This window comes from Cricetulus griseus, chromosome 4, assembly GCF_003668045.3.
Source record: "Cricetulus griseus strain 17A/GY chromosome 4, alternate assembly CriGri-PICRH-1.0, whole genome shotgun sequence".
NCBI lineage: Eukaryota > Metazoa > Chordata > Mammalia > Rodentia > Cricetidae > Cricetulus > Cricetulus griseus.
The window spans coordinates 385,583-528,012 of NC_048597.1; the positions used below are offsets into that span (position 1 = coordinate 385,583).

The 142,430-nt window shown below is 46.3% G+C and overlaps 2 protein-coding genes across 3 annotated transcripts; one reads left to right on the top strand and one right to left on the bottom strand.

Annotated features, from left to right (window-relative positions):
• The first annotated feature begins 51,226 nt into the window (after window positions 1-51,226).
• Window positions 51,227-77,159, top strand: Tmprss2 (transmembrane serine protease 2). The gene is made up of 14 exons (XM_035443431.1): window positions 51,227-51,253; window positions 53,594-53,822; window positions 58,791-58,877; window positions 59,520-59,636; window positions 64,586-64,712; window positions 66,756-66,866; window positions 70,203-70,246; window positions 71,665-71,833; window positions 72,573-72,748; window positions 74,327-74,422; window positions 75,254-75,396; window positions 75,807-75,959; window positions 76,709-76,835; window positions 77,080-77,159. The coding sequence occupies exons 1-14, from the start codon at window positions 51,239-51,241 to the stop codon at window positions 77,157-77,159; spliced, it is 1,674 nt and encodes a 557-aa protein (XP_035299322.1). The 5' UTR covers window positions 51,227-51,238.
• A 5,185-nt stretch (window positions 77,160-82,344) lies between these two features.
• On the bottom strand, window positions 82,345-109,962 carry LOC100762031 (interferon-induced GTP-binding protein Mx2). Of its 2 annotated transcripts, none has more exons than XM_027415712.2 (15): window positions 109,656-109,962; window positions 109,097-109,171; window positions 107,126-107,252; window positions 102,054-102,246; window positions 100,671-100,808; window positions 99,264-99,418; window positions 98,893-99,031; window positions 97,872-98,070; window positions 92,811-92,889; window positions 91,722-91,844; window positions 91,175-91,316; window positions 88,425-88,583; window positions 87,326-87,402; window positions 84,542-84,793; window positions 82,345-82,861 (listed from the first exon to the last, which is right to left on the bottom strand). In XM_027415712.2, the coding sequence occupies exons 3-15, from the start codon at window positions 107,249-107,251 to the stop codon at window positions 82,631-82,633; spliced, it is 2,013 nt and encodes a 670-aa protein (XP_027271513.1). In that variant the 5' UTR covers window position 107,252; window positions 109,097-109,171; window positions 109,656-109,962; the 3' UTR covers window positions 82,345-82,630. The 2 variants fall into 2 exon arrangements, with proteins under 2 accessions (XP_027271513.1, XP_027271515.1); XM_027415714.2 differs by having other exon boundaries at window positions 109,885-109,901.
• Between the last annotated feature and the right edge of the window lie 32,468 nt (window positions 109,963-142,430).

The following is a 142,430-nucleotide window of genomic DNA, read 5'->3' on the forward strand; positions in this document are numbered from 1 at the left end:
GTACTAACAGGATACACTTATTGAGCAGACAGTTGCCTACTGTGTCCCAAGTTATTGGTCTAGTATGTTGGCTCCTGCAGTAGAGTTGGGGATACCCCTTGGTTGGCTTGGCAGAAGTCTGTAAGCATCATTTAGGTTTCATCTGGTTCTTGCAGAGGCCAGAGTAGAAAATGAAAAGGGGGTGTTGTAGAGACTGTACTCCCACCCTTTAGGTTGTTAGAATGGCACAGGTTTCGGCCCTCCCCCAGGTTCTACGCAGGTGTCCTAGGAAATGGGAAACACTTTCGTGTTTGTAGAGAGTGGGTTTACTGGCATGTCACTTCACAGATGAAGAATCAGAGTGGGTGCTGAGGATGCAGCACTGTAGGTAAAGTGCTTGCCTGGAATGCATGAAGCCCAGCACCAGGCATAAACCAGGCGTACCTTCAATCCCAGAACTCTGGAGGTGGAGACAGGAGGATCAGAAGTTTAAAGTTGTCCTGGACTACATAGACAGTTTGAGGCCTGCCTGGGTACATGAGACCTTGTCTTAAAAAAAATAACAACAACAACAACAACAAAAACCCTCTGAGCAACAAACAAACAAGGACAAAGCAGAGAGAGAAAGTAGAAAGGAAGTCAGGCATGGGTGATAAAGGGAGGGTCATTGTTACCTACAGTGGTAACAGTCCCTCTCCCAGGACCTAGAAGGTAGTGGGGGCTAAGGCAAGATACATGCATCTACCATCTTTTAACAACCAGCTTGTGAAATTCCTGAGAATTTCATAACTGCTTCTTGTTCCCCAGACAAGGCAGCTCCAGCTGGCTCAAACGGCATGGGGAAAACCTGGCAGCTGTGGTCACATTGCCCTGGGGAGTCCATGTCCTGAGAGTTGTTTGCGGTCACCCTCCTGAGACTTCTGCACAGAGAACTGGCTTCTACCCAGCTCCGGTACCACCTGTTTCCTTATTTCCCACGGTGGATGGCTTTACTGTGTTTACTTTGCCACAGATTTGAATTTTTAATTATTTATAGTGTGTGTGTGTATGTGTGTGTGTGTGTGTGTGTGTTGTGATGTGTGGGCATCAGAGGACAACTGTGGAGTTGGTTCTTTCTGCCCTACTTTATGTGAGTTCTGGGGATTCAAACACAGTCTGCCGGGCTTTCTCATACCCCAACCTCTAGCTTATCCTTCATTTGTCATTGTATCCTGGAGATGGCTCTGCTGTGACATTGCAAGACATCTATTCCTGGGTTCTTCCTGGGGACATAGCCCAGTGCTGGAGCACCTTTCTAGCATGCACCAAGCCACAGGGCCCACTCCTAATACCATAAAAAATCAAAATGAAAGAAAAGCCTCCTGTAGCCTGTGAAGCCAGTCTGCTGAGGCTTGGCTGCTTCAGTCCCCAGCACCACACAGTGAGAGGATTCAAGAGAGGGTGTCATTTGATAATTTCTTTGGGGGAAGTACCAGAGCTTATTTCCTCTCTGCCTGGGAGTGGACAGTGGGTGAGTGATTTCAGCAGACTTCATCCAGCGCCCCCTCCCCTTCAGTGCTGGTGAGTTTCCACAGGTAGTACAGAAGTGTGCCTAGTTTCAACTACACCATTGCTGCAGCAATTGCAGAGCCGAGTGCTCTGGGTCTGTGGTCCATGGGTTCCATGCAAGAGTGACAGGCCTGATTGTGAACTCAGTGCATTCAAGTTGACCTGGGTTCAAGGACTTTCCATAAAACAGGAAATGGGATGGTTGCTATTGACTGTCAACATGGCAGGATCTAGAACCACCTAGGACGTAAACCTCTGGGCTTGTCTGTGGGGGAGTGTCTACATTAAGTTAACTGAGGTGTGAAGACTCACTCTAAATGTGGGCAGCGCTGTGCCATGGGCTGGTCTCTCAGACTGAGTGACAAGGAGTGAGCAGACAGACTGGCAGCATTCATCTCTCTCTGCTTCCTGACTAAGGATGTGAAGTGACCAACAACCTTAAATTCTGACTTCTTCAACTTAAACTGTGAGACAGAACAAATTAAGTTTCTTCAGTTGGATATTCTGTGACAGTTACAGGACAGTAACTAAGATGGGAAGGAAAAACAAAGCAAGTCCCTTATAAGAACAGAACATAACCAACAGCCCATACTGAAGCGGCAGTCACCTGGACAGTCCCCTCATCTGTCCCTGCCCCATCCCAGCCTGGCAGGTGCTCTCAGCTAGGGTGAGGCTGGGTAGCCCCAGAACAGCAGGATTCCCAGTGACAACAGAGAAACTCACTTAGGCAAAAGCAGAGTCATCCATGACCTCCACTTGTGCTGCCCAGCTCCTTGGCTCACCCCTTACTGTAACACTCCTTAGTATACTCCAGGGAACGCCAAGGCTACCCCATAAATACAGCCAAACCCATATTTCCCATGAGCTGTGACCATTCACTGGCAGCTTACAGGAATCCTGACTAGCCTGGATGTCACAACAACACAACACACTTGACTCAAAAAATGACAAGTCACATGGTGGACCTTCCAGGGCCATGGGAGGAGCCAATTCCATTAGGAACCCTTGGTCTTTTTCTTTGCTTTGTCATAGCTTGTATTCATCTTCATTTCTTGGAATATTGCTTTGTGATCACAAACTGGCTGTTGCAGATCCAGACATTATTTCTATGCCTCAAGGGGAAAGCCAGAATGGGAGAAAGGAAACAGTGTGGGTCTCAGGAAAGAAGAAATTTCTCCCCAAATTTGTCGGAAGTAACCTGTAGTGTGGCATTTGCACCACGACTAAGTCTAATGAAACCTCCACTTGTGGCGTCTTTGCCACGATTAAGTCCAAGTATCGGGAGAAAAACTGGAGATTTAATTAAAAGCAGAGCCATTCGGCTGCTTGTGCTATGTGCATCTGTCTTTTTTGCAGGGAGGGAGCAGCCTTATATACAGACTTACAGCACAGTAGAAAAACCCCAGGTGTAAGAGCTCGTGTTTTTTATGCCAGTGGGGTAAGGCTGGGGCTGCAATCCAGGACTAGAAAACAGGATGCACCAGAGGTTATTGGCTGACAAGCAACTCACAGAAACCCTGTGGTGGCTGGGGCTCAACATCTCCCAACATCTCTCCCAACAGTGTGGCTACTCCTAGAAGAGGATGTTTTAGCCAGGCCTGTTACCTATCTCTAAGGATAGTAGTGCACACCAGGTGTTCACCAAACCCATTGGGAATTGGGAGCTTCTTGACAGGCAGAAGGAGATAGCCCTTGACTCTAAGTGAATAGGCTCTACTCTTGGTGCCTTGTAGAGGATGGATGGAGGCTGGGCAGCCTGCAGGTGGCTTTTGCCATCTTTTTGCTTATATCTTGCCAACCTGACATTTTTACCTGACAAGCATCAGCTGCAATTGGTCTGCTACTCCTAGCTAGTGCCCTCTCGATGCCCTTTCCTGCTTGGTATCTCTTCCCATGGAAGATCCTGCCTGGCCTCAGCTATCCACCTCCATCATCCTGGACACTCACTTGAGTGGCCCATACTTAGGATAGCTCACCCCAGAAGCCTTGGTCTGGGCTTTCAAACCACGGCCTGGTCTTCTTCCTTGTGGTGAAAGGGATCAAGATCCAAAGTTGTGTGGAATGCCATAGCTCAGGAGTAAAGGTTGTCTGGAAATACTGGGTAGCTGACAGATTGTTGTTTTATTGTCCCAGGTGGATAGCCCAGATGACTGTGTGGAGTCCTCTCTGGATCCCTTAGGAAGCTCAGAGACTGTTGGCATTGCTGTGGACATAGGCTCAGACTCCTTCTCATCTTGCAGAAATCTATGAGCCTCAGACTCTGTAGCACAAGACAGATATGTGATGCACAACCCATGGCCACCCACATGGGAAGGTGGGCCTCTTCCCAGAGTGGCAGCTGCTGAGGAAGCCACAGGCAGGCATCGCATGACTGTCTCCCTGTCCAGAAAGTACACACAGGATGCTGGCTGGGGTGAGCCAGCTAAGAGAAATGCCCTTACTTCCTTCTTGTTGTTTGACCTGTTGGACTGATCTTCCAGTGTGGGTTGCCATTTTAAACAGAAAGAGGAAGGGGAGGAGGAGAAGGAGAAGAGGGAAAGAGGGAATGAGAAGCAATGAGGAGACAGAGGGAGAGAAGAAGAGATCTCTCTTCTCCTTGGTTAGCAAGCACTGGCCCAGTCAGTCCTGTTAGCCCTCCTGTCTCTGTGGCTTCTCCCAAACTGCCAGTCCCTTCAGTTTCAGCATTCCCTACACACTCCAGCATGCTTGTGATTTCAAGTATCACTCATGGAGCTCATCTGAGCCTGGGTCTGTGCTGAGTCTGACTCTGTAACTTCATGGTCCCTGGTGGCCCCTTCTCTCTGATGCACTCTGGAGGTTCTCAGCTTGAGCCCATCTGCACAGGGCAGGCCAAGCCCTCCTGAGGGTAGAAAGCCTTAACCCATGATGGGCTGTTTGCCTTCTATCTAGGCTGACCTGGAAGAACCGCTAAGTGACTGCTTTTCTGCAGAAGTCTGGGCCTGGCTGTTCACAGGGAGTGGAGGAAGCTGTGTTCATTTTGCTTCCATGACACAAGTCACTGCGTCATTAGCTCCTGTCAACCTCTGTGACTCACTATGGATTTCCCAGCATTTGCATATCTGTTTCCATGTTTCTAGCTTTTCCAGGGGACAGCAGAGTGTGGCATGGTTCCTCTTGGCAGAACTGTCTAGTCAGACTGAAGAACCATGTCACTGTTAGTGGGTACATAGGGTGAGGGAATCAGTAAGATGCAGAGGTTTGTGAGCTTGGAGTTCTTTATGGAGGGAGAAACAGACTAGATAGGGAAGGCCAGCCTTGAACCCCTGATCTTCCTGCCTCTGTCTCCCAAATGCTGGGTTATGATTTGGGCACTATGGCCAGTTAAGGAGATCCATGGTTCTGACCTTTGACCACCCATAAAAGGGGGTGCCCTGCATTCACACAGAGCCTGCTTGGGAATTCAAGTGTCCCAGCCCTGTTTCTGACTCCTTCCCTGCTCTGAGCAGTTGGGTGACTTGCAGTAGGCTAGTAGAGCTGCAGCCTCCCTGGCCACTGGGAAGGAAACTAGAAGCCTGACCCCATAGGAAGTACCAGGTCCCAACCACTACAGAAGAGACAGTGTGTGCAGCGCCCTGCTCCCTTTGCTCTAGAATGGGCTACTGCTGGGAGCATGCTCAGACCTTGTTCCTTGCATGCCTCCTACCCTAGCTGCCTCTCCACCCCCCATCTCTGCTCCTGGAGAAGCTGGGATGCACAAAGCCAGGCCATCTGGCCTCTGCCTTAGCATTTTGAAAATCCTGTCTGAGACTACATGGTGGACCCACCAAAGAGGACCAGAGGACCTGTTTTATGCTCTCTAGGCCCCATTCCACACATCCTGATGCTATTTATTCTTATTTATTTAGAGTCATGACTCCGTGTGAAGAAGTGAGCTGACTTTGCAAGTTCTGAGTCTCCAAGAAGCATGAGCTGTTAGCACATGAGTGTCATAGACTTTGTTCACAGGGAAAGGCAATTGCCTGTAGCTCTCTGAACTGAATCACAAGTAAATCTTGGGCATGGTGGGAAAACTGACTACAAGTGGCCTGACTCTGTTCTGTAGGGGAGGTGGCCTTTGCCTGCTCTCTTGAACCTGCTGGGCTCTCACCTCCTCCCTATCTACAGCAAACAAGGTTGGTCTGTACATCTGGCATGTGATGTCCAAAGAGTCACCAGGAAACCCTGACTGCCAGAGGGAATTCTATACTCGTGGAGATGCTCAACCTCCCTCCTCACTCTCCTAGGCATTGCCACAGCAGACAGGAAGAAATGCTGGGTGTCTCCATGCTCACACCAAAAATCAATGCAACTCCCTTCTGTCCCCCACTCTTGCTGACTCTGAAACCCTACCTTTCCCCAAACCTCTGCCCACTCCAGCCCCTGGTCAGATTCCTTTTCCTGATAGTCACCAGGGCAGGGTGTTGTACCCACAGGGCAAGCATTCTATCATTCCTAGCTCCTAACCAGCTTTCCCTTCTTTTTATTTTCACCATCTGCCTGGTGATTTCTGAGTCCAGCCTGTTGTGAGGGGCATAAAGGTCTCAGTTTGAAGTGTAGCCTTGTCCTAAGGCCTGCCAATCAACACTAGATCCAGTGGCTTTTGTGAAGGTCCCAGTGGGTGATCCCAGCAGGGAGGTTGGATGGGAAGAATCTGCAGGGGAAGGGAGATCTGCAACAAGGCCACTAGGCTGCTTGGAACCCACCAGGTTCTGCTTTGCTGCTGCTCCTGAATCTAGCCCCTTCAGCCTACCAAAAACTACCAGTTCTCCTGATCTTCCTCCCTGGTTTGTGGACCCCAGTCTGTCACACTGTGGCTACATTGGCAGAGAGCTGATGCTGCTGTCTCATGTCATGAAGCTGCTCTCCCCCTAAAGCAGCAGTTCTCAGCCTGTGGGTCACAGCCCCTTGGAGGCTGGATGACTCTTTCACAGGGATAGCCTAAGATAATCCAAAAAACACAGATATTTACATTATGATTTGTAACAGTAGCAGAATTACAGTTATGAAGTAGCAACGAAAACAGGTTTATGGTTGGGGGTCACCACAGCATTAACAGCATTAGGAAGGTTAAGAACCACTGTTCTGAAGTGTCCGTGACCTGTGGTTGAATGCACTCTGACAGCACAGTTCTCAGAACTTTGCACATTGTGATTTTACTCTTCCCATGCCTGGGGACGTAAAGGTGGTGTGAATGGAGCCAGTGTGCATTTGTGTGGGTGGAGAGAAGAGAGATGGAGTTGGAGACTTGACTAGAGAAGCTTGGGATGGGTCTGGCTAGGAACTGAATCTCACAGGGGAAAAAAAAAAAGCCAGAAAGCTGCACCTGTGAGGCAGATCCTAAAGCCAGATGGATTGGTTAGAGCTTGTGGCTGTGGAGAGTTCCAATGTTGCAGATCACGAGACAAATTACCTTGGGCTATTTTTCAACTCCCTTAGCAGCCTTTCCTAGCCCACCTCTGTATCTGATCTAACATCCCTTTGAATGTACTAGCTTAGCAGGCCACAGTTTTCACCAACCCCAAAGCTCAGCATGTCCTCAGATAGCATCTGAAGCCTACAGCCAATGTTCCCCCTCTGCTATAATCTGCCTTCCTGAGGCTCCCACCAGTGTGTTTGAAAGTGCCTTGCTTGTCACTGTTCTGTAACTATAAAAAGGGTGTGCAACCAGTTCCATGTTGGACCATGGAGTTTAGGGGTAACCTGAATCCCCACTCTTACCTAGGCCACAGTTGCTTAGATTTGGCCCAGAATAAACTACCTTTTGTCCCATTTGAGGCAAGAGTTGTGTTTTGTATAGACATGCCTCATTCTTCTTCTCACAAATCCCTTCCAGCCCTGTCTTTACCCTCCCTCAGCTCTGGCAAACACTATCCACTCCACACTGAACAGGAAAGCCCCACAGGGCCCACATCAAAGTGGCAGTGTGAGCATGTGCTTACCACTTTCCAAAACCTGGCTTAGAGCTCAGAGACCCACCTGAGCAGACTCAGCTGCAAATCTTGGTCCAGCTCATCTGTCATGTGTCTTTATTGTTGGAACTAAATGGCCCTGCTTCCTATTATTTGCATCCATGCCTGCTATGAACCATTGTCTAGAATGGCTGGTGAGTTATGCAAACACAGGGCATAATGATCACTTTGGTCCTTGAGTTTATTAAAACCAATGGCGATGGGCTGTAAACTGAGATAGAGATGTTTGAAGAAGGATTACTCTTTGGCAGGGACTCGGGGGATCATATTAATGAGAAATGAGCACCTGTGAGCACCTCTTTATTCATTGACACTCTAAAGATTCCCACTTCTGGCTGTTTGGACCAACAGTCCTAATGAGAACAAAGTAAATCCGGATAAGATGTCTCTTAAGCCTATAGAATGGAATTGGAGCCCTAACTAGGTGGTAGAATCCTGTGGATAAATCAGAAGTAGAAATTCAGACAAACACGCTAGCTGGGTTCTGTCTTCATCCCTGGGGTGTGCTGATTGGGGGTGAGAGCCTGGGGATTACTTTTGACCACAATGAGAAGTAGGAGGCCAGGAGCAGGTTTCAGGCCTTCCAACATCAAGACCCCAGAACTTCTCAACGTGAGTGGAAAGTATGGTGGGTCATATCCTACGAATAAAGACAACCTTGAAGCAAAGCAAACATGACTACAGCCTAGTTACCAGTCATCCATTGGCCCTAAAAGTAACTACCAATGGTATAGCATGGGCCACACCTCAGAGTGTCTGGATGAAATAGAAGGATAATCTCTAGATAAAGACATCCCCCTTGGCCTCAAACAATTCACAAGGCCACCTCTTCAATTTCGAGTGTCTGCCTTTCATGAAAGATCACTGGAAATTCAAGCAGACATGAGAATATGACTTAGAAGAAGCATAAAGAACAGATGATAGAGGCACGCAGGGCTCTAAAAAAGAATTTTCAGGGCTGATAGATGGCTCGGTAAGAGCACCTACCCACCATGCCTGACAACCTGAGTTCAGTCCCTGGGACCCACATGGAAGGAGAGAACAAGTTGTCTTCTGACCTCTACATGTGGGTGCCCTTCCCAGTTCTGTGAAACTAAATAAAATGTAAAAAAAAAAAAAAAATCAGACAATCTTTAAAAGAATTAAACACATACTATGCAAAAGAGAAAAAATTAAATTTCAAAAGAGAACTGGAAACTTACAAAAATTATAGCAGCTCTGAAAAATAAAAATTCTAAAACAGAAAAAATTGAATAGCAAATTAGGAGCACCTTGAGTGTCTTTTTTTTTTTTTAACCAGACATTAGAAATAACTGAAGAGAGAATTAATAAACTGGAAAATAGGTCAGAGGAAAATACATGTTCTGAAGGGAGTAGAGGAAAAAAATCTAAGAAAGACAAGAATGGGCACCAGGTGTAAAGAAGGCAGTAGACGGACTAGAGTTTCAGGAGGAGGGGAGATAGGCTGTCCTATCCAGTGGAGGGAAACAGAAAAGCAAACTGGGACATAGGAGCCCGTGTATCTCAAACTGATCCTCCTGCCTCCACATCAAGAGTGATGGAACCCAGGTGTATGCCATGCTCCTGGCTAGACACAGGTGGTTGGTTTTAAATTGCACTTACTCTTTTGTGTGTGTTTATGTGTGGGCATATGGATGCTAAAGCCCATGTGTAGAGATCACAGAACAACTCTTGGACTACGTTCTCTCCTTCCTGAGGTTTGAACTGAAGTCATTAATCATTGCTTGGTGAGCCACCTCAAAGAAGTGTTTTTTTCTCTCACCGTAAGGTGTGGCACTCAGGTTGTCAGGCTTGGCGGTAGGTACCGTTACTTAGCCATCTCAGCAGCCCTAGGCACAGGTGTTTTTAACACGCTTTGTGACAGTTAGCTATCCTGTAGCACACAACCCATTGCTTGGGGGCTCCAGCAATCTCTGTGCATGAAGCTGACGATTTTGTAGGTGCCATCTTGGGGCCAGGCTCTTCCCTGAAGTTCTTCAGCCCTGGGCTTCCTGGTACATCTGTGTGTCAGCTATGTGTCATGCACCTTTAGTCCTAGCACTTAGAAGGCAGAGGGTTGAGGCCAGCCTGATCTACATGGTGCATTTCAGGGAAGCCAGGAATACATGGTGAGATCCTGTCTCCAAAAAGGAGGGGTGGTGGGGAAATTGTTCCTGTTTTGGAGAGATGACTCAGTAGTGTGCTGTCTAGTTTTATGTCAACTTGACACAATCTAGAGTCACCTGGAAGGAGGGAACCTCGGTTGAGAAAATGCCTCCATTAGCTCAGACTTTAGGCAAGCCTGTAGAGCATTTTCTTAGTGATTAATGAGGGAAGGCCCAGTCCACCCCTGGGCCGTTGGTCCTGGGCTCTACAAGAAATCAAACTAAGCAAGCCCTAAGAAGCAAGCTAGTAAGCAGCGATTCTCAGTGGCCTCTGCATCAGCTCCAAATATTTGAGTTCCTATCCTGACTTCCTTTGGTGATGGACTATGATGTGGAAGTGTAAGCCAAATGAAGCCTTTACTCCCCAGCTTGCTTCTTTCTCCATTGAAGTGATTTGCCATCCTTGTCAGAGACAAGTGTGAGCAGGTAAGTGGGGGCCATTTGTGGGCTACCTCCTTGGGTCCCTTGGTCCATGCAACCACCCTTTGAAGGCCTGACTTTGCTGTTATGAATTTTAATAAATTCATAGCAGTGACTTCCCCCCTAATATTGCTGTAAACAACAATTTAAAAGTTCTTTGTGCATATATAAATCAAAGCTGACTCTTTATAGTCTGTCTTGCATCCTTCAGCCTCCTATACTAGTTTGCATATGGTCATCTGCTTGCTTATCTCTGCAGGGTTCCTACTCGCTTATAAACAGAATCACAAGGCCAGGTGATTTTACTTTTTCCTTTCCCCTTTCCCGGCTCCTGACTCTGGCCATTAGGATGTACTTCAATGTCTTCTGATGCCTTTAGACACGGATTCTCTCTTTTGTCTACACCATATCATGCTCAACAACCAATCTCATCTGTTATTCCATTTCCTGGATCTAGTATTTGAGGTTTCTTAACATTGCAGAAATTTCTCAGTCATCAACTTTTCCTTGACCTCTGGGATTCTGACCTAGGTGGTTGTTTTAGAATACCTCCCTCCTTGTCACTCCTCAGTTGATTTGTGTGTTTTCCTTCTCTTTGTCTCTCTAGACTGCGTTCTAGGCAAAGTTTGTTCTTAATTTCTCAGTTTAGTAGTCACTGTTTTTTATCTTTTAAAAGAAAGATGTGTTTTTATTTTATTTGCATGAGTGTTTGGTACATGTGTGTTTGGGTGCACCATGTACACACAGTGCCCAAGAAAGCCAGAAGAGGGTGCAGGATCCCCTGGGACTGGAGTTAAAGTGGTTGTGAATTGCCATGTGGGTGCTGAGAACTGAACCCAGGCCCTTTGCAAGAACAAGTCCTCTTAACCTCTGGGTAATCGCTCCTGGCCCCTCCAAGCTTTATCTTTTCATTTTAAATGCTTCTAGACTAGGAGGTTGTAATAGAATTCTTGGCTCTGATTTCCCCAAGGTAGCATTTCCATGGCCCCTGGTCACCACCAAAATTTGAAAATGAGCCTAGGGGATAACACCATGTCACCTGCAGACTGTGTCCAAGGTTTACCTCATTCCTTAGCATGCTTTATTTGTTGCAGCTTGCAAGCTGCACTTGGTTGCAGTGCTGTTCAACTGGATTGTGTATGAAAAGACACTCTTGGATTTGGGTCTCCTGCTATAGTGAGATATTCACCCCACTGGCACCTGTAGTGCTGACCAACCCTGTTTGGGCATGGTCACAGGTGCGGATATGAAGGAGAGTGAGGTTGGGGCACAGGTGGCTCTCTCTTGCTTCCCGTTGGGAAGACAGAGCCTGTGTGGATCCTTGGAGCAGGAACTTGTGGCGGTCATCTGTTTCCTGTGTAAGTGCTGTCTCCCCAATAAAATTATATTAACCTATACTGAGCCTACTCCAGTGAATCTCCATCCTCTTGTCTATAACCTGCTCTGTCCAGGTGACATGTATTTTGTAGAAAAGCTGCAGAAGTGATAATGTCACCTTCTGGCTTTGGCTCTTCCCCTCATGCTGGGTTTTTCAGATGTCATGGGCTTAAAGCTGGTTTATAATCCCAGACTGTTTGGAACCAAATGTTTATATTCCTAATACACTGTAAGACAGTGAGTGGGACAAAGGTCAGCCTACTAGCCTAAAAGAGTGCCTGTTCCTCTGTTCCAGCATATTCCCAGAGTCAAGGTGATTCAGGATGGCAGTGGCCTGTAGAGACTATTTCTGTGAGGACAACCTCACTAGAGCCACCAATCATCCAGGGAACATGACACTGGAGGAGAGATCATATCCCCTGCCAACTCACAGTGACATCCTGGTGCCCAGAGAGTACCCACACTATGATAGCTGTGTGGGTGACTCATGACACAATAGTCTCTTAGCTGATGTAATGAGGAAATGCAGCTCAGCAACGGGGGCTTCTCCAGCTACGGGGGTACTATGGAGCAGAGTGGACCACAGCCATTTATGAAGCCCCTGGAGGTACTTTGGAGCAGAGTGGACTACAGACATTTGTGAAGTCTCTTCAGGCCCCATTTATGCCTAGTTGGGAACCCGCCCATGATATCTGCGGTGGGTGGGGAGGGCGCTAATTTTATAGTCAATCTTGCTTTCTTCTGTGAGTCCTCTTTATGACTCTTTTGTACCAGCTTGTTTCTCTAGATTTATAATCCAGGAAGGGTGGATCCAGGAAAGACTGTAAATTAGACAAAGATTCTATTCAGAGCCCTTTTCTAGCCTTCTAACACGTGTTTGTTTGGTTGTTTGGTTTTCCAAGGCAAGGTTTCTCTGCATAGCCCTGGCTGTCCTGGAACTTACTCTGTAGACCAGGCTGACTTTGGACTCACAGAGATCCATCCACCTCTGCCTCCTGAGTGCTAGGATTAAAGCCGGGCTCTTCTGGCACTTTAAACCCCTTCAGTCTTAGGAAGCCAATGGCTCCTCCCCTCTTCTCCTTTCTATGTAACCAGTAAAACTGCAGGCACTTAGGGTGACAAGTAGTTCTTCTGCATGTCCCATGCCTGGCTCATCTGGGTAGAGGCAGGTGGGCAGAGTAGGTTCCAGGTGGATATGGGCTAAAGCAGTGTAGCAGCCGAGGGTACTGTTTGCTGTACACCATGGCCTGTGGGATCTTTACCTTTAGGGGGCTTAGGAAAAACTGGGGCTTCTAGAAAAGAGGCAAGGGACTTTAGAGCAAACACCAGGTGGAGAGCAATCAAGGGTGTCCAGCCACCCGAGCAGTGGGCCATTGTAGTCATGGAGTCAGCCAGTGGGGCTGTCAAGGGTCAGGGAGAGGCAGAGAGCTCCAGGCTGTCCCCATGCTTCATTAACTAAACTCAGAGGCTCTTACCCCAGACAGGCTTGGGTCCCCGAATTCTCCCTCCCACCAGGTCTGCATTTGTTAGATCTACGCCCCATCTAAAATGGGTATTTCCTCCTTAGTCCTTCGTGGGATGGGCTAGGTCATTGTGCTGTGATGTTGACAATGTCTCTAAGGTTCAGATGCAGTTAATGGTTTCCAGAACATGCACAGTCCTTCATGGCATGGGCCACTTCATTGTGTTGTAATGCTAACGACATCTCCAAAGTTCAGGTATGATAAATGACTCCCTCCTGGGAGCAATACTGCTTTCTCTATGGTTTGAGGAGACCCACATAACAAGCAGGGACCCTTAGCTGATTTTAAACACAGCCTTGGGTGGGTGGGAACAGCTGAGGAGACAAGGTGGCTAGCACTGATGACAATGAGATGCCATGAAAAAGGTCATCTGTCTTTTATTGTTAGAATGTAGAAAGCCTTGCAAAGTAGAAAGCAATGGGTCTCAATACTGACATTTAAAAAATATTGCCAGAGATCCAGGACAACACTCTGGGGAAAGAAGAGTGCAAGAGAGCTACTCTGCAGCCAAAAGGGAGAGTACTTTCCCAGCGTGCTCCAGGCCCAGCACTTCCGGACAAAAGTGGGAAAGCAAAGGAGTGGGAAAAGAGGAGGGAGAAAGAGAGAGGGAGAAGACAGAGAGTTGAATAGATAAAACAATAGGTAAGTTGAAGTCCCCAACATGGAAGGAAGATGGTTTTGTACTGACTTGGAAATTTAGGTGGGAGGTGGGTGGGACAGGAAATCCAGGTTGTTTTTCAGCTGTCAGAGATGGGGACACATGAGAGATGGCAGGACAAGCCAGGAAGTACTCCCTGCACCAAATACCCTCCAGTTGTTTGAAAAGCTGTTAAAAAAAAAGTCAATAAAGATTTGGGGACAAGGAAACAACTGAGCCTTTGGGAGGGACCCTTTGCTCTACGTTCCAGGAACAAGTGGCTCACTGCTTGCCAGCCACCACCAGAAACCAGGAGTTTTGCTAAACGTGGTGGAACACAGAAAGCTCTGTGGGCAGGGCAGGAGTGATTGAAGTCTTTCTGTGATCTGGAATCAATGGTCTGGAGGGAAATCTGCCACCAGGGAAGGCAAGTAACAGGGCCACACTTTGGTGAAGAGCCAACCTCAGGGCTTCTCCCTGTCTAGTAAGCTTCAGACTGCCATAGCCAGGCTACTAAGATGCAAATGTTAAAGGTGTTACTGAAGGCTACAGTTCCTAAGCTCAAAGTACACATCAGGTAGGAAGTAAAAGACCTTTGTTTGTTTTTGTTTGTTTCCTGGAAGCTTTGTTAGCATGAGGGAGGCCATTGAAAGTGGAGGGACAAGACTTGGCATTGTCCCCAACCACCCACCATTCCTGACCTCATCTGAGGGGATGGAGGTACACACATGCCCTCAGTATGTCTGTGTAGATTCCCCTCCAGACTCTGCCCAGCTTTCCTGCTGCCCAGGGCATCCCTGCAGAACCTCAGGCCCATTTCTTTCCTTTTCCCACCTTGGGGGAAGGTGCCAGTTACCTATGAGATGTACCACCTCCAGGTTCTTCTCTATTGTGACCCCACTGGTCCCCCTGACCCCTGCACAAGTGTTTCCCTCCCTCTGATCCCCAAAGGCCCTCTTTCTTACTTTTTCTGTCATATTTGATAGCATCTGGTACCTGCCACTTCTCCATAACCACCCTCTGCCTTCCTCTCCTCTCCTCTCCTCTCCTCTCCTCTCCTCTCCTCTCCTCTCCTCTCCTCCATCTCCACCCCCTCCTACTCTTCTTCTTTTTCTTCCTCATCCTTGGGTCTTGTCCTCTAGAACCCACTTGGGACCATGGAAATTTCTAGACAGTAAAAAGCCGGGAAGTTTACCTTCCTCTAAGTCCACACTCTATTCCACCAACTGTTGTCTCCTCTACCCATCAGGGGCTTCAAAACCTTGGAACTAAGGATTTACCCAACCTCCCTACTTTGGAAAGAGGAACAAAAAAGGGCAATAATACTCCCTAAGTTCGCCTTCAGAGTCCTGACATGAGTTTAGTAGAGATCAAGCCTTATGACGAACTAAGCAGATCTGTTTGAGGTTAGTCCCACCCATCCTTGGCCCATCATAGTCTCAACTCTACTCTCCAATCTCTTCTCCCCTGCAGGGGTGGTGTTTATTGTCAGTACTGGGGGAGATTTCTTCCTGGCAGACAAGTTTCTCTCTTTTACCTCCCCCAGCATGACACTGGGGAAATTCTCACCTTGGGCTCCCATCTCAATACTCTGATGACAGAAAGGTGGGGTAATAGGGTCTTTGCGTGAAATATCTTTACTCCTGCTGGGGCAATTACAGGATCAGCTTGTGTGGTGATATCCATGCTAGAGTGCACTGGCATCTATGCAGAGCAGGGTGGGCTCCTTCATAAGGGCTTTTGCTGGACCTCTGCAGACTGTCACCTACCTGCTGCTGTCCTGGAGAGGATCTGGAACAATGTCTGAGGAGCAGAAGTTTATGGGGCACTTCTTTTATTCCTTTGATCAGGTATTTGCTTTGTTCCAATTTGGATTTTTAAAGTGTGTATGTGCCTGTGTGTATGTACATGTGTGCACACACGTGGAGTGCATGTGCACACACACTCACACACACACACACACACACACACACACACACACACACACACAGAGAGAGAGAGAGAGAGAGAGAGAGAGAGAGAGAGAGAGAGAAACATGTTGGAGTCTAGAACCTCCCAGAGAGGCAGGCAGTTGTGGTCCTAGCTCACATTCTGCTGAAGATCCTCCTAAGCAGGACTTGGGGTTCTTCCTTCACAGCTAGGAAGAAGCTGGACCGTATCCATGGCAGGGACACAGATACTGATTTTAGGATAATTCTCCAACTGTATAGGTCTTTCAACTCCCACAGTCAAAGAGGGACAGATGTCTGTGCTGATGCAAATCCTTTTCGAGAAGAGTGGTTCTTACCTTAGATTCAAATGTGTTAGAACTAGGCACAAGAATCTGAGCAAACAAGGGAAAAATGACTAGTGCAGGGTGGCTCAGAGCAGATCAAGGGTCCTGAACTGGGTGGTCCAGCCTAGCCCTGTCCCAGGGCACAGACCAGAGGGCAGAAAATTGCTGTTTGAAGTTTTCCCTTTGTAATGGCAGAAACAAACCAGATGCTGTTCAAAGACCACCCATCTGCCAATAGCCCAAGGCTTCCTGCCTCAGGACTGTGCGGCCTCTGTGGTGACAGCTGTCACCTGATGCCACTGAGTCTTAAGCAATGTAGAGTTCATGATTGTAGACTGCCCTGAAAGAGAAAAAATAGACTTATTTTCCCTGTTTCTCAGATGGAGGTGGATGTCAGGGTATGAAATGACCCACCTTGGAGAGGAGGGGACCTGGCGGCAGAAGCCCACACCTGCAGGACAGGATCTCACACCTGAAGGCTTCTTGCAAGGTGATCCTACCACCTGAGATGGGTTTCAGTGTGCTATTTTGAGTGTGTGTGTGTGTGTGTGTGTGTGTGTGTGTGTGTGTGTGTGTGTTGTACACGTGCCATTCTTCAGGCACACATACCCTGTTTTGTTGAGACAAGGTCCCTCAGTAGCTGGAGCTTACTAATTAGGTTGGGCTGGCTGACCAGGGAGCATCAGGGATCCTTATGTCTTCATCTCCCAGACCAGGGATTATAAACTTCAATCACTACATCCTGCTTTTTCAGGTAGGTTCTGTGATTAAAGTCAGGTCTTCCTGCTGGAAGGACAAGCATTTTACCAACTGAGCTGTTTCCCCAGCCCTATTTAGAATGGTTTTTAGATGCAGGTTCCTGGGGCTTGCCTCATACCCGCACACTCCACTGGCCCAGGGACCAGTGTCAGTGTCTGTGAGCCAATGATGCCTTTGCTGTCAGCTCTCAGGCTGCTGATAATTTGACTTTGAGGTTTAAACTCTCACTCTAAGAATGACTGTTCATCCTGGGGTTGTTTCTGTTAGGGCACAGGCACCTACTGTGTTTGTGTGCTCCTTGTAAATGCTTACAAAATCATCTAAGGTCATTGGGCTCCCAAGGAAGTTTGGAGCAATCACCTTATCTCCAGTAACCCCTTAGCACAGGGCTCATTGCTAACCATCAAACCATTTTATAACCAGCCCACACATGGGTTGTGTTTTCCCACTTCAAGGAAGTAACACCATAGGACAATGGACTGATTTGTTCAAAGTCCCTCAAGTAAAAGCTCTGTGATAAGATTGCCTAGCCATTGCTATCCTCTGGTCAGATCTGGTCATGAACAGCAGAGATACACCAAGAAGTACAAATAAGCATGCCTTTCTGAAGCCGTGTCCTCCACCTGCCCCATCTGTCTACAGGATCTTAATTTGACTGAATCAGGAATCCCCTATCTGATGGTGGGAATGAGCCAAACTCTCACCTTCAGAAGGACCCAGAGGGCTGTCCTTTCTAGAACGCCCCCCAGATTCCATCTTTCCTTCCTTTGCTTCCCTGATCCAGAGAATCCCACATTTAGTGGTTCTCAGACTTAGCCGCTGCTGAGGAGGTTTGAAAACTCCTGTAAACGGAGGAGTTTGAGGCACGAAACAACAGCAGCAACTCCTTCCCAGGGGCTGGGGAGATGGCTCACTTACTGCATAGTGTGAGGACTTGAGTTTGAATCCCCAGCACCTACAAAAAAGCTGTGGCAGCCACCTGTAACCTTGTGATGGAAAGTTGGAGACAGAAAACTCCTGGTACAAGCTGGGAAGCCAGATTATCTGAGTTGTCAGACAAACACATGAGCTCCAGGTTCAGCAAGACACCCTGCTCTAATATATAAGGTGGAGAGCAATGGAGGAAAACACCCCCACAATGTCTACACATGCAAACCACACACACACACACACACACACACACACACACACACACACACACTATATGTGCAAAACCAAATATATATATGCAAAAAACAAAACCCTTTCCAGGACTTTCCAGTGTTCAGCAAGGTCAAGTTCACAGGTCTACTGGTCCACACAGAATCAGGCCATTCCACTGTCCCTTCTCCCGCGAAATGTGCAAAGTACTTGAAAACTGAGTGAGAAAATCTCCCTTGTATGGTATAAACTGGGTGAAATTCAGGTTGTTTCAGGGCCATGTAGTCTAAACTATGGGTTCTCCACAGAGGAGAACAATCCCCAACATCCTGAGTCAGACAGACAGACTCCCTGATAAACAGCACATAAGGAGAGGGGCCATGACTAGGTAATAAAGACAGCGAACTTCCAAGATGGCTGGTGACTTCATTTTCCCTCTTAATCTGAGCCAGAAGCCTGACAGCTTAAAATAAAGGCCTTATGGCCTTTTTCTTCCACTAGTAGGCCCCCTGTTGATGGACTGGCTCCACAAGTTCAAGGTTGGACCAGGACATGTTTTACAACAGTTCTGGGCCAATCAGTCCTCTTGTCTTTCTTCAAATTGACCAAATCCGGGAGGAAGACCCCTCAAAGACTAAAACAAAAAACAAACAAAAACAACAAAACCCCAGCCCTCAAGGAGATCCAGCCCCCACCCCCTTTAGTAGAGGGTTTTTCTTTTCACATGCCTGCTGGATGTATGTTTTCCTAACCCCAGTAAAAGCCGTTCTTCACTGTTAGGTGTGTTTGAAGATTTCCCTGCTGTTACCTGTCACACTTGACTTTTCCTGCCTCTTAATTCTTTGACTGGCCAAGAAAATGAACTAGATCTTGAGCCCTAGTTGCTCTTAGTAACCACAGGTAATTAGGATTTCAGCCCTGACTGAACACTGGAATTCCTGATAGAAAACATCAGGTGCCTGGTCTAGGTGAAGCCTGGGAGCTGGAAAATTTTTCATGTTTTCTGGTGGATTTCCCATTTGAAAACTACTGCCTTTTGTAATTATTTCATCAGAGTGTGTCTGCGCTTGGTGCTCAGGAGGCTGAGGCAGGAGGATCACAAGTTCCAACCCTAGTTGGGCTATATAGTGAGCACTCCTTCTTCCCCCCTTCCAGCCCCCAGACAGAGTCTCATTATGTAGCTCTAACTGCTCTAACTGTCCTGGAACTTGTAGATCAGGCTGAACTTGATCTCCAACTCACAGAACTCTGCCTCTGCTTCCTGAGTGCTATGATGTTTTGTTTTGTTTTGTTTTTCCATTCTGTCCTCATCATTTCATTATTGGAAGTGTTTAGGGTCATTGCCCATTTCCTCTGCCTTGGAGAGGCTGACTCTCTCTACTCACACTCTTCCTGTTGAGATGTCAGCTACCCATTCATCCCTTCTGTGCAACAAGGTCTGCCTTTCTTACTGGGATCTTAATTAGATTTTTTCCTTGTCCTTGGTGCTCTGCATTCTCATGGTAAAGAATCTGTGGATTTATTTCTATTTACCTTTTTAGTCTCCTCAGTGCTACCCTCCCGCCTAAAAAGGCATGCCCCTCTTCACTTTTGGGAAGCTGATGTGATATGGCCACTTCTGCACTACTCCCTAGCTTCTCCAATTCTAGAGTTCTTGTTAAGAACCTGTTGAAGTGTCTTTATTTTCCATATTACTTAAGTTTCTTACATACTTTCTACTTCTCTTACTGTTCTATTGGCATTACTTGCTTTGTAGAATTTTCTGTTTCGTTGATTCTCTCTTTAACTGTGTCCACTTTAAGGTTGATGCAATACACGGGGTTATCTCTGTACTTAGAGTATGGGGTTTTGTTCCTGGAATCTCCTCCACCAGTCATTTTTTTTATTTAAAGATTTATTTATTTATTACATATACACTGTCCTGTCTACATGCCAGAAGAGGGCACCATATTGAATTGTAGATGGTTGAGAGCCACCATGTGGTTTCTGGGAATTGAACTTAGGACCTCTGGAAGAGCAGTCAGTGCTCTTAACCTCTGAGCCATCTCTTCAGCCCTCTACCAGTCATTCTTACAGAAAAAATTTCTTTTTGTCTGCTCAAGTTACTTCAGAGCAACCTGTCCTCTTTTTCTCCTCATCACGATCCCCCTTTGTGTGTCACTGCTCCTAGCCCTCAGTGCCCCCTGGCCCTAGAATGTGACCTTGTCTCCCATGAGGACAATCCTTGAAAACTGAAAAGAAAACTGGTTAGGTGGTCACTTCCCACCCTGCCAGCTCATGATTTAGATGAAAACACTCCAAAGGACTATTGTGGCTTAGGGATGGCTCTTGAGGGGCTACATGCAGACTGCCAAGTGTTAAGTAACCCCTTGTGCTCTTCATGTGAATCTGGGCTCAGAGGAAGTTCTTATTCATGACTCATCATTTTAGTGATTTTCTCCACGAGAAGAGAAGTTACAGGGGTCATTTTCAATCGTAAAAGGATATTTATACAGTGGCATTTACAGAATGTTTATGTAATGACTCATCACCCGTTTTCCTTCTTGCTGAAGGTTGGATAACATTTGGAGATCACCTCAGTTACAACTATTCTGGACTTAGAGCAACAAACCCAAACAGTGGTGATCTGTTCCATTCTGAAGCACAGAAGAACAGGGTGAGACCAGGATCAGAGTGAGAGGCGTGACAGCCTATCAGCCTGGGAGACAAGGATGAATCATTAGTTGAAACCTTAACAGCACCATATAGAGCACAACTTGTTCAGTGGTTCTCACTCACTGACAGGCACCCTGATCTGAGCAGAGATGCACAGTGTCCGTCCAACTCTGTGGTGTGTTAATGACTTTCTTGATGCCATGACCAAATCTTTCATAGGAAGCTTCAGGAAGAAAAGGTTTCTTGGGGGCTTATAGTTTGATGGGATCCAGTCCATCATGGTGGGAAAGACATGGTAGTGAGCAGCTTCATGAGGTCACAATGCATCTGTACCTGGGAAGCAGAGACTGGATGGAAAGAGGGACCTGGCTACAAACCTCTAGATAGGCCCCCTGGTGACCTACCTTCTCAGGTGAGGCTCTGCCTCCCAAGGGCTCCATAGTTTTCCCCACACAGTGCTACCTGTTAGAGACCAAACGTTCAAACATCTGAGCCCATGGGTGACCTTCACATTCAAACCACAGCAGTGGGTTAGACCTCATCTACACACATTTATCTGGAAGTACAAATAGACTCTAAAATGATGAGTTTCAGGTTTAGTTTTTAGAAAATTCTAGAGCAAGGCCTGGAGAGATGGATGGCTCAGCAGTTGGTTAGGTGTGCTTGCTGCTGTTGCAGAAGGCCCATGTTCAGTTATCAGCAACCATATTGGGAGTCTCAGAACTGCCTGTGACTCCAGCTCTAAGGGAGCCAATGTGCTCTTACAGACTCTGCACTCATACATATTCATACACAGGGAGAATAGAGCAAGGCCCTACCTGTCTCAAAATAAACAAGCAAGCCATAGAACAAAACCAAAACAGAGCTGACTCTTTTTGCCCCCTTCTGCTGCCAGGGTCCCTCAGAGGACTACTTCTCCAGAGTAAACCATGGGAGTGGGTTGCATCCTGAAAAATGCAGGAAAAGGAAACACTGGGGTACTCAGACGTGGGGCCCACTTAACAACAATAATTCTTTGTTCTCACTAAAATACATGTTGACAGAAACCAAGCCAAACACTGCTCAGGGGTGATCAGCTTCTTTTAGGAGGGAAGGCTCTCCACCTGGAGTTACTCAGAAGCTTAGCATACTCCTGAGACTGGAGTCCTTTCAGTGAGATTCAGACCTAAGTGGACCAGAAAGTACAGTAAGGTCCCCTTCTCACCTGGTGCACAGTTTAACTACCCTGAAGGAGATTCAGTGGGCATGGACTGACCAAGACTCTGAGCTGTTCTGATAGTACACTTAGCTCAGGCCTCCTCTGAACCACAGCAATGCTATTATCTTCCATCACTGTTGTTTCAAAAACCTAGCTGGGGAAATGAGAGGGAGGGGGAGAGGGAGACAGAGAGTAGGAAAAGGAGAGAGGGTGAGGGGAATGGAGAGGGAGAAGGAGAGGAGGAGGGGGAGGGAATGGGAGATCAAGTGTCTTGTACACTCTAGGTAAGTGCTCTTTCTTCGAGCTACAGTTTCATCCCTGACATTTAAATATTCCTGTCACTCACTCATTTCATCACTCACAGAAAGATTGTGTCTTTTGAATACTGACATTTTTAAGCACCTAACAGAGCTCCCAATTGAGCTAATCACCATTTGTAAAGCACGGAAGCCAGACCTCTGTGTACAGTCATCCATACAGCTTCCTCTCCCTCTCTGCTTCTATGTTTATCTTATGGTCTGCACTAATTTTATCTGGATACAATACGCAGATGCTTCTCCCCCAAACAAACCCAGAATCTGGTGGAAAGCAGAAGGCAGAAAACTCACTGAGCCCAGGTGGCCTCTGTACATCATTGCTAAGTCACCTGGCTTCTGCTATTTCCTGATGCCACCACAGGCCACCTGGGACCTGTAGCCTGTGAAGATGAGCTTTGAAGGAGGGTCCTAATGGGTAGGTAAAGCTCCAGACTGGAAACTCCAAGAATGCTTTCTGCTGGACGTGTATCCCTTCTGGAAGGCCAGCTGAACCAGGGCAGTCTGCACACACACTGAAAATGGTTAATTTTACTTGAAGGATGAAAAATTCTCTCTCGCCATTCTGTGTTCTGCTTTCTTTTCAGGAGCCACCAGCATTGTGATTTAAGCAGGACTGAGTAATGCCTGGTGGCTTAGTCAAGATGAAGCCAGGCCTGGTGTCACCTTTCTCAGAAAGAGCCACATTGTTTGCCCCTCTGCTACAGACAAACCAAAGGCCCCTGAGCCAAGCTAGGGTGATTTCTCCCACAGTAAGCCTTCCCATCCTTCTCATTTAGCATCCTGTTCCCACCTGCCACTCCAGAGCAGAAATGACCTGAAGCTGGGCACGAGGCAATCTAGACTCCTTTGTCACTGGTCAACCTGACCTCACTGATCCAGGGCCAGTGTACTCTACAGTGTCCCTTCTTCAGCCTGAGCATATCACCTACAGCTCAGGCAAATTCCACCACCGTGTGGCTTGGTCACTTGTATCCCAACTCTGTCCCCTTGATCTCCTGTTTTCTGTGAAAACAGCTCTGGACTGATATGTTTCCACCCCTTGTGAAGATTTTGGTGTCTTTGCTCTTCCTCTTCAATGGTGCTGAGCTTCAGTCTTTCCGTGAATTTTAGGATCAGTTTGGTGCAACTCTTGGAAAGCCCTCGGGAGCTTTACTCAGAGTGACGCTCAGTTTGTACATGAGGTTTGGAAGCATGGAATTGGTATTATGGTATCCTCAACAGTCTTCTGATTTATGGGCACAGTGTGGTTTTACTTGGTCAGTGTGAGATTTATATTTGACAGTTATCTCAGAGCTTTTCTGTTAGATTTGGGGACCCAACCATGTTGTTGCAATTGCAAAGGTTCTCCTTTGGGGTTAAGATGACTTCTGTGTAAGTCTGCTACTCGTGTGTCTAAAACCATGCTAACCTCTATTGGCACAATTAGCAGTTTTTACCTTCAGAGGCCCCCCTCCACCAGAGGACAGTCATATCAGTTTTCTAGAATCTTGCCCATTTTTCTTTCTCTCTTATATTCCTTCCTACTCTCCTTCCCCTCACTCTCTCTGCCTCTCCTATCTCCCTCTCTTTTCTTCCTTCCCTCAGTCCCTCCCCTTTCCCTCTCTTTTCCTTCCCCTCAAAAATCTCTTTTCTTATCTTTCTATTTATTAGTCAATTAGCTAGACTCATAGCACAGAAGTTACTAGAAGTATTGATAGATGACACTTCTAAGGATTGTTTATATTTTGGGGTAATTGTAAAACGATAAATAAGACCTTTGCATTTCTGAGATAAATGCAATTTAAGTAGTATGTGGTGGCACTGGCCCAGAATTACTCTTGGCCCTTGAGAAACTGGGCAGGGAGAAATGAGAGCTCAAACAGCTATATGTCCCAAACAAGCAAACCCCCTAACAGACCACCAATATTGTAAGTTGAGAAAAGCCATTACAATTGTTTTATTACTTTTGCAATACATTGTAATGCTAATTGCCCAGCCAGGAAGGGGTAGATGGTCAGTAGGCCTGACCTCTGTTGACATAAGGGAAGAGCTTAAAGGAGACAAAGCCAGGTGTTGCCTCCTCCTCCCATCCCTATCCTATTGGGACCCTGGACTTGTGCTTTGTTCTGTAGTTGCTTTGGGGCTTTCTTCCCTCTGCAAGGTGCCCATTGGAACAAAGCCCTGAGGAGGCCAGGTACCACCAAACCCCTACTCTGCCTGGCTAGGACCATTGCCAAGACTCAATTGGCAACAGCCACTCATTTGTTGGAAAGGAATCCCAGTGTCCTGGGGTGTACACACACGGCCACTGAAGAATGCAGCCTGACAGTCTAGAGACAACCAGGATGTGTCTGGGGAACATTCTCTCTCCCCAGGCACAGGGTTTATTGGCTCTGCAGGGCCTTCCCTGTCCAACTGGAAAAACCAGCACTGCTGCCAGGGTCTTGGTAACCACTGGGCAAAAAGTGCCTTCAGGTGCAAGTAGTGAATGGAGAAGCTGGGTAGCCCTATGAACAGCGTGGACACATGCGTTCCTGACTGCATGGAAGGTCCAGGACTGGAAGATCCTTAGGAAGAGGGGGAGTCTGGCACCTCACAGTCTCTCTTATATTCTCCCAGATACCTCTGGGCCAGGGAGAAATCAGGACTCACTGTCCCATCCCCACCCCCTATCCCCCACTCCCATTACCTCCTATTCAAGCCAGCTGCCCTGCTTCCTACATTCCAAGGAGAACAAGCAGGCCTTCTGGTAAACTTACTCCTGGACAGCACTTTCCCTGGGGTCTAGAAATAATGTCAAAAGGTGTGGAGTTCCAATAGTCATTTGGAGACATGGGGTCACCTTGAGAGTGCCTGTTAGGCATCAGCTTGCTGGACTGTCTCCATATAAGGGGGGGAGGCATTCTGCTTCTATATTCACACCTGGACAGCATGGTCCCTTTCTCACCTGGTGCACAGTTTAACTACCCTGAAGGAGAGTCAGTGGACATGTGCTGACCCAGATCCTGGGCTATTCTGATAGGACACTTAGCTCAGGCCTCCCCTGGACCACAGCGATGCTAATATCTACCATCACTGTTGTCTCAAGAACCTAACTGGTGAAACGAGCATGTGTCTCAGTTGGTGGAGTGTTTACCTCGACTGCCTGAAGCCTTGGGTTTCATTCCAGTATCACATAAGCCAAGTGCCATGGCACACATGTAATCCCAGCACTTGGGAAGTGAAGGCAGGAGAATCAGAGTTTTTAAGTTAGAGGCTGGCTTGGGCTACACGAAACCCTGTCTCATTGAGGAGAGGGGGTGACAGACGGCTCACCAGATGAACCCACATAGATATGGAAGAAGAAAACAGACTCCACAGAATTGTCCCCTGTTGTTGACATGTGTGCTGTGGAACATGTACCCATGTGCATACATCTCAAATACACTGAGAACAGTAAACTAAATACAAATTAGGACACTTCCTAATGTCCTTTTCCCTTTTTCTTTGGTTATCCTTTGTGTATTGTACTGAACAAGAACCAGCATGGCCTGGTGACAGTCATTTGTCCTCCAAACTCCACCCTGATAAAATGGAGCTTAGTTAGCATCCTTGAGGAAATTGCATTAGCCTGGTGTCTGAGTTACTGTTATGTTGTTGTGACAAAATGGGCTTCTCTGAGCTCTATCCACGGCTGCACACTCTCCTGCCTGCTTACTCAAGGTTTGGCTTTAGGCACATTATTTGTTGATAACTCCCAGCCCCTCTATCCATTCCTGAACTCCACTCAAGTCCAGGGATCCCCATGGCAAATTTAACATGTTCAAGATGCAGGCCTGATCTCTTTCTTCATCTGTGTTACCTTCTATCTTGTCAAAGTCAGACAAAGATGCAGAGACAAAATGGGTGTCTGTCTAAGGGTTTCTATTGCATCGTTGAAACACCATGACCAAATAGCAAGTTGGGGAGGACAGGGTTTATTTGAATTATACTTCCATATCACTGTTCATCATCGGAGGAAGTCAAGACAGAAACTCAAACAGGGTAGGAACCTTGAAGCAGAAGCTGATTCAGAGACCATAGAGGAGTACAGCTTACTGGCTTGCTCAATCTGCTGTCTTATTGAACCCAGGACCACCAGCCCAAGGATGGCACCACCCACAATGGCTGGGTCCTCCCAAATCAATCACCAATGAAGGCCCTACAGTCCTCAATCTTATTGAGGTATTTTCTCAATTGAGGCTGCCACCTGTCCAACGACTCTAGCTTGTGTCAAGGTGACATAATACTAGTCAGTACAATGTCTAATGGAAAGAGCATTCATTTGGGAATGAAGGACAGTATTGCAAGCCTCAACCTTCATTTGCAGGTGGGCAGCCACTCAGGTGTCTTCAAAACAAGGGGAAAGTTGGGAGCTTCATTGGCAAGTGTTTTTGAGGAGTTTGGGGGTTCTGACTGGTGAGCTAAGCACATGTGCAGTCTGCAGGCCACCCCACAGCTCTATGGAATAAGACAAGTGTGGAGTTTGCACACCAACTAACAAGTGTTCAGAGGGAAACAGCCTTACATATAAGGCAGGTTGCTTTATCAGATTTACCTGGGGACAGTTCCTGGAAGGGTCACTGGTGATCTGAGCATTCATTTCTATGGGACTCCTTCCCCCAACCTACCCCTTTCAGATGGAATGACAAAAATGGCTGATACAATTTCCATAGTCGACAGAAAATCCCATCCAGTTGTGCAACCAAAAATCTCCCAAGACTTCCCTTGAATTCACAGAGATCCACCTTCCTCCTCCTCTGGAGTGCTGAGACTAAAGGTGTGCACCACCACTGCCCAACTCTTTTGGGGGGGTGCTTATTTTTTTAATTTTACTTTTTCTTGACTTAAATACATGACTAGAGGGTATAAATAAAAGTGACAGCTTTCAGAAACACCCTAGTCAAGCTGGGTGTGGTGGTGCATGCCTCTACTCCTAGCACTCTGGAAAATCTAGAGTTAGAGGCCAGCCTGCGATACATATGACGATCTTCTTGCAACAAACCAAAATTGATGGTCTGAGATATAGCTCAGTGGCATAGTGCTTGCATGTAATACATGAAGCCCTAGGTTCAAACCCCAGTACCACCCAAAAACAAAAGAGAAAATATAAATTAATGAATAGTAAAAAAAATCAACTTAGCATTTGCATATTATGTGTATACATATACATATACATGTTTTGCTGAAACCAGACATTTTTAAAACAGTTGAGCTATCTTCTTAAAACCAGGGGACCTCACACTAAACCCAGGTTCCCAGATGTTCTCAACAGCTTAGCAGAAGTGGCTCCCTGGGGAGGGCAGAGACAGTTAGCTTCCTTTAGGCACAAGGTGCCAGTTCTGCCTGGAGCTAGAACAGTGTGTCCTGGGCTGTCCCAAAAGGTGCCAGGGCCCAGCCAAAGCCTAATGCTCTACATGAAGGTCCAGGTGGCCCTGCCTTCCACAGATGGACTGGGAAGCTCATAAACCACTGCCGAGCAAGGGAGCGATCTCTGCTTTCCTGGGGTACCTCCTGATTTCCTTAGCCTGGCGCGCTTAAGAAAATGATAGCAGAGACCCCACATCCCAACACCTATACCAGCTCTGCCCACCTGTGTTGTCAAGTTCAGAGAGGGAAGAACACCTCCTTTTTCCTGCTGTAATAGAGACAGAAGACACGAACAATAATCATGTGAGCCAGAGAGTTAAGTGTTGAAGAACAAAAGAAACCCATACTAGGTATAGGCCAGGGGAAGCAACAGGCACCCCTCAGGGAAAGAATTTCCCCATAGGAGTGGGGAGAGCCTTGAAAATAGCCAGGAATATTTTGGTTTGTGTTGAGTTAGATGAGAACAGAGAAATCCCATGACCTGGGGAACTCTGTCTTCTAGGAATGAACTGTGCGGGGCTGGCATGATGATTCAGTGTGTAAAGTTGCTCACAGCCTCAGTGGGTAAGAGTGTTCTCTGCCAAGCCTGATGACCCAAGTTCAATCCTCAGGACCTACATGATAGAAGGAGAGAACAAATTTCTGCAAGTTGTCTTCTGAGTTCACTGGTCTATAAAGCAAGTTCCAGGACAGCCAGAGTTGTTAAACAGAGAAGCCCTGTCTCCAAAAAGCAAAAACCAAACAACAAAACCCTATAATCCCAGCACTCAGGAGGCTGAGGCAGGAGGATTGTGAGCTCAAAGACAGTCTGAACTGCATAGTGAATCTCTATCTAGTAAGGTAAAGCACAGCAAACAAAAAAGCTGATCCAGTATTACAACCAGATTGAAGAGAACACAGCTCTAAGGTTCAAATTCTCTGGGTTAGAGACCAGCATGGGCACAGAATCTCATCCATGTTTTCCTGAGACTTTCTCATGATCTGGAACAAATCACCATTTGCACAAGATATGACATTGACTGGGAACTGTCACATTGAGTGTGCACACCTCTCATGACAACAAATGTGAACAATGCTTCTTTCTGGTTTACGGTACACAACCTATTCCACCCACCATCTCAAACCCAGCCCTATTGCACTTAGCTGTTTAAATTTTCTGTTCCTTGGGTAATACACCTTGAATGGCTTAGCCCCTGTGATGTTTGCAAGTTCCTCTCTCATCACAGGCTCATTCATTCCTCTATCCAGATATGCATCTTACTGTTGCAGTTTTGTGGCTACAGGAAGTCCCTGTCTCCAACTTGTCTAAAGAGCAAGCACCAGAGGCATACTCAGTGCTCTGACCTAAGAAGTGCCTGGAGCTCCAAGATGTGCTACTGATATGTCCCCAGCATCTTCCTCTACATCTTTTGGGAGGTGGTGTTTTCACCCCTACCCAGAGCCTCCAGGTCTCAGCTCTACTCCTCTCAGGACACTACAATGCTTGGATGCCCTGGAGGGAATGCTCTTTCTGCAAGGTGCCCCACCCCCATCCCAAGATGCACACAGACAGCTTCAATGAGGTGTCTTTGGAGCTCTCAAGCTCTCACACTAGCATCATACATGCTTGTCAACCTTCTGCAAGTCCTTTAGCGTCATGTACACCCAGCTGACTGGCTGCATTTTCTCAAGGCTCCCAGATATTCTAACACTGACTTTCATACAGATGTTTTCCCTAAGGAGTCACAAGTGACTTCTGAAGGACACATGGACAAAGGAAGGAACGGAGCAGCTTTTCCTTTGTCCTTTTCTCCTTTAGAGCACAGCTGCATTCTGTGTTTTAGATGACAGTTCGCACTCAGGACCAAAGATCTTCAGTACTGGAATGAAAGCACTGGTTTATTTTCTTTATTAGTTTTATTGAGCAACAATAACAGTGTGCAGATGTCATTGTCTGTTTACACACAGCCACTTTAACTTCAGTGGGATGGCACGTCACCACCACCCTCTCAAGGCTGTCCCAAGGAACAGCCAAGTTTACTTGGTCAAGGGGACTTTGAGTGTGGGGTGAAGGGAGGCGGTCATTGTGGGGGCTGGATTCTGGCTGTGTGGTGTCCAGTTGGGGTGACAATAGGGTAAGAGGTCAAGAGAGTCTCGGGGAATTACTGTAGTGGCCCACTAACCACAAAGGGTATGTTTCATGTGTTTTCTGTTTCTGGAACTATTTCATTGTGCTGAGGCAGGATAATGATACAAGTAGATGATTACAACACCTCCAGGTTGGAAGTGAGGGGCATAACACTTAAGGGCACCCCAAGTTGCATCAGAACATAGTGGAGGGCATTACAAGGGGGACTGAAAATGTACCAGCCTGGCCCTCTCTTAATCTTCGTATTGCCTGGAGTCCTACTTCTGAAATCTTTAGAGCTCCCAAAGGACCCTTCTCAAAGATTGTTACAAGTGAATTTGACATCTATTTTTCCAATACATATTTGGGGCATGCATCTAAATTACAACAGAGGATTGTTCTAGAGGCTTGTGTAAGAAATGCTTGAGTCAATTGACTGGACTGAAATCTCCCAGCCTGACCTTGCTAGCACTTATAAGGTAGACAGCAAGTCCTTCAAGGTGTCAGACATGACTACTTTCTAGTCTCATTTAAAATTATATTTCTACATTTCTATACTAACATTTATTTACTGTGTATGTCCTGCTTAACAATGATTTTTAATTAATTTATTTTTATTTTATATGCATTGCTATTATGCCTGCATGTTTGTAAGGGTGTCAGATTTCCTGGAACTGGAGTTAGAGACAGTTGTGAGCTGGGAATTGGGTGCCAGGAATTGAACCCAGGTCCTCTGGAAGAGGAATCAGTGTTCTTGACTGCTGAGCCACATCTCCAGTCCAAATACCATCTATTTTGAAACAGAGTTTTATTGTGTAGTCCCTGACTGTCCTGGAACTCGCTCTGTAGACCAGGCTGGCCTTGAACTAGCAGAGATTCACCTGCCTCTGTCTCCTGGGGGCTGGGATTAAAGGTTGCGCCACCACTGCCCAGCAACAACAATGATTTTTTTCTGGCTAAAATACACAAAAGTTGTTTGGAATGAAAACTAAGGCAAATCTACATATATGTACATGTATTTACTTATACACACACTCATATATAAAACCATCTCTCTCTTGCACACACACATATCCACATGAGCACATTTAAATTGTGCTCAACATGATGCATATCCAAAAGCAGAAGAAGCTAGAGGTATTCAGGTCAGGTGAACCGTGCAGCTTATTGACTGATACATTCCCTGTCTTCCCCAACATTAACTATGACAGTTTAGTTCAGTGGCAGTATGAGGGTGGAATACCTGAAGAAGTGGAGAAGTTCCTGCCACAGCAAACTGCAGCTACTCCAGAGTCAGCTAAGCCTGAAGTAGAGCTTGCCATGCTCTCCCTAATAGCCCTGCTCCTGCTGAGGTCCACTCATTAGCTCGTGCTGGTGCTGTTTTGGGGAGAAATGGATTGGAGGGTTTGTTTACTAGGATAGTCATAACCAGGAATAGGCCAGAAAACAGATGCAGGCTCCACAATGACTTCCTGACCAGGACAGTTTGGTTTTAGGGAATGGGAGGGAAATGGGGGTAGTGAAGTCACTACAGCCCCAGTATCTGGTTGTTGAGGCTTTGGGGACTCAAATGTCACTGAAAGTATAAGGGGGATATGACACAGGCACACCATGGATACCCATAGGCTGGCTGGACTGCCTAAAAGTCCCCTCAAGACAAGTTATTTTGTATATACTCTAGTTTATAATATGATCAATTTCTGTGTCAGTATGAAAAAAGCATATTTTACCTTGAAAAATACCTGTGGGGAAAAAACTTCAGACTTTAGATCTTCAAAAATTTACTGTGAATGGACTACTAGGGTATAGCTAAGAACTCTGGGGACCCAACTTATCAGAAAAAAGTTTCTGAGAATAAAATCACACCTGGCAACAGGTGAATCTTTATTCTTCTTGATGGACTCAGGGTAACAGCATTCTGCAACAATCAAAATACGGCACTTCTTAAGGAGCAGATGTTGATAAAATGCAAAAACCCTGACAGGGTGGAAAATTATTTGCTGTGCAAATGAGGGTGCAAAGAAATGATTGCCTCGAACTCTGATCCATGAGGAATTCACCATTCACAAAGCACAGGATCCTCCTGCCACCTGCTATGTTTTTGGCTTAAGCAGGAAATGGAGCAGAAAGCAGAGGGCAACACCAACCACTTCACACACATGAGAAAGGAAGACAGACCTTTCTACATCCTTCAAGGCTGTCCTGTGATGCCAAAGAAAGCTCCTAGGATGGGTTCACTATGCTTCCAAGAGACTTCCAGATGTGTGGGAGTGGTATCAGCAAGCATCTGCCTGATGACATCCTCCTCACCTTCTGCATCATGGAAGCTGTCCTTGTGTGGATCTGCTCCAGCCTGTCCACTGAGACACCAAGCTAGGTAACTGACTCTTTACTGCCCTATGGGGCCTCTTCTTCCCGGATGCTTCCTGTGCTGTGGAAGAACCTCATGAGCTCCCTTCTTCTCTTCTACCCAGCACAGGAACTCCCAGCCTCTGTCAAGTCCCCAAGTGGAAAGACAATTGCAAGTGCTTGCTGTGTGACCAAACTATACTATGGCCTGATCCTTCCTGACTATTAAGTACTGCTGTGAAAAATCCTATTTATTTAGTGTATCAGAAATTCCACTTTTGATTCTGGGTTTCACTATTCTTAGAGATTGTGTAGTCACTCTGGCCTGCCCTTGGAGATGTCCTGGTTGGAGGCTTGGCTCTGATAAACCAAACATTGGGTATAGCTCCCAGAAATGGGTGGGGATCATGGGAAGGGTGGCATTGTGTGGATGGGCTTTTTCTGGGGCAATAGTGATTTTGTTGGGAGGATGGAAGAGGAAGGAGGTGTGCTGAGAACCTACGTGGTTATAGCCACAAAGGAGTGTCTCTGTCTCTGTGCTGAGGGGCTATGGTGATACATCTCAGGACCCATTACTGTGGCTCCAGATCATGACCAGAAAACAACCAGTACACAGAGAGAGCCTGTGCACTAAGGAGAAATGGGATATCTCACTCCCCATTCCATCCCTGACACAAGGGACAGAGGGTCACAGAGAGAGAAGGCCATTAGCTCAGGAACTCAACTGAATGGAAGAAAAAAACACCAGAAGAACCTGTTAAAGACAGGTGAAAAGCCAAGGATGACCTATAGGTCTACCTTGGTCTGGCTGGGTGGGGAGGCCTTTGAGGGAGGTCCTGCTCCTCTAAGAGGGTCTGCAACAGGTTCTGCCCTCAGTACCACAACATCAGCTGGGAATGACTAGCCAGGTTCTAGCCTCCACTCCACATCCTCCCTGTGCAAGGAACTTGTCTGACCAGAGCTCCAGCCCCAGTAACCTAATCTACAGGTAGCCAGACAGGGATCTAAGGTGCTTTCATTGCCACATCAGCACCACCTAACCAGGAAAGCCTGCACCCCCACTTGAAGGTCAGTCCCAGAGCCATGCCAGGCAGCCGGAGAAGGTGTCATGCATGGAAGGAGGTGCCAGAGAACCCCCACCCTGAGCACTAGGAAAGGGAATGGCTTGAGAGCAGAGTTGGGGACAAATGTTCACTGGGACTGCTCAGGGCAGCAGGGCAGGGATGATAGCCAATGTTTAGTTGTCTCCCTTGCCCAGTAGAGCTTCATTGCGGTGACTTTATTTCCCCTCCAATCTTGAACCTGTGTGGGGAAAGTTGTTCTTAGTCATACCCACAGCCAGCCTGGAAGAGCCCTTCCCTAGTGAGAGGATTGCACCACGAGCAGCTGACATCAAAAAGGACTCTGGAAGACCGTGAGTGTGGCCTGGGCTTTCTTTTTCATTGTCACCATTACTTCCCGTGCCCTCACAAACAACTGTTTCCCCTGTGCTTGTTTCCTGTTGGACTCTGGAGCAGAAGGGATCTGGAAGACTTAGGGTCCCTAGGAACCAAACAAGAATATCAACAAGGGACCCATCTCAAGTCCTGGAGCCAGGATTCCCAGCCCCTGGCTCCTAGTTGGTGGCCCCCAGCTGTGGTCTTGGCTCCATCTAGCACACACTAGCTGTGTGATACAATCAAGTTCTGTGCCCTCTCTAAACCCCAATGTCCTTAATGGGAAATAGAGAAGTCAATACACCTATCTTACAGCGAGGTAATGTAAACTTCAATGTGCTAACTGGTGGAGTGGATGTTCAATAAAAGGTAATCATATTTTGCAGTGAACACACTGAGCCTTGGCAATGGACTTATGGCTGGCTTTAACCACAGAACAACAAATATCAATATTAAAACTCCTTTTATTTTTGGAACATAAGGCTTGTATGAATCTTTATTTTTCTGAGCAATACTGTATACATTTGGGACCTCACCCATACTCTGCATACTAGAAGTTACCTCCATATTTTTGTTAGGACATGCAAAATGTGCTACTGAAACCATTATGTCTAGGAGTAGCTTCTGCCCTTTCCCAGATCTTGGCTCTCTTGAGTGACCACGAGCACTGTGGGAATCCAGGAGCTGCTTACTATCAAAACCAAAGTGCAAAACTTTCCATCTTAGCAATGTTAGGCCAAATGTACGTTTTAAGATATATATATATATATATATATATATATACATATATATATATATATGGTTGTCTGTGTCTAGGCTTGCATGCATGAGTGCAGTGTCCATGAAGGTCAGAAGAGGGCGTCAGCGTCCCTGGAACTGGAATTACAGATGGTTGTGAGCCACCTGACCTGGGTGCTAGAAATTGGATCCTTTGCAAGAGGAGTATTCACTCAGTGCTGGTTAGTTATTTGGTCAACTTGACACAAGCTAGAATTATCTGTAAAGGGGGAACCACACTGAAACATCTCTGTAAGACTGGTCTGTAGGCAAGTCTATGGGACATTTTTTAAATTGGTGATTAAGGTGGGAAGGCCTGGCCCATCGTGCATGGGTGGTTCCATTCCTGGGCTGGTGATCCTGAGTGCTATAAGAAAATAGGCTGAGTTCCATGCTGAACCAGACAATATCAATTCCTTCTCGGTCTCTGCATCCACTCCTGTGTCCAGGTTCATGCATTGAGCTCCTGCCCTGACTTCTCAGAACCATGGACTACAAACTGTTAGCCGAAATAAAACCTTTCTTCCTGTAGTTGCTTTTGGTTATGGTGTTTTGACACAGCAGTAGAAAACCTAATGGAGACACACTCATAACCACTGAGCCATTTCTTGGATGATGTTTTACTGTTGACATGAGTGATCACATTATCCCCACCAAAGGATTTCTTTTGAGGGTACACATGTTTTAAAATAAGTTAGCTGTCTGGGTGTGGTGCCACATGCCTTAATCTCAACTTTTGGGAGACAGGGGCGACCAAATCTCTGAGTTTGAGGCCACTCTGGTCTACAGAGCAAGTTCCAGGACAGCCAGTGCTACACAGAGTAACCCTGTCTTGAAAAACAAACAACAAAAAGTTGGCTTAATAATTTTATGTGTGACTTCTCAGATTATGAAATATTCCATATGTAGAAGAGAAGACATAATGCAAAACAAAGTGCAAAGAAAAAAATCAAGTGTCCATTTAGGTTAAGAAACTGGCCATTCCAAGCATCATTGCTCCCCACACAGCTTCCTCAAGGGAACATGTTCACTTTGCATGTGAAACCTGTTTTCAGAGTATTTTATGCCTTTATTTTAGGGATGCTGCAATGTCCTATAACCACTGGTTCCTCCTTTTTGCTGCTGAATTCTCTGGGCTTCAGTCATCTTAGCATCTATAACTTAAATCAGTTTTGGAAAATTCTCAATCTCTCTCTCTCTCTCTCTCTCTCTCTCTCTCTCTCTCTCTCTCTCCTTTCTTCCTTTCTTTCTTGTGCAGTCTCACTGTGCAGTCTATCTGTCTCTGCCTCCTCAGTGCTAAGATTAAAGGTGTAGGCTACCACACGGAAGACCAAACCTTATACAAGGCTGTATTTGTCATTTTAAATTTTCAGGAAAGGCTTATACCATCCCATTGAGAGCTAAAACAAAGGCAGGCAAGTGCAGATAATTACCCTTTTCCTAGGGCATGACTTTTGGTGTCCTGGTTTTAGGTGTTAGGGTCTTAGTCAACTTTTACTTTGCTGAGTCTTGGACCCTGTCTGGTACTTCCTGACCGTCAAACTCTACCTTACCAGAGATGCTCCGTTGACTTCCCGATGCCATCTCAACTCCTCCTTTCCCCTCTCAGCATACACTCACAGGCCACTTACACAGATGCAGTTTTCCTGCAAAGTCAGTTGTAATTTTAACTGCCTGCCCCCCAGGAAGACCCATTATGCTTCACTTGGATGTGAAGTCCTGTTTCAGAACTTCCAGGGTCTTCATTTTAGGGATACTACAATTTCATATGACCGTGGGTTCCTCCTTTTGAGTCTTCTTGGGATTTGTTGTGCTTCTGTAACCTCAGGATACCACATCATATACTTTATTCAACCTGTCAGGCTTTTTTTTTTTTTTTAAGTGTGGTTGTTAGTTCAGGATGGTTAGTCTACCATGTTGCTATGAGAATGACTGTGGCTTATTTTCTTGTGCTGGGGATCAAATCCAAAGCCTTATGTATACTTAACAACCTATCACTGAACCACATATAGTTTGTTTTCATTGCATCACAGCTCCTGGCCTGGGCACACACTTCTGATTTTCCACTTATAGTTGTAGAAATAGAGGGAAAAGCATGTTTAACCTCAGGGCTGGTTTGACTTAGTGGCTCTGTGATTCCTTTAGCAACAGAGGGTCTTAGTGTATAAGACCTGCCTATCTCCTGGTTCATGTGGTGGTTGCATTTTGTGAAAAAGAATTAGCAACTAGATTTGTAGGTGTGTCAGAGCCTGGGGGATAATTTTTTTTTTAAAAAAGCAAGCAAACAAACAAAATCCTTCAGTCGCCTATAACCTCAGAGAAATGTCTAGGAGTTCAGAGGTGTGGTGTGCTGAGATATCCCTTCTAAGGCAAAGGACAAGTTGCAATAGTAGGCCCTCTATTCTAGTAAAACAGAGGCATAGTCCTAGTAGGCTTATCTGGATTCTGGAGGTAATAAATTCCTTATGTAGGTGTGTTACTCTGGCTCACTTATGGAGTCACCCACAAAGCTGTCAATTTTGAGTGTGACTAAGCCAGGAGGGTCTGCCTCAGATCCAGGCTGCTGTGTTGGCTGCTCTCCCATCACATCCTGGGCCTAGAGACAGCAGCAGCAGCCAAGCTGCTGTGTGGAGCTTCCCACAGGTCTTCTTGATTGGCCCTCAGCAACACCCTTAGGATCTGAAGCAGATCCCAGGATAACACTTGTCCTTTTGAAACATAACTGTTGACCTACTGCTGTGCCTTAGTGGAAACGGAGCATTTGACTATGTGTCACCATGTTTCCACCTGTGACCTGTCCTGCCCTTCATGAATTGGGTCTTTTCTGACCCGTGAAGCAGAAAAGCTTGGCACTCAGTAGCAATTTATCATCACATGGAAGTAGGGTCCATGTGGTCAGGGGAGAGCAGTCCTGCTGGCATAAATTATATGGAAGTGTCCCTAATGCCCAGGCCTTTGGCCCAGCTATGCCACCTATTCTATATGAGCATGCATGTGTGACCTTATAAAAGGTCCCTTACTATTCACTGACAGAGGAAGAGAGGACAAAGATAAAGCCTCCACTGACAGAACTCTGAGAAATACCCCTCTTCTCTTAGAAATGGCCAGATAAGGTGGGCCTTCAGTGGCTTCAGGGTTAGCGTTCACTCTGCATGCAAGAAGACTGGAGTTGGATCCTCAGAATTCACATGGCAGCTCTACCTGTAATTCCAGCCTTGGAAAGCAGAGACAGGGAATTCCCTAATCAAGCTGGCCATTGAGACTGACCAAATGGATGAGCCCGGGTTTAATTGAGAGAGCCTGGCTCAATGAGTAAGTTGGAAGAATGTATGAAAAAAATCATCAAGGCCAACGTCTACATGCCTGTGTGTACATGTGATATGCACTGCACATATATGTGCACCCACACATTTGCAAGCATGAATACACACATATCTGCTTGCCACACATGAGACACTTGAGAAAAAGGAGGAGGATGAATAATTGGCCAGACCTGATTGCATACCAATTCACAGACTGCACCTAATGTTTAGATCAATGAAAAGTCATATAACTGAAAGAGGAGTGACAAGGAAATTTTGGGAACAGGTCTATGACCAAAACTCTATAAAATGACAAAAACCCCCAATAACACATGAAATGTTCACCAAAGGTGACCTCAGAAGATGAAGATTTTCATAACCAAGATTAGGGTGGTCTATCCTGTGGACACCAAACAGTTGCTTACCTTAGCCTCTTGATGGGTTCTTGAACAATAGAGCTATGGTGACAGAGATTAAGTTTATGCCTGGATTCAGTGACATAGACTGATCTAGCTACAGCCACCTCTGGGCAGCCAATTTGCCAGCAGCAAATTCACTGATGATGCCCCAGGGAAGTCAACTAGTGACCTGGTGGCAGTTTAAGTAAACTGGATCATTAGCACTATAAAGGGCCAGTGCTTTGTTCTTATCAGAACAGACATTCTGGCTACAGATTACCTTCCATGTATGCAACACTTCTGCTGGAATTGCTGTCCTGGGACAGCTGGAATTGCTGCCCCTGCCCCAGAGCGTTCCACATAGTGTTGCTTCTACAAGGAACTCACTCCAGAGCCAAAGAAGTGAAGCAATGGATCTAGGCTCATTAAATTCACTTGTTGTGCCACATTTCTGCCAATCCAAGGCAGCTGGCAGGCCAGGACGGTAGACTGGCCTTTTGCAGATGTAGTTACAGATCCAGGCCGGTGGTAACGACTTGTAGGGCTGTGGCAGGACTTCAGGAGGCTGTGGGTGATCCGAACTAGTATCCAGTACACCATGCAATTTCTCTCACAGCCAGGACTCACTGGTCCAGGAACCAAGGGGGTGGAAATAGGAGTGGCAGCAGCCACTGTTACATCCAGTGATCCACTCAAAAATACCTTTGCTTCCTGATCCTTCCATTTTATGCTGTGCTAGCCCAGAGGACTTCATTCCAGAAGGCAGATGCTCCTACTAGGAGACTGAGAATTTCCAATCAGCTAAAAGTGAAGAGGCTCACCTGGCCACCTTGGGTAGATGGGTGAAGAAGAGAGTTGCCATCCTGGTGAGGATGGGTGACCCAGGCCACTATGAGGAAAGAATACTGTTGTGTCACCAAGAAGATAAGGGCTCTTATCTGGAATGCAGGCCATTCCTTAGGGTATCTCTTTATTTCATCATGCTTGTAATTATGGGAAATGGATACTTTAGCAACCCAATTTAGGAACACTGCTCACAGTTCAGACCCTTCTGAAATGAAGGCGCATGTTACCCCAGCAGGTAAAGCATCATAGCCAGCTCATATGAAGGCATAGGGAACACAGAATAGACAATGAAAGAAGGTAATTATTAATGTCAGTTAAGCTCACCTAGTCTATACGGAAAGGGCACTGCAGTTGTCATGAGTGCATTCCTTATTTTGTTTTGAATACTTCTTTTGTGTAAATCTAACTATATGTGACATCTAGCTACTATCTATCTATCTATCTATCTATCTATCTATCATCATCATCTATCTGTCATCTATCTATCTACATTTTGTTCCTTATTTATCTCCTTATATACATAAAATATACTGACTTTTGGGCTAGGGAGATGGCTCATGTGGTTAAGAGATTGTTTTCAAGCATGAGGAGCTAAATTTGGTTCCCAGAACTATGTAAAAAAAAAAAAAAAAGCCAGGCATGATGGTGTACACTTGCAATCCCTGTGCTGGGGGAGACAGAGGGATTCCTGGGGCTTGACGACCAGCCTCCGAGTCTACTTGACAAGTTCAAAGCCAGCAAGAGGCACTGTCTCAAAATAAAAAAAATAAAGGACAAGGTAGATGGTGTTTGAGGAAGAATCCTGGAGGTTTTCCTCCGGCCTCTACCTGCATATACACCTGCATATATACTTTGTGTGTATGGCACACATACAAAGACTAACTTCATATCATTGTATTCGTAAGCACTGTAATTTGGCATCATGGTATGTAAGCTGTGGGGAGGATAAGGCAGGAGCAGAGATACCATGGAAAACTCTATGCCCTCTGGGAAAAGAATCAGCACCTTTCTAGTTGTGTATAGGTTAGTATTTTTCAGGTTCTGCATAATTAAAACCTCACATGGTCTTTATTCAAGGGTTGATATGACTGAGGGAGACCAACTTGGCTGTGTTGTTTGCTGTGGGCAGACTTGTGATGGCTAACCTCACACAGTAAGTTGGCAGGGCTGCAAGATGCCCAAGTAGGGGAGAGGTTAGTATTAAAACTGAATGAAGAAGAGCAGATTTATCCTCATGGTCATCTAGTCTGTCCACGTTCTGGGTAGGAGAACCAAAGGTGGAGCAGTCTTGAGCTGGATGGGATTATTCTCCATCAGTGAAAGAGCCTGGTTTTCTCTCCCTCAGATGTTGACTGGACTCTGCACCATCTGTTCTCTGGTCCCAGGCCTCTGAGCTATGATGCAAATTTCCCCCAAACTCTAGCTTGCAGACCATGGGACTTCTCTCCTCCCAAATCATGATAATAAATAAGCCTCTTAAATATCCCCCCCGCCCCCGGTTCTGTTTCCCTGAAGACTCATGACTAGTGATATCCAAGGGAAACGGATGTTGGATGAACACCTTCCACAAAAGAGCTAAGTGTACATGCTACTTAGCTGCGTGCAGGTGGACATGAGGAGTCCTGGCCGGAATCCCTCAACACACTATCAAAATGGAAGAGAGTTGTCACCAAAGACTTGACCTCTGTTCAGGAGAATGAGCTCACTGGAGACCACTTGGATGGCGGTGACACATCTGGGAAAATCCCCTACAGACTTGATGGCACTGAGGAAGGCCATCTGCTTTATTCGTTTGTTAGTGGCAGTGTGGCCCAGACCAGTTACACAGCTCCATGTTGTTGCCTACAGCACCCGATTTTATTATTATTATTTGTTTGTGTGTTGTGTGTGTTGTAGTATGCATGTGGAGGTCGGAGGACAACTTTAGGAGTCAGTTCTCTCCTCATATCATGTGGCTTCCAGGAATCAAACTCCAGTCTTGGCAGCAAGTGTTCAGCCATTTCCCAGCCCCTCCAAGGAGTCTTTTCAGGGACTTCCACTCAGTTGAAGCCAGCAGTCTTGACTTTGCCATTGAAAAGATTTTCAGGATGAGCCAGTATGAAGTAAAGTTGGAGTTTTTATGAAGAGACTTCATTAGGGTGGGGATGTAGTGCAGGTGGTAAGAGAGACTGCTTGCTTAGTATGTGTGAAGCTCTGGGTTTAATCCCAGCATCACATTTTAAAAGGGGGGCAAGGTGGAAGTACACACCTGTAATCCCAGCACTGGGGAGATAGAGGCAAGAGGGTAGGCGCATCTCTGAGTTTGAGGCCAATGTGGTCTATGGAGAAAGGACAGAATCAAAACAACAACAAAAAAGTTCAAGGTTAGATGAGACCCTGTCTGAGGCGCAGGGGAAGAGCACACAGAAGGAAAGGCTAATAAAGCACTCATGGCTGGGTGTGGCTTCTCACAGAGAGTCAAGCTTAAGAGTTTACAACAGTCATATAGGCAATTTGAGTGACTTCTGGAGTTCCACTCATAGGGTCAGGTGAGATAAGTGAAATAGTGTGGCTTGTGAGGTTAGTGTTAAGACTGCAGCCCACAGGATAAGACTCTAGGTCACAAGGTTGCACAGAAGCCAAGATATTTTAACAACAGACCCTAAGTTTATCATCCTGCTTGTGAGAGTCCCAGAAAAAAAAAAAAAAGATGAGGTTACATCTGGGAAAGGAATAAGGCATTACTTGTGTCCAGACCTTAAGCATGATTCACTGCTGGCTTCACATCCTTATTTGAAATACCTTCCTATAAAATGTACATCAATTGTACCCTGGCAATATCCTCAGCAGATGTCATGTGTGAGGAAATTCTTGGTTGGCTGGAGAGGGTTTAACCCATCATATCCTGGAGGAATGGGCTTCTTTCCCTGCTCATGTTCACCAGGTCTAGGGCTGATCTCTTTCAGACGTGCATACTATTAGGAACATGGGTGCTAAGCACCTTTCAGGAAAGGACCACGGGAGAGTGGGAGGGGAAAAGAGTACCAGGGAAACAGGAAGGGGCTTGCAGCACCAGTGGGCATGGTTCCAATGTTCTTCTACCTGCATTTTGAGTTAAAGCAGCTTGTGTTGACTTTTGTGTGGTGTGGATGTAACCAGAGTTTTAGGGCAACAATACTTCATGAGTGCCTGTTACTAAAAGGAGGAAAATGCTCTCAAATCAGTTTTTCAGGGTGGGTCTATTCTTTAAATTGACACAACAGATCAACAGGAGAAAAATCATTTTTAATTAATGTGGCCATGGAGGGGAGTCCTGTAAAACTCCATAAAATTCTGAACCTCCAATACCCTACTTGTTGTGTACACCTTTGATCCCAGCACCTGGGAGGCAGAGGTAGGCCAGCTTGGCCTATATAGCAAGTTTCAGGACAGCCAGTGAGACCTCACCTCAAAATATAAAAATCAGTCTGAGACTGTGAGATTGTCCAGGGCCTGGCCTTATATACTCCACCAGGTGCTACAGAGAAATAGAGGTTTGCTTCATGGGTGGGTTGTGGAGGCAAACTCTGGGGGTCTGGAGGAAGCAAACGGGGATGGGCTGGGGGTGGAGGGGCGGGGAAGCCTGGAGAGAAAAACTGGGTGGATAAAAGTTGCCATAGAGCAGCTCCCTTCCTGGTACAGACACCTTTACAAAGAAAGAGGCCGTTTTTTTGTGGTTGTGTACTACGCCCTACAAAAGGCGTAGTTTTTCTGGGCTCCTCCAGTTGTCTTCTTCAGTTTCGCAAAATCACCAGGTCGCTGCTCTGCAGGTGTCAGACGGAAGGAGAGCTGCTTGGAGACTGCGCTGGTCACCTGAAGTAGTGGAAAACCTAGTGTTAGCGACTGCGGAGAGCATATCCCCCGCCCCACCCCGCCCCCGCCTCACTTCTGCCCAACCCTCGGTACAAATAACATTCCAGTCCCGCTTCCAGGGGACTTTGGTGGTTGGGGCTTTGGTGGGTGGGGACTTCAGACCCAAGGGATTTTATTCTTGGGCAGGAAAGCCTGGGCACACTAGAGAGGGTCTTTAGCCAGGGAGCTGAGTCAACTACACTTAAGAGGTGATGTTGCCAACTGAGTCCTGACACAGAAACCTCCTTGATGTCCCTAGCCTGCTGGGAACTAGAGGTCCCAAGGGGCCAGGTTAGCACTCCCTTAGGTCTTTCCACTTCATCCACACTGCAGTCCAAAGACAGTGTCGCCCCGGACCCAACCGGGCCCATGGGCCGGGGCCTCGAGAGTGCGCTGCTCCGGAGGCCTGTCGCTGCCAGGGAAATGCCTTGGGTCCCTTCAGGTCCCGCCATGTGGGGGAGGAGCGCTCCCTGGGTTTCCCTCGGGGAAACTCCTCCTCCTTCCCCCGGACCGCCGCTCCGGGCCGTCCCCTCCTCCTGGCCGAGGTGACCCGGCACCTGCGTTTAGGGGTGTTACCCTGGCTCTTTGGACGCCGCCTCCGGAGATTTAAGCGAGAGCTGGGGAAGGTCGTGGACTTGGGGCGGAGGAGGAAGCCCGGAGTTTGGGCACCCGCAGAGAGGGGCCAGGGAGCGCAGCAGGTGAGCAGCAGGCTGAGAAGCTCGTGGTCTCCGCCGCACTGGGTCCGGGCCTGGGAGGGGAAATGGGGGTGACCTTGGTCCGCCCCGCGGTGCCGGGCCGGGGTATCTAGGGTACAGTGAGTTAGGCGAAGCCAGGGAGCGACAGGTGCGACCATCTGGGGACTGAGCGGACTAGGTGCGCATTCTGGGGACTAGGAGGGGGCCTGGTGACCGAGACCCCAGGTGGACTCCATAGATTGGCAGCTTGGCTTATGGACTTGCCGGCCCCATGCTAATAGTTTGGAAAAAGAGGGCCCCTAGGTGTGGGGTCCTTTGGTGGAGCAGGCTCCTGGCTTGTATCACCTACTGTATACAGTCACAGTCCCTTCCTAGAACTCAGATGCAGAGATTCGTCCTCAGTTCTCATTGTTTCGGGAAAATCTCGGCGGTCCGGCTGGTTACCTGAACTCCTTCCGTTCCTTGCTCCCTACCGAGGTGGAGAGAAACTGGAAACTGGTTGAGATGCGGAGGACCGATACTGGCGGCGCTGCGGGGCCTTGGGGACCTTGTCAAGACGCTAACCGCCCGCCAACTGGGGTTAGGGAGTGCTTCAGCAGTTAGGTTTGGTGACCCGGGTCGATGGTGCGGGCCAGGCCGCCTTGGCCCTGAGCACTCACTTGTGCGGGCCCTGGAGGAGCTGGCACTGGAGACACCGCCGGACTGCCAGGGGTGAACTGGCCATTCAGGACAGCACATGCATCTTATCGGGTGGGACTAGGGGTGGTGGCAGAGTAACTGAACGTGCTAACTAGGCAGTGGGCGCGGTGTGTGAGGACCCGAGAGCCCAGTTGAAGAAATGAACTGTCCCACGACCTGAAAGTTTGTGTGTCCATGCCCTAGGGGGTGTAGGTGGCTTGTGTCTGGGCTTTTGCTTGCTGAGAGCCCAGGACTTTCCCTATGGCCCTCAATTTAGTCCTGAGCACCACAGGCCTCTGGCAGCTAGTTTGGGGGAGAGGAAAGCAAGCATGGCAGCTCTAGGTGGGCCTTGAAAGCTGGGTACCTTTCAACGTTGGGCTTGAAGATCTTGCATGCAAATACTTAACCTTAGTCCTGGGGTTAAGATAAGCCATCCAGTGCCGGCCTGAAGGAGCCGGGCATTGTGGAAAGTTCCAAAGGGCAGTCCACTTAACAAGGTGTTCTGAAAATCTAAGTAAGGTGGGGGTTGTTTACCTGGCTTGGGAGGAGGGAAGAGATTCTTCTGCTAGTGAGGGTAACAACAGCTTTCTTCCTGGAAGAAAGGCTGGGGGGTGGGCAGTTTCACCAGCAGCGACACAGGGGCTAAAAGACTGTTAAGCTGCTACGGTGGTGGGTGGTGAAGGAACGCCAGGTAAACAAGGTGACTTTCTACTGAAGAGGTGCTTGGGGGGACTTCTTCCAGTGACCTTCATAGATGTTAGAATGAACACTGAAAAGCCAGGTGTGGTGAGATTTATCTTTAATTTCAGAACTTGGGACTTAAAGACAGGCACATCTAGCACTCTGTGAGTCCAAGGCCATCAAGAGCTACCCAAGTGAGACCCTGTCTAAAGAGAGAAGGAAGGAAGGGGGGTAGGGAGGGAACTGGAGTGTTACCAAGGCAGGAGACCAAGTCCAAGAATTAAGGGGTAGTCTCAAGAGCTGGGGACCTCTTAATGGAACGCTGGGACTCATATCTCACTGTGGTCATGCACACCTTCCAGCATTAAAGTCTTGGATTCAAATGCAGAGCCCTAAGTTTATTTGCCAGTGGCACTGTAGTCATTGGAGGAGGAAGTTTGGCCACACCAGTACAATAGCTGCACACGATGGTGTGACACTTTATTTCTTCTAAATTGATGACATACTGAGTGCTTTATAACCTGCTTGCCTCACCTCAGCCACAGGGAGGCTGATGCAAAGGTCAGGTAGGTAGCTTGTCTGTTGCTCCTGGGGACGAAAGGGATAGAATCAGGGCAGACACAGGCTGGTTGCCTCAGTAGGTCGGTGCTGCAAGCATTGGACTCTCAGGCAAAGATGTCTTTGTTGACCTCTGCAAAGAGTTTCAATTCTTTTTCCTCCCCTTAGTCCTGCAGTCACAGTGTGGCAGCAAGTCAAGAGAAATGGAGATGAAAACTGAGGATGAAGTCTAGGGAATCTGGGTACCTCAGGTGCTCTGGGGCCAGGCTGCCATTCTCCCTAACCTCATAGCCCCATCTCTTTCTGAAGCCCCACGGTGATTAGGACCTGGGGATTACTTCATGGGCCAGAAGACTGAATCCCTGGATTATAGGATCACTGAATGACAGACACTTGTGCAACTATCCTGCAGGTGTTGAAGCCTGGATATATAAAGTATGGCATCCCAGCACCAACTTCTTCATTGTCTGGGTGGACTGCTCCCAACAATGAGCCCAGCCTGGGGCCAGGAGCTACCATGACATAGAAATCAAGAATCTAGTTGACTCCATCACTCTTTGCATTTAAGTATTGAGGAAGCTTAGGAAGGTGAGGGGGTGTTCCTTAATGAGGTCATTGCCCTGCTTCTGAGTGCTCATCAAGCGCTGAAAGTGGAAACCAGGAGTTTTTTTAAGCTGTGCAGAAAATTCTGTGTCTGGGAACTCCTGGTTAGCCCAAGCACTGGGCATTAAGGAAGACAGGAAAGGTGATTGACTAGTCAATCAGATGGGTGGTCAGTTTGGGTTCCTGAAAGACTAGAAACTGGCACTGCTGACGGGGAGGGCAAAGGAAGTCTCTGGGGGTGGGCAGGAGAGCCCCTAGGAAGCCACACAGCTCGTGGGGAGGCTTTTCCATCCACTGCTCTCACCCAATTGTTTCCCTAGCTGTCCTTAAGACTGAAGTTGCTAAGCCTTGGTTGCTCAGGTTCATCCCCACTTTCTAGAATACTCCCCAGGGCTCTCCCAAGCTGTTGGAGTTCAGGAACATCATGATCCTAAGAGCTGAGCCCTGCAAAAGCTGGCTTGAGGAGCCTTTATTGCAGCCCCAGGTGTGGTGGACCTGGTCATGAAGGAAGGTGGTTCGAGTACACCTCATGCCAGGGGCAGCTAAACCTGCCCGTGGGTTCTTGGGGAGGAACATGGTCATCAGAATCTCATCTGATCACAGTGGCCACCCTCAAGGATGACCCCCAGAATAGACCTGGTATTCTGGAAGGAAGTAGAGATGGACCTGGGGCTTGCTTCTCCCAGCAGCTGATCGGCAGGAGAAAGAAACAGGAATGCATAGGGGTATCTTGGGCAATGGGTGGCTCTTGGGAGGGGAATGCATGTGGGATACTGGAGGCCATGTATATTGTCAGTGACCTACACTGGGCACAGGTGGACTTTAAAAAGGTCAGGTGGCCAAGACATTCTTCTGTTCTCAGTGTAGGCAGTGGGGGAGGGGAGGAAGTCTGTATGCCTTTCTTGTGTACACAGGTGAGCCATCAGACATGGGGACTTGGGCTCAAGGAGCAGGGTATGATAACAAAGAACCTAGTGTGTGAAAGCCAGCAAAGGCTGTGGTTGTGGAAATTCACTCAAAGCCAGTGGGTAACCCTCAACACTGTGACTGAGGAGTGACAATTCAATATTTTCACGTGAACTGAATTGGTAGATGAAACAAGTCTGGCTTTGTGATTGCTTGTTTGCCTAAGGTACAACACAGAGAGTCAATTTCCCTTTAATTTACCACCCTTGCTTTCCAACGGGTATCCAGGCAGGTGACTCTGGAGCTCATCTGAATGATCTGACCTCCAGGACACAGGAGGTGATTTCTAGGGACCACAAATTTGGAGGTCCTTCTAAACAGAACTCTGAAAAGTGTTCAAGTTTACTGTCAACAATACATTATAATGAGTCGGTAGAGACTTTAAGGTCACCACGTCTGGTCTGGCCTTGTAGCTAATGGTTAGTCATGTCTGTTCTAGATTGCACTGGAGACCCGACCTTCCAGTCCTGGTTCTTGTGCTTTGAGGACTTCGCACTTTCCTAGTAGTTCCCATAATCAGCTGAACTTTTGTGGGAAACTTTGTTTCCCTGGGCTCAGTCAAAGCCTGCCTTCCGGCTGATTCTGATCCTTAATCCTGACCAGCCTCTGGGTTTACATGGCCTGAGTCAGGTCTCTTCTCCATACAGCAGTAACATAAATATTGGAAGACAAATTCCTGTTATATTGAGCTCAGAGCTGGAGAACATACACTTTCACTCAGTCTTTATATCATTCCATTTATTACTCAATATCCTCATTAAACAGGGGCCTGGATGTGTGTTGAGTTCCTCAGCCATGACCTTAGGCCTTTCTGCTTATCTTGGTGTTAGATGCACACACAGCTCCATGTGCTTACACTCTGTGGGGTCACCCACTGTGTCCAATTTGTGAAGCTGGTAATGTCCTGATGTGGGCTTCCCATCCCTAGCTGTTCAATTTTATCTTATTCATTTAGCTTTTGGAACTAAAACAGCAAACAAAACAAAACAAAAGAACAAAATGTGTGTTTGCACATCTGTGTGCACATGTATGTATATCTGTATGCCTGTATGTGTCTGAGTGTGTCTGCATGTGTGTGTGTTTGTGACTGTATGCACATCTCTGTGTGTGAGTGTGTGTGTGTCTGTCTCTGTGGTTTCTCTCTGTGTGTAAGTGCAGGTGTGTGTGTGTGTGTGTGTGTGTGTGTGTGTGTGTGTGTGTTTGAGCATGTGTGTCTCTGTGGTGTTTCTTACTGGTTTGCTTCTCTATTGCTGTGATTAAACAGATAACAAGTATCATGACCAAAACAACTCCAGGAGGAAAGGGTTTGTTTCAGCTTGTAGTTTACAGTCCATCATCCAGGGAATATAGGGAAGGGATGGGGGGGGGGGGTAGGTACTGAAGCCAACACCATCGAGGAACTTTGCTTTCTGACCTGCTCCACATGGTTTGCTCAGCCTGCTTTGACTATCTTCCCAGGGTGACACTGTTCATGGTGACCTGGGTCCTCCCACTTCAGTCATCAGTCAAGAAAATTGCCCAAAGACCTGCTTACAGGATAGTCTGATGGAAGCATTTTCTTAACTGAGGTTCCCTCTTCTCAGATGACCCTAACATGTCAAGTTGACAAAAAATTAAGCAGTACAAGCACACACACACACACACACACACACACACACACACACACACACTGATACATTTGTATGCTACAAAGATAGATTGGAATAATAATAATAAAAAAAACTTAATTCCCACCCAGAAAGTTTGCAATCTTGGAACAAGGAGGTATTCATAGAAAAAGAAACTCAGATGATCACATGGCAATTTCCTACTACATTTCCCAGAATCCTCCTTCTCTCCTAGTCCCGCCTATCTTGCTACCCTAATGGCCAACAGTGTTTTATTCATCAATCAATAAGAGAGACATGTTTACAGAATGACATCTCCCATTATCCAACCTTAGAGTCCATTATTTACAAAGTGGTCATAGAGAAGGCATGCTAGTGGGTGATAGTTGCACCATTTTAACAGATTTAGGTGTTTCCCACATATTTTCATGGTGACTTCTCAGCCGCATGTCCTTCCTCATATACAGAAAGCTGTTGACTTTAAGAAAAACCTAGAGTCTCTCAACATGATCTGGTTCTTCTATTTGTGTGATCTACAAGTGAAGAAAGGAATGGCCTGGTGCATATTTACTGTGACCTATTCAATGTTCAAAGCCATTATCATCTTTCTTCATTGCAGGTTGTTGGTTTGGGGTAGTGGTGGGGGGTGCTTCTTTTGTTTAGTGATCCAAGTACTGTAACTTTGCTTAGGAGATGAACAGGTGGCCTCTGCTTCTCCATTCAGAGAGACTGAACTTTGAGAGCAGGTGATCTTTTCACTAGAATACCAGTACCAATCTGCAAGTGTTGAAGAGGATGCTTTGAAAGAGAGGCTACCCAATACCCGCCACCAGCAGCCTTTAGAATTGCTTCTTTGGTGGTGTTTGGATCAAATCCAAGGTCCCCCAAGTGATTGGCAAGCATTCTACCACCATGCTATATCCTCAGGTAAAATTAGTTTTTATTTAACTAAGACTAAGGTATCACAGTGTACCAACACTAATCATGTTATTGCTGATTTACTCAAGCTCCTGAGATTAGTACAATCTCTTATGTATCTTGAAAGATAATCGAGGCATAGGACCTTCCTAGATCACAGCTAACTGTTGGATAGATAAACACCCCTCCTCCCCCAAGATGGTTTCTTAAATGGTCTTGGATCATTTCAAGTCCAGCTGAGAGGACTGTAGCACAGCAAAGCAAAGAGGACATCGATGAAAAAAATAATGCAACAACTCCCATTGAGGCAAAGTGAGGACCAGTGGATTTAGAAGCATCTCAGCAGGTGGAGGGACCAGGCAGGGGAAGAGACTGCATTTGTTCTCAATGCAGTAAGAGAGAATGGGAACGAACCTACAGCTGTGGAGCAGAGTCTGTGTTTGGGAAGTCCGTAAGAGACAAGATGGGGAAAAGGGATCTGATCTGGCTAGCCTGACCAGCCTGACTTGACAGCACAGTTCCTGCCGAAAAGAGGTCAGGCTCACTGGGTATCCTCTGAGGATGATAGAGGACCAGGAAGCTATTGAAAATGGTGATCCTCTGTAAACTGGTTTATCAAGGTTTCATTAAACTAGATTTTCATGAGGGAGTGTACCAAGACTCAGAATCTCGATGAAAGTCTGTCATTGGAGGATGGCCATGGGAAAGATGGCTTGTTTAAGTACGGGACTTGACACTGATGGCATCTCTGCTTGTTATTGACTTTTCACACATGGCTAGGTATGAAATGACCCAGGGACTTTTCATAATCACACATCATTGAGTCAGTCAAAGAAGTTAGGTCAGTTGTGTTTTCTGGTAGGGTTTTGGATAGTAAACAGATTGGGGGTGGTTTTGTATATCATGTACTATTTCTTTCTTGTGATGCGTAACTGACAAAACAACTTTCAGGAAAAAGGGTTTATTATGGATCACTGTTCAGGAAATACATCCATCATGGCTGGGATGATATGCCCAGGACCACCTCCTGTCTGCATCAGTGGGAGCATGAATCTTCTTGTTATCATCCTGGTAGCAGGAAGCAGGACCTCTAGCCAGAAGAAGAGCTAGGGAGTGGAGTACAGCTGGCCTGTCAGTCTCAAGTCCTATGCCTAGGCTGTGTCTAAAAGGCTCATGCCCTTCCAAAACAGCACCACTAGCTGGCGTCCTATTTCACATTTGGAACATAACAATGTTTTATTAAGAAATATTAAAGCACATTATTTACTAAAGCATAAGGCAGCCCTGTGAGACTTATGTGGAAGAGTCCAATGCAACCTGTCTCTGGTGTTCAGGCCACCAGTTCAATGGCAGGTGTTTGCAGGAAAATACCCTGTGTGGTTCTGATCCTGCCAGCTGCTCCTTTGCAGCTGAAGATCCTTCTCTGAAGACCCCCTTTCATGCACATTTGCAGTGAAATGCATCTTAAAATGTGTTGACCATGGTATCCACTTTGTGGAGATGGAAGCTGAGATGTCAGGCTCATTCAGTTGCTTGTCCGAGGATGCTTCCAGGAAGGGGCACAAGTAGAAGGCAACTCCATGTCTTTGCCTTGTAGACCTATCATTGACCTCTATGGGGTGGGATGGGGTTTTGGCGTTTCTTTTTGGTAGTTATTGTGGTTTTTCTCCTGTGAGTCTTCATTTGGGGGAATGTAACTGGGAGGAGCCATTATTTAAGTTCCCCGGCTGAGACTGTATAAGTGAGGAAGGGCTCAGCCTTGGGTACTCCCCTATAGGCAGGGCCCTATGCCTGTCCCCACTTCTTAAAGGCCAGGCTCTCCCGGTCACAGTAGTTCAAATTGTATCCCAGTCTCACTCATGAGTTGCTCCATATCCCAGAGGGAGGACTTTAGGTTGCATGGCATAAACACACCAGTAATGAAGAGATGTGGGAAGATGCAGCTGAAGTGTAGTCTCAAAGCCAGGGGCAGAACTACAGCTTGCTCTGGTACAATGTGACTTTCACTGGAGTCTTCCAAAACTAAACTGCATTGAAATATTACTGTGTGTGCTTCTTTCCTTTAGGGCACGGGGAGAAGCTAGATACTCACCTCCTCATGCTGTTGACACAGCCAGGATGGCTTTGAACTCAGTAAGTGGTCGATTGTTAAATCTCTGGCCTTCTCCTTGTCCATTCATCCTTCTGTTATCTTCCATGGGTGTCCATCTGTAATTTTAAGAGCTATGTGTAGGAGCGGTGGCCCTTTGGTCATTGTGCAAAGCGAATTAGTCACTGTTCTATTGCTGTGAAGAGGCACCACAACTAAGGCAACTCTCACAAGACAAAGCACTTAATTGGGGGCTGGCTTAAAGTTTTGGAGGTTTAGTCCATTATCATCTTGGTAGGGAGTTTGGTGACATGTAGGTAGTTTCTGGAGTGGTAGCTCAGAGTTCTGTATCCTGATCTACAGCCAGTATGGGCATTTGTAACATCGAAGTCCATCCTCAGTGATACACCAAAGCCATACCTCCTAATTCTAATCCTTTCAAAGAGTTCCACTCCCTAAGGATGAAACATTCAAATATATGAGCCTATGGGGTCATTCTTACTCAAACCACCACAGTTGTATTGGAAAGGGTGAGGGCAGGGATCAGAGGAGCCCAATATGGCACGGAGTGTCTGGAAAGCCACCAATGGGCAGAAGCTGGGATTGACACGCTGTGTGTGTTCCCTTCCTCCTTCAAAGGCAGAAGATTCGCATACAGGGGAGGCAGGATGGGGCACAAAGTATCAGTTTAGGGAAGAGAGTCTGTGATGATACTGTCAGTATCTTCCTGTCAGTAACTGGGGAATAGCCACACCTGTTTGTCAACCTCAAGTCTGAGCAGTTCACCTTATGTCTTCCACATTTATAAATACTTAATGGCTAATAATATTTTTCTAGATTCTATAGGAAAGCATGCTAGTTTTCCCTTTTATGAGCCTTTGGTACTTAGTGTTTTTTTGTTGTTATTGTTGTTTTTTTCTTAACTGGGTCTCTTTATAGTTTTAAGAGCTCCACCAGGACAAACTGCTTGCTGTGTCTTGGCCTTTCCTCCTGGGAGGGAAGCACACTCAAGTGGTTTGGATCTGGGCCAAACACTTACCTGATGTTCGAATCTGGAGTGCCTTATTCAGATGAGGGATGGCTTTCACTGTCCCACCATGCCGGCTTCAAGTCATAAACTTTGGGCTTTTGAGGGACAGTGCTGAGCTATTAAGCACAGATTGTTAACCTTGGAGCGTTCATGTTACCATGCTTAAAATTCTCAGCCTATAGGCCAGCAAGACAGTTCTACAAGGTAAGAGATGACCTGCATTGGATCTCTGGGACCCACAGGGTGGAAGGAGACAACTGCCTCTTACAAGTTGGCCTCTGATCCCTGTTCACACACATGTGCCACATACACAATACATAAATTAGTTTTAGTAATCCGAACATTTAGTGGCCCCTACTGAGGGTGTCTGCTTCCAGATGGTGATGCCTTGTTATTTCCTGAGGCCCCTGAGAGAGCCTGAGCAGAAAGGGAGCTGGAGAGATTTGGGGTGAGAACCATTAGACATGGATGAGGGTAACGGGGACCTGCAGTAGAGGTCTAGCCACTGAGAGAATGAGGAGAGTGGAAATAAGAATGCCAAGCTATGAAGTCCTGAGGGACTGCTAGGGGTGCGACCCAGGAGTGCAGCCCAGGGAAGGTCATGAGAAAGGACTGACACCCCAGCAGAGGACCCTGTCTTTGCTCTGACCCCCAAGCCCCCCTGAAAGGGCACCTGAACCTTCTGCACCAAGATGCACACACTGTGTGGTTGCTTGCTCTGAGCTAATAACACCCTGGTGAGAGCAGGTGGGTAAATGCCAATTACAGCAGCATGAGAGAAGGGGCCCTGGGATAGAATGGCCAGAGGAGCCTGCATCTTGGGTTCCTTCTAGCAGATTCTCAGCACAGCTGGAAAGTATGCATTTACCCCACCTGAGGTTGTACACAGGTGCTGAATGTGGTCTCTTCAGCAGGTGAGTTCTCAGGCACAAGCTGTTCTGAATCAGCCTGGCTCATAATTTCATATCTCAATGCGCAGGGGGTAACCTGGAGGAGGAACCAGAGCAATGGGATGCTAGCTCAATGACCTTTGACCCCAAGCTTGTATGTATTTTTCTTTCATTATTTTCCTGTATGTAATCCCAATACCAATCATTCTTTTTCTTTATTTCAGAGAACAAATAATGGAAACAAGTAACCAGGACACCAAAGCCAATGAAACACACATTGTTGAACATTCTAGTTAATTCAGAAACAGAGTCTAGTCCTTCTTAGGGAGTTGTTGTAATGCCATAGTGTGTGGCGAATATGCTGGCTCTCTCCCTGTCTTAGGGGAACGTAACATGATGCTAACTTTCCAAGCTTTTAGGGTGAATGGAGCTGTGACTGAGTTCTCTCTTTCCCCATCATTTAGGGGTCACCTCCAGGAATCGGACCTTACTATGAGAACCATGGGTTTCAGTCCGAGCACATCTATCATACCCCAAGGCCACCTGTGGGTCCCGATGGCTACAACTTGTATCCAGACCAGTACTACCCATCTCCAGTGCCCCAGTATGCCCCGAGGGTTACAACACAGGCCTCAACAACTGCCATCCACACACAGCCCAATTCCTCAGGGACACTGTGCACCTCAACCTCAAGTAAGACTCTTTAGCATTGTACCACGAGGGACTGCAGTTTCTGGGTCTGACTTCTCTTGTGGTCTCTTATTCCCCCTATGTTGTCACTGACTGTGCACTGGCAGCAGGATCAGTCTTTCCTCCCGGCCTGGTACTCTGTGGCTGGTCAGAGCTATGGCACTAGCCTCACCTCTCTTTGGCAGGCAGAGACCTTACTCTCCTCTTGGCTTTTGGTGCAGCACCACTGTGTGCTTGCTCAGCTCAGCTGGTCTTTCCAGACACAGTTTCTCTTTCTTGCCTCTGAGCTTAATGGGTGTGTTGTCTTGAATCAATAGTGAGCACTCAGGTTGGGAATCTTACATGCTATTGGTGTGCCCAGAATACAGAGGGTTCAAGGTTAAGGTACCTCCTGTGACTAACCAGAGACCTGTACCACTCTCTTACCTATGCCAGTACTTGCCCCCAGCAACAGGCTCTCCCTCATGAGGGAGTTTCTCTCCTGTATCCTTTCTAGGGGAGACAGGCTGCCTCTTCTATGGCACAGCTGATCTCCCTGTCACCTCTCTATTTTCAGCAGACACTCAGGGATGTATCATGTTACCTCCCTGGGCCCTCAACCCCCCTGAAGCCCCAGAAGAGTGCTGAAAATTGAGTACAGAAGCTGAATGTCTTTACCCTCTCCTTTGGCCCTTTCATTTAATGGGTTACTCTCTCTAGATTCCTTACCCCTAGGTCCCACCACCTTTTCATCCAGGCAGATTAAATTAGTGTTGTCTGTCTAGTGTAAAGGACAGCAGTGACTCTACTGATGTTTTTAGATTTATTTTATTTATGTGTGTGAGAGCATGCGTGTGTTACATGTGTTTGGGTGCCTATGGAGGCCAGAAGAAGGTGTTGGGTCATCTGGAGCTGGGGTCACAGGTATTGTGAGTGGTTGTAAGCCACTCAACATAAGTGCTGGGAACTGAACTCGGGTCCTCTGGAAGAGCAGTAGATGTTCCTAACTGACAGAGATCTCTCCAGCTCCGCACACTTTTTAATGGATGGGTTCTGTTTTGTGAAATGAGCACCTGTCTGTGTGTGTCATGTACAGTTCAAGATTGGTAAGGAAGTGAATTCCATGGGCTACCCATGACTTTATCAGCAATTAAGGTGATAGCCCTTAGGCCTCTTCGATCTTTCTGGCTCTCCTGCTGTCCCTCTCCTGCTTCTGTTCCACTACGTGACCCTCTGTGTGGCTCTTCTGTCCTTTGCTCTGCTCCACCACTATTCTCTTGCCCCCTTCCCTGTCTCCATAAACCCCCTTTTGTCTTAGCCCAGCCAGGGTCAGCTGGACTGAGGTGCAGAATGCCTGGTCTTTACTCACCATGGTGGCTGGAAGAAAGCCAGGGTGGGGAACCTGTTAGTTGTCAGAAGCCAATGGGCCTATGGAAGATTGCACCTCCAAAAAGACTGTCCTGTTGTTAGCAGTCATCTCAGAAGGCAGTTGGCTCCTGGTGCACCCTACTGAATCCTTCCACATTCCAAGAGAGTCACCAGGAAGTGACAGACAGGGAAAGGACCATGTTTGTTTTTTGCCAATTGCCTATATAGGAAGGATACACCCTAGGGTGTGATTTTTCCACTGTAAACCTTCGTTGTAAAACCTCTGGCTGTGCTTTGATGAAATCACATGGCCAGGCTTTCAGACTGGAGTCTTAGGCTTCCCACCATTAGTCTGCCAGATGGATGACCATGTCTCATGAACTGGAAAGTAGTTTAGTAATTTTATTTTATTATTATTTTTACACTCACCTTGACGCTGTTTTTAAGATCATGTTGCTGGGGCTGGTGTAATGGCTCAGCAGTCAAGAGAACTAGCTGTTCTCACACAGCACCTGAGTTCTTCTACAACTCCAGCAGGAGGGGGTTCCAATGCCATCTTCTGGCCTCTGAGGGCATGTCTGTGTGTGTGTGTGTGTGTGTGTGTGTGTGTGTGTGTTTTTGCGCGCGCGCGCGCGCGCGCGAATGCGCACAAAAGAAAAATGGGAAAGAAATAACATGTTAACATGTAAGAAATCAAAAGTCTACATTTTTTGTCAATAGTCTTGAGCTCTGAAAAGGTGTCCCCAGTTATGCTGGCAGCACTGATAAAGAAGTGAGGAACATAAGGACATTCTACTTTGAGTTTATCTGTTTGCTCTAACAACTGTCATGGACCATTCCCATTTGAGTGGCAGTGCACTCACCTGCAAGAACCTTTGAAGAATTCAAAGTCAACAGTCCTGTGTTGCAGAGATACCACAGGGCTGAGTCAACAGGCTGTGCTGGTAAGGATGGATGTAAATGAACAGTGACTCCCTGCAAATCTCTGCTATGTGGACCGCAGCTGGTGACACATGCCTCTCCAGAGGTGAAATAGGGGCTTCTTGCTGCAGACATGGTCCTGAGCAAACCAGCCAAGCCCCAACCAGAACTGAAGGACACCTGATTAAATCTCCCTTACTCAGGAGCCAAGTTACTGATTTAGTGTTTGTTTGTTTTTTGTTTGTTTGTTTGTTTGTTTTCCACTGAGCTAGGTTCCTGGACATGCTAGGCAAGTGCTAACCTCAGAGCCACATGGCCAGCTTTAAGCAGGTTATTTTATCTCAGATACAATGGCATGCAGATAAGTTGCCCAAAGAGGAAAATGTGCTTGGTAATTCATCAAGTGAGCCTTCGAGACTTTCTCCTGTGGGTTTCTTAGTGGCTCCACCCTGGCGCCTGAAGGCACAGTCACCCCTCACTGGGTTTTGATAAAATTGCTGCCTGGTAAAGTTTTCAGACCTGGGCCTCCACTGTGAGGCTGCTGGGAGTACAGGTTGCCCATTTCACTCTAGGAGCACAATCCCTGTTGATAGGGATGAGGACCAGTCCCCAGGAACTCTTTGAAAACCTTTATACCCTCAGCAGGATGCAGTAACCAGATGAAAGCAAGCCTTCAGATGAGCTTGGGTCTTTTGGCTCAGAACCCGACCTGACCCTGCTCTGCTGACTTCTGGAAGCATAGTGCATGTAGCAAGGATCCACAGACTTGAAGGCCCTCTCTGTAGCCCGGGAGTGTCTGTTGCAGTGATAATTCCCCTGTCTTGTTTCTCTGCCTTTCTTCCAAGGAAAGCTCCAGGGACCCCTGAGACTGGGACTTCACCTCAAGAGGGAGTTGCTGGGAGTGACAGGCCCCTCACTGTCAAAGGCCAGGTGTCAGATACTTCAGGGTCCCTTCCCTGACATGTGGCTCTTCTGAACCTCGATGTTACTTTTGGCTCAAACCTCTGCCCAGCAGTGTTATCCCTGTTTGCTATGGCTGAAGAAATCAGTGAACTATTGGAAAATAGGTCTCCAAATTACTTTATTCTTAGCTGAATTTGTATTCTTATTTTATGAGTGCCAGCATATACATATGTGCCCCCATAAGTATGCAGGGCCCAAAGAGGACAGAAGAGGGTACCGGATCCCTTGGAATTGGAGCTAAGGACAGTTGTGAGTCACCAAGTGTGACCTGGGAACTGAATCCAGGTCTTCTGCAAGAGCAACCAGTGTTCTTAGCGACTAAATCATCTCTCCAGTTCCTTGTTTGGCTGTTGTTTGTTTTTTAACATTTATTTATTTACTTGTGTGTGGGTGAGGTACCACATTGTGTAGAGGTCAGAGTGGCCTGTTGGATTCAGCCCTCTCCTTCTATTCTGTTGGTTCTGGGAACCAAATTTAGGCCATCAGACTTGGCAGCAAGTGCCTTTATCTTCCAAGCCATCTTGCCTTCCCACTTGTGGCAAGTGAGTACTCCCAGTTTATACGCTTTAATTTAATCCCACTTAAGTGTAATTTCTGAGAGTGTCAGTTTCAGTAAGTGACTAGGGTCTGTCAAATACCACTGGGTTCTTCCAGCAGCCATGGGAAGGATAGGTGTTCTGCCTAGAGCACCTTCTGGCAGCCCCAGGATGCTTTGGGAGGGGGCACAGTATATGACTCAAACTTTCAGTTGTCTAAAGTGAGGCAGCTCTCTTCATTGAGCTGTTTTTTTTTTTTTTTTTTTTTTTTTTTTTTTTTTTTTTTTTTTTTTTGTGAACGTTGGCCTATTTTCAGACTCTTCTTGTGGTATCCTAGTGTTTTAAGAGCTTAGTTTTGCTGGTCTTCCTTTCAAATTGTAGCCTCAGTGTTCATTTCCCCCAGCATGTCTTTCACACTACAGAAGCATCAAGACCCCAACTGGTGCCCTGATCGTTCAAACTGACATTTGTGAGTTTGTGGGCAATACTATGTCTTAGGGCGGGTAGAGCACTTGACTAGCATAAGTGAGAACCTGGGATTTATTATTAACAGCATAAGAACAAATATAAATCAAGTGCTTGTGCTTTTCCTAACGAATCTAAATGGTCCTGTGTACCGTAGCTAAACTAGGACTTTTGACTTCATAATGGTGTGAAATTGTAAACATAAAACCATCCTACTTTTTTTTTTTTTTTTTTGTCTAAAACCATCCTACTTTTAAGCTTCAGTGTGGTACTTAATGAGGTGCATGCAGAATCCAGCATTATTAAGAATCCTTAATTATGAACAGACATCCAGCTGGATGGTTTTCCCAAATGTAGGTAATGCAAGCGTTCTAAACAGGTTTAAACGCGCCCAGGTTAAGCTGTGCTGTTGGCAATGTGCAGCAAGTGTACTTTGGACTTGGACCTTTGATTTCTTCCCCCTCTCCTGTTTTTCCTCCTCCTCTTCGATGTTTTGGGGTAGGAGCACATGTATTCTAGGCTGGCCTTAAACTCCCATGCCTGTCCTCCTCACTCGCCTCTCCCCACCACACGCTGGGTCCTGGGATTATAGACAAGCATGTGCAATTATGCCCAGTTTGACTTGTGATGTTTTCAAGTTGAGTGATTCTGTGGGGATATTGAAGAGCATCAATACTTGACACACAGTGGGAGGACCGTCTTCCCGCAGCACTGACCTGAGCATTCATCTCTTCTGCAGAGACCAAGAAATCGCTGTGTTTCGCCCTTGCCCTGGTCACTGTCCTTGCAGGTGCTGCTGTGGCTGCTGTCTTGCTTTGGAAGTTCTGTAAGTGTCGGGCTGGTTGCTGCCACTGTGTGCATGGCTATGACTCTGACCCTGCCCTCCAGACTAAGGAGCCATCTAATGCCTCCTAATTAGATTTTCCCTCGTGGGCAAAGCTCTCTTTTCCCCATGCACCCATGAGTGTGTGTTTTGCTCCCCCTAACCTGTGGCTTGTGGAAATCCTAAACTAGCCCTCCCATCCAAGCACCAACCATGCTGTACCCTTCTGAGCATCTGAGATCAAATGAGATGGAGCATGTTTGAGAAGGCATTGCCATAGCCTGACCCTTGTGTATAACTGCACAACTGTGATTCCTTGGCTGGCAGTCCCCTCCCTATACCACATCTTATAACTTAAGTCCCTGTAAGTAGCCTGGGATGATGCAGACTTATGGGCACCTGTTGGGCCCATGAGGCCCACTGGATGGCAAAGAGGAGGTGTGAGGGTTCCCTTTACCCAAGCACCCTTCCCATTGGCTCTGCAGAAGACAGTACTCAGTCCTAGCTCCCTATGTGCATAGGTGGCAATGACATATCCCTTTCTTCTACTCATTGGGTTTGAGGGTGGATGGCAAACCTCCTATGGGCTCTGCAGTATCTTGAAGGCTCAGCCTGATGAGTCTCCCTCCCTTTCTCCCTATCCAGTGCCAGGGTGCTCTACATCTGAGATGGAGTGCATGTCTTCAGGCACCTGCATCAGCTCGTCTCTCTGGTGTGATGGGATAGCACACTGCCCCAACGGGGAAGATGAGAACCGGTGTGGTGAGTTGGCTCAGGAAGCACTGGGCTTGGTATGTCTGCCCTAAAGCAGCAGCTGTGGGACAGCCAGGCGGGCTTCTGCCCAGCCCACTGATCCATGTCTTAGCCCTCCTATGTTCAGGGTTATGTTTCTGGCCTGGCACTACACAGAGTGATGGGGAGGTGACAACGCCAGCAAGGACTCAGGCAGGATGTGGTTAAAACAAGCAGGCTGTGAAAACATGAAGTTGGAGTGCACTATGCTGGTTTTCAAATGAGCTGCCTTTAAGGTCATGTCCACTGTGACAGCAGTGAACAATGTATTTGTTTTATTTCTTTCAATTGTTTACTTAATAATTGACAAGCTGAGCTCGTGTCATGTTTGTCAGGTATAGTGTGATGTCTCTATACATGTACCCTGGGATGGGGTAACCATACTGCTTAACATATATCCCCTGTGCTCTTAACATTTATCACCGTATTGCACTATAGATCTCTTGAATTTATTCTTCCTGTGTATTAAAAATTGTGTATTTTGACAAGCTGTCCCCAACCACTTCCTCGAAGCTTCTGGTGACCACCACCGTGATCTCGGCTCCAGTGAGTTTGACTTTTAGATTCCGTGTGTGTGTGAGAGAGAGAGAGAGGGAGAGAGAGAGAGAGAGAGAGAGAGAGAGAGAGAGAGAGGAGAGAGAGAAGAGGAGCGAGAGAGAGAGAGAAAGAGAGAGAGAGAGAGAGAGAGAGAGAGAGAGAGAGAGAGAGCTTGTGATGCTTGCCTCTCTGAGCTGGCTTATTTCCTTAGTGCAGAGTCCTCCAGGTTCATCTGTAGTGTCCCAAGGGACAGGATTACATCCTTTTTATGTCTAGATCCTAGTCTGTTTTGTACAAGTACCACACTTCTTCATCTATGCACCAGCTGATGGATTCTTAGGTTTGTTTCTAGAAGTTGGATTGCTTGATCATGTGACAATTCCATTCTAGTGGTTTCAAAGAGCCTCTATATTGTTTTTTACTACTGGCTAGACATATTACATTCCCACTCCCAATTTCATAGGCTCCCTTCTCTCTTCACCTTCACCAGCACTTGTTATGTTCAACTTTTTTGTTTGTTTGTTTGTTTGTTTTTGTTTTTTTGAGACAGGGTTTCTCTATATTGCTTTGGAGGTTGTCCTGGCACTCACTCTGTAAACCAGGCTGGCCTCGAACTCACAGAGATCCGCCTGCCTCTGCCTCCGGAGTGCTGGGATTAAAGGCGTGCACCACTAATGCTCAGCTTTATGTTCAACTTTTTAATGATAGCCATTCTGATAATAACAAGTACAAGGCACTATCCCTTTGAAGTTTTAATTTTCACTTTTATTTTTAAAATTAAAGAAAATATTTACTTACTATGTGTGTGGTGGGGAAGGTGACACGGAGATGCATGTGGGAGGTGGGAATCGATCACAATGAGGACCCTGGAAGATCAAACTCAGGTTCTCAGGCTTGGCAACAGGCTTCTTAGCCCACTGAGAAATCTCAATGGCCCTGCATTTGTTTTTCTTGTGCTGTTAATTTTTGAAGGTGACTTCAAGGGCATTTAAGAGGCAGGGCACAAGATCCCAAGGAATAGGATTCTTCGAATTACATTCCACTTAGCCGGGCGTTGGTGGCGCACGCCTTTAATCCCAGCACTCGGGAGGCAGAGGCAGGTGGATCTCTGTGAGTTTGAGGCCAGCCTGGTCTCCAGAGCGAGTGCATAGGCTCCAAAGCTACACAGAGAAACCCTGTCTCCAGAAAGAAAACCAAAAAAAAAAAAAAAAAAAAACCAAAAACATTCCACTTAGCGTCTGAAGTGGGGCCTTTTGACGTCCTGGTACTGGGGGCCAAGTCTGTTGTCAGCCTGGCATTTGCTCTATGTGGAAATGTGGTGAGATGACACAGATCCTGTGTTTCCCTGGCTCTGCAGTTGACAGTGAGCTGCTGAACAGCCATCCTGTCCTACTTTTCTGCCTCTCTTGGAACTCATTCCCTAAGAACTGCCCATGCCCAGGGTTTGAGGTCAGCTGTGGCTTTGTCTGCCCTCCCTGACTTCCTGTTAAGCTCAGCTGTGTCTCAACCCAGAAGACCTTTCTCTTAAATGGGAAGTTCATGTTGTAGTAAAAGTCTCTCCAGGAATCGCCCAGGCTTTGCTATCTCCACTAAGTGATCTCCAGTCCTCAGGGAGTTTGGGGTAAAAATAAAAAAACAAAAAACATACACCTAGTTGTCTGAGGTGGTGATCAATCCCACCTTGTGCCCAGGATGCAATGCTTAGGTTGTGGGTGGGCAGTAGGATGCCTTCTTAGGATCTGCTTGGAAGGCAATTCTGTGTTGGAGATTTGGGTTTGTGAAGTTTGCAGAGTTTTCATATGGAAGGGGCAGATGACCTGGCATGGTGTGTGCCGTATATAGATAGGAATAGCATGCTTTCACTCCCTCCTTCATGTCTGTTTTTGAATGTAACACGTTTAAGAATGTTCATGGAACTTTCTTCTCAAGGGCGGGGGCATGTGTGAGCATGTGCTAGCCCAAGTATCAGAACCCAACAGTTCCTGCTTCATTTCACTGAGTCTCAAAACTGTCAAAAAAAAAAAAAAAAAAAACCTGATATGACTGTGGTCAATGGCCCTGTGCTAAGTGCTTGGGGATCACTGACAGCCAATCCTAAGTGTTCTCACCACAGACAAGAGAAAGAACCTAGCATGAAGGAGGGAGGTGAGCGTACTCAGTCGGTAGTGGCAATGCTCTGTAATGGACACTTACCAAATCATTGCCTTGGACACCGCAAACATATACTTTCACTTATCATTTGTAGCTCTGAAAGACAGGTAAAAATACTAACATACACACACACACACACACACACACACACACACACACACACACACTTCCTGTGAGCCTGTTCCCATCATTTTGTCTCCTTTTTGCTTCCTCATCATCGTTGGAGAGCAGACAGGAGGGAGGACAGCCATCCCACCATGTGGACAGTTCCATCACTAACTGTGGAAGCATACAGTCTCAGCTACATTTAAGTGCTTTAATTTTGAAAGCACTGTTAGGTCTGCAGAGAGAGGCCATCCTGCCTCTAGAAATCACCCAGGAATTAACACACCCTGATCACTGGACCTTGTCCCCGGGAGCCAGAGCCATGACTTCATGTTGAATTTTATCTTTCCCTGGTGGGACCTTATGGGTTTGACAAAGACACAACACTGGCTGTGTACCTATACCCAGAATCCCTGCCCTAATTTTCCTGTGCCCTGCACACTCCTCTTCTTGCATTGTCCCCTACCAGCCCCAGATCTTTGGCTATCTCCATAGCTTAGCTTTGCTAGAGAGTTCTGTTGTGGGTGTTATACAAGTTGCATGTCTTTTAGATTGGCTTCATTCTTTTTGCAATATGTGGTTGGGATTTTCACAGTTTTGTGGTTTCTCTTGGGTAATGAGTGACATCCTATTGCCCAGCTCATAGCAGAGTTTTATCTACCCATGAAACACATGGTTAGGCCATGCTGTGTGACTTCCCACTCAACCTCAAAGCCATAGAAAACAGTCAAGCCCCAGAGTGGACACTCTCTGAGGAGGTGACCCTAAGGTGTCGGGCTACTTGTCCAATGAGCTAGGACCAGGATGGAGGTGAGAAGTGAGCCAAGGCTTGATCAGATCCTATTGTCCTCTCCTCATCATGTAGCCCTGTGCTTTTAAACTCTATAGACATGGTACGATGCCGAATGTGTCTTTTGGATGCTGTCGTTGGTGTGGCACTGTTTATAAGATTCTTCTTGTAAACTCCTTTCCCCTGGGTCACCCACCAGTTGGGAGTCTGCTAAGAGTTGACCACTCTCACATTCTATCAGATGACAAGTCCTTTGAATGCTGGGCTATGCAGATCCCTTTGGAGACCAGAGATGAGTAAGGAAGAACCTAGCTGCATTTAAATGTGTTGGTTCTTTAAATCAAAGAGCTGATATCTTTTCAAGCAAAATGTAAATGAACAATTCAGCATTTGGGTAATAATTCTGGGGTGCTTATCAGGGCCTTGGGTGGTCTGCCAGTGCCTGGGATCTGGATGTGAGATCAAGCTGTACAAAATGAGAGCTTGATGGGGACTTTGTTTTTGCTCTGTATTTTATTCATTTTTTTAACCAATAAGCTATCATTTGTACCCCATGAATCATCCTTGATGAATGTATGAGCTGTGGTTTTTATATATTTGAACATGTGTAGCCCTTGTTATAGGCAGTTGAGGAGTGTCCCATCTTCTTGATAAGGCCCTTCTGCCTGCCTTGCTCAGGTCCCAAGAAATTACTAATATCCCTTCTTTTTAGATTTTCTTTTTAAATAAATAGATATATGCATGTGTGTTTCTCAGTGTGTGTATGCAACATGAACATAATGTCGCAGAAGGCCAGAATAAGAGAGCATCACATCTCCTGGAACTATAGTTACAGACTGTTCTGAGCTGCCTAACATAGGTGCTGAATTTGGGTTCTCTACAAAGGCAGTATGTGCTCTTAATGGCTAAGTCATCTCTCTAGCCCTTTCTTAGGTTTTCTCATCTAGATTTTCCATATGCTTGGCATCACCCAATCTGTGGACTTCTGTGACTCTCTTTCACTTTGTGTCAAGCCTTAAAGGCCCATTCATGTAGGGGCTCCTGTCAGAGCTTTGTTGTCATTGACAGCTGAATGAATTTCCATCATGTCTCTTGGGTGTGACATCCAATAATGGGCTGTGGGCCATTGTGAAGAATTTGTGTCTGAATATCCAGTTGGAATTCTTTCAGAATGCTTTTTAACAAGGAAACAGGGGTTCATGGTCCCTCTGGGTGTGCAGCTGTGGCCTTAGGAAAAAGCTGTGGTGTTGTGTTTGGACAGTGTGGGGCTAGGGTAGCATTTGGAAGATGAGGATTTATTGTCAAGGACTCATGGGTCATCTTTCTCCTTGAGCAGTTCGCCTCTATGGACCAAGCTTCACCCTCCAAGTTTACTCATCTCAGAGGGAAGCCTGGTATCCTGTGTGCCAGGATGATTGGAATGACAGCTACGGGAGAGCAGCATGCAAAGACATGGGCTACAAGTGAGTATGGTGACCTCAAGATAGACACTGTGCCACCATAATGACACTGACAGACCATCTCTCCAATTGTATGTGCTAGGCACTGGATGCTGCAGACACTTGTTACCTTCCAAAAGCTGATCCTGTAACCTCATCACCCCAACATTGTCAGCTTAGGTTCACTGCCACCTGCTCTGCATCATTCTTGGCTACTTGGGAATGCCCAAGTAATTCTGGGATGCCGGGAAGAGGATGCTAAGAAGGGCAATGGTCACTTTCTGACCTTGGAACTTTTCAGAGGAGCCTGAGACTTTGCTCTGTTCACTGTAGGCAGGAGCCACTGAAGGGTTTGGGCACGGAAGAGACCTGAGTAGAACCACACTTAAGAATTCCTTTCTGCCAGTCAGTGGTGGTGCATGACTTTAATGCCAGCACTTAGGAGGCAGAGGCAGGTAGATTTCTGAGTTTGAAGTCAGCCTGATCTACAGAGTGAGTTACAGGACATCCAGAGCTACACAGAGAAACCCTGTCTCAAATAACCAAAAAAAAAGAGAAAGAATTCCTTCCTGTGTGCAGCAACCAGGACTGAAAAGGAGTAACTTCCACCATCACTTTCTGGCCAAGGGCTCCAGCATTACCCAGAGTCTTCTACTATAGCAAAATACTTGAGGCTAGGTACTTTGTAAGGAATGGGGGCTTATTTTAGTTCACTATTTTGGAGGGAACCAAAGGTCATGTGTTGGCTTTTGGTGAAGGCCTTGTACTGTTTCTCCCGCTCATGGTAGAAAAGTGGGAGAGCTGATGAGCACATGTCGGGCGGGGGGGATTGAAGAAACTGGATCTGCTGTGAAAAAAAAGGGCTCTTGAGAGATTTAAGTCAACCCCTTAGAACAGCATTAATCCCTTTTGAGAATGGAGTTACTGTGATGCAAACGTTAAAGTCCCTATTGACACTCAACACTGTTACATCAGACCCCTCTCTCTCAGTGTGGACTTGGAGCACATAAACCACATCCAAACTATGGCTCTCATGAAGACCCGCAGGCCTCAGGCCTGGGAGGAGAATTACGATTTTAACGAGGATTTTTCTTCCATGGGGTAGTTGTGAGATCCTATGCACACTCGGGCGTTCTGTTTGCCAGTTCTCAAAGGCGAATTACTACTTGATGTGAGAGTCGGCCTCTCAGCTAATGAGACACTTCAAAATGCTGCTGCCTTACGGGGCTGGGGAGAAGGCTCAGTGGGAAAAGTGTTTGCCACTAAAGCATGTGGATCTCATTTTGATCCCCAGCACCCATGTAAAAGCCATGGAGGCAAAATAATCTCAGTGATGGGGAGGCAGAGACGGAAGAATCTTTAGGGCTTGCTGGCCAGCCAGCCTACCTGAATTGAAGAGATCCAGGTTCAGTAGGAGATTCAGGCTTAAAACACACTGGAGAAGGGGCTAGAAAGATGGTTAAGCAGTTAAGAGCACTGGCTCCTCTTCCAGAGAATCTGAGTTCAGTCCCCAGCACCCACATAGTGGCTCATAACCACCTGTAACTCCAGTTCCACAGGATCCAGTGCCCTCTCTGACCTCTGAGAGCACTAGGCTTATGTTTGATGCATAGACATACACACAGGCAGACACACATAAAATAATAAAATATAAGGTAGAGAGCAATTAAGGAAGATGCTCAGTGTTGACCTATGGTCTCCACTTACACAAATATCATCTTGTGTACACAGAGATACACCCAGGTCTCTGTGGCAGACTAATAAATGTACATTTTATTAGATACTGTGGATGTAATTGGGCCTCCTTAGCACCCCATTGTCCTAGCTCACTCTGGATCTGAAACACAGTTAATGGAAGACTCTAACCTCACAAGTCAGAGTTTCTGGATTGGACAATGGCTTCCACACAGCATGGCTGTATTTGAGCTTAGGTTTTGTTTTCTAGCATGTTCAAGTGAAACTTCTATTGCAGCCACCATCCAAGGATGGCTTTTTAATATGGGGGTGTGCTCCTCGAATTCATATGCCTGAAGCATTATTTTCAGTAAGATTTTCTGTCATTTCCAGGAACAATTTTTATTATACCCAAGGAATACCAGATAGCAGCGGGGCAACGAGCTTTATGAAGCTAAACACAAGCGCAGGCAACATCGACCTCTATAAGAAACTCTACCACAGGTATGGAGGGTTCCTTTGATTTGCAGAATTTGAGGAGGAGATCCCACAGATGGTACAGTCCTGAGTTGATTTCTCTAGACTGTATTCTGGGAGTGTGCTGGGGGCTGGTGAGCCTCACACTTGTGGATGTTAGAGATAGGACCTGCAGCAACCTTGACTTCATTCTTAGCAACTATCTGGGATTTACATGCCATTTTGCCATTTTGGATTCAATCTCTATTGTCTGACCTATAGTAACGAATAACATTGTGAAATGAGATTAGACTTTTGTTGTTGTTTTTTATTCTCCAGACACTGGGAGGTATGCCTACTGTGCTAGGGTATATGTTAGTTAGATTTTGTTTCTATAACAAAATGCCTAAGTCAGGCTGCTTTATAGAGAAAATGGTTTTGTTAACTCATCCTTTTAGAGATTTAAATCCCTTATAGCATGACATAGCTCTGGCAGGGTCCCAGGGCCACATCTCGTCATGGCAGGAACACTAAGCCCTGTGTGGCCTCTCTCTTTGTCCTTATGAAGTCACCAGGATTCTCCCCATTCCATGACTTAATTTCACAGAGCCCCACCCCTCAAGCATCACAGTTGCATCAAGTCTCTGTTCTCTCAGTACCATGAAAATAGACTCTGGAGTTTATTCTCTAGCATGAACTCAGAGGGACAAACTGTATGACACACACTATAGCATTGGTCAGCAGGAGTCCAAGAGATTTTCTGGCCCTTGGCTCCGACCCATGACTGGCAGTGAGATGATGCCATGGGATAATGTTCTGGGCCCTGGTGCAAGTGGTTAGTTCAATAAACATTTGTTGTGCTCAAACCACAGATCCTAGGGCAGATGGCCATCATTTCTGTATGAGTTTACAGGGCCATTGCTCTTCTCCATGTGCTTTTGATGTTGGGAACTCATGATGTCTTCTTTGTGCAGAGACCTCCTAGGGCCTCATTGCTCTTTTCCAGGTGGCTCAGGTGCCTCTAGGGCCAGCTGTCTGGAACTGCCTGTCTGGGCTGGAGAACAAATCACTCAGTGGCTTTTCTTCCTGGTAGCTACCATCCAGGATGTCCTGCCTTAGGCTAGCTGTCTCTGAGAATGTGGAAGGTCTGGCTTGGCGGGAGAGTTGTGCCAGGCCAGGTGTTCCATCTAGACAGCAGAGCCTAGCATAGGTGGCAGGTGTTTTATGTGAATTGAGTAGCTCTTTGTCTTCCACGGGAACTCAGGCCTAGGATTATGTCTAGTTGGCAAATGCAGAAGGTAGGAGAGAGGAGGTGTAGGCTGCTGGTGCAGAAAGGAGCACAGCAGGGAGGGGTGAGCTCAGGCCACCAGCCTTGGTGAGGGCCTTTACAACTCGCAAGGTAACTGGCAGGAAAGCTATTGTCTAGTCTTGAGCTTCTTAAACTGTGACACCTTTCCCCCTGAGAAAATCTTACGTGACCCCAGCTATGTAGGACTATAAGATAGATACACAAATCAAATGTTTCCTGGTAAAAAATCATAAATAAAATTGCCTTCAAACAGTACCTCTGCACACATATGGTTTTACTACTTATTAAAGATTAAAGCAAATTTGTATACCAATGAGATGGATGAGTTTGCAAATTTACTTACTTACACAGGAGTAACGGTAGAAAAATTCTGAATTCTGAATTCTGTAGTTAAACCTGTTTATTTTATACACAGAAATGCTGCATTTCAGTAATGTTCTGCAACTTATTACACACAGAAGTCTAGAATCTGCAGAGAGGCATTTGCAGAGACATTCACTGGTGCAAATGGCCTAACCGTGTGCCCAGTACCCATCTGTGTTCAGAGTCAAAGCTTCAGTGAAGTCATATGATGCAGAAATGTCCTCTTTCCAACATTCCCTTCTTGAGGCTTCCCTGGCACAAGCTTCCCTCGCACAAATAGCTCTTTATTTGGGGGTTTGGAAAGGTCCCCATTCAGTGTGTGCGTGGATGACAGTGGAGTGGGCTGGTACGCTGGGTCTTTATCTGTCCAAGTGTCCACTGGTGTTTGGGAAATCAACTGTTCCCTACAGAACCACAAATGGCCATTGGTGCCCGCAGGGCATCGGGACTGTGGCCTCTTCAGTGCACCAGGGACAGTGTCTATAGGATGGAATGCTCTGAGTGTTTCTTGCTCATACACAGCATGGAAAGTTTGATTCCCAACTGAGTGCTTTTTTTTGTTTTGTCTTGTTATTTTGTTTGGTTTCTTTGCCCCTGGCAAAGTATTGGTTTTGTTGTCATCTGTGGTTTACATATAAAGCCATCCAGGGAAATCAGAAGTTTCCAGACCATTTCCTGATGACACTAGTGAATGGTTGCTCATTTGTTGGTAACAGGGTCTTGCTGTGTAGCCCATGCTGGCTTTGGACTGGTGATCCCCCTGTCTCAGACTCTCTAGCACTGAAATTTCAGGTGTTTGCAGTGATACCCAGACTAGAGGATGATTTCAAATTATGCAAGGACAGAAGTAAAAACTGATGAAACTGTGCCCTCCTCCCACAAGCCATCATCCTAATGATATGGTTCATCCTTGTGTTGAAATGTTGGGGACAGAAGAATTTTAGAGGTCATTCAGAATTTTAAAGTACTTATGTGTGGGGCATCTTGGGGTCAGAACTCAAATGTAAGGACAGAATTGATTCATTTCATGCGTTCCTTTATTTAAATTTATGTAGTCTGTTTATGTGGGTGTATTGCCAGAGGAGTCAGTCCTCTCCATGTGGATTCCAGAGATTGAACTCAGATTGTCAGATTTGGAGGCAAGTACCCCTACCCGCTGAGCCATTTAGCTGGCCCTTGTGTATACCTTATATGCATAGACTGAAGGTTGCTAACATTCTAGCATGACAAAGTCTTGACCCTTCGAATATGGTTAGGTATAAAATTTTCCACTTGTGTTGTGGTTCCAAAGTTTTAAGATTTTGGCATATTGCAGATCAGGGATCAACTTGAATTGTTGTTGTTATTTATTTTTTTCAAGACAGGATTTCTCTGGAACTCATTCTGTACACCAGTCTAGCCCTGGAACACAGAGATCCGCCTGCCTCTGCCTCCCGAGTGCTAGGATTAAAGGTGTACGCCACCAATGCCCGGCTTTGAATTGTGACGTTATTCTGCCTGTTGGGAAAAGGCAGAGAGAGGGCTAGCATCATGCCCAAAGGTGAACAGCTGGGATTTGAGCCTAGTACTCTGACTGTGTCCATTCTTTGCCACTATCCCCATCTGGCCTAGTCATGTCAGTAGGGTCATTAGTGGTGGGCAGGAGGCAACAGTAGGACAAGTCATCAGTGTCTCATGGTGGCTGTGGTAACCGAGTCCCTTCTTCTTTCCAGTGACTCCTGTACGTCCCGCATGGTGGTTTCTTTACGCTGTATTGGTGAGTACTTCCCCATGCTTCTGAGTAGGATCCAGTCTGTGGCTTTGGAGAAATGTCCCTGGCTCTGGAGATATGGTGAGGGCAGGCCTCTAGGAGCAGCAGGGATGTGCCTGGACTCCTTTGCTTACACTCGATCTCTATTTTGGAATTTTGCCACACTGTAGTGTCTACTGAGGGCAGGTGATGGCTGGACTCTGCGGCCTCATTTTTAGATGCCTCCATGAGTGGGGAGCCCTGGTGGCTCCTTCTTCATGAAGTGGAGGGGTGAGATGTTTGTGATCTTGGAGCCTTGGCAGCAGTGACCTTGCCTGAGGCAAAGCCAAAGCAGTGTCATGCAGTCTTCCTCTGGGGCACACAGCTTCTGGGACTCCTAAGGAGAAATCCTAACAGCAAGCATGCCCTTCTACCTTCCTTTAGTAGCTTGTATGGTGGCTAACTGGGGTCCCCCTCTTTGTGTGTGTCAACTACTCATGGAGCCCACACTTGGTAAATATGGATGGCCAACCTAGGCCTGGGACTTGAAGCTCACCTTGAGCTCTGAGTCTCCATGAGATTCCCCAGTAGGTATTGCACAACCAGGAGAACTCTGATGTTAGCCGTTTGCCACACGTGCCTCACTGCTACTCAGAGTCACTCACAAAGAGGTTCAGGTGGCACTTAGAGGATGCTTCCAGAAGTCCTGCTCCACACTGTGCTGAGATGCACCAGGCCCACTCAGCTATCACCCCATAGCAGCTGCTTGCTACCTTCCAGCACATCAAGTAGTCTCCAACACCCACTTTTCATGTTACCTTGATATCTCTTCATTGAGAACTTGCCCCACACCTGTGAAGTTCTAGAGTTTCCCTTCAGGCCAGCAGGGGCTGCTGACTCTGGAGTAGATGGCCTCCTCTCTCAGTCAGCTGGTCAGCAAAGAACCTGTTTATTATTTCCCAAGGGGTGCTCAGCCTTCGTCACCCCTACTACCCTTCACTCAACTCCTCCCTCAGTCCCTCACATGACCTCATGTCCTTTCATCTCACCCTTTTCCTCACTCATTCTCGGCCTCACCTACCTCCCTTTTCTTTGCCCGGAAGTCCTGGGGTGCAAAGACAGGTCCTGTCTCCCTGAGGAGCCTGTTACCCAGGACCTTCCCAATCATGCCTATCAGAGATCTGGTGGAATTGGGTACCAATAAGAATTAGCCCATGCTCCAGTCAGGAAATGAGTGGCACCATTGGGGACCTAGGAGAGTATCCACCCCACTCCACACAGACACTTGCTTATTCAGACTCCTAATAATGGGTAAAGACAGGCAGCAACAGTCACCTTCCATCAGCCCCACCACCTGGTAAAGCCAGAGAAGGCAGCTGATTTGAGTTGTGCTGGTCCTGGTGTCTCCTGTTGACTGACACCTAACATGTGCCTGTCACCCTCAGAATGTGGGATCCGCTCAGTGAGACGCCAGAGCAGGATTGTGGGTGGATCAAATGCTTCACCAGGAGACTGGCCCTGGCAGGTCAGCCTGCACGTTCAAGGTGTCCATGTCTGTGGAGGCTCCATCATCACCCCCGAGTGGATTGTGACAGCCGCTCACTGTGTGGAAGAGTATGTCTGCATCCTGTGAGGTTTGGGGTAGTAGGGTGGAGTCATATGGCCAAGACTTCTGGGTTTGGAGTGTGGCTCTGCCACCATGTGACCCACACCAAGTTGTGTGGCAGCTCCTATGTCTTGTGTATAATGGGATGAGTGCTGCAGGGTGGGGGACATATGCACTGCAGGAGCACAGCCTCATCCACTCGTTAGACAAATGTGCCCGTGGTCTCTCCTGCCTGCTGCTGCATCCCAGCCTAGGATAGGCATGATTGTCGACAGCAATGTGACCAGATATGCTCCAGCTGCTCTCTCTCACCTCTGTCTATGTTTTGAGAGCCCCTGCTCTGTCAGTCTCATTTCTTCTGGGTGTGCATCTCAGGGCAAAGTACACTCTGACAACCTCACATTGCCCTGGTATGTTCACCAGAATTCATTTATTAAGCACCCACTGCATGTCATTAAATGCTTTGGCATATAAAGATTAGTGAGACAGTCTTGTCAGAAATGTGATTTTAAGTCTCACAGAAGGGTGCCTGCCCTATATGTGAGAAGGAACAGAACCCTCAGAAAGCTATTCAGCAGCTTACAGGTGTGGGGAGGTGGGAAGTGAGGAGTCCTCTGCCTCACAGTTTTACTGTATGGCTTGGGGTGCTCATCTTACTCCAGACCTCAGCATATGTGTTTTGAAGACTGGAGGGTGCACCTTGTATCTGTGGTGATGAGTTTCTATATGCTGTCCCCTGTTTCCCAGACCCCTCAACAGCCCGAGGTACTGGACAGCGTTCGCGGGGATTTTGAAACAGTCTCTCATGTTCTATGGAAATAGACACCAGGTAGAAAAAGTGATTTCCCATCCAAATTACGACTCTAAGACCAAGAATAATGACATCGCTCTCATGAAGCTGCAGACGCCTCTGACTTTTAATGGTATGTGAGGCTCATTCCACCAGAGGGCAGTCAGAGCCAGCTTCAAACACTGCTTACTGTCCTTGTGGGGCAACATGCTCTCCAGCTGAGACCATTGTCTGGTTGATCATTTGTAAAGACTACTGCTTTTAAAATGTTTAATTTTTTTTTTTAACTTTTATGTGATGGGTGTTTGGCCTGCATGTATGTCTGTGCATCACATGTGTCCCTGGTGCCCACAGAGGCCAGAAGAGAGTGCCACGTTCCCTGACACAGTTGTGAGCCTCCATGTGAGTGCGGGAAATGAGACAGGGGTCCTCTGGAAGAGCAACCAGTGCTCCTAACCACTGAGCCATCTCTCCGAAGACAACTGTTTTTTTCTGTTTTAAACAAACATGTCTGAAAGCCTCATACTTTAAAAATGAAATGCAGAGCCTTAGCCTTTTTTGTTTGTTTGTTTGTTTGTTTGTTTGAGACAGGGTTTCTCTGTATAGCTTTGGAGCCTATCCAGGCTGGCCTTGAACTCACAAAGATCCACCTGCCTCTGTCTCCCGAGTGCTGGGATTAAAGGCATGCGCCACCAACGCCCAGCAGAGCCTTAGCTTTTTAAGGAATGTGTTTTCTCTAATATTTTGTAAACATTTAAGAATCATGGAAATTATAATAATGTACTTTTAAAAGAACTTTAATAAGTTTCTTGATCAAAGAATAGGCTATAAACTACTTATTTATTCCTTCCTTCCTTTATTTATTTATTTATTTATTTATTTATGGTTTTTTTTGTTTTTGTTTTTGTTTTTGTTGTTGAGATGGGGTTTCTTTGTGTAGCCCTGGTTGTCATGGAACTCACTTTGTAGACCAGGCTGGCCTTGAACTCACAGAGATCTACCTGCCTCTGCCTTCCAAGTGTTGGGATTAAAGGCATGCACCACCACTTCCAGGCTCCATTTCCTTTTTTAAAAATAATACTTTTAAATTTATTCTTTGAGATTTTGATAATGTATATACAATATTTTTTTATGTATAGATTAAGCTGGTCCTTCTGTGTAGCCATCTATGACTTTGAGTTCCTGGTCCTCTTCCTTCCACCTCCTGAGTGCCTGGTTTCATGAGGGTTTTGTGCATGCTAGACAGGCACTTAGCCAACTGGGCTGCATCCCCAGGCCCTTTTTTACCTTCTTATTATACCTTTCCTAGTCTATGCAAGAGCACGGAATGTTCTAGAATCTACAGATGACAGCAGACTTCTCTTGTAAAGTGCTTGTAGTCAAGCTGGGGGACCAACTCACACACAGAATAGCAGATCCTTGAGGGATGGTGTGGCTTGGGGACAAGCTGAAGCAACCAGCTTCTGAGCAATGGCCATCACCAGTCCTTTCCTCCTCTGTCACTCGGGCCTGTGTGCTGTGTTTTAGAAGCAAGGCCAGCACTTGATTATGTCCAGAGGAACTGTCAGGAAGCAGGCCTGCCAGGATGGGAATGAGGGGTCCAGGACTCATGGCAACCCGGGTTTCTGGCGGGGGCAGGTCATGGGGCAGCCAGGGGAGACTCTCACAGAGGCCATCTAGGCCTGGATAACCCTCTGTTCTTCCTTAACAGAGCTAGTGAAGCCAGTGTGTCTGCCGAACCCAGGCATGATGCTGGACCCGGCACAAGAATGCTGGATTTCAGGGTGGGGGTCCACCTATGAGAAAGGTGAGGCTTTGGGCCACATTGGATGGGATGCTGATTTCCACATTGGAACCTTATTTGAATTCCAGTTCTGTTATTCAGTGGCTAATGACTTTGGACAATATACCTAGGCTTTGGGCCACATTGGATGGGATGCTGATTTCCACATTGGAACCTTATTTGAATTCCAGTTCTGTTATTCAGTGGCTAATGACTTTGGACAATATACCTAAGCTATGTGCCTTGCTTTCCCTGTTGGGTTAACAGAAAACATCAAATTAGACCTACATAACACATAGGGAAAGGGTATTGTGATGGACTGAGGGAATGTACTTCCTCATTCCTGTGACAAAATTTTTGACAGAAGTAACACAAGGGAAGAAGGGCTTATTGTTAACAGTTTGAAGGTGCAGTCCATTATTGAGGGGAAGGCATCAGGAACTAGATACGTTGGATGTCTCTCTCTCTCTCTCTCTCTCTCTCTCTCTCTCTCTCTCTCTCACACACACACACACACACACCACACACACTGCAGAGAGAGAGAGAGAGAGAGAGAGAGAGAGAGAGAGAGAGAGAGAGAGATGAATGCCGAGGCTTAACCTGCTTTCTCCTTTTTACCCACCATACAATGGTGCCGCCCATCTTTAGGGCATTTTTCCTCCTCAATTTACCCACTCTAGAAACTTCCTCATAGACATGCTCAGAGATTTGCCTCCCAGGTGATTCTAGACCCTGCCAATCATTGTTAACCATTACAGGGAGGGAGGGAAGAGAGGTCTGGGATTGTCTACATAGAGTATGGGCTTCTTGAAGGAGATGTCCACAAGAGCTTCTGGCTGATGCTTCTGTTGTTAGGGAAGACCTCGGAAGTGCTGAATGCTGCCATGGTACCCTTGATCGAGCGCTACAAATGTAACAATAAATACATATACAACAGCCTTATCACACCAGCCATGATCTGTGCCGGCTTCCTGCAGGGCACCGTGGATTCTTGTCAGGTAATTTTGAGTTTTTATTCAATCTTGGAGTGTGTGGTTCCTATTGAGTCCCCGAGAGACATGGGGTTGGAGATACCTCCCAGGGACACAGAGTCAGTTGGGAGCCCTCTGGGGAGGGCTGGTCACTAGCAGCATTTATGCCTCTGGCAGAAACCAGTACTAAGCACACTATGCTAGAAATGCTTTTGTCTGTCACAAGTGTTGGTAAATTGTAGTCTCCCATGTACTTGCTAACAGCTAATTGGCATGGACCAACTTCATCTTTTAGAGTATGTCTCTATGACCTGCCTCCTGCTGAGGAGAAAGACCCACACCCCCTTTCATATCCAGAGACTCTTTGTCCTCTCTGCATGGTACCAGTGTGGCTACAGTGTGCTTTTCTCTTCTCTGTAACTTGTTGTGTTCATCAGGGAGACAGTGGAGGTCCTTTGGTTACTTTGAAGAATGACATCTGGTGGCTGATTGGGGACACAAGCTGGGGCTCTGGCTGTGCCAAGGCATTCAGACCTGGAGTGTATGGGAACGTGACAGTATTTACAGACTGGATCTACCAGCAAATGAGGGTAACTTCCCCAATTCCTGGGTTATCTATCTCCTTGAACTCAAGCCATAGGTCTGGGAGGAATGCAACATGGCATGAGCAGACACTTCCATGGCTGGAAATGCTCCTGGATCACCTTCCCCACCCCTTGCCTCTGGTTTCCTAATCACTCTATACTCAGAGCCTGTGCTGCCTGCACACCGTTGGTGGCGGTGCACGGGACTGAGCACATCAACATCACTGGCCTCTCTGATAGCGCTGAGGGCAGAGCTGGACTCAGAGAACTTTCTTGGCTCCCCATTCTCGTGAAGGGTCAGCAGAGCCAGACATTTCATCCACACATAGTTGAGTAAGGGAATAGTCAGATGTCACTCTTCCTCAGAGGGATCTCTTGAGGGGTATTAGGGCAGCCTTCATGTTCTATTCGGAGGGAAAGGGGTGGCTAGAGATCTTAAGCCCCCCCAACTTGGGTCCAGGGGAGGTTGTACAGCAAGGAAGAAGCCAAGGGGTTCCTGTGAGCCGGCCCTCCTGGCTCATCCATACAATCTGTTGGAGCCGCAGCCTCTCCATCCCAGGGATCAGAATGAGGGTTTGTTTAGACATGGACTCATTGGAGAGGTTCCTAGAGAAAGAGCATATTTCTTAGTATCTGCCTGATAGAGAATCGCTAAGACTGGGGCACTGTCATGAGGCTTGACTCTGTCAACGCAAGCAATACCTGAGCTTGGGGTTTCACATCATGACAGTGAAGTCCTCTCCTGGCGGAGACAGGTGGGAACAGACAAGCCCGACTATGCTGAGGGCCATGAAGAGAAGGCTAGAGAGATGGGCAGAATGGAGGGAGCTGACCAGCAGGTGTATTTAAGCCTGAAGGCCACTCAGTGTGGCCTTGAGGAAGGCAAGTGCTGAGTGGGAGGGGTTACCACAGGTAAGAGTGGAGGACCTCATAGAGCAATGTCCTGAGCCAAGCAAGGCTTCTGGGCAGACACCCATGTGCTTCCTGCACCTGTGACCTGAGCTCTACCTGCAGAAGTCTGTGAGGGCTGTGCTCAGAGACTCTGGGTCTTTCATATCACCAGGGGAAAAAGACAGTTTTATCTATCTTAGGTGAGTAACCTCATCTCTTCTTCCTGTTTGCACAGGCGAACAGCTAATCCACGTGGCCTTTGTCCCTGGCTTCTTTTGTCTTCGATACCCTTCCACAAGAAAACCAAGGGGCTGATTTTGAACTCCTGTGCACAATGTACCTTTTGAGATGATTCAAAGGGGCCTTTCACTTTATTAAACAGTGACTTGTCTGACTGTGCTCCCTGGTCCTGTGCGGGCTTCAGTGCCCCACCCCAGGTCACTTCTGCGACTCCCATCTGAAGGGATGAAAATCCTGTTGGGTTTGGGCATGTAGGGCCAAATGCAGAGGAGGGCGGTATTGTCATGCTAGGCCTCCTTTTGTGCTCATGCTCAGGCCTCTTTTGGATGAGTAAGGACTGTGACTTCTGAGTAGCCTGATGGCTTGAGAAAAGAGTGGGGAGTCCAGGCAGGGCTGTGGGCCCTGGGACAGACACCTTAAGAAAAAGCTACCTGCAGCCTGTGACCTGGATCTGCTATGCAATTTGGGCTGGTCCTACTATAATGACTTCATTAGCATCCAGGGTGAACACGGCTGGGAGTAAAGGACTCGAGCTCCCGCCTGTTGACATGATAGCCACTTCCAAGGGTGACATAACCTTTACCAAGCTGAGAGCCCAGACAGAGCCCTCAGAGCAAGAAGCTAATGTCATCATGTTCCCCTTGGCTACCGTCCCTTGGGGAAGCTCTGCATGGTGTTATTTAGTCTCATTCTTGGCTCCCCACCACTGTTTTCTTAGCCTCTCAGAGCCTGAGACTCACCTCTTAGACTTGGCAACAGGCAAGGCCTGGTGCCTGATGGGGCCTGTATAGTTCACCTAGTCACCTGGAGGATGAGGTCCATCAGAATCAGGGACACGTGATTCCAGTCACCTCGCTTCTGGGTCATGTTTCTTCTTTTACTACCTCGCTGCTCCTGGAGCACTAGCCTGGATGTCTAGATGGATGGCTAGTGTTCACCTGAATTTGGATGTGTGATTGTGCCTCAGACATTAGACCTCTTACAGATGGTGAAGTTATTCTGTAGCATGGGGATGGGATTGGAAGTTCTTATCGTGGGACAAAGATGAAAAAGAGGAAGTCATTGTCCTATGTTCTCTTCTGGCCCTGGGTTTCCACCAGGAACATCATGCCAGAGTTACCAAGTATGAAGTATGAGTGTCTTACCTATGGTGAGACTCTGCCTCCTTCCCTCTGTCCGGTTCTCCAGAAGGCAATGGATGAGTCATAGATGGGACTCCTTTTCTGGGAAAGGACTCCCATCCAGAGAGGGTTACCCACTCCATGATGCTTCCTCTGGGAGCAGCACTCAGGGACTTCTGAACGCAATGCCAGACTAAATGTGCAAGCACCTTGAAGTGTGAGAACATGTTCCCCTCCTCAGCTTTCCCTGTCTGTGCTCTTGGTTGGTTGTTTCCTTTATGTCTGTTCTGAGTTTCCACTGTGAAATATACAAATAAAGTTTATAATCTTTTTCCATTATTCATTGACTCTGTAGTTGTGCCCCAGGGGCAGGGCCAGGCTGCAGTAGTTTGGGGGGCATGTCAGAGCTGGTGCTGGGTTGGGGGAGAGATGCTGTGGGAAAACCAGCCCAGACCTGGTTAGATCCTACGCTTGGACACTTTCAGTGATTCCTGCAAGAGCTTTACCAGCTCCTGAACACAACCTCCACCACCTCCTCAAAGTCATAATCCAGGAAACCACCATTACCACCTTTCTTCCCCAGTTCCTTCTTAATCCTCATTCACAGTCCGTTGGTCCTGGAAAGGAGCAGAGCAGGTACCCGGTAAAGTCTATTTATGTCAGCTGTCATATGGAGGCCTTCAACTCTAGAGACCCAGCCTCAGGCTCCCACATCCTCAGGCAACCAGATGCAGACTTGAGTTCAGCATCTGTATTCTGTGGCTTCTTCACAAAACACCGGATGGTTCATGGTAACAGAAATGCTGCCTCATACATTGTTCACTCCTCTTCCCTGCAGTTGGGACCATTACGGGGGAAAGTTGAATGTGGTCTACATAAGAACTAAAGCTACTCTGCTTGGAGTTCTTAGCACATGTGTGTTTCTTCCGTAACACCATTTTTTTTTTCTTTCCTCTTCCCCATTCTTGTCTTACTCTACACCAGGGTCTTATATATATCCTGGGATTGCCCCAAACTTGACATAGCTGAGGATAACTTTGACCTTCTTATCTTCTTTCCTCTACCTCCAGAGTGCTAGAAATACAGGCGTGCATCACCACACCTGGTATTATGTGGTACTGGGGACAGAGCCCAGAACTTACTGGATGTTGGGCAAGCATTCCACCAGCTGAGCTGTATCTCTAGCCCTAACTTATTTAACATATACTATAGGTTCCTCACCATTAAACCCACATCAACCTCAAGCTCAGCCTGCACAAATATTCCCAAACATGTTCAGACTTCTTGGGCTGAAGATAAAGCACTGTTATGCAACACTGTGTTCAGGGCTGTGCAGCAGCAAAATTACATGAAAATACAAACACACACACACACAAAAGCCAATTTAGGGCACTAAATAGCTGTGAGAAGGATTTGCCTCAGTGCGTGCCCGAACAGTAAGGGAAGTGGCAGCCGCTGGCCTCCGCTGGGATGTCCGTTCAGGGCTACAGATTTCTGCCTTGAGGTTGCTACTAACCTTTAGCAAGAGAAGTTCACAAATCTGACCTTGAGGACAGTGAGGAATGATGCTGGTTTAATGTGTTGCCCTAAGTAAAGAAGCTGGGATGTTTCCTGTTGTCAGCCTGGGAAATTTCATACTCTAATTTCATTTGTGAACAATGCTGACTTCACCTGAAAGATTGAGCCAAAAGCAACGAGGCGAGGGAAACGCAGATGTTGGTGTCGTTAAACCACTCTATTAGTTTCCCGAATATAAGTTAACTCAGCATTTCAGGAGAGTAAAAATCAATGTCAGCTTCTCATAGCTGGGCAAGGAACTGAACCCAGCCTTGAAAAGATCACTGGTTGGCTGAGTTTGGGGGTGATAGTCCTGAGATTCTCTCCAGATATGGATCCCTGGTTTCAAAGGTATTTTCCACTTTGGCCAAGGCTGTGTGGTTCCAGAGACACACCTGTCTGGTGTGACTGTCCAATTACAGTGCAGAAGGGTGGCTGAATGGTGTGATGTGGCCCAGGTTCACTTGGGGGTGGTGGTGCAGTGTTTGATAAGGGCTTTAATTTTTGTGCTTGGAAAGAAGCCTTAGATCTCCCCTCAGGGAGTGGCTGGGTCATCCCAAATGCATCAACCTGCAGTGGTGGTACTTGAGGCACAAGCTGGAGCACTGCCTGACCTGGATACCAGGGCCAGTTCCCCAGGAGGAGAATAAAAGTTCTGATAAGTCCGAACCCCAGCTGTGTCCTTCTCAGGCCATTGTCACTGTTATTGGGTTACATTTACATCAACTTCCCTCCTTGAGACCAGGCTTGCTGTGGGAGTCTGCTGGCTGGCTGGTGGCAAGTGCCTGTTCCACTTGAAAAGAATTTATAGAAAGAAGGCTCTCCTCATTGAGAACGTCATGTCCACGAGGCCTTTGAAACAAGGTTCGTGTGGAGTCCCATCATACAACATGGGTTGAGTTCCTGCAGTGTGCCATCCCTAGTGTTCTGAAAAACTGAGGCATTCTATTGCAGTCCATTCTTATCTGTCTAGGCCTCCCCTTACTACACTAAACACCCCCACTTTATAATGGTCACCAAGACCCCGTCTATAATATTCACCAGGAGAAGATACACTGCAAACTTTAGCATCATTGATAGGAGTATGTCAGGCAGGTGGCATACAGCAGGTGACAGTAGCCAGAGGCATGGTTGCCATCTTGGGAGCACTGGTGAGTTTTGGCCTGAGCCTGGTCTCTCCCAGTGCTAGAAATCTCACAAAGGTTCTAGAGTTCTCATTCTGGGTTCTGAACACAGGGATAGACCCCTAGACACTTGTTCTTTATGGCCCAAAAGGAATCCTTCTGGCCCTTCACACCCAGCAAGCTACTTCTCCATTAATTCCCTTCTTTGTAGCATAGATGCTTGCTTGCCCCCTCACCCAATGAAGCCTGGAAAGGTCCATCTGATACTTGGATGCCTCTGACTCTTTCTAGTCTATCAGAATCTAATGTCCCTGGAAGATGGAGCTAGGTTGGGGCTATACAGCAGAGGGATCTGGGCATGAAGAATTCCTCAGACACTGGGCTTCTCTCAGGACCAAGAGAGTAAGTCTGTGCCAACTGGAGGGACACACATTTGAGTCAGAGATGTTTAAACTGCCTGCCCACCTTATTTTCCCAGAATCCTCTGTGATGGGAGGCTCAAGTACTTCATGCTCCAGTTCATAGTCTCTGGGAGCTCCAGTGAGTGTGGGAATGGCAAGAAGTTAGTCAGCCCTGGAGAGGCCTATTGGTGTCATCTAGGCAAAGCCTTAGAATTGGAAATGGGCAGTGGCCATTGTCTTCATAATATCCCTTTTGTAAGCATATTCTAGAAACCTCCCAAAATCATTGATGAGACATGTAGGGTGGGGTCTGTTTGGAAGGGGACAGGGTGGCTATGCAGCTGGTCTAAAAGGGAGACCCCTACCCCAGGGAGCAGGCAGTTCTTGAGGCAGTATTTCTGGAAGTCTATAAAAATGACTCTGCTCCCCCATGTCCTTCATCATGTTTTCTGGAGAATGTCCCTCAGAGCCTTGCTCCTCCCACTGCCTGCCAGGTGTGTCTTCTCCTTTCTGGGCCTGACATTCCTGATGTTTAGAGCTCCTCAATGGACCTTGTGTCAGGACCTCTATTGGGCACCTGTCCCCAGCCAGTGTGACTTGCACCCAAGACCTCCTAACCTTGAAGGAAGGAAGTGCTGTGTGGATTTGGAACTGAGTTCTAGAAGAGTCTTGAGGGTGAGGCTTGTGTTCACTTATCTTCCAGTCATGGAGGGACTCTGCAGCTCTCCTGCAGGGAGGGTATTGTTTCCCAGCTGATCTGGTCCTATCCTGGGTGGTTTCTCCAGATCTGGGCATGCAGAGTTTCCCATAGCCTCTGCTCATATTGAGGCTGCTTTGCATTTCCTGTAGGCCAGTGCCCAAGAGCACAAAGAAAGCATGTGTTTAACAGTTTGTCTTTCCAAGCTTGTCTTTATTTGTTGTAGTTTCTAGGAAGTAAGCCCTTCCTGGTCCTCAATTTCCAAGGGGAGTTGGCTTTAGTGGCCCATGTATTTACCACTTGCCCTTTAACCCCTGCAGTCCTGTACAAACCCTTCACCCAATTGAAAGTGAGTCAGAGAAGTGTCAAAAGTGGTTTATTAGGAATGAAGTAGGTACCTCCCTCCTGACAGAATACATAAAAACAGGGTGCTAAGAAGTAGAGGCCAAGGTGGGAAAGGTTCTGAGAGTGAAGCCATTGTCATATCAGAAAAGTGGCACCCTCTACCCATTTATCTCCTGTGTTTTGAGAGCCTCTTACCCTTCCTCATCTCAGAGTAAGCAGAGAGCTCCCCTTTGCTTCTGATTGCTAACACCAATGAGAGGTCAGAGGCTAAAGGATGGTGGGAAAGCTACCAGGAGCCAGCTTAACCAGGAAATTTGGCTAGCCGGCGGCGAGCCTGAGCCAGCCTTGACAATCGCTCCTTCAGGAACTTCCTCTTCTCGCTGGTGTCATTGTGTTCCTTCAGGAGCCAGCTGCAGGAATCCTTGTCCTGCAGGAGCTGGAGCATGCCTTTCTGCAGCTGCTCAGCAAACATTTTCAGGATGAAATACTGGATGATCAAAGGAATGTGGCTGGAGATGCGGTTGTGAGCTTCCTGGAAGAGGAAGACACAGAAGGCTTGAGGGAGAGGCACAGGGAACCCCATACCATGTCATCTCTGAGTAGTGAGATCCTGGCAGATTCAGGCCTCAGCCCCCTCAGTTTGCTGGCAGAGCAGGTCCAAGGTGCCTGCTAGACTCTGGATTCCACCAGTTTCCCTAACCATCAGTCAAATGGACTTTCAATGGAAAAGCGTGATATGTACTGAAACATAGTCCACAGAGATACCCCAACTGCATTTCCAAATGGCTGACCCCCTTTGCTGAGAATATTGCTTGCCTATCCTTAAGATCCAGGTCTCTCAGCTGCAGGGAAGCAGGGTCCTAAATGAGCTTCCTGAAGGAAGTCAGTCTCCACCTGCTCCATCCTCTTTCCCAGCTGTTAGCCCCATTCTCCCAGTCCTGTCCTGAGACAGATTTCTCTCTCAGTTAGATGGCATGTGCTGATGGTTTCCCAAGCTTGGTGCTTCTTTGGTTCTCATTTTCCTTCTTTAGGATACAAGTATACCACAACCACAGCCTTCTGGGGATGGTTAAGCAGATGTGTCACAAGACACCATAGTAAGAAGATGCCTGACAAGTGATGAGCACCTGGTCACAACTTGGGCATAATCCTGAGTCATGACAGGACATAGGCTATGTGTTCTCTAACCACAGACAGCCTAGGTGTGGCCTGTCTGCAAATGTCAGTGGGAAGGAGTGCGGTTCATAGATGGAGGGCAATAGAAGGAATAGAGACCCCCAGATATCCAGATGTTGGTGTCGTGGGTGGGAATAGGGCCTTGGCTAACAGGGAAGGATAATGCCTGCAGATTCATACTATGGCATGTAGGGACATTGAGGACATTATACTCTGAGAAACAAGCAGGCATGATGGATTAAAAACTCTACTATTCTACTTGTTGAGGTCCCTGGAGTTGTCAGAATCCCAGAGACAGCAAGCAAACGTGATGCCTACAGGTGCATGGCCTTAAGATCCAGGAGTCATGCACTTGGCCACATGACAAAGCTGGCCTTCTAGCAGCCAGTGACAGAAGTCTGTACATGAGAAGGTCACCATGGCTTCCCCTGGGTGGTTGCTTCCAGGTCCTTGTAGCTCTGACTGTGTAGGACCTGCTACACTTGGGTTACATGAGTGTGCCCCATCACACAGATGTCAGGACCTGGCTTCCACTTTATGAGTGCATAGCATCTTAACACTGTGCTAAGGGTCCCACCCTCCATCACAGGTGCTTGGGATGCTGAAACCATATCTTATAGAAAAGAAAGCTGATGTTCTGAGTGTCTAAGCCACACAGTCAGGATCACACCGACCACAAAAGGCAGATGTCTGTGGCTGTAAGCTATCTGTTCATCTGAATGAATTATAACCACTTCTCAGAGGTTCACCAAGAACTGCAGGATAGAGTTGTCCTGAAGCCTCCTTGAAGATTCATATCCTACACAGAGACACACACAGAAATTAAGAGAACAGCCAGCAGTGGTGGCTCACACCTTTAACCCCAGCACTTGGTGGCAGAGGCAGATGGATCTTTGTGAATTTGAGGCCAGTCTGATCTACAGAGTGAGTTCCAGGATAGCCAGGGATATACAGAGAAACCCTGTCTCAAAAATCCAAAAACAAAATAAAGAAACAAATGGCCTGAAACCCAGTTCCAAGGTGTCCACACATTTACCTGGCGGTAGGCATTCAGGTGCTGAAAAATCTCAGCCATGGATGAGTTCTGTAAAGCTTCAGACTTAGAGGAAGTGAAGAAGCTTGACTTTGCGTTGTTCTTCTCCTCTTCAGCTTCCTTCTCTCTGACCTTCTGCAAGGCTCCTCTGTAAACTTGGTCCTGACAGTAGATGATCTGCTCCATCTGAAAGTGAAGTCGGATCATCTTCTCTGCTTCCATTTCTTGTTCTAATCTGAGGTCTTCAAGTTTGGACTGCAAGGAAAGAGAAATGTAGGCCAACATGACAAAAAAAAATTCTTGCCATGGAGTAAGAACACAGGACACCCAACAGGTCCATAAGCATCTGGTCACCCAGCAGAAAGAAAAGCAGTCATCACCTGGGAGTAGTCCCTGTACCCCCTTGCCCAGCTCATCTATGCAGGGTCCCCCAAACTGCGGGTGGAAACCAGAAGCTTGAGCCAGGTGTGAGTAGTCCCTATTCAAAGGTCAACCTTCAGTGTCAACTTGAGTGGGATTATTTTTAAAGATCTGTTTATTTTACATATATGTGTGTTGCATGAATTTGTGTGTACCATATTCATGCAAGTGTCTACAGAGGCCAGAAGAAAGTACTGGATCCCCTGGAACTGGGGCTATAAACTTTTGGAGCTACCTGATGTGGGTGTTAGGAATTGAACTCATGTCCTCTGCAAGAGCAGTAAGCATTTTTAACCACCAAACCATCTCTCTCCAGCTCCTTGACTAGATTTAGAATCACTCAGGTAGCTCATCTCTAAGCATGTCTGAAAAGGTATTCCCAGAGACATTTAACTGAGATGGAAGACCTAGTTAATGTGGGCAATGGTATCCTATATAGTTTGGGCTTCTGAATGCCAGCACTCATTCCTACTGCCCTGCCTTTCTGGCACAATGGACTGTAACTCCTCAAACCATGAACCCAAATAAACTCTTATTAAGTTGTTCTTACCAGATATTTGGTCACAACAAGGGGAGAAGTAAGGCATAAACCTAGGAAGGGCTAGGGACCTGTGTGGATCCTCAGCCCAGACCCAGAGGCTCTCCTTGCTATTTTAGCCACTTTAACGTCTACAATAAAGAGGTGGCTTCTACCAGAGAGTGTGCAAAGATAAGAAGATCTCAGTTTAGTTCAGTCACCTCCTATGGGTGCCATGTCCTGGGCTTTCAGGACAGCCAGGGAAGACAGCCTTTGCCTAGAGTGGATGCTGACCTGAGCATTGCAAGGGCAATCTATGTAAATTTCGGTGCTGGGTGTGTTTCCTCCCATTTACCATAACTTCCAGGGAGGCCTCACTCCTCTCACACTGCGAACTTAGGCCCATGAGACATCCTAGCTGTGGCCCAGGCTGGAGAAGGGCAGAACCAGTGACCACCTGCAGAGGACATGTCTGCCTGGGCAGTGACTGAGTTTCTTGGCCATGTCAGTCCCTATGGAGATAGAAGCATTTTCCTCTTTGCTGCTGTGTCCCTCTAAACAGACACAATTTCACACTTAGGATCCCCACCGTTAGAAACAAGCCCAGACTGCTACTATGTCCCTGAGAATCCAGCAGCCCTTCCCTTTCCTCAGCCTCACAGAGCATCAGCTGTCCTACTGAGCCAACAGGCTCCCAGACATCTGGATTTCTCATCTTGGGGAGTAAGTTTTCTAAGACACATCACACACATCAAAGGACATCAAAAGGCTGATGGTTACCAGTGACCACATTCCCCCACACTTCACCTTCAGAGAACCTGGCTGCAGGGTTGTAAAACCTTCCCCCTTCCTCAGAGACTTGTAAGAAGGGATCCCAAGTCTGTTCCATGGTCCTAATTCCTCTTTAGACCCCCACCAGAGTGTCTCTGGTCCTGGGACCTGACTTTCCTCAGAGCTACCTGTGTACTATCTATCTGTCTATCTGTCTGTCTGTCTGTCTGTCTGTCTGTCTGTCTGTCTGTCTGTCTGTCCATGACACTCACAACTCTTCTGTTAAATGTCTTACTTCCCACAATCCATTTCAGTGTCATCCCCGAGCCCCACATCTGACACCCTTCACTCAGTGTCAGGAGTGTCTTCCTCTACATGGGCCCGTGAACCTCCCTGACAGAGTGCTCACCTGTAGATTTCAGCATTCATTTCTGTCCCTCTCTCCCTTCTCCCTCCTCTCCCTTCCCCCATTTTAGCCAGACAGCACCAGTAGCCTCATCAACAAGATTCAAGCAGGAGCTTAAGCCTTTTCCAAACAGGCACAGGAAAGGAGAAATAGTCTCTATCCCAAACACTTGCTCTCTACTTGTCATATCTATATGTTTTAAGAATAATGCACACTTGGTGAAAGGTTCAGGCTTTGATGCTGATCGGCTCTACTTCTTTAAGAGACAGACCCTGCCCCCTGACAACAGTCAGGGCACACACAAGAAAATGTGCTACGTCATCACCATATCACCTGCCACACATGAGGACTCTGGGTATCCGTGGAACCTCAGTGTGCATGCACAGTCTTCCCTTTAAAAGCCCCATTTTCCTGCTTCACTCTCTCTCTCTGCTTCCTCTCTTTACGCCACTCTCTCTCTCTGCTCACTCCTTCTCTGCTCTGCTCTTCTCCCACCTACGAGCTGTCTCTGCCTCTCTATGGCCACTGGCCATGGCAGTCAGCCATTACCCCTGTTCCTCTTCTCTCTTAGTCTCCCTACTCTGCCGGGCCATATAATAAACTGGTTAACATGTCTCATCTTGCAGCTTTCTCTTTTCCTCTTTTTAAATAAAAACATAACACTTGGTTTTACCTTGGTAGTTCTGTGGAGGTTAAAAAACTCATCAAAATTTTTTTCAGAAACAATGGTAAAGGCATCTCGAACCATTTCTGATTGAAGAGAGAAAAAAACAGTTAAGTGGTTAAGATAATGTTCACTCTGTGTAGACGTGAAACGGGGGCAGGGGTGAGGGATGTGAGTGTTCTCCTGCTTCCTCCCTCCTTTCTTTCCTCCCTGCCCAAGGAAGAGGGAGGTACACCCATGTTTCTAGAGAACTCTCTTGAATACAAATACAGCTGCAGGCTGAGGGTCGTCACTTTGCATGAAGGACTCTGGTAGTGCTGCTTACAGGATAGAGCTAAGGGTCTCCTAGGTTAGGTAACTCTGCCCTCTGACAGCAAATCCCTGTGCCCACAGGACCAGAATGGACTGAATTCTTGAAACAACAGTGTCATGGCCCGGCATGTCTCAGTCCCAAACCACAGAAGCCATGAGGTTTGGCCTGAGTGGGGGAACGTGGACTTGGAAATTTCTAGCAACCCAACGTCAATAAGGACCAGATACAGGCATCTTGTCATCTTTAGAGAGCTCTCAGTTCCATGCAGCATAACTGGAGTCTCTCCTTTATTCCAGCATCTTCCTGGCTGCTTTCTAATCATTCTTCCCTGACCCTGAGACCATTTCTCTCCCATCTCCTTAGACCCTATCAGCCGATACCTCTAAACAGTCTCTACCCCTGTAGACCTACTCAAATGCTTAGTTCTGTAGAGACACAGACATTTAGGGACATTTTCCACTGAGGCTATGCCATTCAATAGCAAATCAGCTAGCATCTGCAATACAATGCAGACCGGAACTCCCGGTTGCTGGAACTGAGGTTTGGACCCCGAGAAATCTTCTAATGGAATTGTTCTTGGCTCCGGACACCACAGTGACATCTAGAGCACCTAGAACCAGCCCTAGAGGACAGCTCCAGGGTGCAGCATTGTCTTTATCCCCTGTCCCAGATATAAAATGGCTGAGAGAAACAGAAGCATTTCTAGTGACCCTGTGCAGCACTCAGCAGTGACCCTGTGCAGCTCTCAGCAGTGACCCTGTGCAGCTCTCAGCAGTGACCCTGTGCAGCACTCACCAGTAACCCTGTGCAGCATTTCTACAGCTGGCTCTTCCAGGACTTTGATTTGCCGTCTTATGATGTTCTCAAATGTTTTGTAGTTCACAAACCCTGGCAGCTCTCGGCCTCGATATTGCTTTTCAAATTTCCAGACTTCTTTATATAAAACATCATAACCTACAGTAGGAGGTAACTGTTAGCTGTTTTATAAAGTCATCTTGCAAATTTTCCTAAACAAACCCATTTTGATCTTACTGAATTTACTGAGATAAAATGAAGCAAATAAATATGTGTAAATTGAAAAATATTGGGGTTACAGGGAATAATGCAATCTCAAGGCCACTTCCCTCAGTTGAGGCAAAAGGCAAGTTCAGAGCCAGGGACCATGGCAGAATCCAACGGGTGGAAACCAGAGGAAGACATGGTCTCAAAAAGACCTTGAATGCATGGGTTTATGATCCCAGCTGGATTTGACCAAAGAATAGGAGACAGAGCACATGGCTCATAGGCCCTGTGGCCCCTAGACAGAGTCAAGAGCTGGGTGGGAAGAGGAGTGTCCCTCAGCAAGAGATGGCAGGGCAAGTAGGCACCTGGATGGCCCCAGTGTGACCTGATCTCCCTGTTCATGAGACAAAACACTTAGTCCTTCTGGACTGGAAATGGGCAGCAGACTCAGATGGCCCCAGCTTCCCTTATGATGAACTAGCCATTTTTATTCTTTTATTTGATCAGTTTTATGTGTATGGGTGTTTTGCCCATACACATACTCCAGCCCTCCAAAAAATATTTTTATTAAAAGAAAACTTTACTCATTAAACAAGACTTTAAGTATATTCAGAGTTGCAAGCTAAGCTCCACAGTTTAATCCTTGATCCTGGAATGTTTCTGTCACCCCCAAGTGCCTCCCTTTCTGCCCTCTCTCCAAATTTGCAGCCTCTGCTCTACCTTCTGTCTACACCATGTATGTATTCTGGGTGTTTCTGAAATGGAATCACATGCCACAGGCCACTGTGACTGGTGGTTCACTCAGTATCCTGTCATCAAGGCTCATCCACCCTGTACCTTGTATCTCCACTCCTTCTGTGCCTTTCTGTGAGTTAAAATGCTCCATTGAGTGATGCTAAGAACTGAATAGCCTCCCTCAAAATCATTGTTCTGTGGTCCTAACCACCCAGCATCTCAGGACGGGACTATTTGCAGATGAAGTTTTAAAAGAAATTACTAAGTAGAAAGAAATCTCTTAGGGTGGTCTCTGATCCACTGTGTCTTGTGTCCTTACAGGGAGTGACAAGGACATATAAATACCCAAAGTAAAGGACTTGTAAAGACATGGAGAGAAGATCCCAGGTTCGAGGTAAAGAGGACTTGTAGAGGAAATAGACATCTTTCCAATGCCCCTTGGGAGTGGAAGTGGGCATTCTGTGTTGGCCTCTCTGAGGGCTCACTGCTGTAACCCACAGCAACTGTACCACTTCACATTCCCCACCAGTACACCAGGGCTTCCTTTTCCTTGCCTCTTCTCCAGCACCTGCCAGTGTCTGCCTTTCTGATTCTAATTTCCCTAGGGGCTGGGACAGGAATTATCCCTGTGTTTTCATTTGCATTTCTGATGGCCACTGGTCATGCATCTGTGTTTTATTAGCCATTTGTATATCTTCTTTTTGGAAAAACATCTTTTACAGTCCTAACTAGATCCTGTTCTTGTACCTTAGAGTTGTAAAGCTTCTCCGTAGTCTAGTCACTAGGCCTTCATCCATCAGATATAATGGCAGATACTTCTGAAGTTCTGAAATGGACAGTGACTCTGCCCTGGTGTGAGGACACAGTGCAGGGTCTATATTGGTCAGCCGCAGCTGTCTGGACTTAGTAGTGGTAAGTATGGCAGAAATAGTGGGCACAGTGGGGACATGGGGGAGTCATAGCCTTTAGAATAAAAATGTCCTGCAGGGCAGTGGCGGAGCACACCTTTAATCCCAGCACTAGGGAAGCAGAGGCAGGCAGATCTCTGTGAGTTTGAAGCCAGCCTGGTCTACAAAGCTACACAGAGAAACCCTGTCTTGAAAAACAACCCCCCCAAGTAAGTGTTTCATAAGGCTCTCTACAAAGGCACAATGCTACCTAACCTGGCCTCCTGACATACCCTCCACTAGGGACTAACAAATTCTATGTGTAGCCTGAAGGGGATAGAACCCTCCACTTTGTACATCTGTCACTCACAGTCAAGGGAAGCTGTTTGTCAGAACCTCTGGTTGGTTCAAACCAATTGCATGTTTTCATCAAGCCCCTTCAAGGAAGGCAAAATCCCTTGGAATTTCCCTCAGCCATGGCAGCTTTCTCTGCACAGACATGTGATCAAAGAACTGATTTATAGTACGTTCTCCATGCTTCAGATTCTGAAGCTATGAAGATGAGGTGAGATGCTACATGTGCTTATATTATCTTCTCATTTCCATAATGAACCATATTAAGTTGCCCCAAGCTTAAGGCCCTGGACAGACAGCAGCTTCCTCCAAGATGAAAACTTTCCATTTTTGAGGGACGCTCCTGAAGGATGCTAGAAAGGGGATGAAGAAACAGGATGCTCCTAAGGGAGGTGAAAAACTACATCCTCTGGGGAAGCTCTTTAAACTCAGGAAGTCAACAACTTGGTGACTTCAGAAAGTCCCTGAAACTGACTAGATTCACCAGGCCCAAGTGTATATACACAATATATACAATGGAGTGTAAGATTGTTAAGAATGGCAACCCAGACTGAACAAGATACTCACCACTTTGGAAATTATCCTCAATCTCATTACTCCACGACGAGAACTGGCCTCGGATCTTGGTGAACAGGCGACATTCTCCCTCCCCCACATTCTCCTCCCCTTGTACTATGGCAGTAATGTCCTCGTTAAAAGTGTTGATTTTCTGTCAAGAAGAAAAATATTGGTGTAAGCAGAGATCTTTTAAGCATGGGGTCAAGGTAGTAAAGGGACATGTGTGCCCCGAAGGTAGGTGAGTCACCACCTCCTCATGGGCTCAGCAGAAGAGTATAGAGAAGGGACTTAACCCAGCAGGAAATACCTCCCTTCTCCCTTTTCCTTAAGGATCCTTGAGGAGAGCTCTTCTGTCAGTGTAGATAAAATGAAATGCCCCCCACAAACCCCACCCTGCACTCAACCATAGTCTCTGTCCTGACTCCTTTTTTAACACTAAATGGGCAGGATGCATCTCCATCAGCCTTGGAGGCATGACATCTAAAGAGCACCAGACAGGAATTCCTGTGTAGACAGTGATGCAGTCATTATGCCTGGAACTATGGAGAATGCTCACATCTATCAGGAAGAAAGTTTTCTCATTGTCGTCTTCTGGTATGTCTGTGCCATACTTCTGAAGCTCCTCGCTGGTACTCTGGTAACAGTTCTTTATTTGATTTTCTAACAGAGGCAGAGATTTCTGAAATGGAAGGAAGTGAATGTGATATAGAAATGTAGACTGGGAATGCACAGGAGGCCCCAAGCCTGCTCTGCAGAGTCACCAGGACACACAGGTAACATTCTGAAGTCCTGATGCAGTTTCCCTGGTGCAGAGCAGCACTTGAGGAGCATTCCTTCCCACACAGGTTTACCCACACCTCCATCTGCTATGCAGCCCTGTCTACTACACATGGCTACCTCCTAAGAGAGCCACCCGGGGCACCTCTTTCTGTATCAGGAACATGACTCTCTTCAGGGAAATGCCACAAGGCACCTTCTAGTAGCTTCTGAAACAGGGAAAGTTATAACAACACAAGACTCCTAAACCTTTGTGTTGATTTCAACAGGTCAAAAGCTGCCAAGGATTCTTGCTCCCAAGGAAGGTTTCTATAGCTGTGCTGTCCCCAGGCAGCTCAAGGCCCAGAGCTCAGCAAGAACAAGCCTGCCTCTGTCTGCATCAAGGCAGCTCAGAGAGCCTTAAGATCATGGTGCCCCGAGGTGCCCTGATCTCCACCTGCAGCCTGGGGGCTGCAGTAAGACCTTGAACACAGGAAGAGCCTGGGGAACGAAGATCACTGCTGATTATCTTTCCACAGGAATCCTCAAACAGGTCTGGACACTAAATCCACATATGCTGCGTATTCTCAACTCCCCAGGTGGTATGAGATGCAGACTCCACAGGTCAGAGAAAGTGAACATGGCTTCTGTCTGAAGAGCCCATCTGAACTCAGGCTCTCGAGATCAGCTCCAGAATGAGGGGCTTCACAGCCATGCCATCCAGACCCTAAAGGTGACAGTGGCAGACACCAGACAAAGCCTTCTCTATGCTGGAGTCACTGACTCACAAACACAACATGTCAATGCAAAGAGGTATTGACCAGCTTGTGTGTCCAAGACTATACCAGTCCCAGCTCAGCTTGATGTAGACACAACCATCCCAGCTTACACAGATGTGTGAGATGAGCTCCGTGGTCAGTCTCTCTGCCAGACAGGGCACTGTGGCCTTCCCATCCTCCAGAAGAACTCTGAGGGAACAGGAGAGATGATCCCATTAGACTTTGTCAGAACACAAGTCTGCTGCCTGCTGTGGGGAGGCCAGGCCCAGTTTGGGTACTATCAATGAGTGGGTGCCTTGAGACTGGTACTCGTGGAGTACCCAGAGATGGTTCTGTACAATGATACAGGGGAACAAGCTAGGATAGCTCCACAATGGGCTGCCACAATCCCCCTCAGTACATTAATGATCAGAGTAAAATCTGTTCTCCCCAGAACATGTACGCAACTACAGATACGTTATCATGGCACAATATCCCCTTCTATTGTGATACACATGAATACTCATGAACACACCTTCTATGTGTGATACACATGAGTACACACATACATCCTTCCATGTGTGATATGTGAGTAAACACACACATGTATAATACATACAAGTAAACACACTCTACCATATAGGCTATACTTATGAATACATACACATATATACATAATACACAAGAATACACACCATACATATAAATCCAGGTCTTTATACAAAGTCACTGGCATGTATTTGTGTATGTGTGATGAACAACTGACGTGGGGAGACACACTATTTTCCAAGAAAGGATTTAAGCCATGGGCTCTTAAAGTCATGAAGCTATACTGTTCCCATGCTGCTAAAATCTGTGTCCAGACAGTACACTCTTATGCCTTAGGAAACAAGTCATCAGGGAGTTAGAACTCTTCCTGCCTGTCAGTGATAACTTACTCTTAACGGGGTTCTGGTTTCCACATTGGTCAGTTTATTTAAACAAACGAACAAACTGTTGTAGAATAGAAACAATGGGAACTTTATATTGAGTCAGGATCTCTCTACATAGCTTTTGGTATTGTGGAACTCACTATGTAGACTAGGCTGGCTTCCGGCTCATAGAGATCCACCTATCTCTGCCTCTCAAGTGCTGGGATTAAAGGCATGCACACAATGGAAACTTTTAAAGCCGGAAGGGCCTGGAAAGATACATTCCAAGTTCTGAAAGATAATACCTGTTGACCCAGACTTTTATACCCAGCAAGGCTACCTATTAAAATTGATGGAGAAATAAAAATTTCCATGATAAAAACAGATTTAGGGAATTTATGACTGCAGATTCAGCTTAACAGAGGATCCTGGGAGAAACACAGGGCTCTGAAGAGAAAGATAAACATAGCCAAGAAATCACAGGTAATAAATAGGCAACACTATAACTGTCTATCAAAAGATGTCAAAGAATACCACAAAGTAAATGACAAAGCCAGGAGTGGTGGTGCAGGGATCTCTTGTGAGCTTGAGGCTAGCCTGGCCTACATAATGAATTCTAGCACAGCCAGAACTACATAGTGAGACCCTTTCTCAAAATACAAAATCAAAAACAAACAAAACAAAACAAAAATTAATGGCAGGAATTAGCATGTATCTGTCAATAATAATTCTGAATATTAAGTCTCAGTTCCCCAATAAAGATAGGCTAGCAGATTGGATCTGAAAATAGAATCTATTTTTTTTGCTGCCTCCAGAAAACACAGTTTACTATCAATGATGGACATGACCTCAGGATAAGGGTGGAAAAACAAATTAATCTAGGACACAAGCAGGTTAGATATTCTAATTTCTGATAAAGTAGACTTCAACATAGAACCTGTCAAAAGAGATAAGGAGGGATGCTTTAAACTTACCAAAGGAACAATCTACCAAGAGGATACTGCAATCTTAAACATGGAGGCACTAAACAAAGGGCCACAATTTCATTTTAAAATGGTACTAATCAATCTGTGTAAAACAAGATTGATTTTAAAATTGTATTATTCAATCTGTGTAAAACCACAGATTGACTGACACACTGATAACGGGTGACATCAATATCCAGCTTACAGCAATAGACAGGCCATCTGGACAAGATCTACGAAGAGAAACATGGCAGTTGAATGACATCAGAAATCAAATGGAGTTAGGCCTACTGATTCATGCCTTTAATCTCACACAAAGGAAGGCAGATCTCTGTGAGTTTGAGGACACCTTGCTCTCCATAGTGAATTCCAGGATAGCCAGAGATTAGTAGAGAGACCTTATCTCAAATAGACAGACAAGAAAAAAGAAATCAAGTAGACCTAACAGACATCTATAGAACATTCTACCCAAACACTAAAGAATACACATCTACACATTATTCTCAGAAGCCCATGGAGCTTTCTCCAAAATGTAACAACTACTAGAACACAAACCAAGTCTCAACAAAGGACAATTTAAATAACATCCTGCATTCTATCTGACCACACCAGAATTAAGCAATGTATCAATAGCAATAAAAATCACAGGCAATACACAGTCTTAAGGACACTAAAGAACATACTACTAAATGGTGATTGTCATTCAGAAGAAATATGAAAATTTAAAATTCCAAGAATTTGCTGGGTGGTGGCAGCACATACCTTTAATCCCAGCACTTGTGAGGCATAGACAGCTGGATCTCTGAGTTTGAGGTCAGCCTGGTCTACAGAGTTTCAGAAGATCCAAGGCTATACAGAGAAAACCTGTCTCAAAAAAACAGAGAGAGACAGACACAGACAGAGAAAGACAGAGAGACAGAGACAGAAACAAAGAAAAGGAAAAAGAAAGAAAGAAAATCTAAGAATTGAAGGAAAATGAAAATACAACATATAAAAAAATCTACAGGACACAGTGAAAGCAGTCCAAAGAAAAATGTTTACAGTACAAGTGCACCAACAATTGTGAGCTATCTGGGGCTGGAGAGATGGCTCAGTGATGGGCATGTCCTTCTGTATGCTGTGAATATATGTTTCTCTTATTGTTTGGTGAATAAATGCTGATTGGCCAGTAGCCAGGCAGGAAGTATAGGTGGAGCTACCAGACTAGGAATGCTGGGAAAAGGAAAAGAGAGAGAGAGAGAGAGAGAGAGAGATGCCATGTAGCTGCCAAAGGAGGAACATGCCAGAGCACTATGGGTAAGCCACAGCCTCGGGGCTATACATAGTTTAATAGAAATATGTTAATAAATTAAGAGAGAGATAGCCAATAAGAAGCCTGAGCCATCGGCCAAACCATTTAAAATTAATATAAGTCTCTGTGTGTTTATTTGGGACTAAAGGGCTGAGGGACCAGACAGGGCAGAAACTCTGTTTACAGCTCAGCAGTTAAGAGCACTAGCTGTGTAGGGTGGCGGTGGTGCACGCCTTTAATCCCGGCAGGGGCAGATGGATATCTGTGAATTTGAGGCCAGTCTGGTCTACAGAGCAAGTGCCAGGACAGCCTCCAAAGCTACATAGAGGAAACCCTGTCTCGAAAAACCAAATAAATAAATAAGTAAAAGAAAAAAGAAAAGGAGCACTAGCTGCTACTCCAAAGGTCCTGTGTTCAATTCCCAGCAGTTGCCTGGTGGCTCACAACCATCTGTAATGAGATTTGGTGCCCTCTTCTGGCATGTAGGAATACATGTAGGCATATACATAATAAATAAATCTCTAAAATATTTTTGAGATATCACAAATAACTTAATAATGTACTTGAAACCCTTGGAAAATCAAGAGCAAAACAACACCCCCAAACCACAGATTAAATGAGATAATAAAAAAAATAGAATTGAAAAAAAATACAAAGAATCAATAAAATGAGAACTTTGGTCTTCGAAAAAGATAAACAAGATTGACAAATCCTTGGCCAAACTAGAAAGGGGGGGGGAGGGAGAGAGAGATTTCAATAGATCCAAGTGGAGTGCAAACATGCAGACACTCAAAAAGACATACTTTAAAAACCTATATTCCATGAAACTGAAAAGCCTAAAAGACATGGATGAAATCTTAGATGCATATATCATACCATAATTAAACCAAGATGAAATAAGCAGTTTAGACAGATCCATAACCAGGAATGAGATTGAAACAGTAATAAAAACTCTCCCAACTAAAAAAAGCTCAGGACCAGATAGATTCACCACAGAATTCTACCAGACCTTCAAGAAATTCACATCGGCACTGTCAAATTCTTCCTGAAATAGAAAATGAAGGACCACTTCCAAACTCTTCTCTATGAAGTCAGTATTACCTTGATACCAAAACCAGATAAAGACAAAACAAAAAATTACAGACCAATCTCTCTGGTGAAGAAATATGCAAAAATTCTCAATAAAATATCAGCAAACCAAATTGATGTGCATACAAACAATATCATTCATCACAGCCAAGTTGGTTTCATTCCAAAGATGTAGGGATGGGTTCAACATATGTAAAACAATTCATGTTATCATCATACAATGTACTCAAAGACAAATCACACGATCTTCTCATTAGACACAAAAGAAACCTTTGACAAAATCCAGTATCTCTTCATGACAACAGCCATGGAGACACTAGGGATGGACAGCTATATACAAAAAAAAAAAAAATCTATAGCCAACATTGTACTAAATGGAAACAAATCAAACAGTTCCCAATAAGATTAGGACAGCCTTTTCAAAGAGAGTGCTCCTATGGTAGGGAGGTCTAACGGTCTTGGTGGGATTTAAGCTGTCATCAGTCATCAGCAGGTGTGTTTGGAAGCTCAGATATTATCACTATGTCTATTGTTGTCTGACCTTTGTTTTGCTGTACCATGTCAAGCAAGAGCCTGGCCTAGTTTTCTGCATGTCTGTGTCAAGATGGCTAAAGAGGCATTTAGCATGGCCGAGTGCTGCTTTATGACATGTCAAAAGCGTGGTAGGGTTTGGGGTCTCCTACTTTTCCTCTGCTCTGTTCTGCTTGTGACTCTAGTTACTGCACCACTTTATTGTGGTGCTTTGGCAAGTCTCCTCCTCTTGTTTATCACTCATTAGTCTTTAAGGACTACTTTGTGCATATTGTTTTCTTTCAGGAACTTTCTTCGATGGCTCCCAAGGTACAATTATCCTCAGGCTGTTGCACATACACCCCTCATGTCAAGTCTGCTCTTGACCAGCAATTTTCATTACATGGGACAGTTTGGCAGGGGTACCTGAAGTGTGGGTGCTCCTTGAAGAAGGCTTGCTCCTTCTCAAGAGCCTCGGTCAGGCTCAGCTGTTCCTGGATGTCATGCTGACCCCTGCACTTGACTACCATGTAGCCCTTCTTCAGGTGGTACACCAGGTTCCGCACCACATCAATGACCTTGTCTTCAGTACCTCTGTCCACCAGATCAGGCTTGGTCAAGATCCCTGTAGGTCAGACACTGAATTCAGAAGACACACTCTGCCCCAAGAGAGCAGGAAGTTTAGCTCTCTCTGGCCACCAGGATCCCATTCTTTGCTGGGTCAGACAGAACCCATGCAAGGTGGAAGCCCACCCATAGACATATGTGCAAGTAGCCTTGTGAAAACAGCAAAGTCCCTCCATCAGCAGCAGGCTCCTTCTTGGCACCTCTCCATGGCCACGACCCAGAGAGACACAGCTGTTCATCCTTACTCTCTGTGTGGACCTTACCATGGCTCCTAAGCCAGTGAATCTGAGCAAATATGACTGCTCCCCATGCTTTTCCACCTCTGAGTCCTAATCTACCAGGAAGATGAGATGAAGGAGTGATAGGGAAGTCCTTCTGTGTATGTGTTTGTCTTATTGGTTGATGAATAAAGCACTGTTGGCCAATAGGGAATCAAGATAGGTGGGATTAGGAGTCGAGGAGCATTTTGGGAAATGTAGTAAGGGGTGGCCATCTGAGGCTGGGAAGAGAGGGCACATGCCACTGCCATCCTCGATAAGTCTTTATAACTTTTATAGATTAATGATTATGGTTGATACTTAAGACAGAGCTAGCAAATAAGAAATCCTAGTCATTGGCCAGCAGCATTGTAACAAATACAAGACTCTGTGTGTTATGTGGGGGCTGGAACTCAGGCAGCTGGTGGAGTTATAATTACAAAGGGGTCCCTTGATCCCAACTCAGTGGGACCCTGGGTGTGCACTGAGCTTGGTCCATCTGGATCCAGGGGATGTGTCCCCACTGGTACCCACACACCACTGTCATCTCCCACTCTCCTCACCTATGGTCCTGTCCCCTTCAGGGTCCACCTCCTGAGCCATGCTCAGTGCCTCTGTGGTGGCGATGTCCACATTACTGGGGACCACCACCAGGTTGATGGTCTCCTGTTTCTGGATGTATGTCTTGATGAGTCTCTTGATCTGTAAGAAATGAGATAGCAACTCCTAGCTATGGAGGCAGTATTGGGAGTAAGATGGTTGTGACCATCCACTTGCTTCAGGCCCTGGATTCCATGGACTGTACCCTCTGTAGTGAATCCTGGCCATCCAGCCTCACTCCCACCTCCACAGGGTCCCCCTTAGACATAGCCATGGACATACTCCAGTGCCCCTTGCATTCCAGTGTGGGTCAGAGTGGAATCTAGAGTCTCACCTGGTATCCGATGTCTGCAGGCTGGTTGCCTACAGCCACCCTGGTGATCCCAGGCAGGTCAATCAGGGTCAGGTCTGGAACATTGGGGGAGCTGACCTCCAGGCTAATGAGCTTATCACTGATCCCCAGCCCTATCCCAGCAATGAGGTTCTGGGCTGCGAGGAGGAAAAAGGAAACTTGGTCAAGCTTGGTGGGGTGGGATAGGGAGACTAGAAGGCAGATGGAGGGGATCTTAGTCCAGGGAAGTCTGGGAAAGCATGCCTTGGCTATGTAGTGACCCCTTAGGTTCCTGTATTGAAGAGTTGGGTTGGTCCCCAACTGGTCATATTTTGAGCTTCTTGACACTTTGGGAGGTGGAACCATGCTAGAGGAAGTAGGTCACCAGCAGGCAAGTCCATATGTCTTATCTGGCCTTTTCCTATAGCACTCTGTGTCCTCTCTGTCACCTCTTGTTCCTGTCAAGATAATGTTCCTCCCAGGATCGTAGGAAAAGGTGACCATAGACAAAACCCCTCTGAATCCAGGAGGGAAACATTATCCTCCTGTAAGGCATTCTGTGAGGAATTGTGTCATAGAAACTACTAAGGAATGTAATTCTTCTTCTGTCCTAGGGTCCTGGGTGACAGCAGGTTTGAAGGGGTTTTATTTTCTGTGTTGGAACAAGGTCTTGATAGAATGACTCAGCACTTCTCCTCTGACCCCAGGCAGTATTGACAGAATGACTCAGCACTTCTTCTCTGACCCCAGGCAGTGTTGATAGAATGACTCAGCACTTCTCCTCTGACCCCAGGCAGTATTGACAGAATGACTCAGCACTTCTTCTCTGACCCCAGGCAGTGTTGATAGAATGACTCAGCACTTCTCCTCTGACCCCAGGCAGTATTGACAGAATGACTCAGCACTTCTTCTCTGACCCCAGGCAGTGTTGACAGAATGACTCAGCACTTCTCCTCTGACCCCAGGCAGTATTGACAGAATGACTCAGCACTTCTTCTCTGACCCCAGGCAGTGTTGACAGAATGACTCAGCACTTCTTCCTCTGACCCCAGGCAGTGTTGACAGAATGACTCAGCACTTCTCCTCTGACCCCAGGCAGTGTTGACAGAATGACTCAGCACTTCTTCTCTGACCCCAGACAGTGTTGACAGAATGACTCAGCACTTCTCCTCTGACCCAAGGCAGTATTGACAAAATGACTCAGCACTTCTCTGATTTTCCCCCCCACCCCCAGGCAGTGTTGACAGAATGACTCAGAATTTCTCCTCTGACCCCAGGCAGTGTTGACAGACTGACTCAACCCTTCCCCTCTGACCCCAGGCAGTGTTGACAGACTGACTCAACCCTTCCCCTCTGACCCCAGGCAGTGCTGACAGGCAGTCAGAGGATAAGGTACAACAGGACTCTGACCTTTGTTGACCTCATCTTCCACCTCTGAGGGATCACAGAGCTCCACTTCGTTGTCCTCATAGCTGACTTTGCCTCTCCACTGCTCTCCTTGCTCCAGCTTCCTCAATTTTAGCACCAGGGGGCATCTGGTAACAATACCTAGGAGATGAGGTCCATGTTAGCCAGGACAGTGCTCTGCTGAGCATAGATTAAGACACCTTCACACACTCATCTGCAGAGACTCTGGAAATGGAAACATCTGGCCTCACTCTAATGCCACCTGTCCAGCATGACCCCAGGCTTATATCCTTGGAATAGGAACCCAGGTCAGGTTTATCCATTTGGGATGAAAGCCACCAACTGTTAGGACCAACACCAGGCTGGCCCAGCCCCCTGATGACGGGTGGAGCATGCATAGGGATGTGTTACACCATCACGACGTCACTTGTCATGAATTACGGACCTGTGTGAGGACTCTGTGCATGTGTGGCACCTCAGTGCACATGTGTGGTCTTCCCTTTAAAAGTTCCAACTTCCCCCGCCTCTCTCTCTGTGTGTCTCTTCTTGGGTTGGCTGCCAATCCACCCCCCCATCTCCCCCGTTTTTCAATAAACTCCACGTGGGTCTGTTGATTCGTAGTTTCTGGTTTCATCATCACCAATTGCTGCAGCAGAAATCTAACACCAACCTGCTTCCTTCCAGGGTGGCACCCTCAGCTCTGTAGGGATCTCGGTGTAATTTTTAATGTACCAGACATTTCCCACTAGCCCCCACATAGCATAATCACTGTGTCACTCAGGCCACTTCATCATGCCTCCTGTTATGATCTCCTTCCAACTCCTGCCTCTTGGAGTTCCATCTGGGTCCCTGGACTGAGTTGGCTCTAAATTCTCTGTGAGAACCAAGTGACCACCTCAACTGTGGAGTTTAAGCAGAAACACTAACCTGGACACCAGTCTCTTCTCTAAAGGGAATGGTCATCTCAAAGAAAGGGACTAGAGACCTGACCCACTTAGTCACGACTTTGGCAAACTGCAGATTTCAAGTGACTCACAAAATGTACAATGGGACAGTGAGAGGGACTGAAAGCCACCTTGACACCCAGCACATGTGCTCAGCCCCAACACCTACTGTTGGATACAGAGCCCTAAAGGAGGTATCTTGGGCAGATGGAGGCCTTGAGAAGTTGCATGGGTGGAGCCCTAACCACTCACTGAGATTGGTGCCCTTGTGAGAAGAGGAGGAAAATGCAAGGCTGTATAGAGGAAAGGCTGCCCACAAGCCAAGGAGGAAGACCATCTTGACCTTCATTGTGCTGTGAGCCCAAACTGGGAGGGAATCTGTTTCTATATTTTGAGCCCTGGGCCCCACAGCCTAGCAAGACAATAAGCACTGAGCTCTCACCACTGCCTCTGGGGAGGGCCACTCCTGACAGTGCTTCCAGCACAGAGCTCTTCCCTGAGCTCTGGTCCCCGATGACTGCAATGGCAGGCAGGGCCAGGTCCTGCTCCACACCCAGGGCCCGCAGGGAGTCGATGAGGTCAATGCAGGGCCGTACCTTCTCCTCATACTGCCTGCAGAGGTTGTTCACAGAGTCCTAGATGAGGCAAAGCAAGAGTAAAGTCATACCTATTCTATGCATGGAAATGCTCCAGCAAAGACTGCTGAGTTCAAGAAGTTGTGAGGATCTCCAAGAGTGAGAAATGGGCAAAAATATATTTGAGGAAGTAAAAAGCATTTCTTCTTCTGTACTGATGATGAAAATGACAGGATCCATGTTGTTGAGCATGGCCCAAGAACCTAAGGTGCTGCATACTCCTGATTATCAGACCCCAGTTCACTGTCACCAGAGAAGAGGAGTGGCATGGGTTTCCAAGGAGGAAGGGAAGCCATTTCCCTTGTTCACAGTTTTTATAGGGCTGTGGCAAAACCTGGACAGAGGCTGAAGTAATCTCTGTGGAGATTGAATGTTAATTCTCTGGATGGTAACACAGGTTGAGCCAATGGCAGACCACACACTTTATGCATGTCCTCTGGCCCAACCAGGAGATGCTCATGTACTGTTTACGCTCCGCCTGCCCAGTTAGGAGTAATTGAAGCTTCTGACCCCAGCTTTGGCACTGGCAATCCCCTAGCTATTGGTCACTCTGTCAGTGTTATTGCCAGCCTCCAAACACATGCACATACTTTGCAGGTGTCTCCAGTGTTGTTGATTATTCTAAACTCTCTTGGTTCTCACAATGATCAGCTTGCAGCTTGTACCACTGCAGAGAACGCTATCACAGCCACCAAGATGTTACTGCAGTCTTGCTTAGTTACCACATATTTGGCTACTTATCTGTGGGTCTGAGATGGTCTCCCAAGTACAAGTTTCTTGTTAGAAGCCACCCTTATGTACAATTTACTCTGTTACAGTTGGCCTCATTAGAAGCCAGCTTACAAGAAGGTCAATCATGCCCTACATATGTATGTCCTCAAGGGCTTCCCATGTGCCTGCTGGTCTGTGTCACTGGACAACAGCCCTGCTCCTTCCCCTGTCTGTTTGGCATGTTTATCTCATAGCTAACACCAAGTCCTCCTACTCATCTTCCTCAGTCTTCAGACACCACCCTTTTAACGCTTAGTCTCTCTTTTAATCACAGCCTCTGTTTTTACTGTAACACTCTTGGGCAGCTTGCAGTTTGTCATCCCCTCACTACCTACTGAGGGCCAGGGACTGCCTACTTAACATCAATCATAGACCAAAGGCTGAAGAAAGTCAACAAACTTCAGGGGCAGAATATACAAAAGAAACTACAGCAATGATTCAAAACTAGTTAAAAATAGAAGGCATTAAAAGTAGTCAGAAAAATGACACTTTACATACACAAGGAACAAACACAAGATTGACAGCTGATTTCGTATCAAAAAGAATGGAAGTATGAAGACAGTGGGGGTGGTGTAACAATAAGTCTTTACTCCAAACACCTGAGTTCTGCTGCAATGTTAGGACCCCCAAAATAAAACACAGTCTTATATTAGTCACAATGCTGCTAACCAATGACTAGGATTTCTTATATGCTAACTCAGTCTTAATTATTAACCATAACTACTAATCTTTATATTTTATAAGAACTTATCTTCTCAGATGCCAGAGGCAGGCATCTTCTCTTGCCCGGATCACATGGTGGCTCCAGAGAAGAGAGGAGGAAGAAGAGGAAGAGAGAGATTTCCTGCTTGTCCCTGCTTATATTCTGAGTCTGCTTGCTATGCCACTTCCTACCTGGATCATAAGAATTCTCTTACTACATTTCCCAGAATCCTCCTCCACTCCTAGTCCCACCTATTTTGCTTCCCTATCAGCCAACAGTACTTTATTTAACAAGCAATAAGATAAACATATACACAGAAGGACCTCCCCCATCAGGGTGGCATTTGCCAAAATATCTTGATAACTGGCTACATCTCCATTTTGAAAAATGTTTATATTGCTGACAAAAACACCATGAACCTAGACTTCTATACCCAGAAAAAATATCTTTTTTGAAATGAGGGGAAGAGTGAAGCTACATCTCAAGGGAGAACTATCAGTGAACACTGGTCGGTTGGGAATTAGTGTATCTTTGGTCAGCAATGTGGCCTTTACCTTACAAGATGCAAGAAGCCAGGGCGGTTCATTCATTTATTTATTTTTAAGAAGTGTTATTTAAATTACATCTCCATTAGAAAAGAAGGTAAGAGTTTGTCTTAGTGGTAACTGTTGGATAGGTCATTGAGCACTTTGCACATATCTTTCCCCTCCCTACAGTAAAACAATTACACAAGTGCTCAATTATCACTAGATCCTAAAATTTAGATGGAAAACTAAGACTTGGAGAGTCAAGATCACCACTAACTTATCCACACTTCAGGAATTGTAAAAGGCATTCTGAGTACAGAGGGAAAGTGACAGGAGAGGAGTCCTAAATCCATATCCTGGATTAGATAACACAAGTGGTAACTTCTTATGACTTATGACTTCATCATCCTTAAATGACACCTGATACCCCACACCACAAAAATGAACTGTTTATCCTTTATAGACCTAGATGGAAAAAGACAAAAAATATGGATGTTCTTGAAAGCAACAACAAAAATCTCCAAATGTGAGGTATGTCCTGGCTTATTAGAAATGACCAAAAAGGCACAATCCAGACAAGAATTCATAAAGCCATCAAAGCTGAAGACCTGGTCTCCCAAAAAGGAAAAAAAAAAGTGTCAGCCAGGGAGCAAATGTTTACAAGATATATATCTGACAAAGGATTAATATGGGCTTCAGCCTAACACTGACCACACTGACATAGGCTCCCTAGCCAGATGTGGTCTGAACACACCCAGGGTAGCTTCTGGGAGGCTGGGTCTGAGACCTCACTATGCCTATGACACCCAGAAGGGACTCTGAGTCCTGGCAACATACTGTTATGTGCCCTTGTATCATCCATTTACAACAGTTACAAAAATAGAGCAATAAGCTAAGGCACAGGCTCCACACCGCCCCTGCAACCCCCATGAAGGAAACGACCATTTCTAGGACCAGGGCTCTCCATCCACACCTCACCTCTCTCCCACCACTCTCTCCTCCAGCAGGGCCATCTGCCCCAGGTGCTTGGCAACCATAGCCTTGCTTTGCAGTGATTTGTATTCCCTCCCCAAGCTGATCCTATGCTGTCGCCTGTGCCGAAGCTTTCCACAAAGACACATAGCCATTTCCTTTGCAGCTACACATCCAGACACCCTTCCCAGTTGTGTGCAATTCTGCTCTAATGCACATGGCCTTGGACCTATGGGAGGGCTAGAGGATGTAGGTGGGGAGTAGTGAGGGGAGAAGAACTCTACACAGCCTTGGGACAGTCATTGTCCCTGTTGGACCTTCCAGTGTGGTTGCTTTAGGGCCACCCACATTCCTGCTCTAACCCCTTCCCCATTGCTCTGCAAGGAAGCCTAATAATAAACTCATTGGTTCCCTGGTGAATGCTGGTGGAATTGCACCTTGGATTGTTCTTGGGACCTTCATATGTTGTTGTCTCTCCCAGGGACATGATTTTAGCAATAGCATCCCACACTCAGGTCTTGCTCCATGCACTCCAGCAGCAGGTCCTCTGGAGCTTTGTTTCTAACAACAATTGTACTCCTAGGAGGCCCAGGAGTCTCACCTGTTCCTCCAACAGAGCACATCTGTGCCTGTTATGCAGATGGCTCCAGCCCCAGGTCTATTATCACACCTGAGGGTGCTGGGGAGGCTGTGCTGCTACTGTGGGTCCGAAAGCTGTCCCTCTATGCCAGGAAGCTGTGCTGAGGGACCATAGATGGCCTGTCACCTGGACAAAAAAAGCCAGCTGCTTCCAAAGCATGTAGGTATGAGTGTATATGAGTTTAGATCTGAAACATGCCCCCAAAGACCTCCTGGTGAAGGTGTGGTCCCTAGCTATTCTTGGTATTCCGGTAGGATTGGAAGAGTTGGGGACTACTGGGAGGGTACAGATCATCGCCAGCATAACCTTCAAATGAACTTGTACCCCAGCCCTCACTCTACCTCCCCCGCCCCCCCCAAGTCATTAGACATTAGCTTTGCTCCATAATGCTATATCACAGGCCTAGAACAATGGCACCTAGTAAGCATGGGATGTAATATCTGAAACCGTGAGCCAAATAACCTTTCCTTGTTCTAAGTTGATTCTTTTGGGAACTTGGTCACAGAAACAAAAAACTGACTGATGCATTGGTTGTGAATCCCTTCTGCCCCTCACTCTGAGGGTTATAGCCTGGCAAGAAGGAATTACAAACAGAGCTTTAGGGAGATGGAGAGACAGTGGCCCTTCCCATTGCCTGTGACCTTTGACAATGTTGTTAACACTGATTTTAAAAGGTGTTGAGCTTTACTTGGACAATGGATATAACCCGAAGCAGGCAGTCAGGCGGCCCAATGTCTCAAGCAGGGAACATGGACACAGTTCTGTATACCAGCATCAGCCACACTATTCTTCTTAACAGCCTTGCTGCCAATCCCACCATGGAGATGGAAAAACCACTGCTGAAGGGAGGATGACCCTCCCAAGGTCAGACAGCTGACTGGGTCAGGCTGGGCCATGCTGACGGAAGCCCAGAGAACACATTTGTTTCCCAGTAAAACTGGACCCCAAATCAGTGAAAACAGACAGCAAATGGCTCCTCCCAGGATGTAGAGTCTCAGTGAGTACTAACATTGTAGCTGGAGATTCATAGTATGTGCAGGGGACAGCATAGTACTGCCCAGGGCCCTGCCAGTTTCTAACGATACCACCTTTCCCAGACCAAGACAACATCCTGTGAAGGACAAGACAGGGCCATTGGTCTTTCCTTGGCCCAAGCAAAGTGAACAGTAGACACACATCAGCATCCTGCCCCAGGAAGGTTGAGGAAGCTACCACCACCAGGGGGTGACTGTAAAGCAGCAGCCCTCAGATGGACACTGATCATACCTGGTTTTCCTCTCCTAGGCCAGTCTCTCCATTGGGCAATGGATCACTGGGTGAGGTGACTGCAGCAGAGCTTCTGATTTCTTCTGTGCTAAGAACCATTTTGGATTTCTTCTTCCTTTTGGGCATTCTGTTGGAAATGAGGATTGTAAGTTAGAAACCAATTGTACAGACCTTGATTAAGATTCACATCAGAGATAACAGTATTGCAATCTCCATTCCTTTCCTACCAGTCCCAGGGGGCCATGCTTCCCAACAACATAACCCTATCATCTCTCCTGGAAAGACAAGTGTTTATTTCTGATGTGGGAGGGAGGTCACGTAGGATAGTAAAATTCTAAAGGCACTCACAGAGTCTGTTAATCTAGAAATTTTTTCAGACACAGCTCCCCTTGTAATATGAAAGACCATAATATGAGGTCTTTCATATTACAAGGGGTCCCAGGCTCCAGAGTGGATGCCCCTTTACTCTCAGTTTGAGCCCCATCTATTGGTCCACGATTGTTAGTGTCGCTGTGGGATCAAGGGCTATCACTGGTTCCCGTGCCTTGTGTCCCATGACCAAAGATTCCTAGTGACCAGTCAAAACAGGACTTAGGGGGCTTGATCCTTTTCTGGAATCTAAGCCCTATGTTCTGTCTACAAATCACAAACATGTGCAATTTTCCTGAATCACCTTTGAGATTTGGTGGATCTGAAGAGCAGAGCAACCTCAAGGATCACAGCCTTCTCTGTTCATTCAGTGCCCTGGAAAGCCAGCTGCACTATCAACCTGAGGTGAGTGCATCCACCCATCTAGATCTTGGCCCAGGCAAGCACAAGCTGCTCCCAGCACCAGATCAACTCTAATTTGCAGGGATCTCAGGACACACTTACCTCCTGTCTCCCCATTTCCTAACTCTTTCACACTGCAGATCCCAGTGCACAGAGACTATCAGGGAAACCCCACCACACTTTATGCAGGCTCCTGCCTCAACTGAAGGCCAAGGTCAGGCACACACAAGTAAACAGGTGTAGGGGGCTCTAAGCATTCCTACCCAAGCAGGCCTGTGCACATCTGTGCTGTTCTTGGAGTGGCTGTGGCTGACTACACTTCCACTTTACAGTAGGCAGTGGGCATTTGCCAATGGTCCCCATGTGACATATACCATTTAGTATGGACAAAGATGCCAATGGCAGGGCTCCCCTGGGTTTCTGTCCTGTTGGGAAAGCATCCTCAGCCCAGTTGGAAACAGGAGCATGGGAATAGGATCCAGGTCCTTTCACTGTCAGAACCCCTAACCACCCCTACCCTGCCTGTCCAGGAAAACTGAGATGGTAAGAGTAGGAGCCTTCCCAGGTCTGTCTGGGTGTTAAAGTGGCCACAGAGAGACTCAAGAGCCCTTTCTTCTCCCAGGTTCCTGCCCTCCATATCCCCCTGCTGTTGAGCCTTTGAAATGGAAGGTTTGTGGGACACCCTGCACTATGAACAGAGGTAGGGCTTCAGACCACCCAGGACATCTCCTGTCTGGGGACTGGGAAGACCCTGGGCAGGTACATTTCTCTACATAGGTCCCCTGTCAGCACTTCCAGCAGGGTCCCCAAAGCAGTCTCCTGCCTTCACTTCAAAGCCTGCCCCTAGGTCACCCGGCTTCCTCCCACCCTTAACAGGAGACTTCCATCTGCTTTCCCATGGGCTCCTGGCCCATGCTGTAGAGGATCTGAAACCTCTCTTCTAGGCCTTAGCCCCAGACCCCGAAGACCCCCCAGACCCCCACCCTCTCCTGCTGCCTCCTAGCAGGGATGTTGGGATTTGTGGGGCTGTTTCAGACTCTGCTCCCTGGAATCAGCAGCTGGGTGGGAGCAGCCCTGCCTGTGCTGTCACTGACCCTCCTATTTTAATAGCACTGAGAAATGTCCCACAGAGCCTTGCAGGATCTACCGGGAACCCAGAAGCATCCCCCAGCCCTGCACAGAATCCTGTGCTGTACTCACCACTGGGACTCACTGTGCAGCGAAAGTGTGTGCAGCTGCCAAGCTCCAATATTTTAAACAGCGTTGGCTCCTCCCCTTCCCGGGGAGAAATGAAACTTAGTGAAATGACCCGAGCTTGCTGCCCACCCCCACCCTACACAAACATAGCTCAGAAACAAAACTCATCCTCAGGGACCCTTGGCTAAGTCCTAAGTTCTGGATTTTGCGTATTTTGGGTTCAACCCACCAAGACCTGCTACATGAACACCAGCTCAGACAGCTGGCTGCCTGCTTCCCCTCAGGACCAGCCCAGCTCTGTGCTGCACTTTCTGCTCCAGTCTGACCTCCTCTCAGCCTAACACAGCCTAGACAAGCCTTCCCTTTTCACTGGGTCATTCCAGTATCACCAGTAGGAGCAGAGACAAACCAACCCAGGAATCACTAAGGAACCCTTCCAGTCCTTCTGGGCAACTGTGACAGTAGGTCCTGAGGGCTGAGCACACTGCTCCTGCAGGACTGGTGAGGGTGACAAATGCTGGCCTTCTTGGAGAAGAGGGGTAGGCCCTGGGCCCTGCTGTACCTTTCCCCTATGTTTCAAAGCAGACTCCGGCTCTGCAGAGACCATCCCCCAGCTCAGGGAAGCAAGTGCCTCTCCTCAGAACCGAGGGATTTGCTTGCTGCAGCCCCTTCCCTGAGTTGCCTGTCCTGGGAACTGGCAGGATAGATAGACACCAGGCTCCTTTTGGTTTCCTAAAGAGCAGAGTCCTGTCACAGGGTCTTGACCTCTGTTTCCAGGCTGTGGCAAGCACCTAGTCCATGCTGGTGGTTTTTGTAGGCGGGATCAAGCATGGTTCCTAGTGTGCAACGTTCCTGTAGCTCTAGGATGCATGAGACAGCAGATCCAGTGACTTCAGATGACATCATCCTGTGCTCGGCTTTGTTTTGCTTCCTTCCTGATCCCTCCCCCAAACTACCTCCTGTCTCTTACTCCCTCCTCCTTCCCCCCTCCCTGTCGCATTTCTCCGTCAGCACAGACTTAGTTTCGGTTTCCTTTCTCTGGTTCTTGGGAAATTAATTCAGTCTGTACTGATACCAATTCAGGGCTCAGGCACAGGAGAAAGCTGGAGGGAATCTGGGATGAGCGGGAGGTGCCTTAGGGAAAGGACAATGCCTGGAGGAGTGGCAGCTGTGTGATCAGTGGGCAGTGCTGGGAGGAGGAGACCTAGGAAGGTTGTGTGGCAAGGGAGAGGAAGTCTGGACTTAGGATAAAGAGCTGAGCTGTACTGGGATCCACGGGGGTGGGGGTAGGGGGGCTTTAGAACAAGGACCTTGTTAGGATAAAGCTAGAAAGGAACCTTGCGTGGGAGACCATGGCGGATTCCGTGGCAGGCGAGGGTGACCGAGGGAGGGGGAAGGAAAGAGAAAAGAGGTAAAGAGACAGAGAGACACATAGAGAGGACAGAAGAGAAGAGGGAGACAGGAAAAGTTCTGTTTGCCCCAGGGGAACAGCGGAGAGGGGGGGGACGGAGAGCGGGAAGAGAGCTGGAAAAGAGAACATGAGTGGGTCTTTTAAAGGGGTCCTTTGCACCTGTGTGCTGATGCACCTGTGTGCTGACTACACAATCATGGAACCCTGGGCTAACCAGGGTACTGCCTGAGTGCATTCTGCCAGCATAATGCCTGAATCCATGCAGACCTGCCTAAGTCTGTTAGTCCCCGTTTTCTCTGCCTTGCTGCAGGAGCCTGCACACTGTTTTGCTGGTGCCCAGGCCTGGAAGGATTAATAGTGCAAGCCCAGATCTCCACTGATTAGGCTCTACCCTTGCCTCAGGAGATGTCCCTCAGCTCCTGGGCCTGCTTCCTGTACCAGTCCTGTTAGTTTTCTCTTCTGTGTTTGTCTTCTCAGAGGTGGCTGTGTTTCATGCAGAGTGTTTGGACTGAAGAAAAGTTTCTGAGGATGCAGCAGACAAGCATAGACACAAATTGCTCTAGGTTTACATTAGAGGAGGCTGTGAGCAAAGGTAGTGGGCGCAAGAGAACTTGGGGACCAGACAACAGTTTATAGCCAGAGCTCATTTCCAGCTTTCTGACAGAAAGGGAAGGTATAGTGACCACCGAGTGCTGCTCTCTGGTCATCCTTTCTAGTTACCAAACACATAGATGGAGACAGCAGGTAGGCAAGTTACGGTGGTTTGGATGAGATGTCTGCATAGTCTTGGACATCTGAACACTTGGTCCTTGGTTTGGGTAGTTTAGCAGGTATGATCTTGCTGACAGAAATATGTCACTGGGTGTAGGCTTTGAGAGTTTAACAGCTCATGTTGTTTCTAGTTCACTCTGCTTTGTGCTTGTCGTTCAAGGTATGAACTCTCAGTCCACTTGCTGCTCAAGCTACCTTCTGCCTCCACCATCCCATGTTGGACTCTCATCCTTCTGGAACTATAAGCCGTATAAACCCTTCCTTCTACAAGTTGCCTTGGTCATGGTGGTTTTGTTTTTTCTTGCAGGGTTTCTTTGTGAAGAGTTGGTTGTTCTGGAACAAGCTATAGACCAGGCTGACCTCAAACTCACAGAGATCTGCCTAACTTTGCCTCCTAGGCGCTGGGATTAACAGTGTGCATCATCACTGCATGCCCACAGTGTTCTATCACAGCAATAGAAAAGTAACTAGGACACCAACAAGAGGAGAAATCTGCTATAATTTTCAGATGTTTTGACCAGATGTTAACATATCCTGCAAAGTGGAAGCATTGTGTTACAGCTCTTTGTGGCACACAGCTGGACACCGCTGGACTCACCAGGGCGGCATGTCTAGTGTGAGCTATTACCTGTCATTGCACCGGTGTCGTCCTTTGCCTTCTCCTGAAACAGAAGTGACATCATTCCCTTGAATAAAAAAAATAAATAAATAAAAAAGGAAGGACATGACTGTTCCTGTAGGGCCCAAGAAAATGCTGAAGGAAGACCTCAGACTCAAATATATGTAAGAACAAAGAATGATTGTTATACCACATGCATGTGGGGCCATTCACCTGTACAAAATGGCGGCAACCCCAGAGAGGAACATGTTGGCTCCTTTTAAGCATAGCTAAGGGGAGTTTCAGGAGCAATTAGGTCATCTAAAACTTAATTGGTTATGCTTCTCTGAAGCTTACAAGAATTTCTATCTAGTTCTCTAGGAGATACAGGTGGCTGGCCACCGAAAGCAGTCACTGCGAAGTAAATTCCTTTAAACTAAGAAATGGTAAGAAGTTATACTGAAATCTGTTTTGTGAGTGTATCTCTTTTCTGAGTCTGGTAACAAGGTACATTGTGTCTAGACTTAGTATGAACTCAAGGAGAGTGAGGCATGTGACCTGAATTTTACACAGAAAACTGAGAAGGCAGCTTAAACTTTGGTTGCTGCAATTAAATTGGCCAAGCTACCTCTAGCCTAGTTGTCAAACAGCATCAGAGTTCTGAGAATGATAAATTGTACCTGAATTATCGATTAAAATGACAGAGATTTACTTGCTGGCTACCTAGGCAGCCACCCCAGGGTCCTCCATAGTCACTGAGGGCAGAGGTCTCAGGGCAACATTAGTCTTTGGCTGGCAGTCACCAGAAGGTCTAACAGACTTCCTGTGGAATAGGCACTGGTGGGAGAACCAGCTTACCTTTGTCTAGGCAACTTGAGGCAGTCGATTCCCCAGTGCCCTATTTTGTCCATGGTCTGAAGAGGGTCTTTGCAGAAGTTGAGGTGAAAGGCAGGCTTGCTCAGTAGCTGGCATTGCCACATTTGAAGCAAGTTCCAGGCGGAGCTTCTTCTGTACTATCCATCTTCCTTAGAGGAAATGGGGTGCTGCCAGGAGCTGGCATGTCTCTCTGTCATGAAAAGCTTCTTAATTAAACACTTTAAACACCATATTCTTCAGTTCTCTGAGCATTTGAGGACTGTCTGTCTATTGGGCATAGACATACTTTGTTTTTAGTTACTTTTTTTAAGTTCAACCCTGAAAAAATATACAGGGGACCAAGTAAGGCTTATCCTTGTAATTAATTACATCAGTGCTTAGCACGATTACAATTAAAGAACTTAATCATTTATAAGGATGGCTATTTACTTGTGTTCCTTAACAGTCTACAATAATTTAGCATCTCTCAAAAAGTCTAAGACTTTACATTACATTCCTGTCAGGTTTAGCTTTAAAAAATAATGATTTTTGAACTGAAGCTATTCTAGTATTAAAATAAAACTTTTTAATCATAGACAATGGGTTCAGTAAAGAAATAAAAATAGTCATTCTGTAGGTAAAAACAGGACAAGTTTGTACCAAGTTGTTAAGGCTTTCTCCTGGGGAGGCAAGGAAAAGTGGCAGAGAAGAATCCCAGGGCTAGATGGGAAGAGAAGAAAGGGGGCTTGTGAGTTGGGGTGTGGCCCATTAGCAGGGACTGAGGGAGCACAGAGGCCAGAACTGCCATTGACAGGCCATGGGGGCCTCTGCCCAAATGCCCAACTCTGGGAAAAGGATCCTCTCAGGAGATCGGGCATGGCATTATAGAATATGTATCTTATTTATGAAATGCATGTTGCTGCTTATTTAAGTTCTCTAGAAGCTTGGTGCTGAACACTTGGCAAAGACCTAAGCACTTAGGTATAAATCTCTAAGTTAGCTTTTGTTAATCTGAATAGGACTTTATAACCTTAAATTTTTATCATTATATGGAATATATATTTTAAAGCAGAGTTGAATCACATATATAGTATGTTGTAACAGGTCTAACCATATACTTTTACTATCATCCAAAAGTCCATATCAATCTAAAATATTTGAGATTTGTTGATTCCTTAGTCTAAAAGGAGATACAATTAACAGATCCCATTAGGACTGAGAAATGTACTCTTTAACCTTAGTAAAAGGTAGCTGCCAGCCACGCTTACAACATCATGAGGTCACCAGCCAAGATGGAGGAGAACCACCTGGCTGCTGTTTAAAACATCTTTCTAAACAATAGTTGCATGTACACATACACACAGTTGAATCCAAGTTACATACACATACACACAGAGTTAAATCTAGCTTATATTCATGCATATAGTTAAATCCAAGTCACACACACACACACACACACACACACACACACACACACACACACACCTATCTTAAACAGGAGTTGAATAAATTAAAAGGAAGGGAAAACCAATGGGTGCTGAGTGAGATGAAGTGGCCCTCTCCAGCTTTGACTCCCATATTGCAGCAGACTTAGACAGGACATTTAGAGCAGATACAAGCAGGTTTTGGAGTAAAGAATAAGGAAGAAAGTTGTTACCTTTGGCGGGCCCTGCTACTAAGTAGACACGCTGCAAACAACAAGAGGCTTATTAGGAGATGGGGAGAGTGGAAGAGTCGAAGGCCATGTCAGAATGTGGGCTTGAGAGGAGACAGACTGGAAAAAAAAGAGGTAAGAGAGGAAAGACGAGACAAAGAGGGGAGTAAGGGGCAAGAGAAGGGGTAAAGAGACAGAGTTCTGCCTGGTGGGCACTTCTAAAGGCTGCACACATCACATAGCTGATGGTGGAAAGGGACCCAGCAACATGGAACTGCTTTGGCGGCAGAGGCAGGCTGTTGCTGTGGAAACTAACATTGGAATTCTTGTATGAAAGAAGCAGAGTTACAAAGAACAGAGATAGGGCTTGGAGCAAAGATAAGATAAAGGTTGAAAATAGGGTGCCCCCTTCCATCTATCGGATCATAGAAGACTGTTGCCTTTGAGGCCCTGTAAAATATTGGGATATAGGGCACCAGTGTGTGAGCATTTGGATTCACATCTAAGGGGTATTTGGGCCAGATCTGCCTGCAAAGGTGGACACATTTAGAAGTACAGTGGAAGATGCAGTTCCCACGAGTTAGGTAGAGAAATAAGGCCCAAGGGTCTGCAATTCCTGGTGTTCTCAGAATTCATAGGATCGGCTTTGAGAAGGCACAGAGCAGGGGTCAGGGATCTGAGCCTGAGAGACCAGAGAAGGCACAGGCTGGCCAGTGGGTCATCACCCAAAGATCCAGGGGCTGTGGGTGCTGAGCCCCAAGAGACATGTGGCTGCCTGACATCAGGACTTGTTTAAGAGGCGAGAAACCACAGTCCAGAGACAATCCTCACTCATGGGAAATGCCCAGAGAAGGGGGGCTCACCAATCATGCTGCTGTTGGATGGAGGGGTCTAGTGATCCATTAGTTGGAGAAGCGAGACTGTTGGACCAGGTTCCAGGGTCCTGGCATACTTAAGATTGCTGGCAGAAGCTCAGGGATAACCTTTCAAGGTCAGGACACCAATGTTATAATTTTTAAAAGGGTGGGAGAAAGAGGGAGGGAGGGAGGGAGAGATGCCATTATGTTACAGGGCTCACATGGAGGGCTTTTTATTGGGGAAAAGGAATAGAAAACGGGGGAAGGGATGAGGGAGACTGGCCTCTGGGGACAGGAGCAGCAGAAGAGAGGAAAAAGAGGCAGAGAGAGAGGAGGCAGGCGGAGCCACCTTTTATGAGGGGACCTAGCTGTAGTAACTGAGTTGACAATATTGTCAGGACCCTGAGCAGGTCAGGGTACTGCCTGAGTACTGGTAAGCTCACATATCCTGCCAGGTGACAGGTCAGCATAATGCCTGAATGATAACACAAGCAGTAGTTACATTAGTGTGTTTCTAATTGGCCGAGGTTTAGTCTTATCATTTTTGGACACATTTGTACAAGTTTGAATGTGACTCAGAAGTGGCTGCTGGGTTTGTCCTTGACATACTGTGAGGCTGATGTAGGCCCTCCATGCTTGTTTCCCCCCTTGACCCTGAGCATAAGGGCCTTGTAGATAAACTGCCCTTTGTTGGAAAAGACACCTGTGTGTCTTTCTCTGAGAACTGAAACTTAAATTCAGTTGTAAAAAAGGGGAACCTTTAACCCCTTCATTCCTAGGTGTGGAGGAGAAGATAGTTTATTGTAGATAAAACGGAGAACATAGTCAGAGACAGGAACATCTGTAAGAGTCCAGTGTGGACATGATCTTGAGTCGTGTGAGGAGAGGCAGGGAGGAAAGAAGGGAGAGGAGCCGTAGAACAAGAAGGGTGGATTGGATCAAGAGACTGGCCAGAAGACTGCCATAACCAAAATGGCTGAGTTATATAGGGGCCATAGGAGCTGGGAGGACAGCTCAGCCCAATAGTTGGGCTGAGAATTCGGGGTAGGGGGCAGGGTATGCCAACCAGGAGATCCCTGTAAAAGGTAGAGACTGAAGGATGCTGGGAGAACCTGTTGGCCAGCATCCATTTTGATATGTTAATGGACACTTCAAGTAGCTGTTTATTCTGGGTTTGATACCTAACATCCCAGCCTTTTTTGATAATAAATAAATGATAATGGGGTGATGTAATCTTTTCTATAATTACTTCATGTTGACATTGAGGTATCCATGGTAGGGGACCCAAGAAAACTGGAGTGTTGGCTGAGGCCAGGAAGAGCAGGCTGCTTCACTCACTGTCCAGACTCTGTGGGACCTTCTGGGGCTAGGGAAGTACAGGCAAAATTGGAGTACAGTCTGTGAGGCTGAACCGGTTGGGGATGGCCACTTTGGAGTCTCCAGGGCACAGATTCTGAAGCAATGCCTTGAGCTGGCAAGTCCCTGGGGAAACCTGGAGTTGCTTTGATGTCTACTGGTATAGATAGCCTAGGGATAGAAGGTGCAATTAAGGAGTTTAGGGAGAAATTTTTATTCAGGGTATACATTTTTAAATTTCCAGACCCACAGTCCTGGTAGTTGGGCGTAGGGGGTCCCAAAATCAGGGAAAGACCTCACTCCTAGAAATAGAGGTGCGGGGGAACTGATGAGTACTTACCTGGAGTCCATCTGACCTATGAGAGGCAGATTCAAGTTGATTCTCAAAGCTTACAAGAATCTATTTTTTAAATTTACAAAAAGAGAAACATTTTAGCCAGGCTGTGGTGGCACACACCTCTAATCCCAGCACTCTGGAGGCAGAGGCAGGTGGATCTCTGTGAGTTTGAGGCCAACCTGGTCTATAGAGCAAGTTCCAGGACAGCCACAGCTACACAGAGAACCCCTGTCTCAAAAAAATAAACAAACAAACAAACAATAAAAGTTTTAGATGTATTAATAGTACCACTGTTTGTAATCTGTACTGAAATCCACAGTGTAGAAAAGGCAGTAGACTCACGCCTTCGTGTCAGAGTAGAAACTTGGGAAATGACTTTGTGTTAAAAGCATGAACACTCTTAGGGTGAGCTCAGAGAGGACAGAAACCTCCCATGGAGCAGAAAGGCAAAAGCTCCCTTAAACTTGATTTTCAGCATGAATACGGACCAGGAAAGCTGGGTCTCTTTCCTCTATCCCAAAGACTGGATTAGACAGACATTTTTTAGCACAACGAAAAGCACTTTTAAGTTTATACTTAGAAGACAACCAAAGAAAATTTAAAATCTTGATCTTGTAACTATGATAATCATAGTGGTTTTTCACAATTTCCATTAACAAGGTCTTTGGCTAAGTTAATGTTTTCATTAGCTTACTATTTCTCCCAGGACACTTCTAATGGTGTTTACTGAAACTGTGCTCTTCTCTGGCAAAGGCCAGAGAAGAGCAGAGTTTTCCCAAAGCAGGGAAGAATAGGGAACAATGCAGCCCAAAAGTTAACTTAGTTCACAGCAGGTGTCCGTTGCAAGTGGCAGGGAGTTCTCTGATGGCTAACCTTTAGCTGCAGGGAACCACTGAAAAATGCTAACCTTTGGCCACAGACAGAGATGCCAGGCCTTAAAGCAAAGAACCCCACTGTTAAAAGTTAATCCCTAACTGATGACAAGGCTGGTGACTGTCAGCTCCTACTGCTTTTTAAGCTATAAATTTATATTACTATATTTCTGTATTCCTACACCCGGGTCCTTCATTTTAATATTCCTACTTCTGGACCTTTCAATAATACATTGTAAGAATCATTAAAAATGGAAGAAAAAGGTGGTGCTGGAGAATGGTGATCCATGAAGTATGTTATGTCTAAATACTTATGTCTTTGCTAACTGTTGAACACCTAGCTGCTAAAAATTTTGGATAAATAACCTATGTTTGATAAATAATATGTATTTGATAATCAAGATTTATAAACCCCAAAGATCTACTCAGGTTCACAGAAATATTTGTCTAACTTATGTTGGTCTGCTATAAAAGGATCAGTATTTATGATTGAAGGTTTCATTTTGGTACTAGAAGAGCTTCAGTTCAAGAATTGTTACTTTTTAAGGCTAAACCTAAAAGGGATGTGTTAGGATCCAGGCATTATGCTCACCTACCGCCTGTCACCTGGCAGGATGCACTCAGGCAGTACCCTAGCCAGCCCAGGGTCCTATGGCTGCTACCACTAAGTAGTCTGCATACAAGTCCAAAGGTCCTTTTAAGAGGAAAACTCCACCCACTTCTGCTCTCTTTCCTGCTGTTCTTCCAAAGGGGCAGACAGGACTTTTCCTATCTCTCTCTCCTCTCTGCCCCCCTCTCCCTTCCTTTCCTTCATTCTCTCCCCCTTCCCCCAATAAAACTTCCTACTCAAGTTCTGTCTGCCTGGTGTGTTTGTCCCTTGCCTGCCACGGGATCCACCAGGGTCCCACCTCGTGCTGTATTATGATGGGATGGAAAATTGAGTGTAAAGTCTTACTCTTATAAAACCACCAACTTATTGTAACCTGTTAAGGATAATGACATAACCTGTGCCTGGTTGGTATACTCTGCTCTGAGAATGTCATGCCAGTGGGGCTTATTCCCTTCCAGATATTCTACAATGAGCTGGATAAAGACTTCAGTTTTTTTTAGACATTAGTTCCACTTGTCAGTCTCTGCTATGGTCATCGGGAAGAGTCAAGGCCTGGACAGTAGGGTCCAATGCTGGGTTGGGCTTTCAAAGAGACCCTACTTAAACTCTTGCTCCATGTGATAGAAGAGCTGCGTGCAGAACTCAGTCCTGGCACTAGAGGGCCCTCCAGGACATAACAGGGTTATCAAGGAGGGGCAGGGCCATCTAGATAGGCCTAGTGAAGGAGAGGTTTCTGTTACAGAATTTTCTAGAGGTCTAGGGAAATCTCATCAGGAGGGAGGGACAGGTAGGTGTCTGTTTCCTGGCAGGGATCACCCTCCACACCTGGGAGCATCCTTTGTCTCCCTCTAGTGGCCATGTCTCATCTTTCTAATGTAGAGCGATGTCTCAACAACATGATCTCAAGCCATGAATCTTAGGAAAACATCCAATAGATCAGATCTTTAGAGCTGAGGAAGCTCCTGTGTCTTGAAGCAGTCTTCAAGGGACCCATGGCTTCTGTAATTGAGCTGATCTCCTTAGGCAAGAATTTGTCCAGCACCCTTCAAGGCTCTACAGATGGGTAGGGGAGGATAGAGGTTGGTGTGCTTGGTGGGTCATAGCTCTGTTTTGCTGTTGGAGTGTTGAGGGTAGACTGTTGGATACTTTGGATTAGTAAAATGATGTTTGGTGTGATTTGGTGTTCTGTATGCATAGGACAATTTAATATGTGGTATCTCCTGGCAGAATGTTCTTTGGGTGATAATGTAAGTGTGGGGAACCATACAGGGCACCTCTTAGGGGTTGAGCATAACCCAATGTCCCACTTAATCCCATTTTTTTTCAGTATAAAGTGTGGGGGGGTTAGACTGAGGTTCAGAGATTGTGATGGCCACTGACATGTCTGAGTGACATTTGACACACAGCAAAGATTTGCTGTTGGGTCTGTGGCCCAGTTCCTGTATGTTGGGGAGGGGGCTACAGCTAACTGGGCAGGAACAGTTTGTGAGCCACAACATGGCTTATGGATCAACACAGTAGACAGATTCCATGAGGCAAGGTGTTTACACCAGAACATTGTCCCAGATTCATAGGCTCCTCCACCCATAGACAGGCATATTAGTTACTTTTTCTATTACTGTAATAAAATATCATGATCAATGCAACACATAGAAGAAAGGGTTTATTTGAGTTTACAATTCCCGAAGGACAATAACCCATCACCATCATGATGGGGAAAGCATGACAGCTGGAGGGTATGGCAACTTAATCTGTAAGATGAGACCTGAGGGCTTACATCTTAAACCATAAACAGGAAGTGGAGAGAATGAACTCAAAATGGTTATGAGTCTTTAAACTCTCAAATTCTGACTTCAGTGACATACTTCCTTCAACAAGGCCATACCTTTTAAGCTTACATAAACTGTACAACTAACTGGGGACTGAGTATCCCAAAGCCAGAGACTATGGAGAGATACTCTTATTTCAAACCACAACACACCAGGCAGACTTGTATTAATTTTTCTGTCTTTTTTTTCTCCAAGTGAAAGAAAGTTTGTAGTTGGTGCAATGCAAGATCTGATTGGCCCTTATTGGAGATTCATGTTTGGTCTTCAGTGAAAGGCCAGCAATTGATGGAACTTGGAGCAGTGCGGTGAGGAGTAGGTAATTCAAATCAATAAGGGTATCCTTCCTTTCTAGATATGTAAGCAGCTTTCCAGGCACTTTTTTTTTTTTTATGTCAACCAGGAAACGTATTCTTGTGTCCTGAGTACCTGAAATATTAGGTCCAATAAAAGCCTTCTTCAGGATGCTCTCTTTGCTCATGTGTGGTCTTCATTAAGACACGTAGGCTGCTTGCATGAATAGCTAGCAAGATATTGGTGCTTCCAGCCCAGCAGAGGCCTTTACAGTGAGGAAATAGTAGACGGTTCCTAAAGTCACCAAGATCCAAGGGTCTGTTACCCAAAGACCCAAGGTGAAGAGGTGTCTAAGTATTCTAGTGTCATCTTGTGCTGAGAGCCCCAAATCTGGAGCTCTGAGTTTCAAATCCAAGGAACATTTGAAAACTTTGAAAACTTAAAAGTTTTAGCCGGGCGTTGGTGGTGCATGCCTTTAATCCCAGCACTCGGAGTCAGAGGCAGGCGGATCTCTGTGAGTTCGAGGCCAGCCTGGTCTCCAGAGCGAGTGCCAGGATAGGCTCCAAAGCGACACAGAGAAACCCTGTCTCGAAAAACCAAAAAAAAAAAAAAAAAAAAAAAAAAAAAGTTTTAGAAGGTAGACTCCGCAGATTGAGCTACTGAGACTATGACAAGAGGCTTTAAAGAGCCTAAAGCATGAGACTAGCCCAGACTAAAGGGACTGCAAGTGCCTGCACTAGAAGATCTTAGGAGCTACCAGGGCTTAATGAGCTGAAAGTTCCCACGCTGGGGCTTAGGAGCTGCAGTCCGGGTGCCTGTGTGCCTCTAGGCTCAGAGAATAAGCCCTGTTTTGCATGCACAACAATAAATCCCTGGCATGAGATCCCAGCATAGTGAACCCCTACCACTATTACCTGCATCAAAAGGCTTCCATGTCTGAAAGCCGCTAGTCTCTAGGCTGAGAGTCACAGGACTTTGGGTTTAGATGCTCAGTTAGGGAGCCTCTGGAACTCCAGGAGTCAGTGCTTATGGAAACTGCTCCTATCTATCTGTTGTTTCTGTCCAGAATTTCAAAAGAACCCTAGACAGCTATGTAAACAGAATGACATATTCCTTAAATCTTTAAGTGGCTTGGGTCTGTGCCTTATGTCGAGGGTCCATAGAGAGGGCTCCACTCCATCTTGACTTAAGGTCAGAGAGTTCAAAACTATCCTTACTCTTTCAAGATTAAAGTCATAACACCTATAGATCTAAGGTGTGGCTACTGTAGGATGTTTGGTCTTGGTCATGGATGACTTATCTAAATAACAAGATACTTGCTCTGAAGTGTGGTTACTTTTGACCCTCAAGGCCAGATAACGAGAAATTAGTCTAAGGTGTGGTTATCACATGTTTGGAGAATTAAGGAAGAAGGTCTGTCTCTTCCTTGTATCTTGATAAAGAAGTCTTTTGTCATGTTCCCTTTTTTTGGTTGTGTTATTTCAGAATGTTGAGGAATAAAATTGGGGTGTCCAGTATTCACTGGATTGCCCTCCCGACTCTATTCTTTCTTTTCTCTCTCTCTCTCTCTCTCTCTCTATCTATCTATCTCTATCTATCTATCTATCTATATATATATATATATATATATATATATCTTCCTTAGTAGCTTTACCCTCAGTTTCTTAATCCTTCGGGGCACAAATTCAGGTTAATACAAACAGGCGCCACAAAGATGGCTAATAAGTCTTATCTCTTATAACTAAGGCTCATATGATGTTAGGTGCAAGTCTCCATTCTGAATCCTTGATGAATAATATATTTTAGAGAGTGAATCCCAGACACAGGCTTGATAATTGGCTACCCCTCAACTCCAGGAACTGCCCAGATAATCCTGTCAAGGGAGTGTTTGCCCTGAGCTTGATTTCAGGGGTGCTTTATGGGACCATGCTTCCAGTAGCAACTCTGCAGTCACAGAGAAAATGTCCTACATGGGGAGATGAGATGCAAGGATTATTTATTTATTTATTTATTTATTTATTTATTTATTTATTTTGGTTTTTTGAGACAGGGTTTCTCTGTGTAGATTTGGGTCCTATCCTGGCACTCGCTCTGGAGACCAGGCTGGCCTCTAACTCACAGAGATCCGACTGCCTCAGACTGCCACCGACAGGCTGAGATGCAAGGATTTAGACCTAAGTGTTCAGTGACAAAGCCCTTCCATGCACCTGCTCATCAGAATGTCACATTTCCAAAGACTATAAGCACACCTTTGCCATAGGTGCTCTCTGTGCCCAAATAGCAGCCTCACCCCAGAATTTGTCAGGAACAAGCCCTTGAGTCCTGTGGAAGATCCCTAATAGGCCTGAGACAGTGAGTGGGATTTTGACACACCCTCTCTCAGAGTTGCCACATACTGGGATATTGAGAGCAAGGGGTCAGAGTGCTGTCAAATGTTTTCTCTGCTTGGTGAAGGATGCTTTCTCCCCACATACTGTAGTCCCATGGTTACTGAAACCGTAGCTTTCTTCAGGGAGAAACCCTAAGGGGCTCCTGTCATAATCTGAATGTCCTGTGGGTGCCAACCCTGGGTGAGTCTCACGATGTAGCAGGAGTACCATCTTGAGGGTGGCGTTGGGATCAGTCTTCAGAGCAGACAAAGTAAACCCAAGAGAAATGACATAACCTAGAGTCACTGAAGAAGAATTATTTTGCTGCTGTGAGCAATGGTACACATTTAATCCCAGCACTTGGGAGGCAGAGGCAGGTGGATCTTTGAGTTTGAGGTCAGCCTGGTCTACACAGTGAGTTCAGGACAGTCAGAATCACACAGAAAAACCCTCTATGGAAAAAAAGCCCAAAACCATAATAATAAATAATAATAATAATAATAATAATAATAATAATTTTCTTGCTCAGATATGTCTGTGGTCATATCTGTAAGATATCTCCTCCTTTCTTTTAGGTTTTTGAGACAGAGTTTCTCTATATAGCCCTGGAACTCACTCTGTAGACCAGGCTGGCCTCCAACTCTAAGTTCTACCTGCCTCTGCCTCCCAAATACTGGGATTAAAGCCATGCACCATCACTGTCCAGTGAGAGATTTTCTTGATTAATGATTGACATAATACCCAGCCCACCTTGGGCAGCACCGTCCCTAGGCAAGTGAGCCTGGGCTGAATAAGAAGGCCAGCTAAACATGAGCCAGTGAGCAGCATTCCTGCTTGCTTTCTGCTCTGGTCTCCTACTTGTGCTCCTGTCTTGGCTTTCTTCAGGGATAGGCTCTGATAGCATATGAACCAAATAAATCCCTTTCTCTCCAAGTTGCTTTTACCACAGCACTCTAAAGAGACACTTTAGATGTCTCTAAAGACACTAAAGATGCCCCTCCCTCGGGACATCAGACAGTGAGACAATGGACTCCAAGAAATTGGATTTTCTCTAGAAATTCCATGCTGGAAGAAGGAAAACGCCAAAGCCTGATATCAGCAGGGGTGGGGCAGCGATAAATTCCATAGAGTTTTGACAGCCTATGGGTCAAAAATGGGTCAGTGGTGGCAATGATGGGACAGTGATCGGTAGGACCACAAAGAGCTTGATCAGAACCTTTGGGCAAGCTGAGCAAGCCACAAAAAGAATGCCAGTCCGCAGCATTTCTTCATTGCCTCTGCTTCAGCTCCTGCTTCCACGTTCTTCCTGTCTTGACTTCCTGCCCTGCCTTCCCTCAATGACTGTGACCAGGACCTGTAAACCCAATAAACCCTATCCTCTCAAGTTGCTTTATATAATGTAATGGCGTTTATTACATCAATAGACACTAAACTAGGACAAATATTATTCCCGCTGCTAGGATGCTGTTCTACAAATCACACACAAAACAAAACAAACAAACAAACAAAACAAAACTTGGAAGATCCCCATGTTCCAACACTCAGATGTGGCTAGTTCTCCACTAATACAGCTCACTCTGCCCCCCTGGGAACAGACATGAGGATATAAGTATGTTCTGTGTGTCAAAAGCCTATTGTGATTTAACTTCTGGCCACTTCTACAGGTTCACAGAAACACAGCCCTTCCTGTTCCAGGCAACTGCTGAAGCCCAATAAAAACTAAAACTATCATGGGGAACCCAGTTCCCCAGTTAATCCAGTTTTGTTTGTGCACAACGTTAGGACCATTGACCTCTTAAACACTGAGCCCGATGGGCCTGCTACACGATGACAGTTTACTATTCTGAGAGTAGCAACTGGACTTGATATAGCTGACGCCATCAGATTGGAGACATCGCTGCTACCAAGCTGACTGAGTATATTTCAGTTGGTTTGCCAGAAAAGCCAATTTACAAGTTGATCAGACGTGAGGATTGTGTACCTTTTGCCCATGCAGCCAGAAGAGGAGTGCTGGATCCCCTGGAGCTCAAGTTACAGTTATGAGCTTCCTGATGTGGGTGCTGGGAACAGAACTCAATGTCCTCTGGAAGAGCAGCAAGTGTTTTCTCTCTAGTCCCTAGTTTTTATTGCTACTATTAATGGGAAGTGAGTTCTCTCCTGTCTTGTGTTGCTGTGAACATGAACTTAATTGGATTTCATATATTCCAACATGTCATACCTCACTATTTCCTTTTCTTTTTAAAAAATATTTATTTATCATGTATGCAGTGCTCTGGAATGTAGATGATTGTGAGCCACAATGTGGGCACTGGGGATTGAACTCAGGACCTTCGGAAGAGCAGCCAGTGCTCTTAACCTCTGAGTCATCTCTCCAGCCCCACCTTACTATTTTCTAAACATTTTCTAATTTTCCTATTTAATTCCTTGGATACTAAGGAATTTATACAGGTTTTTGGCTCTGTCAAGAAGAAATGCCCTTTTATTTTATTTATTTATTAATTTATTTTGGTTTTTCGAGACAGGGTTTTTATGTGTAGCTTTGGAGCCTATCCTGGCACTTGCTCTGGAGACCAGTCTGGCCTCAAACTCACAAAGATCCACCTGCCTCTGCCTCCCGAGTGCTGGGTTAAAGGTGTGCACCACCAACGCCTGGCTAGAAATGCCCTCTTAGTCTGTGTTTGATCATGGCTGCAGTGTTTCCAGCAATTGGAACCAAGGTTTTCTTCTTGGTGTAGCATAGGCTGGTTGACATGGTCTGTGGTCTGGGTGCCTGGATGGATATATCTTTCCTTCAGGTCAGCCTATTTATCATCTCTCCAATCTCTCCTGGAGTCTGCTTCATGGTCTGCCTTGATGGATGGCCTTCTAGTCTTACACAGCAGGCTGCAGCAAGAGTCTTCCTGACCTCTCCATACCTGCTCTGTATTGGTTATTAATTTCCTCTGCTTCCCCAACAACTCAAAGCTCCCCACTCTTTTTGTTTGTTTGTTTTGTTTTTGTTTGTTTGTTTTTTGAGACAGGGTTTCTCTGTGTAGCTTTGGAGGCTGTCCTGGAACTAGCTCTTGTAGACCAGGCTGGTCTCAAACTCACAGAGATCCACCTGCCTCTGCCTCCCAACTGCTGGGACTAAAGGCATATGTCACCGTCACCCGGCTATAAGCTTCTCCCTCTTAAACACTCTTAACCAGTCTTTTGAATTCTTGAATTGGCTTTCCCCTTATCCTCACCTTGATACCATCCCTGGATGTGCCACTTTGACCATAAGCACTTGTGTTAGCAGCCTCAGTCCACAGGAGAGACCCAAATTCAAGCATCCTAAGCTGACCTGCCTCCACCTCTGTCACTATACACCTGCCACCTTCCTGTCTTCAGGTACCATGGAGTCTAGTGCTGTGTGTAGGGTTGGGAGTGACTATCCTGTCATCACCAGCAAGCCAGGGTCTGAGTAACTGGAATGAATGAGATTGTCCTGGCCCAGCTATTATGGATTGCCAAATTGCCCCACCTGTGTTGTAATAGGTGTCTGGCCTGACGTGGATGCAATGCAGGGGGTGTAGAGGGAAGTCATTAAGTTACCACTCCCATCTAGCCAGAACCAGTTCTAAGTCGTGCTGGTAAATGACTTGCATCAGTTACAGGTGGTGGAGAGCAGAACCCTCAGACACCACCCAGCACCATTGCAATGTCCAATCTATGTTTAGGTTGTTTGTGTAGCATTGGGGACCTGCTCAGGGGATAAATTAGCTTTTACCCTTTCTTTCACTGTCCTTTCCCATAAGGCTTCAGCTCACTAAGCATGTACATCCCTGACTCAGAGGCTACATCAGCTCAGTGCCTTCTTGGATGCTTTTCTAGGCAGGAAATCCAGAGTGGGCACTTGCCATATTAAAATTATCAGTTAAAACCCCTGGTGATTTGCAAAGCACCTGCTTATTTTATTTACAAGATTTTGTGGTATTTGTTGCTGTTGTTCTCAGCATCATCTTCAAGAGCACAGAATGGTGCCATGGGGTCACTCATCGGAACAAGCCAGTTCTTTTGTGAAAGAGAACGAATTCAGCTAATAGAATGGAGCCCTAGCTACAGGGTCACGGAGGCCCTCCTCTCATCCTTACTAGGGAAATCTAGAGTCCCTCTTTGAAAAGCAGGTAAGTTGGCACTAAATCAACTCTCAGGGGAAGGGGGAGAAAAAAAAAAGGTGGTTCCTTTGGTTATTGTTAAAAAGAAACCGGATTCTTAGCCTGTTTGCTAACTCATTTAGTCACACCACAAATATTTGTGGAGTGCACCACAACGCAAGCCTGGACTGGGTCTTGGGGATTCTAGGCCAAAGACCCAAACCTCAGGGAATGTGGGACCAGCAAGAAGGGACAATGAATATCTGACACAGTATGTGGTGCTATGGAGGAGCAGAAGGCAGAAAATGGGAGAGTTCTAAGAGGCTGAGATGAATACTCCAGGCCCACCTTCCCCACTTAATGTCACCATAGCTTATTTCCACAGTGTTCTCACGGCCTGCTCTGTCAGTTTCTCCTTGATGGCTGCCACAGAGGGGACTCCAGTGCTATTATCTCTAGAAAACAAGGTGGCCTGGCCTCTGTCTTCACTTGACCTGTGTCAGGAGACACCTTGCCTGAATTCTGAGAGCTGTGGCCAGTCTATTATTTCCTTGTTTCACTTATCTTACACTGCTGGCATGAAAATTGATGGCAAGGTCCAGAGGGTAGGGTACACTAAGCAGAGACGTCTCTGTGACAGCAGGGAGCTTGTCACCCTAGTTCCCTATGAGGACAATCATTAAGGTGTTCACTCCATCAGGCTTCCCTGCCCTACCTCAACTTCTCCAGCTATGCCCCACTTAGGTCCCTGTAAACCTCCTACTTGGTCACCCTGCTGCCTGCACTACCAGGCTCAGCTTCCCCGAACCAACACCCTAAAGAGTCCTCCAGTCTAGACAATGCACATGGCCTTTCTAGGGTCCTTTCCCTGACATATGACACACACCATTCAAATGCAGGTGGAGAACAGACACTCAGTAAAGGGCACAGCAGCAGTGGCCTTCACATGCATAAAGCACATGAATCCCCAGGCATCTAGTTAAAGTGGCTCTTAGGGTAGTGTGCTGGCACTCTACCTGTTCTAGGAGTGCCAGGCAGAGCTGACCTCAGGCCTCCCCTGGCCTGTTGTAGACTGAAGGAGGCCCTTCCATCTTCACTTTATGGTTAACCTCAGGAGGGCTCAACCTGGGGTATTTGCTACCTGGAAGACACTTTTTAAGAGACAACAAGTCAGGGGCACTGATCATCAAGTGCCCAGAGATCAGATTGCTGCTTGGCTGCTGCATGCACACAGGGAAGAGCCTGAGCAAACAGTGACCCATCAGTGCGCAGGGTGTCAACACCCGCCAGGCTAACTGATCTGGCTCTCATTCTGCCTGAGTTGTGTTCTCACACAATGAACGGTCTGGTACTCTCCTGGGCTGAGCCTGGATCCTGAACTTTGGCTTCATCCTGCAGTCCCATGTACAGATCCAACTAAGAGCAGCAGCCCCACCAGCACAAACTCTGGAAAGAAGTCATGGGCCAGGGGTCTGTTAGGTGGATGAGTCAAGTCCTTGTTGTACAACCATGAGGACCTGAGTTAGGATTCCCCAGAACCTATTTAAAGATGCTTTGTGAAATCAGTGCTGGGGGTAGGGGGACAATCAGAGGTTTGCTGGCCAGCAATGATGAGCTCTGGGTTCAATGAGAGACCTTGTCTTAAAAAAAATAAGATGAAGAGCAATAGAGGAAGACATTGCATGTCAGCCTCTGGCCTCCACATGTACACACACACACACACACACACACACACACACACACCAGTCTGAGTGTGAGGGCTGGTGTCAGAGGACTTTTAATCTTCCCTACAATCTTGCAATGCATAGTTTTGCTACCAGTAATCCCAGTGTGGAAAAGCCTAAAGACCAGTGTTCTGCTCAGGTAGAGGCATGCAGCCTGGTTCTGTCTCTGTCCCTAGTATGTGGGACACAGAGAGGGCCGAGAATCCAATCTGTATCTTTCCTACCATATCTGCATCACTGATGACACTTGAGGGACTTCAGGAAATTCTTTAGACACCATTACAAGTCATCCAAGCTGGACCTGAACTCATTACATAGCAGACGACCTAGAACTCCTAACCTTCCAGCTTCCAGCTCATGCTGGGATGAGGAATTTATTCCAAGTGGACTAGATCTGAGGGTGACATGCAGAGAAATCCAGCTTCCAGGAGGGCCACACATCTGGCTAGAAAGCTTCCCTTAAGCCCTACTTTGTAACAAGGACATAAAAGTGTTGTCCTGCTTGGGAGAGAAGACAAGATACTTGTTGCATTTCCCTGAAATACAAGCATATGGAAATTGATTTAAAAGTGCTTCAGCCTAGACTCCTAACTATAAGGAGCCCCCAGGACATCATAAGAGGCATGGAGCCTGGCTTGAGCAGTGCCTTTAGAAGTGGGTAGTGATTTCCAGAGTACTGGATGGGCCTTCCAGGGCCCAGCAGACCAACATATGCTAGGCAGGGGAGGGGGCTTTCTTATGGCTTTTCCTATCCTAGGGTGCTTTCCTGTGGGGCTCCCTAATGGGTGAAGTCTCACAGGCCCGAGTAACCTGAGAGCCTGGCTGCCACCCTATGTGTCCCTGCAGGTTGCAGGATTCCTCTCCAAGGGATCCCCACAGTGCAGGCCTCAGTCCTCAAGGCCTCAAGGGGAAGACAGTGCAAGTTGCAGAGCATGGGGGAAAGACAGGGGGCGCTGTGGGTCTACAGGAACATTGGGCGGAGCGCAGCGGAACCTGCTCGTGTGGGCACATGGCAAGGGCGCGGCTGCCCCCGGCCAGTAGAGGCTGGCGCCACCGACATGGTGAGGGCCGAGGATCCCAGTGGAGGAGGTGGGTGGGAGTCAGGGGAAGGCTGTGTCAGCCTCCCGCCACCGCGGGGAGCACTGTTGAACCCAGCTAGGACTTTCACAGGCGGGGAATGCTTATGAGGGCGGTCAGACTCTCCCTGCTTGTTCTCACTGCTTGGTTCTCCGTGGTTCCCCGTATCCCGTTTCACTCCTGGGCACCCCAAACCCAGGTAAGATAGGTGCTGAGACCTTGGTTCTTGTCTGAGCTCATGTTGACCCTAGTCTCAAGGGGAGACTAGAACCTCATCTGGGATACCAGAGAAGGCCACCTCTCAGGAGAGGGTTCCAGAACCTTCCACAGAGCTGGAGTGAGTACCTCCAGGCAATAGCCAAGTGTCTTTCCTAGAAAGCCCTGGGTGGCATGTGAGGTTCTCGTTCGAGGCCACTGTGGTGGCTGTTTGGGAAGAACGACAGCAGACTGGCAATCCTATGACCTAAAAGTGAAACAGCAACTGGGGACAGTCACATCTGGGACTGGGGTGGCTACAGGTGACATGGCTGAGGCAGTGGAGGGCAGGGCCTGTGGGGAGTCCTCAGCTACTGTTCTCTTACTACAGTGGTTTCAGTTCTCTAATAGCTCAGAAAGGAGATGTGTTTGGTCACAGGCTCTGTAACTACTGATAGGAGGTCTTCCGGGATCTGACACTAGGCAGAGCAGCCCCTGTTGGCTGAGCACCACTGTCTATTGGGAGAAAGGTTGGGAAATGGACCTGAAGGTGCCTGGCCTGATGATTAGTTTCTGGAGTGTGTTGTGTTGGGTTAATAGCCTCAGGTCCCGAGGAACTGAGTCAGGCTGTACTAGGTTTGGTCCCTAGTCATAAAGAATTGCTTGGCTCCAGCCTGATCAAAAACAGCCCACTCTGCTTCCAGCTAACACACACACACACACACACACACACACACACACACACACACACACACACACACACAGAGCTCCTAGGAAGTTATAGCTGTGTGTGTGTGTGCATGTGCACGTGCATGCATGCTCACCCCAGCCTCTCTAAAAGAGCTCAGCCTTCATCTCAAGGAAAGATTGAGACCCCTCGTTGATCCAATAACGCTGTCTCAGTCTACTGAGATTGAGGCTGTCTGCCTCTCTCCTTTGCATTTCTTACATGTAGAGGTTCCTGCAGCCCTAAGCCAACTAGACTACCAGTGTGTCAGACTCAGTCACTGTGCAGCTTAGGAGTCCTGTAGGCTTTAAGAAGCATTTTCTGTCTCCTGAGACCTAAATACCAATATGGAGCCAGGTATAGAAATTGAGATATTTATTAGGGAGTGCCTTACTTAACTCTGAGCAACCTAGCCAGCCGGCAGGGAACGAGGTAAGTAGAGCAAGCCCATGAAGAAAGGAAAGAAGGGGCTAACATGTGTGTACCCTTCACTCTTAAACCTTCCCCCACATCACCCTGACCACGCCCGTAGTCAGCCCCAAGCAGACATGGTTACAGTGTCCCCTACAGAGACCCTCCCCCCTTTTTTCTGTCTATAAGGGTTACCTTTGAGAAATATGTTTTCTGTTGGAATACTCCAGGCTGAGTGTGTGGGTTGCTTTCCTGCTTTTGTGATAAAATGCTATGACTCAAACCAACTTGAGGAAGAAAGCATTTATTTTAGTTTATGGTTCCAAAGGGCTGAGTCTAGAGTGTCAGGAAAGGGATGGCATGCCAGTAGGAGCAGGAAGCTGGCTGATGACATTTTTATCCCCACACATGAAACAGCGATCAAGAAGAAGTAGAGTGTAGCTATAAACACTCAAAGGCCCCCCTCTCCCAACCTCCCAGTGAGCTTTCCAAGCAAGGCTGCACCTTCTAAAGGTTCCGTAGCCTCCCCAAATAGTACCTTGCTGGATGGTTTTATGTCTACTTGACACAGATAGAGTCATCTGAGAGGAAGGATCCTTAGCTGAAAAAGTGCCTCCATAAGATTCCTCTAGGCAAGCCTGTAGGACATTTTCTTAATTAGTGGTTGATGTGGGAGGGCCCTGCCCACTATGGCAGTGCCAATCCTGGACAGGTGGCCCTGGGATGTATAAGAAATAAAGCTGAACAAGCCCTGAGGAGGAAGCCAGTAAGCAGCAACCCTCCATGGCTTCTGCATCAGCTCCTGCCTCCAGGTTCCTGCCCTGAGTCCCTGTCCTGTCTTCCCTCAGAGACAGATTTATAAGCTGTAAGGTAAAATAAGCCCTTTCCTCCTCAAGTTACTTTTGGTCATGGTGTCATGGAAACCCTAGCTAATACAGTGCTCTCAACTGGTGACCCAGAATTCACATGAGCCCATGGGGTGGGAGTCGGGGCATGTCTCATTTTAACCATCACAATGTCATACAGTTTGTCTCCTATGGCCCTTGTGGTGATGGATGCCCTTTTACAGTTTTAATGGAGGGGGAGACACCTAGGAGATTAGTAAAGCACACCCCTGCATCTTTCTCCAGAGGTTTCCAGAAATAACTAGGGCATGAGGGCTCTGAACTAATTGGCACTAATAATTGATGGGTTTAGAATCTGAGTGGACCTTGGGAAGTGGTGGAATTTGGGAAGGTAGGGACCATTTGGAGCAACTGGGTCAGTGGGGAGTGTGCCTTAGAGATGGTAAATCTTGTCATTTGTCTGGTTGTGGCTCTTAGGAGATGACTAGCTTTGCTCCTCCATAGCTTCCCTTGTGGTGTACAGTCTCTGTCTCACCACAGGCCCCCAAACAAAAATCAGCAGCATGAACTGAAATCCCTGACACTGTGATCCAGGACAAATCTTTCATGTCTTGTCCCTCTCAAGTGCCTGTCACGGTGATGATGTCTCTGAGCTAATCTCTAACATATTTTTATAAATCTACACTGAGAGAGACAAACTGACCAACTGAAGTTAGAGGCTGTTCATGGGGTGTCTCTTCAGCACCCAGCATTATTTCAGGTTTCTTCTCTCAGTCCACACTGCCCCTTCTGAAGTGGTTCTCTGTAACCAGAATCCAGGATTAGGTGCCCGGCAGCTCTCTTAAGGCCAACTAGCTGCACACTGAAGACATCTAAGTCCAGTTCATCCAACTTTGCGCTTACCCTTCTTGATTTCAGATAGTGAGGCCTGAAAGAGTTTCTTTATAAAGAGTGACCTAGGGTTGGGGAGTTGGCTCATTGGTAACAGTGCTTGCCTCAGGAGCCTAATGACCTGAGATTGGGTCCCAGGCAGAGACAGGAGAATCTCCAGAAGTTTAAGGCTTGTTAGCTTAGCTTATGTTACTGCAAAGAAACCCTGTCACAAGGTGGAAAGTGAGAACTGAAATATAAATATTGTCCTCTGACCTCTGTGCATGCACCATGTCACACACATGCCTACACACACACACACACACACACACACACACACACACACACACACACTTTTTTTTTTTTAAAGAGCCAACAGCAGAGGAAATGAACCCATGTACTGATGCTGGCTGTTTTCTGTACCTCATGTACCCTGCATTCAGCAGTGAAGGCTCCCAGCTCACAGGAGGTAGTTAAGGAGGCATAGAGGGAGAAATGATGGCAATTTCTCAGCATCTCAAGCAGGGTCAATAGAAGCTTATGGAATTTTCCTTGTCTGTTGAGTACCTAATGATGACCCCTGACTTAGTTTTATCTTCAGAGAGAACACATGGGATGTGTCTCTTTTTTGTCTTTTTTTTTTTTTTTTTTTTTTTTTTTTTTTTTTTTTTTTTTTTGGTTTTTCGAGACAGGGTTTCTCTGTGGCTTTGGAGCCTATCCTGGAACTAGCTCTTGTAGACCAGGCTGGTCTCGAACTCACATAGATCCACCTGCCTGCCTCCCGAGTGCTGGGATTAAAGGCATGTGCCACCACCGCCCGGCTGGGATGTGTCTCACAGGGTCCTGGGACACTCTTGTGAGGGTCCAAGAGTTTGGAGACTCGGCTTCCTGATAAACAGCCTTGGGAATCTTTCCACCAAAAGCCACCCGAGCCCTACTGTCACGTGTGCTGTCACTGCCAGCCACCACATGGATGGACAAAATAATACAGAGACTTATATTAGGTTCAAATGCTGCTTGGTCAATGACTAGGATTTCTCATCTGCTAGCTCAGTCTTAATTATCATAAATCTATATATCTTATGAGACTTATCTTATTGGACACCTTCCATTGGTGTCCTCCCTTGCTGGTGGATCACATTGTGCCGCTGGAGGAAGAGCAGAGGGGAAAGAGGAACACTTCCTGTTTGTCCTTGCTTAAATATGTGTCTCTTTGCTATGTCACTTCCTGCCTGGATCACCACTTCTCTACTACATTTCCCAGAATCCTCTTTGACTCCTAGTCCCGTCTAATTTGCTGCCTCATTGGCCAAACAGTACTTTATCATCTAAACTGCTTCCTGCTGATTGAGGGCGATGTCCATACCATGGGGATCATGATAAAACATAGAAATCTGACCAAGTCCTTGTTTTTGTAGTCTGTAAGGCTATATCGTCTCAGCTTCAGGGGGTCTTGCTTGATCAAACCATGTTAGTTTGGAAGGAATCCACAGCTTTTTATTTTCTGTGGAAACATAAGTAAAAACTTTTTTCCCAAGCAGCCTTCCCTTATACTTAAAATTTGAAGTCAAAGCATTTTTAAAATGTGTAAGTTGGATTAATTCAGCAGCACTTATAATCAAAAGTATTTTAGCAGCAGTAAGTCTTTCTTTGGCAATCAAACAATTTAAAGACAGCAATATGGCATATAGTATCCAGATTCTCTGTGTATTTTTCATCTTTAGGTGGCTTTTCTACAATTCTATTTTTACTTCCTTTTGTTTTTGTTTTTGTTTTCTGAGACAGGGTTTCTCTATGGAAATCCGCCTGCCTCTGCTTTTTGGAGTGCTGGGATTAAAGGTGTGTGCCACCACACTCGCTATTCTATTTCCTCCTGTTACTTTTTCTCTCACAAGCCTACATATATTTTTAAACATAGTGTAAACCTTTAGAGGTTTTTCTTTATCTGGATTTGATACCAGATAAAATTTTTTTATCTTTACCTTTTTTGCCACCAGTCTTTTAACTGTTAAACAACACTACCAAAATTAAAGTGGCAGCTTTCTTAGCCCCTGTCTTTCAAGGAGCACGCCGCCACCTTGGAGATGTGGTCACTGCCACTGCCAGCTGCATCGGGCACAAATCGACATCAAATTCCCATGCTCTGCCTACTGAGCCAGTTGAGCCTCTTAAAAAGAGTCCTGCGGTTTTTCCCACTTTTGCTGAGTCAGGAAATCTCTCTTAAAGCAACCACTCGAGTCTCTGCTTGTCTCTAGCAAAACAGAGACCACCCAAGAAAATGCTAACAAGAAGTCGTGCTTGTCTCTGATCTTTTGCAGCTAAAATCCCTTTTTAAGCTTTTGTGAAGTTTACATGGAAGTTTGTAACACTACCTCCAGCTGCCCGGGTTCTGCTGCTGTTTGACCAGGCAGCTTGCAGCGGTGAGAGCTCAGAATCCTAACCCTAGAACTCTCCAGGGATGCAGGCCATCTCCGGAGTGCCAAGTCCAAGCCCCAATAGCACAGGGACTGTGAGAGCATATGGAAGCTGCTCTGATGCCTCTCAGCAGCCAGACAGGGCCCGCTGTGGTGGCAGGTTTCCCTCTTCCTCTGGGAACCTTGGGGCATGGGGTGATCCCGCCCACTGACACCATTCTGTTACATTAAATCTTTCCGCCAAAAGCAGCCCTACAGCCTGAGTATTAAGAGATTCATTCAGTGCACTTCAGCTGCCTAAATGGAGAAGGAAGGAGTAGCCAAGGACTAGAGTGATCCCCCCACCCCATCCACCCTCCACTCCCCAGGCAGGTTAGGGCCCTCAACAGGGGCTCCACAAAGTTCACCACATCATCCTGGGCTGGGCCTAGGCCCTTCCCCATGTGTCCAGGGCAGGAGTGCATCCCTTCACGTGGGATGGGATCTCAAAGTCCCTTCTTACACCAGGGAAAAATACTAATCCACTACCAGGGGGCCCCCTAGAGTGCAGAGGCCTCCTCATTGACATCCATGTTCAGGGGTCTGGATCAGTCCTGTACTGGCCTCCCAGACAGCATCTGGGGTCGATGTGCTCCCCCTTGTTCAGGCTCGCTGTTTCTATGGGTTTCACCAGCCTGGTACGACCCCTTCGATCTTCATTGCTCCCTCTCTGCAACTAAGTTCCAGACTTCAGTTCAGTGTATATCTGTGGATGTCTGCCTCTGCTTCCATCAGCCACTGGATGAGGGCTCTAGGATGGCATAAAAAGTAGTCATCAGTCTCATTTTAAGGGAAGGGCGTTTAGGTTATCCTCTCCACCATTGCCTGGATTGTGTCATCCTTGTAGGTCTCTGGAAAACTCCCTAGTGCCAGATCTCTCCTTGGACCTAAAATGGCTCCCTCTAATATGGTATCTCTCATCCTGCTCTCTTCTATTCTTCCCCCAACTCAATATTTCTGCTTCTTCATTTCCTCCTCTCCTCTCCTCTTCTCTTCTGCTCTCATTCTGGCAGCTCCCTCTCCCCTACCCTCATGCTCCAAATTAGCTCAGGAGTGCCTGCCCCTTCCCATTCCTGGGGTCCATGCATTTATCCCCTAGAGCCTTCATGTTTCGTAATTTCTTTGGTGAAGAGGATTGTAGACTGGTAATCCTTTGCTCTATGTCTAAAATTCATATATGAGTGACTACATACCATGTTTGTCTTTGTGACTGGGTTACCTCACTCAGGATGGTTTCTTCTAATTCCATCCATTTGCCTTTGGATTCCATTGCTTTTTTTCTGCTGAGTAGTACTCCATTGTATAAATGTACCACATTTTCTCTATCCATTCTTCAGTTGAGGGGCATCTAGGTTGCTTCCAGGTTCTGGCTATTACAAACAATGCTGCTATGAACATGGTTGAACATATGTCCTTGTTGTATGAATGTGCATTATTTGGGTGTATACCCAAGAAAGGAATGGCTGGATCTTGAGGTAGACTGATTCCCATTTTTCTGAGCAACCACCATACTGATTTCCAGAGTGGTCTTACAAGTCGCACTCGCACCAGCACTGGAGGAGTGTTCCTTTTTCTCCACATCCTCTCCAACATAGACTGTCATTGGTGTTTTTGATTTTAGCCATTCTGACAGGTGTGAGGTGGTATCTCAGAGTTGTTTTGAGTTGCATTTCTCTGATGGCCAAGGATTTTGAGCACTTTCTTAAGTGTCTTTCAGCCATTTCAAATTCCTCTGTTGAGAATTCTCTATTTAGTTCTGCACGCCACTTTTTAATTTCATTGTTTGGTGTTTTGGTGGCTAGCTTCTTGAGTTCATTGTATATTTTGGAAATCATCCCTCTGTCAGATGTGGGGTTGGTGAAGATCTTTTCCCATTCTGTGGGCTGTCGTTTTGTCTTACTGTGTCCTTTGTCTTACAGAAGCTTCTCAGTTTCAGAAGGTCCCATTTATTAATTGAAGATCTCAATGTCTGTGCTACTGGTGTAATGTTCAGGAAGTGGTCTCCTGTGCCAATTCATTCAAGGGTATCTACCACTTTCTCTTCTAGAAGATTCAGTATGGCTGGATTTATGGTGAGGTCTTTAATCCATTTGCATTTAAGTTTTGTGCATGGTGACAGATATGGATCTATCTGCAATCTTCTGCATGTCCGAATTCAGTTGTGCCAGCACCATTTGTTGAAGATGCTATCTTTCTTCCATTGTATAGAATTAGCATCTTTGTCAAAAATGAGGTGTTCATAGGTGTCTGGGCTAATATCAGGGTTTTCAATTCGATTTCATTGGTCTGTCTGTCTATTTTTGTGCCAATACCAAGCTGTTTTCAGGACTATAGTTCTGTAATAGAGCTTGAAGTCAGGGATGGTGATGCCACCAGAAGATTCTTTGTTGTACAGCATTATTTTGGCTATCCTGGGTTTTTTGTTTTTCCATATAAAGTTGAGTATTGTTCTTTCAAGGTCTGTGAAGAACTGTGTTGGGATTTTAATGGGGATTGCATTGACTGTAGATTACTTTTGGCAAGATTGCCATTTTTACTATGTTGATTCTGCCTATCCAAGAGCATGGGAGATCTTTCCATTTTCAGGTATCTTCTTTAATTTCTTTCTTTAAAGACTCAAAGTTCTTACTGTACAGGTCTTTCACTTTTTTGGTTAGCATTAGCCCAAGATATTTTATGTTGTTTGTGGATATTGTGAAGGGTGATATTTCTCTGATTTCTATCCCATTGCATTTATCATTTGAATAAAGAAGGGCTACTGTTTTTTTTTAGCTAATTTTGTATCCTGCAATTTGCTGAAGGTGTTTATCAGCTGTAGGAGTTCCCTGGTTGAGTTTTTCGGGTCACTTATGTAGACTATCATATCATCTGCAAATAGTGAGAGTTTGACTTCTTCCTTTCCAATTTGTATACCTTTGATCTCCTTTTGTTGTCTTATTGCTCTAGCTAGAACAATATTGAAGAGATATGGAGAGAGTGGACAGTCTTGTCTTATTCCCGATTTTAGAGGAATCACTTTGAGTTTCTCTCCATTTAGTTTGATGTTGGCTGTTGGTTTGGTATATATTGCTCTTTATCATGTTTAGATATGTTCCTGTTATTCCTGTTCTCTCCAAGATCTTTATCATGAAGGGGTGTTGGATTTTGTCAAAGGCTTTTTCAGCGTCTAGTGAGATGATCATGTGGTTTTTCTTTTTCAGTTTGTTTATATGGTGGATTACATTGATGGATTTTTGTATGTTGAACCATCCTTGTATCCCTGGGATGAAGTCTATTTGGTCATAGTGGATGATTTTTCTAATGTGTTCTTGGATTTGATTGGCCAATATTTTGTTGAGTATTTTTGCATCGATGTTCATGAGGATATTGGTTTGTACTTCTCTTTTTTAGTTGTATCTTTGTGTGGCTTGGGTTTCAAAGTGATTGTAGCTTCCTAAAAAGAGTTTGACAATATTCCTTCTGCTTCTGTTGTGTGGAACAACTTGTGCAGTACTGGTATTATCTCTTGTTTGAATTTCTGGTAGAATTCTGCAGTGAAGCCATCTGGCCCTGGGCTTTTTTTGGTTGGAAGGCTTTTGGTGACTACTTCTATTTCATTAGGGGTTATAGGTCAATTTAAACTGCTTATCTGTTCTTGGTTTAATTTTGGTAAGTGGTATCTATCCAGGAAACTGTCCGTTTCCTTTAGATTTTCAAATTTTGTGGAGTACAGGTTTTCAAAGTATGACCTGATGATTCTTTGGATTTCCTCAGTGTCCATTGTTATATCCCCCCTTTTGTTTCTGATTTTGTTAATTAGCATGCTCTCTCTCTCTGCCTTTTGGTTAGTTTGGATAGAGGTTTGTCTATCTTGTTGATCTTCTCAAAGAACCAACTCTTTGTCTCATTAATTCTTTGTAGTGTTTTCATAGTTTCTACTTTATTGATTTCAGCCCTCAGTTTGATTATTTCCTGGCGTCAATTCTCTCATGTGACTATTCTCCAGTTTCTTCATATGAGCACTTAGTGCTATGAACTTTCTTCTTAACGCTGCTTTTAAAGTGTCCCATAAGTTTGGGTATGTTGTGTCTACCTTCTCATTAAATTCTAGGAATTCTTCCTCAACCCAAGAATGGTGCAATTGGATGTTATTCAATTTCCACGAGTTTGTAGGTTTTCTGCAATTTGTATTGCTGTTGAATTCTAGCTTTAAAGCATGGTGATCTGATAAGATACAGGGGGTTATTTCAATTCTTTTGTATCTCTGGAGGTTTGCTTTGTTGCCAACTGTGTGGTCAATTTTAGAGAAGGTGCCATGTGGCACTGAGAAGAAGGTGTATTCTTTTGTGTTTGGATGGAATGTTCTATAGATATCTGTTAAACCCACTTGGGTCATAAGTTCTGTTTATCCTTTGTTTCTTTGTTAAGTTTCTGTCTGCTGGTCCTATCTAGTGGTGAAAGTGGGCTGTTGAAGCCTCCTACTATAAGTGTGTGTGATTTTATGTGTTGTTCGAGCTTTAATAATGTTTCTTTTACAAATGTGGGTTCGTATTTGGGGCATAGATGTTCAGGATTGAGACTTCATCTTGATGGACTTTTCCTGTGACGAGTATGATATGTCCTTTTTTATCTCCTTTGATTTTAGTTTGAAGTCTAATTTGTTAGATATTAGGATTGCTACACCAACTTATTTCTTGGGCCCATTTGATTGGAAAATCTTTTCCCAATCCTTTACTTTGAGGTAACGCCTATCTTTGAAGTTGAGGTGTGTTTCTTGTATACAGAAGGATGGATTCTGTTAGCTTGTATCTTTTTATGGGCAGGTTAAGACCATTGACATTGAGGGATATTAATGTCCATTGATTGCTTGTTCTTGTTTGTTTTGGATTTATTGTTGGTGGTATCATTGTGTGTGGATTTCACCCTCCTGTTTCTTTTTGTGTTTGGTAGAATTGGATTATCTATTGCCTATATTTTTGTGAGCGTAGTTATCTTCGTTGGGTTGGAGTTTTCCTTCTAGAACTTTCTATAGTGCTGGATTTGTGGATATGTATTGTTTAAGTCTGGTTTTGTCATGGAATATCTTGTTTTCTCCATCTATAGTGATAGAAAGTTTTTCTGGGTACAGTAGTCTGGGTTGGCATACATGCTTCCTTAGTGTTTGTAGGATATCTATCCAGGACCTTCTGGCTTTCCACTGAGAAGTCAGGTGTGATTCTGATAGGTTTGCCTTTATATGTTACTTGGCCTTTTTCCTTTGCTGCTCTTAATATTTTCTCTTTATTCTGAAAGTTTGGTGTTTTGATTATAATGTGTCGTGGGGACTTCTTTTTGTGGTCCAGTCTGTTTGGTGTTCTGTAAGTTTCTTGTACTTTCATAGGCATATCATTCTGTAGGTTGGGGAAGTTTTCTTCTATGATTTTGTTGAATATGTTTTCTGTACCTTTGAGCTGTATTTCTTCACCTTCTTCTGTACCTATTATTCTTAGGTTTGGCCTTTTCACGGTGTCCCATATTTCCTGGATATTTTGTGTTAAGGATTTGTTGGACTTGAGATTTTCCTTGGTCGATGACTGTATATCCTCTAGAGAGTCTTCAACAACTGAGATTCTCTCTTCCATCTCTTGAATTCTATTCGTTATACTCACATCTTTAGTTCCTGATCATTTATCCAGCCGTTCTATTTCCAGCATCACCTCATTCTAAGTTTTCTTTATTGTTTCTATTTCAGCTTTCATCCCTTAAACTGTTTTGAGTGCTTCCTTCACTTGTTTGGTTGTTTTTTCTTGGCTTTCTTTAGATTCTTTAAGAGATCTGCTTCTTGAATTTATTGGTTTGTCTTTTCCTCCATCTCATGTAATTATTTGCTTGTCTTTTCTTCTATTTCTTTAAGGGATTTTCTTGTTTCCTCTTTAAAGGACTCTATCATCTTCCTAAGATAATTTTTGAGGTCCATCTCTTCTTCATGCTCTGTGTTGGGCTTTTCAGATCTTGCTGGTGTGGAGTCCCTAGATTCTGGTGGTGTCATATTGATTTTTCTGTTGTTGAGTGTGTTCTTACTCTGTCTTCTTCCCATCCCTTCTTCCCGTGAGTGCAGGTGGGGTCTCCCTCTCTCAGATGGCTGGTGGAGGGCTCAGCCTCTGGCGGCAGCGGGATCGCAGAGGGTGGTGGGTGGACAAGGGTGGGGTGTGTCCAGATTCAGGGTGGACCTTCCCGGACTGGGGAGGTCCACTCTTGTCCAGGTGGGGTCAGGCAGAAGCGAGCAGATGTTGATGGAGGAGGTTGGGGGGCGGGCAGAGCAGCGCCCAGACTCACCTGAGGTTCGGGCACCTGCTGAGGCTAGGGCACCCGCCACAGGACAGAGGGCAGAGTGTAAACAGGAGTGAGGTGTGCCTGGATTCCTACATCACACTTTTTATTAGTCACTTTCTTGTTGTGATACAACACTAGGACCAAAGTAGCTCATGAAAGGAAGGGTTTATTTGGGCTGGTTCAAGAGGGTTAGAGCCCATGATAGCAGAGGCAGCAGGCAGCAGGCAGCAGGCATGGTGGCTGGAGCAGAAGCTGAGAGCTTCTGTCTTGAACTGCAAGCACAAAGCTCATAAAGCAAACTGGAAATGGCACTCTCAAAACCTGCCACCAAGGACATACTTCCTCTATCAGGACTATGCCTCCTAAGGCTCTGCAAACAGCACCACCAACCAGTAATCAAACTGTTCAAATGCCAGAGAGCAAGAGGAGGCATTCATCTTAAACGACCACATGCCATGTCTCTATCTCTGGGGTTGAAGCAGTATCTGGTGCTAAGAAACTTTTAACCCACCGGTTAGAACTAGACAAATATTTCTGCCTTTTACTGGACTTCTCTTTTTAGGCTGTATCCCCCTCCCTGACCCCAGAAATGAATGTACTCTCCTCCAGTTTGGAAGAGTTCCATAGGGTCAGCCCTTCTACTACTCTGTATATTCCTGGAATACAAATCCAAGGACATGGAGAGCCTTTTGTTTTTCTCTGTAGCTGGTCAAAGGAGAATGATTGAAATCACTCTAACTCTGCCAAGTCTCTGGCTGTCTCAAAGCCTTAGAGGACAAAGGAAACTTATGTAGGTAATAATAGGCCTAAGTACTG

What these genes read in the sequence shown, in the direction of transcription:
- LOC100762031 (XM_027415712.2), bottom strand. Translation starts at nt 107,251, where the DNA reads ATGCCCAAAAGGAAGAAGAAATCCAAAATGGTTCTTAGCACAGAAGAA. An exon ending in GCCTAGGAGAGGAAAACCAG is followed by an intron (nt 102,247 to 107,125) that starts GTATGATCAGTG and finishes TGCCTCATCTAG; the next exon opens with GACTCTGTGAACAACCTCTG. An exon ending in AAGGAGCACCCACACTTCAG is followed by an intron (nt 92,890 to 97,871) that starts GTACCCCTGCCA and finishes CTGTTCCCTCAG; the next exon opens with AGTTCTTCTGGAGGATGGGA.
- Tmprss2 (XM_035443431.1), top strand. An exon ending in TGTCTTGCTTTGGAAGTTCT is followed by an intron (nt 58,878 to 59,519) that starts GTAAGTGTCGGG and finishes CTCCCTATCCAG; the next exon opens with TGCCAGGGTGCTCTACATCT. An exon ending in GGTTTCTTTACGCTGTATTG is followed by an intron (nt 70,247 to 71,664) that starts GTGAGTACTTCC and finishes TGTCACCCTCAG; the next exon opens with AATGTGGGATCCGCTCAGTG.